General features: G+C 44.4%; 5 protein-coding genes across 9 annotated transcripts; 1 reads left to right on the plus strand and 4 right to left on the minus strand.

Annotated features, from left to right (window-relative positions):
* Positions 1 to 9,660: 9,660 nt before the first annotated feature.
* GIPC1 (GIPC PDZ domain containing family member 1) lies at positions 9,661 to 39,493 on the minus strand. Of its 3 annotated transcripts, none has more exons than XM_083431044.1 (8): positions 39,097 to 39,302; positions 38,261 to 38,351; positions 30,189 to 30,521; positions 29,721 to 29,906; positions 25,394 to 25,574; positions 12,649 to 12,761; positions 11,966 to 12,047; positions 9,661 to 11,718 (listed from the first exon to the last, which is right to left on the minus strand). In XM_083431044.1, the coding sequence occupies exons 3-8, from the start codon at positions 30,468 to 30,470 to the stop codon at positions 11,567 to 11,569; spliced, it is 996 nt and encodes a 331-aa protein (XP_083287170.1). In that variant the 5' UTR covers positions 30,471 to 30,521; positions 38,261 to 38,351; positions 39,097 to 39,302; the 3' UTR covers positions 9,661 to 11,566. The 3 variants fall into 3 exon arrangements, with proteins under 3 accessions (XP_083287170.1, XP_083287169.1, XP_083287168.1); XM_083431043.1 differs by lacking the exon at positions 38,261 to 38,351 and adding an exon at positions 37,329 to 37,440 and having other exon boundaries at positions 39,097 to 39,301; XM_083431042.1 differs by lacking the exon at positions 38,261 to 38,351 and having other exon boundaries at positions 39,097 to 39,493.
* A 5,545-nt stretch (positions 39,494 to 45,038) lies between these two features.
* DNAJB1 (DnaJ heat shock protein family (Hsp40) member B1) lies at positions 45,039 to 51,979 on the minus strand. Its single transcript, XM_083431041.1, has 3 exons — positions 48,847 to 51,979; positions 46,311 to 46,879; positions 45,039 to 45,667 (listed from the first exon to the last, which is right to left on the minus strand). Exons 1-3 carry the CDS (start codon positions 49,055 to 49,057, stop codon positions 45,437 to 45,439), a joined length of 1,011 nt encoding a protein of 336 aa, XP_083287167.1. The 5' UTR covers positions 49,058 to 51,979; the 3' UTR covers positions 45,039 to 45,436.
* A 3,132-nt stretch (positions 51,980 to 55,111) lies between these two features.
* LOC310673126 (uncharacterized protein) lies at positions 55,112 to 87,452 on the minus strand. 2 transcript variants are annotated; one of them, XM_083431049.1, is made up of 4 exons: positions 87,081 to 87,452; positions 72,581 to 72,664; positions 60,309 to 60,377; positions 55,112 to 55,240 (listed from the first exon to the last, which is right to left on the minus strand). In XM_083431049.1, the coding sequence occupies exons 1-4, from the start codon at positions 87,134 to 87,136 to the stop codon at positions 55,147 to 55,149; spliced, it is 303 nt and encodes a 100-aa protein (XP_083287175.1). In that variant the 5' UTR covers positions 87,137 to 87,452; the 3' UTR covers positions 55,112 to 55,146. The 2 variants fall into 2 exon arrangements, 1 of the variants encoding a protein (XP_083287175.1); XR_014508873.1 differs by lacking the exon at positions 72,581 to 72,664 and having other exon boundaries at positions 87,081 to 87,440.
* On the plus strand, positions 69,519 to 105,578 carry TECR (trans-2,3-enoyl-CoA reductase). 2 transcript variants are annotated; one of them, XM_083431048.1, is made up of 13 exons: positions 69,519 to 69,703; positions 91,651 to 91,701; positions 97,150 to 97,201; positions 97,798 to 97,842; positions 98,290 to 98,393; positions 98,488 to 98,603; positions 99,236 to 99,341; positions 99,614 to 99,686; positions 100,096 to 100,139; positions 101,300 to 101,357; positions 102,914 to 103,002; positions 103,418 to 103,463; positions 103,926 to 105,578. In XM_083431048.1, the coding sequence occupies exons 1-13, from the start codon at positions 69,689 to 69,691 to the stop codon at positions 104,051 to 104,053; spliced, it is 927 nt and encodes a 308-aa protein (XP_083287174.1). In that variant the 5' UTR covers positions 69,519 to 69,688; the 3' UTR covers positions 104,054 to 105,578. The 2 variants fall into 2 exon arrangements, with proteins under 2 accessions (XP_083287174.1, XP_083287173.1); XM_083431047.1 differs by lacking the exon at positions 69,519 to 69,703 and having other exon boundaries at positions 91,525 to 91,701.
* A 1,806-nt stretch (positions 105,579 to 107,384) lies between these two features.
* Positions 107,385 to 119,664, minus strand: LOC310673124 (uncharacterized protein). Its single transcript, XM_083431046.1, has 10 exons — positions 119,544 to 119,664; positions 119,045 to 119,137; positions 118,270 to 118,404; positions 116,877 to 117,101; positions 116,349 to 116,500; positions 114,743 to 114,849; positions 113,659 to 113,726; positions 110,139 to 110,481; positions 108,210 to 108,378; positions 107,385 to 107,583 (listed from the first exon to the last, which is right to left on the minus strand). The coding sequence occupies exons 1-9, from the start codon at positions 119,647 to 119,649 to the stop codon at positions 108,348 to 108,350; spliced, it is 1,260 nt and encodes a 419-aa protein (XP_083287172.1). The 5' UTR covers positions 119,650 to 119,664; the 3' UTR covers positions 107,385 to 107,583; positions 108,210 to 108,347.
* Positions 119,665 to 126,358: the final 6,694 nt, after the last annotated feature.

Raw genomic sequence — 126,358 nt, forward strand, 5'->3', positions numbered from 1 at the left:
ATTGATTTAGAACAAACTGGAAAATCCAGATGATTTGCAGCTAATTCAGGGTTCCCTGTAATCATGGGGAGGAGAGCAAAAAAAAATAGCAAGCAAACAGTCTGGCTTCTTCCTGCACCTACGAGAGAAGCTTCATTTGCAAAATCGAGTAGGTAGAGATACTCACAACACCCCAGCTCCTAATTTCTGCAGATGAAGCCACTGTTGAGGCACAGGATTTGAGGATGGTAAAAAGCTCTATTAGCAAGATTATCCCTGGCCACTTTGGAGGAAAGCTCTGTGCTCTAACACTGGAATTCACCAGGGAGAATCTTATTTCTAAGTTTATATTAAGTTCAACCAAGACCATTTTAGGCCATGCTTCAGTATTTATTTATTTATTATTTTAATGTAAATTATATCCCACTCTTCCTCCCAAAGGAATACTGGAGGAGGATGTTGAAGCATCAGCGTTGAGCTAAGATTCAGCTGCCAGGCCAGTCAGTTTCTGTGGAAGGTGAGCGGAATTGCCCTCTTCTTGCTTGCCTGAGGCCATCAAATGTCTTGGGCTAGTCCTAACACCATGGCCCTCTCTGAACAAGAACAGCTGACAAATCGCCAAAGGTCGAGGTCTGTCAAAAGAGCCAAGTCCATTCCAGCACCCAAAGTGCAGATTTTCTTCCTACTTGGGATGGAAAAGTAGTTCTTTTTCTCTCTGGGACAGTCACTGAAGCAGAGCTGGGAATGCACTAGGAATTCACCCTGGAGACAGACATCTCCCTGTGCAATGATGGGGTGAGCAGGGGTCAGCTGCTGTAATGGGAAGCTGTTATTTCTGGTGCTACCCCTTTGTGCCAGAAACTTAAGGATGTGCTCACATTACCATTTACTGCAGCTCCAGTGTACTCCGCTGCTGGTTTTTAAAGGTGGGTTCATATGCCATTGGCCACAATCTGTATGTATTCTGAAGCTTTTACAGAAATACTCTTCCTTGATGCGGTCTCTCTTAACCCAATTTCCATAGGCTTTGAAAATGGAAACCACAGTTCCATTGTGGTGCGAACAGTTCGGGCAGCTTTTGCACATGTGCAGACGATGGTGCACGTGCAAACAGAAGCCTCACTGGATTGGAGTTTGGCATGGTGGGGGCATTGAATCATCTGGTGAAGACATCTACCCCCCTGCTCTGGTGTGAGAAGCAAGAAAGTGATATGGAAATGCAGCCGGGGTGGTAGTGGTGGTGGAATAACCTCACAAGCTGCTGATGTGAGCATAGCCTTACTCTCTTTGGTCTGTAGTCATTCCCCACCCCAGGCCCTGAACCAAACTACAGGTGTTCCCATATATTGTTATCTGACTCTAGTACAAGGCAGTGTGGGAGGATGTTGCAATGTTCCTCATTGAGGCTATAGGAGAGGCTTTATAAATCAGACGAATGGTTCAACGAGCCCAGAGCTGTCAGTCTTGATGAGGAACAGGTCTCGGAATCATTGAACCAAGCCATTGGGTTGTCTCTGGAGCAGATCTTTTAAGAAAGGTATGAAGGGGTGGGCAGAGCACATCCTTATCTTTCAACTTTTCCTCTCCCGGTAGAAAGAACAGGCTGCTCCAAATGCCCGATTTCTAAAATTTATTTATGCATTTTAAAGACTCCCATGCTGTTTTGCAGGACAACCACCTCACAAAGCAGTATACAAACCATCAGATTAGTCAAAACAGTCAATGCAACCATAATAAAGTTTTTAAAACCTGGCAGGTGACCTATACGCTGCATCATTCTCCTGCCGCTTCTGCTCTGCCTGGCCTCAGCTGATGGAAGGCAGCACCTCACTGCTCTGGCTGTTTCCCTCTCGTGGCTTCTCTGTAATGATGCTAAACAGATCTAGGCAGGGCCAGCATCAGCCCACAACAGAGGATCACGAGCTGGGCTGTTGCTTGGAGCAGAGAGGCACCGCTAGATCTTTAAAAGACAAAGGGCACAGACCAATGACTCCAAAAAATTGCATGCCATTTGCAGTTGCTAATTTATACGTGCGGACACAATTTCCGGCTGCTTTTCATAGGGAAAGTCACTTTACGATACAGAAGGGGAAACTCACGTTCAACCATTCCCAAAAGCCTGGATGGAAAGGCGTGCTTTGGCGTGTCACCAAAAACATGTACAATGTAGGTGCCAGATGCACATGTTGACCTTAGGATTAGTACTTATTGTGTAATTATTATTGGTATTATGCTTGTTGATTCATTCTTGTCTTAATGCTTTCTCTCTCTTGTGTTTGACTGTTTATTTACGCTGTAAAGATTTCAAAATTCCTCTAATGTTTCAATGGGCAGGGGAACTTATATGTTTGGGGGAAGGGGCAAAGATGGGTAGGTGGGCTTTATTGAAGGTGTAAGGCTGAGAGTGGTATATTTTTATGTAATGGGAAATTTCTAACACTGTTAATAATACAAAAACATGGAGGAGGGGGGAAAGGGACAGGCAATCTAGGGCTCAGGCCCCCTAGATCCCCTCCAAGAAACCCCCTGATTCAGAAGATGCAAACACAAAGAATGTCTGCTTGCTTGCCGGCTATAGAACAGCCTCTGAGTCCATGAATTGCAAAGAAATAGAATGGGATGAAAAGGATGAGCTCGAATGGAATGGGATCCTTATTCCCTCCCAACACACCCTTTTCACCCACCCTATCTCATTGCAACACAAAATATTGAGCTCGTAGGTCAGTTCTTTCTCTTTTATAGCATCCAAAGAGACTGGGGAAATTGATTCTCACCATTCACCTCCCAACGTATTCCAATATAAACTTTATAAAATATTTTTCTTTGAGAGGCGGGCAGGCTGCCACATTCTGTACTGGCTGCAGCTTACAGATGGCAGCCCCAGGCAGAGTTTGGCACAGTAGAAAAGTTCTGTAGCTTTTGCTCTTTGCTAGCCTTTGCTACAATTTTTCTTTTACATTTGATAAACCAAGTAGCTGCTACTAAATCTGCCCCATGCTCTATCGTGCTCTCAAGAGCAATAGATGCAGAGCACTTGTGTTTGTGCAATGGTGCTCCATCGCTCTGCTGAGGTGTGTGTGTGTGTGTGTGTGTGTGTGTGTGTGTGTGTGTGTCCTTTAAGGAGATCTAAGAAACTGGTGGGCAAGCCAAGCCACACCAAGTGGGAAGAGAAGAAAATTCCAATAGAGTCTTGGCTTTGGGAAGGTCAAGAGGTACGTAAACAAAGTTTGTTATAATCATTCCAGATTTGCATTCCTGACTTGCTGTAATTTATCACAATGCACAAAGCTGGTGCAACACCACCATGCATCATTTTACTTCACTGCTTCAGCAAGGGAGAATGAGAAGCTGTATATCCTAAGAAATTTAGAGTTTTGAAAGCCAGCAATGTTACTTTGCCAGCAGGCCAGAGGGAAAGATTTGGAGGAGGGTAGGATTTATTGGGTTGAATTTTTTTTTTTTGTTCCTAGTAGAAGTCATGCTATGGTTTTCCCAGTAGTGATGTATGGAAGTGAGAGTGGACCATAAAGAAGGCTGATCGCTGAAGAATTGATGCTTTTGAATTATGGTGCTGGAGGAGACTCTTGAGAGTCCCATGGACTGCAAGAAGATCCATTCTGAAGGAAATCAGCCCTGAGTGCTCACTGGAAGGACAGATCCTGAAACTGAGGCTCCAATACTTTGGTCACCTCATGAGAAGAGAAGACTCCCTGGAAAAGACCCTGATGCTGGGAAAGATGGAGGGCACAAGGAGAAGGGGACGACAGAGGATGAGATGGTTGGACAGTGTTCTCGAAGCTACGAACATGAGAGAGGCAGTGGAAGACAGGAGTGCCTGGCGTGCTCTGGTCCATGGGGTCACAAAGAGGCGGATACGACTAAATGACTAAACAACAACAAAGAAGTCATGCTGTGGGGCTCCAGTAAACCATGTAGCCATCATATTGTATTTGGCCAGAGGCCATATCTCAGAGTACATAAAGCATGGCAAGAGAGGCAGGCGATGTTCTGTGTGTGAGATCCTGACATGCAGCTATTTCTGGCTGCACATGAAAGTGGCACAATTGCATCATTCTGCTACTTCTCAAGTAGAGAATCAGATAACATATATGTGGTAGATCCTGAAAAGGGGGGGGGGGGTTAAAAGCCAGTCTATGCCAGAGACACAGATAGTGGTCCAAGTAGGTCTTGATATATAATTGTTTCTTGCGTCATTGACACATAGTCTAGTTTTACTAGCCATGAACTGCACAACAAGCTTGACTACAGAGAGGAAATTCTAACAAAATAGGGCCTCTTTAAGAGCCATCTGTTTTATCTTGCTATGGCTGGAACTGATTGCATTCAGAAAAAAAATATTGCTAAAAGTAATTGAACTGCATTCCTACTGCCTTTTACTTGGAGGCCACAACTGTGAAGGCCCTTCTCCAAGCCATCAATGTTTTACCCCAGGGAAAACTGTTGTGCTGACCTTCAGTTGGCAGACGCCAATCACCATCAGCCTTAGCCAACTTAGCCAACTTCACATCCTAGAGCAGGGGTCACTAACCTTTTTGGACCAGTGGGCACATTTTAAATTTTGAGAGCGTGCTGTGGGCTCCAGTCACAAAATGGCTACCATGGGGGCAAGGCATAACACAATGTGTTGTAACACAATTAGAGCGAGTACAATCATTGCTCCTCCTTCCCCTGGACAAGCTATACTTACCATGGGAAGCCAGGTATAGGATGCCAATGGGGAGAGCTTAACTCTCACACGATTGACACAAATCTCTGACCCCAGACTTCGGTACCGCTTGCTTTGGGGCATGTATATTTTCCATTCATTTCTTCTCTTAATGTGTGGACTGTGGCAATTTGTCATTGCTTTTGGGTAGCTGGGGATCTGTTTATCTTTAAGATCGAGGTGTGTACGTACTGTGTGATTTTCTGATCACATATATGTAACTTGGCTGCCTGAAGCACCATCTATATATTCTGCCTCCTTTATTTCATATAATAAAACAACATTTCTTTATTCCTCTGGGGTGAACTTATCAGGCATAAGGTTAAGAGCTGAAACATATATTCATAAATAGTCACATGTATTGATTCTGGCAAAATATCCCAAACCTATTGGGAATGTGTGTAGGGGTACGGGGGGGGGGGCAGGGGTGGATATGCATGTGGATTCAGGCTTACACCACATAACAAAATATGCACATTGCTTGGTAGGAAAAAATGAATGGCGAACTATGGCATTTCCAAGAAAATAAAACAGAACCAGGGAAAGTGTGATAAAAGGGAACGGAAAACAGTAGTTCTTTAGGACCCTAGGGATTCCTATAGCTGGTGTCCAAGCAACTCACTTCACTGATCAGCTAAGAACACTGATAAGCAGGAGCAACCAGGCTGGCTCATTTTGTGTAAATTGCTTAGAAGCGTACCTGCACATTTTGCTTCATAACTTTCTTTTAAGTGTCTTGCTGCTTTACTCTTGAGTAAGGAGCTTTGAGGCATGCATGGTGGCCCCACCTATTGGCCAGTGTTTATGGTGGTTATGAAAGTGCTAGTGCTGCTTTTTAGCAAATGGCACAACCCACACTTCAGGCCAGAACACCCCCCTTAAGCCTTGCATAGAACCCTGCTCATGACAAACTGGTCACCTGAACCATTAATCCTATCCACAGATTACCATCTGGCACATCACTGCCCACATTTCTGAGGCGGATTGAGGCATGGTGTTGGTCTCTGTCCGCAGAAAGGATTCACAAAGCCACTTTGCTCTTTGTAAAGCTGGCTGTGAGTTCACAGCAGATGTATAGGCTGGTTCTCCCACCAGCACTGCTGAGGATCTTGGAGCTCTCGACGTGCTGATGGTTGAAGATCTACCAAGGTATTACGTTGATGTTGACCAGCTCCTCAGAACACTGGGTGCTTTGACATGGAGACAAGTTTTTCTAGTTCATTGCAGGTTATGCTTATAAGGCAAGAACACAAGTGGAGCAGGTGAGTTATACCAGCCCTTTGAGTGCATGACAGGCTGGCGTGCTGCCACAAGCACTGTGTTTTGGGATACCTCTTTGTGTATCACCTACTGCAACGGATGTCCTGCCTGTGTTGCAAGTTTTCCCACTTTGGCAATACCCAGCTTCCTGCTATCTTTACAATACCCTGACACAGAGAGATCAAGAAGGAGCCAGCTACTCTGAAGGATGAAGGCGCGGGGCCACTTTCCCCCATTTGGCAAGTAGTTTGAACTATAATTTGGTTGCTGCCTATTTGAGTGACCTTCAGGCCCACAGACAACATCTCTCCTCTTGAATGCATACCTAGGACTTGTGTGTACAGTTGTACCTCTTGTTACATCAGTCTTCCGGGTTTCACCCTGTGCGCATGTGCAGAAGAGCTCTATTGTGCCGCGTGCATGTGCAGAAGCAGCGCTCTAGTTGCGGACTTTTCAGGGTGCGAACGGCACCCCGGAACGGATCAAGTCCATAACTAGAGGTACCACGGTACTGGGCCCTACAGACAGCAGGAGCCAAGGGAGATGTTGAGAATGGGAACCTGTTTAGCAGAACAGGGGGTGAGCATAGTTAGACAGGCCATTAACCAGTTCTGGGTAAAGAGGGAGGCTGCTAGCCAAGAGCATCTGTGGGCCAGCTTCCTAGCACTACTGGACTGGAAAAAGCTGACTCTTATGGCTGGGTGAAGTGTCAAATTAGTTCTCATAAATGTTTGAATACTATGTGCTCTATCTGGCTGGCTCATCAAATTTATCCAAATAAAAGGGTTTTTGTTTGCTTGCTTGCTTACAGCAGGAATGCAGAGTGTGACTCAATTGCCAGACAACACCTTCCAAGCTAGCGTGTCGACTGCAAGGAAATATTTTCACTCGAGTGCTCCAAGAGCAAATTCAAGCTGTGGGCAAAAGGCGAGTCCTCGTCTCCCCAATCATACGCTTCCCCCATCCCATCTGCCCGGCCACCTTCTCTCCTGTACCAGCAGGTCTACCAATGCTTATAAGTCCTATTTTGATTGAGGGCTGCATGACTATGACAAATCATTACATGCAACACACTTCCTCACATACTCTTTTTACCCTTGCTTGTACCATTGGTAAAAGCAGTCCTCGGAGGTTAAATGAAAGGAACTTCTTCACACAATGCAGAATTACGGTAATCTGTGGAATTCATTCCCCCACAAAGCACTGCTGGCTGCTATCTCTTGATTGCTTTACAAAGGCCATGGTGGCTCCCCCACCTGAGTGCAAAGAAAGCCAAGGCTCTAGGGATGGGGAATCTGTGACCCCCCAGAAGCTGTAGGACTCCAAGTTCCATCAGCCCAGCATAGCCAATGGCCAAGGATGATGAGAGATGTACTGTAGTCTAACAACATCTGGAGGGCCACAGGTCGCCTATCCCTGTCGCATCCTTTGGAGTACCTCATGCTGAAAATGCACAAAGAAAGGCTATTGCCTCCACGTCCTGCTGGAATTTCCAAAGAAATCATGCTGGGACCAGACCAGATGGAGCTATGTTCTCATCTACAAATCTTTTTCTTATATTCTTGAAAGGAAGCATGTGTCTTTTCTCCCTTCCCTATTCAAGTCAAAGGCTAAGTAGTCCCTGTTGCACCATTCCAACAGGATTGCCAAGCTAGTCTTAAAAAATTCCTCTAACAGCTGCAATGTTATAGTGGTCCCTGAAGACTCTCACACCATTTAGCAAGGCATTTGCACCCAATTCTCTCCCCTCCTGCAGCATGCAAAAATTACCTCCCCCAAAGATATACAGGGAATAGGATTTTGCACTACTTTTGAGTGTTCGGTCCAGAGATGTGTGTTTTTAATACCAAGAAATAAAGTTCCTAGGTTGGACATCTAAATAAGCCCCCCAAAAGCCAGAGCGACACACAGAGCAGGATTCAGATAATGAGTTCCACTAATGGAAGCCCACACAAGGGTTCCCATTAGCACAGCAAGGCTTCCCCCCACCAAAATAAATTGACTCAGTGTGTGTGTGCACACATGCGCCAGGGGAACCCACAGAACAGTGTGTGGGTGTAGGAGAGAGCAGACTACAAGTGCTTCTGGGGTGAGGTGGAGTGGAATGGGGAGAGTAGCTTCTCCAGGGCATCATCATCCTACATGGAGAAGCAGCTGTTTACAAGGGTGGAGTCTTGGTTTTCTCTGGGAGACATCCTATTATTTCTTACTGTGCTCTTTAAAACAACTTTAAGGGATGGAACAGGTCCAAGTCCAACTACCAAAAGGTAAATAAAACACAGACGGCAATATACGTCATGCAGGCTTCAAAACAAGCATCCTTCCAATTGCTTTTGTGTGGCAGATTAAGCTCAATGCAGGCACTCCCAGGGGTCAATTGCACTAAAATGTCGGCAGCAGGGCTGCAGCTAAGGAATGGATGGGTAAGTAACTTTGCTCTCAGTATTTTAGGAGCAAACTTGGACCCTTAACACCATCACAGCTAGAGTGCTCCCAGACACCCTGTATGGAACCAGTTTCATGATGTATGAAAATGCAGATCAGTTACTACAATGGCTTGCTGAATCCCTGTTTAGACCTGTATGGCCCAGCTAATTGTCTTGTGCATCCTGACAGGGGATGAACAAGTTGGCCTTTTTCCCCTCATTGTTTGCGCCTTGCCTCCCATGGGGGGAAGCCATCCCATTTCCCAGCCCCCAATCAGCCGGCAGGATGGCGTGTTTGTTCCTGCTTGTTGCTTCTCAGAAACATAGCCACAATAGTCCTACCCGATGCTCCTTCCAGCAGTGGAGACAGAAAGCGCAAGGTCCACCTTGTTGACTAAGCGTGGCCTGGTACAGTGGTTGCAGCAAGAAGACTGGAAGACAAGACTGCCATAAGCATCACTGCGGCCCCTCAAAGGGGTCTGAGACATCCCTGCTAACCTGATTCTAAGGTGGGGGGAGAATTGGTATGTACCTGGGAAGGGGGGGAGCAACTCCTTCCAATACCACATGACCAGAGCATTCAAGGGCCTACACAGCCTACTAGGAGCTGTAGAATCTCAGAGTGCCCATTAAAATGAAATTGCTGGCTGCACACAGTGCAGCATCTGGTTCCACTTCACATGCAGGGCCATTTCCAACCCAACCCTCACCAACCCATTTAATATTTGGACTGCTCCAAGCAGGGAAATTTAGAAATATTTGAGCCAAGAAAACACACATATCACAGGGCAGAAATCGAACGACTTCTTTGAGGTTATTTGCTCTCACTCCAGAGGCAGAAGCCTAGAACACGAGACACATTATTTTTATGTTGCTGCTCTGACAGGGCTCAAGCAGAGACCCCCTAGGAAAAAGTTGCACCTGGCCATGAAGTTAGGGTGCTGCAGTTGTTTTACTGGCTATTTCTCTGGGTAGTTTCCTTTTTCCCAATGTGTCATCTGCAACCTCTCTTTTGAGGTAGTTGCTACACGCACCTGCTCATTTCTCCCTTAGCAGCAACCAGAGAACCGTCTTGCTTACCCAGATCTGCAACACCACCCTAACCGGCTGGGTCCCAACTCCCGCATCCTACCATTTCCTCCACAGAGGAAGTTTTAATTTTTTCCGTGTCGGCCAAGAGATGGGATAAGCTGGAACTCCACTTGTGGGCACTCTGCACCTCCCCTCCCCACAACACACCCCTTAAGCACACATGCAGGCAAAAAGCAATTTAGTAATGTCAATATATTTTTATCTTAAAGATGCTTTACACATAGAATACAAAAATATGCCCAAGGAGAATGTGGTGCCTGGTCTACCCACAAGGCTTCCGGTGCCAGGGCACAGGAAGGCAGCAAAGCTTGGCAGAAACCTCACCCACTCTGAGCATGAGGTGTGGGTCCCGAGGGCAACTAGGCTCCACATCCTACCTGGGGTTAGTGTCTTAAAGAGATACAGTAGGTGGGTTGGGGCTGTGAGGTGTAATTGAAGAGGGAGGGGGCCTTCACAGCTCCTAGGGTGACCAGACAGTGCCTGAACTACAGTACTGGGGATACAGTACAGGGAAGAGGCCCAACATTTGGGGGGGTGTGTGTGTGCGCGTGTAGTGTCAGTGAGAGAATATCAATAATTTAACAGAGGCAGCTTTTCAGGCATTATTAACTGGGCCACCCTGGGAGGTAGGTCAGTATGACAAAGTTGGACAGATTAGTCAAAGACAGATCTCGACAAGGACATGCCCAAACCCAGACCGCAAGGAGAACCTGCTGCTGTTGCTGCTTGTGGTTTTGCTGCCCCTCTGGGAACATCCCCAGTGCCAAGCAGCATCACCCTGAGCAGAGGAGTTCCCCAGAACCAGTCCAGCAAGGGAATATTCCCAGCAGTAATTGGGACGGGGGAATGCCACTGGTGTGACAGGCTCAGCAATGGCTCATTGCCAGTGAGTCACATGGGACGACAATCTTTGTACTATCCACAAAGTGAGTAACTGGGGGCAAGAAGCTCAGTTGCAGATGGGGGTGGCGGTTAAAGAGGAGGTGGGCCTTTAAACCACGCTTCCCTCTGGGGAAGTGGGTGGGGGCAGGACAAGCCAGATCCATTCAGGGGAAGGGGGAGTGGCTGGCTGTACAGCCTTGTGTCTCTGCTGCCAGCTGTTCCTAGCCATGCCCAACCAAAGGAAGCTTGAGACTGCTGCTCAAAATGGATTCAAGTTCAACAGCTGACAATGGGGCTGGGAAGCAGAGGCAGGCTTTGTTAGGCAGGGTAGGACCAGCAGCTGAAACTCAGCTGGAAGGACTGCCTAGCCACATGGAAGGAAAGGATCTCTCTAGAAAACAAAATTGGGGTCGGGGACTTTATTTCCTCCACCAGTTGTTTTTTTACCTTGTAATCTGATGCTCTCTGATTTCTGAGTGCCTCTCTTGCATTTACTACCCAAAGCCAAGCTACGAGGATCAAGCAAGAGAGAGCAGCTATGAAACGAGGTCCACCTGTGGCAAGAGAAGCAGCTTCCCAGTGCATATTGTACCAAAATGGATTGGAGCTGGACCAGCAGAGGGTGTTCCTGCTGGAATAAGAGGGATGCATGTGTGTACCCTCTTGGCCTACCCAGTGCAGATATGCACAGTGAGGAGCTTTTGCTGCACCTGCCCACCCACCCAAATGGTTGTGTCAGGGCTGTCCAAACCCATCCGAACTCACCCCAGCCTCATCCGTCACCCGAGAGTGCCTGTGAGATTCCCCCCAGACTAACTGCCTATCAGGATGCCTGCATATCCTCGTTCAAGGATAGGCCTGGAAACCAGCAAGGAGCAGCTGCATCTCCCTGAGAACAGCAAACTGTATGAGCAGAGTGGCAGAAGCCAAGAACTGGCAGCAAGGGACTCCTAGCGGACTGTGTTCAGGTCTGAGGGAGCCTCATGCACAAAGAGGTGGTCAGCAGCAGTGATTCTGGCCCCCATTCACATTACACTCCAGTCATTAATGCAGGTGACTTATTGCTTGAGGGCCTCTCCAGCCCCTAGGGAAAGGAGGCAGGTGTGGCCCAGCATCGAAGTGAGGGCACAGTGGTGTGCCAGGCCCACCAGTGGCCTGCCTAGTAGTCCTGCCTGCAGGGTCCAGCAGAGGGCGCAGAGTCCTAGTAGCGCCCAACCTTGGCGTCGCCAATCGCTCCCCAGACGTCGAAGACAAACTCGTCGGGGAAGGCAAAGTCCCCCAGCTGCTCGTCCAGGGACTCAGCAAATTCATCAGGATTCCGTTTGTCCTTTCCCAGCTCCACCATGGTAGCAGCTATGCGGGGGAAAGGAAAGAAAGCCAGAGGTGAGCATCTGCTCCACACCCCAAACAGCTCACAAGCCAACACAACAACTGAGACAGAGGCACAGGGAGAGCTTCACATTGGCTCCCATTCCAGCATTGGAAAGGTGTGCAAATCAAAGGGAGATGCCAGCATCTACAGGGAGGCTCCAGTCTCTTAACTAGTTTGCTTTGGGTGGTTTATTTCCAGATTAAAAGAGGAAAGGTAGCGGCAACTCACCTAGCTCTGTGTCACGGATGCCCATGTAACTCTCCAAAAGATCATCAACCTTCTCAATGGCCTTTTCCTCAAATGCAGATGGCTGTGAAGAGGAAGAACACAACGACTGAAGCAGCGACAATGTCTGTCTTCCTCTCTATTAACTTGAGGGGTGGCAGCTGCGACTTGGCTACGGCTACTAGCTGACAGGGCCAATGGGTCTAATGCAGAAGAAAATGGCTGCAATGTGGCTGAAGAATTTTGGTAGAGATTGGAGAGTGGGAAACTCTAGAGCTGGTTATCCGGGGACCACGTGTGGCTCCGTGTCTTCAGAAGACGCATGAAGGCTGTGAGGAAGAGTACCAACCCAGGGCTGCGGGTATCAGCTGGACTATCCCTCTTGCCACCAATACCATCATAACATCCCTTTACTTCTCTGGTCTGCACAATAACTTGAAGGAGAAGCAGGGAGGAGGAGATGAGAGAAACAGCAGGAGAGATGCCTGCTCCTTTCCCACCCTCCTCTAAAACCACACCACAAGGAAGAGCTCAGGGGCAGGGGGGAAATATGCTGCTGAGCATCCCTCTCACCAGAGGGGGATGGCTTTGTGGACACCTGCTCTAAACCACTCTTGGAAAAAAGTGGAGCAGAGCAGAGCTGCTGATCCTACTGCTCTACATTTCTGGGCTTGCAGAACACACACCTGTTCCTCCACAGTGGCTGGTCCTTTGGCCCGAAGTCGTAGGGTGCCTCTTCCTGTGCCAAGCTGTGCACTCCCGCTGTGTTTGCCTCCTGCAGACCGCTGACTGATCATATCTGGAACAGAGCAAGAGAAAAGCCCGGTGAGCTTTTTTGCAGAGTCTGCATGCTGGTGGTCCAGCTTAGGAACAAGCCCAACAGAATGTTTTCCACATGATGTTTTCAATATGATGTGCGGGGCAACATGCACTAACCAAAGAAAGAAAGAAAGGGCAGAGATTGAGAGAGGCATTCAAGAAATGGTGTAGGCAATAGCAATGGTAAGGACAATCTTTCCACAGTGGAAGCTAACAGGGGAGTGATGGCAAGGAGACCACTGTGAAGCAAGCTTAGGAAATGCCATTCTATGTAGCTGAAGACTTTTAAATATATGTATATATATCCCCAAAGCACATCAGGCCCATTTCCTTCTCACATCCCAACGCTCAAATAAAACAAAAAAGACATCTTCTCAGCAGCAGCTCCCATGCCTGCAGATGTCATATTTCCATAGCCCTTGCCAGAACTGCACCTTCTGAGTCTACGTGCTTCTCGAGGCACTGTTAATTTCAGCCGAAGAATCAATTAAAGCCCCTAGGGAGAGGGAATTAGTCCTGTTAGATCCACGGCCTGCCAAGGGGTCAACGCCTCTGCAGCACCGAGTTCCCAGATAGAGGAAAGGGGAAAGGGGAAGTGGGGGGGGGTAAAGTCTAGCACTGCAGGACAGTCTGAATTAGACATTCTTTCTAAAGGCAAGAATAGAAAGAGTGATGTTGGAAGAAGCCAGCTGTGTCAACACCAAGGGGGAGATGGGGGCAAGAACAGGAGCAGAGGGAGCAAACTTACAAGAACTCTACCCCAACAAGGTAAGCATAATCAAAAACAAGATAGTGATAACAGAGCTATGTTGGGCAGAGGAGATGCAGAGGGCCATTTCACATGTAACAGAAGAGCAGTTAATTCAGGGTTTGTACCAGTGTGTCAAGTGGACCTTTCCATGCTTTCAGGTTATTGTTGAACATACTGCCTATGGCAGGGGCAGGGGACCTATAGATTTCCAGAAGTTGATGGATTACAACTCTCACTGATCCCTATCCCTGACCACTGCTCACACTGGCCATGGCTGATGGAGATTGCAGGGCAGCAGCAGGCAGAGGGGAACAAGGTCTACAAGTTCCTACGAGGAGATCTGTGAGCTCCTAATCCAAAATACAGACTGTTCTCTTCACATTATACCTGGAAACATGGAAAGAAAAACCGCAAGGCGGTCACCTGTCTTTCTCTCACACACCCTCAGCTCCAGTCCCTCAGCAGCCTGCAGTGGACACTGTGGAAGAATTCAGCACTGCCTGAAGTGATCATTCCATTGGCACAAGCATCACAGCTGGCAAGTGAAATGAGTCCCTCCTCTCCTCCCCCAAACACAGTTCTGGGGGGTTCTCCTGACCTCCTTCTCAAGCCAACTGAAGAGGCTATGCGGGGAGAAGAGAGGGGAAAGCCCCTCTGCAGAAGCCGAAGTCCTAGCACAGGACTTCTGCCGATGGGACCTGCTAGGTGCATCCCTGTGCATCCAACCGCAGTACAAACAGGATGGGCATTTCTTTCCCCGCCTCTGCCAAGGTTTTGTACAAATTCTGCAAGCTTGAGAAAGCAGTCTTTGCTCACTTCCTCTGAACAGTGCATGACGGTGGTGAAACCATCAGCCACAATGTCCTAATCTCCTTGCCATTTCCCGACTTCTGCAATTGCTTTGGGCCCCTGTTGCCATCACTGGTTTGTGGTGGTTCATCGAGTACCTGATAAGGTTTGGCTGACTGAGCAGTTCTTTACACAGCTGCAACTATCTGGCCTGTTGCTGATCTGGATGCTTTCTTCCCTGATCTGGATGCTTTCTTCCTTCATACCGCTTGTAAACTTATTCTCTGACCTCCAAGCAGGCTGTAGCCGTAGGAGCCTTTTCCTTAAATCAGCAACATTATCCAAAGCACTCTCGCCACTTACAAGCAGTAACAGGAAGGCCACTGCATATAGGCCCTTTCTGTATAGTTTACAGTAGAAATGCATAAGATAATATTTTATCTCAGACACTTTGCATTTTTGCCTACAGAACATTATGTTGAACTACATGAACAGAGGATCTATGGTAGATGTGTTAATCTGATGACATTAACACAGGGCACTTTATGGAGGGACATGGAAAGTACCGGTTCTTTAATGAAGCACTTAATAGGATTAGCCAACTAAACTGGCTGGGGAAAATAGGGAATTTTGTCCAAGACATCTGGAGGGCACTAGGTTGGGGAAGACTTTCATGAAATGGAAGTACCTCTCTTTTTCACAACCAATTAATGGAAGGGTGATGAATGGTGCAAAAGAATACAGAACCGCAGCGATACCCTCCCAAACCCAGCATATGATCTGAGTCTATCAGCAGGAATGCAGTGCTTAGAAATGGAAAACTTCTGCCAAGCTATTTCCCCCCTGTATATTCTGTGGTATACACTGGCCTAGTTGAATAAGCTCAAAAGTCCACACAGATTTCCTGCCTAAAGGAACTAAAAATCAATTCATATAAAAATCATTGCTTAAAATCTCTGTCATAACAGAAGTGTGCAATGACACGGGGGCAGCTTTGAGAAAGGAATTAAAACAAGTGCTGAGGCTTTCAAATTTGCTTTGTTCTCTGAAGTCAGATGCCCAACACAACTAATTGGTGGGAGGCAGCCTCCAATCCAGTGTGTGGTCCTGGAAAAGTAACTGGCAGGTTAAAGCCCTGGCTGGGAATGGAAGAACACAATATTCTAGGAATGTCGCTGGGATGAGGCATTGACTTCCTTTGTCATGACGATTAGTCTGCCAGTTTATAAGGCAGATGCGCGCACGAGAGTGGTCACGTGCTTCTGCATAAGCATAATCAAGAAGAAATGGCCAAGCTTTGGGCAGCAGGGTGTGAGTGTCTCCCATTAATTTAATGAGGACTACATTCATGTTCCAGGCTAGAGCGGGTCTTTCCAACTGGAGGACAGGCTTCGAAAGTCACTTCTATAGAAAACTTTGGTTAATTGCCAGGGGAGAAAGAAAGGCTTTTCTTATCGACGTGAGAAGCCATTGCAACATACACTTTCAATGCAGTAACTCAGACACTTAATAGGTAAGAAACAGAGATTCCAAAAGAGGCAGTGAGAGGCAGCTCTGGAGCAATAGCTTAGCCCCTCTTCTACATGCTCCTAGCTCTTCATTTATAAAGGAACAACTTAGGTTTTCTATAGTTCACTATAATTGCCTGCATTCATAATGAGAGATTGTGCAGTCATTCTTCTATCAGCCAGACAGGTAGAGGAATTCCTGATTTGGATGAGAGGCCAGGCCAGCATTCTATGGCAGCCTTCCCTAAACAGGTGCTCTCCATGTTTTGGACTACAATTCCCATAATCCCTGACCACTGGCCAGGGCTCATGCCATGGGAGCTGCAGCTCAAAACATACAGATGGCAGCAGGTTGGTCCATCTAGCTCAGAAGTGTCCACACCATGAGCAAGGAGCCTTTTTAAGGTCAAAGGCTGTATAGCCAGCCTTTGGGTGATCTTGTGGGGCTGCATTCCAAAGCCAAATGTTGGCAGAGCTAAAGCCAAACCTACTTTTGATCAGCCATACTCAGTCACGTAGATCTCCCTCCTGAGCCATCTCCACTCCATGCTTCTCTCTCTTCCCTTGTATAGGAATTTGGCTTATAAAAAGATCCAATTTGTGTTCATGGGACTTTTTCTTCCTAATGGTCACACAAGGGGGCAAATGCCATAAATGGGCAAGGCAGAATGAGCCATTCTTACCAACTCCTCAAATATCACACACCCCTATGTGGTCACAAAGACTTTGCTGGAAACATCTGCATTGCAGGCTGCTGGTTCTTCACCATGATCTAGGCTGACTGAGAGGAGGTTCTCCAAGGCTGCAAACAAGGGTCCTTCCCAGCCCTCATTGGAGATGCCCAAGCATGCAAATCTTGTGGTCTACCACCAAACTGAGATCCTTCTCTAAAACTAGAGGAAGATTGCACAGGCCAGTATTCTTCTCTTCAAGAAAGTAACTCCTCCCTTTTTGCCACATACATCAGCACACTTCGTGCTCGTGTCACACTGGCGTGATTCATCCGCTGCTTCAATACACTGCTCCCAAGGACCTGCCAGGTTGTTCCACAACACACACATGTGCTCCTTCCTTGTTTATGTGCACACAGCTGTGGTGTTGTCTGTAATTATAACCAGAGTTTTCTCCAGGGGGAGTTAAAGACATGTAACGCCAGATGGCTGATACGTATTTTCCTGAGATGCCTCATCTCCAGCGGCCTTGGCTCCTCATGGTGCATCAGCCCGGCCACCCTAAGGTGGCGGCAGCACTGGCAAGACAGATTAATAGTGCTTTTCTGAAACTGCACTTCTTGATTGTATTGACAGACATGTTCACTGGGAATAGGCTCTACAAATCAATTGGCAAACTGCAAGAAGAGGAACCCAATACTCTGCCCCTGCCATCAGTGAAGTCAGCCTTCTCCTATGCCTTATCACATAATCCCAATGTCAGAGCTGCAAGGAGGCATGGTACAAATTGTACAATCTAGGCAACCACTCTCTAGTTAACAAGGACAGAGGAGCCCCATGTCCAGCAAGCTGGGGTTTGCAGAGTTCAGTAATCCAGAGAAAAACAACTGCCTGCTCACGACATCCTGGCACCATCCCCAGCAGCAGCTGCCTGGCTCCTCCAAGCCTCCAGCACACCCACCCTCAGATCCCTCCAGCATTCCACTATCCTCCAAGTGCAAATTAGCACATTATGGGCTGCGGCTGTGCCAGGTTTAAGATCAGAAAAGGCTGTAATCTTGGCGGCAGACTGCCCTTAGACATTGGGCTGAGCTTGAACATATGGCACAATTAAAGAGCCACGCGACAGACAATAGCTGGCAAGGCTAACCTTGAACACCAACTTTGAGAACCGACATGCTGCCTGTAGGAAAGACCAGGATGCAGACCTACCAATGGGACCTCTCTATATCCTGCCTCCTTGCGTTTTATGATGCTAGGGCGGGCTTGCACAGGAGCTGTGGTCTCCAAACTTCCCCACTGGCTTTCACATGGGGACAGACATGAGAATGAGTTTTTCTCTGCTGCAGCAGCTCTTGCTTTGCATTCCCTTCCTGAGGAGTACACTTGGCCGCAGAGAAGAGGTGCTCTCAGTTAAGAAGCAAAGGGCAAAGGATTTACACAGACTGTTCTCCTATCCATAATTTACAAGCAACAGTTTCTAACACATACACACACAAAATAGGGAAAAACAACATTCACTCAGGTCCAATTCCACTGCTTCATGCAGCCAGCATGAGGTTATACACAGACCCTACATGGGCCTCCTCAACTGCTGAGAGTCTGCTTACAGCTCCCTACGGCGGAGCTGGGAATGCAAAGACAGAAGCAGTACACATAAAATGCTCGGTTGTTCTATCTGGTCTGGCAGGGACATGTGTTTGGCCAGAAGCTGGGTACTATCCCCAGATGTTCCTGGCCCTGTTCTTTGTAGGTTTCCTGCCTCAGCCCTTTCAGCTCCATTGTGGGGACATTCCAAGGAATGAAACAACCCTAACTGGGCGACAAAGCCTCATAGTATTCTTGGCTGGCCCCTGCCTTTAGACTTGGCTAGGTGTCCAGACGCCAACAACTTTTTCATCACCTTCATTCTGAAGAGCAATGAGAGCCACTGAAATAGCTAATCTGAAAGGGGTGGGGACACACACACAGCAATTCAGAGGAGCCCATCAATGTAGACCGTGCATCAAACAACCAGCTAAAATACAGATGAAAAGGAACAGAAAAGCAGTAGGACCAAAGTACACACACAGAACGAGGGCATGGAGAGAAAGTATTGCTTTCCCAAGACTAAGACTGTTCACCCTGAACCCCAATTTTATTCGCCTAGGGACAATTCTAGCAGTGCCCCCCCATCATATTTCTGTTATAGTGGGAGGACTGCAGTCATTGGCCTTTACCAAAAAGACCAACTAGAAAGATAAAGAGCAAGGGAAGTGCTGCTCCAGGAGATTCTTTCATTGCTCCAACATAAAGGGTCAATGTCTAAACAAATATGTGATGTGAGATTGATGAAAGTGTTTAAGGATGGAACCTGGCAGTTAGCAGGCAATAGCTCAAATCGGTTTACGGCATGAGTGGAAAGAACACTTGTGGAATTCTGGGAAAGAGACCTCTGCTTCAGGGTGGGCCCATGAGGACCGTATAGTCCCACATATTGGTAAAGAAATGAAAAATTCCACAATGTAGACCAAGCCATAACCAAGGGTCCAGCTAACACATTGACTACATCAAGAATTGGCACCTGGATAATTTTTTTAATGGCCATTTTATTTTTACATCAAAATGCTAGTCAGTGGCCTGTTTATTTCTCTTACAACATTAAATTCAAAACAAGTAGATCCCAGAAGTATTAGGGGGAACGTTATAAAGATGTCAGGATATGAAATTTTGCTGGAGCTTATTCATACTATTAGGCCATCTTGACAGTAACTTTGCTGCCGATTTATTATCTGCAGCAAAAATACTTTGGTGTTATTATTGTAAAATATATATTTTCCGGACACGTGGCTGGTTGTCAAAGAGTTTATGCCCTAACTCATACAGTTATGTGAAGGCAGACAACAAAATGAGTTCAAATGGTAACTGATATCTCTCTCCGAAGAAGTATAGGTAGCAATGCTGTACTGAAGAAAAATTCCAAAATCCTTATTAAGGCAATACCTTTATTAGGCCAAGCAAAGTATCACAAGATAGCAGTCAAATTTTCTAGTTCTCCATAAACTCTTCATCTAAACAGTCAACAAAGCAAGAAAGAAGAGGAAAATAAAATGTCACTGTCCTAAGGCAGACTGAGACGAGGGGCTAACAGGCATTCAAATGAAGCTCTTTTAGGGACTATGCAAGTATCGGCTTGCACCAAGACTTACTGGGAAGAACCGGTTTGTTCGCTATGGTTCCAAGTTGTTGGAACCAAGTTGCTGTCTCACTGGCAAATCCCAAAAGCAAAAGCCCTGCTTCTGGAACCAATGAATCATTCCACAGCTCAGCTCTCCTAACCTGTGAAATACCTGTGCAGGTTAAAAAGCAACATTGGTTGCTTGCAAAATGATCCAGTGTCTAGGCAATAAATGGAGCCCCATTTTGGGATGACTTGGTGGTTCCAAAAATTAACAGGAAAAAATGTTCTACTGGAAAAGTGCTAATTCTGTTTCTCTCAATCTCTGTGTTTCTTCTCCTCACCCCCCCGCTGGCCAGCCAGCTTAGCAAAGAACATCATTCACATCCAAGTATTGCATGATGGGGAGGAGGGAATCAGTGCGACCATTCCTGAAGCACTAACAAATATTAATCCAGCAGAGGAGATGAAAGTGAAGAACAAACACACACACAACAGCCACAGCCAAGGAAGGAATAACTTGGAAAGTGGAAAATCATCCTTCCCAGAACTGTCTGGTGAGTCACTCAAGGAGGAAGAAACTTGCAGTGGCAGAGGCAGACTGAAATGATGGATAAGCTGTGCTGCAAACACAGCAGGGGTTGCAATGCATTTAGAAACTGGAACTGCTCGTGACTTATTCTGGGTAACACGAAGAAGCATTAAGCATAGCGGATGCACCGCAGACACAGAACTCCAAGGTGCGGTTATTACCCAGCAACGTGATCTTAGGCTCTCTCTGCTAAGTAGAACACTACAGGCGCAGGGAGGTTACTTAGTATCAGGATTCAAAGACATCCTGTATGGCATCCAGCCTAATGCACCAGCCACAGAGGAATATAATGACAGCATAAGGCTCTGACCAAAAGGGAGCTGGATCCTACCCAGAACACAGTTGTCAAGAGCAGGAGTCTTCACCATGCAGGAGATAAAATGAAAAACTGAGCTTTGTGTATTCGACATGGAGCTTCCTGCCCACCTTCTCTCAAGGGTCAGGGAAGTCCAGCCCCAAGTTTTGCTCCACAAACCTCTCACTTCCTCAGTTCTCCTCTGGGTCACTTAAGACTATCCTGCTTCTCCCTCCCCATCATGGATAACCTTCCCATTTTATACTGACTAAGTGCAGGATCCCTCCTCTAGAGACCTAGCAAAGCTTCTGGATAGAGAAGGGAAACCCACCCCACTCTGCGCTCACTTGAGCCAACAATGAGAAAAATTGCTGCTCCATTCAGATACCAGTTCTGCTCTCCCAAAGCTAGATATTCCACCTTACTAAATGGCAAGGGCCACTCTCTCTGCCTGCCTAGGAAGAGGATGTGTAAAAAGAGTTTCTTCCACCCAGCAGAGATTTGGCTCAGGGTAGAGAATGCTATTGAGCTGGTGCCACCCTGACCTCTGCTGGCGAGAGAAGACTGCAGCACCACAATTTCAAACGAGGGCTGCCTCTGCAGGGGTTTTCTCCCAATACCGAAGTTACTTGTGTGCAGTATATATTTTGTTAATGCATGTGAGAGAGATTTGAAACTAAATGTATATCCAGGTTTTGCCAGCACATTCCAAATCCCAGAACTGCACATGTGAAAACTCCGTCAGCCACAATGTAAATTATATGGTGCAGGTGCTTAACGAAGCTCCTGTGCCACATTTGTGCAAGTTTGTAAGATTCCTGAAAACTGCAGATATCCATTATTAGGAAGCTGCTATGCTCTGGTGACCAACTGCTTGACTACTGCAATAAGTTCTTTGTAGGGCAGCCCCTGAAGATGATCTGGAGGCTGCAGCTCATGCAGTATGTGGCTCTTGGGTTGGTAAGTGGGGTAGCCTGATGGGACGATGGGGCTGTGTGTGAACTACCAGGTCTAACATACTAGCATTCAAAACCCTAAACAGCTTGGGACCAAAGTACCTAAAAAAGCACCTTCAATTACCAACCATATTGAGACTACGACTGACAGTGTCACCAGTGGGGACTGGCAGAGACTCGTAATGGGGCCTTCTCAGTGGTGGTTCCTCATTTGTGGAATGCCCTCCCTAGGAAGGTGCAGCTGCCTCCTTCATTATTAATTTTCAGAAGGAATTTTAGAAACGTTCCTTTTTACGCAGGCATTTTATGACTAAAAGATAGTGTTAACCCTGAAATGATGAGCTGCGAGAGTAGGTGATTGTTTTAAACTATTTTTTTAGAAACTATTAACTGTATTGTTTAACTACTGACACATTTGCCACCCTGGGTTCCTTTGGGAGGGAGGTGAAGATATAAGCCTAATAAATAATAATACAGTCGGAAGAGATATTTGAAAACAGTAGTTGCTCAAGATAAATAAAGATGAAAGGAGGCAAGTAACATGAAGCCCAAACTTACTCATTTTCTGAAGAACTTTACTGAAAAGTATCCCATGTTTTGTTTTGTTAATACAAAATCAGTGCACAGAACTAGTGCAATTTATGTCTCAGCTGTGGCTTGAACCTTCGCCGTGCTCGTGAAACCAATGTGCAAATTAGGTCAATTACAAACAACTGCCTGGGCATGAGGCCACAGCTAATTTGAATAAGAGTCCTTTCTACAAAAATAGTATGCCCAGTCTGCTGAAGACCGTGCAAGTCTGGTGCTGTAGCACCAGCGACATCTGTTGGCTGTGTTACAGCACAACTGTCAACCAGTGCCATAAACTTATTTATCATATTTCACGATATGAAATTTGGCTGTCATGCATGTCTCTGGTATGGGAAAACCAAAATATATAAAAGTTTCATGAACCATGTCATTGGGAGAAATTTGTATAGAGTCTGGGAGAAATGTAAAAAAATGTTTGGAAAGCAAAAACACCCTTATGGTTATTGCTAACCGAAGCAATTACAATTAAGACAATAAATATAGATAGACGGTGGAAATCCTTTTGAGACTTGTTGGACTTTTCAGGGTGAAAACTCAGATTGAAACCAATGGAAGAAGTAAGGGGCCAAGTTGCTGATTGGGTTACAGTATCATCAAATAAACAATATGTTTAAATTAGATAAGAAAAATAGCTTTTTGGACCAAAGCTCACAATTTGAAAGAGAGTTATTGACGAATAAGGAAAAACTACTGTCTAAAATATAAATTATTATTGGAGTGGGAAACAAAAAACAAGGTGGTTAAAGTGTCAATGACCCATTGGGCAATGGATATAGGGTACAATATAAAACGAAACCTCTGGGAGAAACTTTGGAAGAATGATATGAAATTTACTGCATGCTACACACTGAAAGAGAACTATATGAAAATGATCCATAGATGGTATTTAACTCTGAGTAGATTGGCTAAGATGTATAATGCAGAATCTGATTTGTGTTGGAAATGTAAAGAAAGAGAAGGAACTTTTTCCCCCTATGTGGTGGGCATGCAAAAAAGTTAAAAGTATATTGGGAAATGATATATAATGAGATGAAAAAAATGTTCAAAACAACTCCCCCCACCCCCCAAAACAGAAGCATTTCTCTTAGGAATTGTTCAGACAGAGGTTTCCAAGAGTCAGAAAAGAATTATTTACCGTATATATGTAACAACAGTGGCTTGGATTTTGCTCGCCCAAAAATGGAAAGTGAGGGAAGTCCTTAGCAAGGAGGACTAGCAACTTATGATAGAATATGCAATTAGCAGGTCTAATAAGTAGAATAAGGGAGCAAGAAGAACAGGTATTTAAAGAGGAGTGGGAATTTTTTTGTTGAGTATATTGAAAACAATTGTGCACAGTTGAAAACACTGGAAGTATTACAGTAAATTCAACAGTATAATATATATTGAAATAATGTAAGATAGGAAAATAGAATTAGATGGATAGATCAAAATATGCAGGAATGGTGGCTAAGTTAAATGACCCTTGGAAGGGGGGAGAGAGAGAGAGAGAAGTCAATGAATGTATGGTATAATAAAAGATGTTTAATTTGAAATGTAAAATTTGAAAATTTAATAAAAAATATATTAAATAAATAAACTTATTTTCTGGGCTGTATGAACTCACAGCACTTGAAAAATAATTCTGCATGCACACAATTTAAATTCTTTGGTCAGAAAAATGGGCTGTATAAATAATGCAATCTTGCACAATGTATTCTGGATTTGATAGTCATTTGGAGTGGCAGGGGATGGGGAGGGGAGGAAGAGAGAAGAGGAGGAGGAGGAGGAGGAGGAGGAGGAGGAGGAGGAGGAGGAAGGGCATCAAAGTCCTCTCTAGCTACTCAAAATCTTATTCTGCCACCTATCTTGATTTAGATTTCAGCAGCTGTTATCCACACATTATTGAGAATAGCCACCCATCCATAAGAAATAGAAAATTGCTTATATCCCTTTTTTCTTTTAAAAAGGTCCTCAGGAAGTTGAAGACAGACATAGAGGACACCTTCAAAAATAGCACACACTGCAAGAGGGCAAACTTCCCTTAACTCTAAGCTCAGGTGAGTCTGCTGCCAACTGAAACAGAGCCCAGCCTCTTCTCCGCTAATTCTTTGACACAAACAAACTGCATTTTGAATTAGAAGAAAGGTTCTGTGTTTCCCTGAGCTAGGTTCATACACATCATGGAAACTTCTCTGTGTGTCTGTATTGTCTTGCATGTCATGAGCAAAATGTGAACCATGTTTTGCTCAAAGTTCGGTTTAGAAGCTAACAGGAAACCAGCCTGCTGCAAGTAGAGAATTCAAACACACCCTTTGTCAACCTTCTCCTATTACACCAGGTGGTTGCCAAGTATTAAAACACTTCTTCCTTAGAGGAAGAGTCTATAAACCTGCCTATAAAAGGTGCACAGCAACCAGAGGTTCTTTTAGACGTGTGCATCGTAGAAACTTAGATCCTGTTTCCTACTCCAATGTGTGAGTTCCTGAAGAAAGTGTTTGGAATGTATGCCACTGAAAGAATCATTGATTGCCACAGGGAAAGCCAAAAGACAAGTCTGTGTCATTAGCCAAAGTGTACAAATGTTATTCATGCTGTGCTCTTGAAAACGAAGTCAGATATACCCTTACTTTTGGCTGGGAATTTGATAGGGAAATTGGCTTAAAAGCTCCAGTACAAAGGTAATCAAATTCTTTTTAACTTGATGCAATACCGAGGGCAAAACCAGATATTAGCTTGCACCTTCATTTTCTATGCCTTGCACCTTCATTTTCTATCTGCACCTGCCACCTTATTGTAAAGTAAGACATCAACAGGTTAGCTGAAGTACCCTTGACATTTTGCTTGAGCACTGCACGCATGGAAGATTACATGCAACAGTCTGTGGGATGGTGATGCCCATGGCTGGCATACAGAGGGTTGGTGAAGAGGGAATGTTGCAGCCCTTGAGCGAAAAAAAGATGTCGCGCCCCAGGTTATTATAACTGAGAGGCAGTCTAAGAAATTGCAGTCCTCAAGCAAGGGAAGGAACAGATTTTCCTCCAGCAATTATGGAGTCCCTAGTTTTACCTCCCCTTTAACCAGTGGATTGGCTTGTAATGGAAACATGCCCCTGGGACTAACTGAATCTCCTTTCAGTGACCAGAAGAGCAGAGTCTAAAAGAGGGCAAAAGCCACCTCAATTACCTCTAGTCTTGTGAAAATAAAGTTCAGCTACAGTTGCTTTGAGAAACGGCACGCTGCCAACTCCCCATTTCTTGAATGATGTATTTTTATCTCCCCCCCCCCACTTCCCAGCAATTCAGAGTGTACAGAATACTTACCAAAAGCCTTCCGGGGCTCAGTAAGCTTCAGTGTGAAAGTGCGGCCTTTGGGCAGGTCCTTGAGCATTTTGGCGACCTCATAATGCCGGCAGCCGATAAGACTCTGTCCATTGATAGACTCGATCATGTCCCCCACATTGATGACTTGGATCCGGTCAATAACACTCCCTTCCTTGATTCTCTGCCAACAACAGATGGGAACAGTCAAGATGCAAATATAGACCCAGTGTGAGAGAAAGTGTGGTGTAGTGGTTAAGACTCATAATCTGGTGAACCGGGTTCACGTCTCTGTTCCTCCACATGCAGCTGCTGGGTGACCTTGGGCTAGTCACACTTCTTTGAAGTCTCTCAGCCCCACTCACCTCACAGAGTGTTTGTTGTGGGGGAGGAAGGGAAAGGAGAATGTTAGCCGCTTTGAGACTCCTTCAGGTAGTGGTAAAGCGGGATATCAAATCCAAACTCTTCTTCTCTTCCTCAACCATTTCCTGACACTTCCCACCTCAAGAAGACATTGTGTCCAGAAATCAAGTGACAAACTATTCGGCAACAGAGGCAGGCTCTAATTCTAAGCTGACCTAGGCTCACTCATCCATTCTAGCTTCACAACCATACCTTTATGATGGACAACTGTCAGTATTTCTACAGGGAAGGAAGCAAGTTGGTGAGAGAGAGGAAGAGTGAAGCTCATAATAAAGCAAGCCAATAGAAGAATCATTTTCATTGATGTTGTTTTTTTTAACACCTGGTTATGACCAGACAACTAGTGTGCCAAGACCAATTCCTTGGTGAGTATTTTCCCACATGTATCACGTGCATTTTAAGAATGTAGGAAAATCTCCACTGTCAGGCCTCCGAGTAGAGACGACCATGTACCTCTGAGGAGTAAGAAGCCCAACGTTGTGTTTAGCATGTTTTAACTCCCCTGTCTCACGACCTTTCAGCCTTGGGATCCACCACAGCCTTAAACTACGTACATACAATGCTCACCCTGCTCCATTCTGCTCCAGTGCTGAGCCTGCAGCTTTTTTTCCTGAGGATTGTGACTCATAATTACACTTATATATTTAATTGACTCATGGTGGATGCAAACAGTAGCCTAACCAGTCTGGCATCCTGTTTCCAGCAGAAGCAATTGTCAAATACCTTGGAAAGAGCTATAACCCCACCTCACCAAGCAAAGTTATACTTCTGGAAGCAGTTTAGAAAAAGGAATGGTGCTTCTGGATCACCAAATAACCCACACATCAAGTCCAAGGAATAAGAGCCTTCTTCACACAAACCTGCAGGTAATAAGCACCCTGAGTCTATCTCTTCCCTGATCCATGGTTCCTAGACAGACTGCCTGTATTACACTGCAACAGGGTGGCAGCATTCCTTCCCTTGCAGGTTTTGCCCTGCAAGAGTGGAGAATGCCCAGAACTACAAACCGAGTGTGAGACGTTGCCTGTGCATGTTTGTACTGCATGTGGAAAGGTGCAGCAGAATCACTCTGGATTAAGCATGGAGAGGGGTTGCACGTGATTTATGATACAAGGAACCTATCAGGAAGTGTAGCCTCCCGAAGAGAAGTAGAAAAGGGGGAGGAGACCAGAATAAGGGAGAGTATTGCTAAGGAGAACAGACTTCGACTGCTTCTGAAACCGAAGCAGGCCAGTACTGGCACGGAGAGGTTCTGAATACTGTTTCACAGGGTATTTAGGTAATGGTGAACCAATTTCTGTTTTAAAGCTGCTTAAAGAACTACAACAGCAAACCTTCACATTAAAAACAAACACTGCAGTGTTGTGCTGTTTTTAAAAGGGCAGGGACTCCCTCAGATCATCCTGTGATAATACACAGTCACTTCCTCCAGGACTGAGAAGCTGATGAACCCTGGGTGGAGACAGCAACTGTTTATTAACTACATAGCAGGTATTGTGGCAGCTCTGCCCAATGCCACGTGAATATTTCCTTCTCTATCCAAAGATACCAAACTGCCACTAATCTTACAGCTCCTTTACACCTCCTTGAGAAAGCACAGGTTGTGATGCTCCCAGGAAGTTCCAACCGCTCCAAGAGAAAACACCCATCTCAAGCAGAACCACAACTTATTTTCCGCAAGAAAGCAGGAACAGGGCCATGTGGCAGGTGGTCTAAACTTATCTACTCCAGGAGCGAATGAGAGTTGCAATCTCATGCTCTTGCACATGCTCAGAACTGTGAAAGTAGAGCAGGCTCCAGTATTTTCCAGAATGTAACTAGCTAATCCCTAGTTTATGAACCAACCGTACGAAGGGAACATAAGCAAGGGTACAAAGAGGATTGAGGCTCTTGCATCAGAGGTATAGCTCTGTTCCAAGTGTCTAGGAACATATAACTTGAAAAGTGGAATCCAATATTCCTGCAGAATCTGAAGAATCACACACACACAAAAACAACACCAACACCACATGCACTTTTAAAGAAGGAAGAACAGAATAACTATTCTACTGGTAGTTAGAAAATGGAGTGGGGTTGGGTTAGTGTAGTCATATGGACAAGCTTCTGTACGCAGTAGTACAGGGGAAAATTTGTGGACTATTTGAAAAATCTAAGTATGCAAGTAAGTTCATTTGTAGGATTAACTTAAAACAAGCAGTTAAAATATTATTGAGAGAAACAGAAGATTATCTTTAAAATGGAGTACAGTAAAGTAGAAAATGCAATGTAAAAAACTAAAATTAAGAAACCACAAAAGGGGAGGGTCAAATATGTAATTGTATTGGATGCATGTGTTTGTAGTGTGTCTGTTTGTAAATTTTTGAAAACTGAAAAAGTTTGTTTAAAAAAGTAACACCAAACTAAGGTTTACAAACCAAACCAACTGTAGCTTCACCTAGCTCACGGTACGTTGGCAGTAAATGAACTACTGTTTAGCCACTGAGCAGGATTCACACATAATGCTAATACATGCTTTATAAACCATAAGCATTATGTGCTAACTTGTCCACTATGTAAATAAGTACATTAATTCAGTTAGATTGAACATATTTCCACATAGCAGAATTTATGGTTTCTTATCATATTACTCAAATAATTTTAGCACAGACTTTAAAGAGAGTAAGAACACGAATGCTGGACAAGAGCAAAGATTTAGCTAGTGCAACTTCTTTTCCCACTATAAAAGCAATAAACCTCTGTTAGCTCCATCAACTGATATTCAGGGATACACTGCCTCAGTAACTGGAGGTTCCATTTTGCTATTGTGGCTAATAGACTTGGGTTGTCCTATCTCATCTTAAAGCCATCCAAGTCAGTGGCCATCAGCCTATCTTGTGACAGCAAACTGAATGAATGATCTGTATCATTTTCTTCTGTCTCACTTGAATCTACTTCCAATTAATTTAACTGGGTGCCCCAAAGCATCTATAAAAGAAATTCTTATCTGCTTCCTCAAACTTTTATATAACTAAAAATCTCAGTATCATATCCTCCTTAGCTAAAGGTAAAGGTACCCCTGACCGTTAGGTCCAGTCGTGAACGACTCTGGGGTTGCGCGCTCATCTCACTCTATAGGCTGAGGGAGCCGCCGTTTGTCCGCAGACAGCTTCCGGGTCATGTAAACAGCACGACTAAGACGCTTCTGATGAACCAGAGCAGCGCACAGAAACGCCGTTTACCTTCCCGCTGTAGTGGTACCTATTTATCTACTTGCACTTTGACGTGCTTTCGAACTGCTAGGTGGGCAGGAGCTGGGACCATACAATGGGAGCTCACTCCGTCGTGGGGATTCAAAACACCGACCTTCTGATCGGCAAGCCCTACGCTCTGTGGTCATCTTTTTTCCCTTAAACCCCCCCCCCCAAAGCTTAGCATTTCTAGACTACTTGGTTTGTCAGAATTTTTCTGTTCAGACCCTAGAAGATAACCTGGTTATCACGTTTCATGTAGAAAAGGCCAGCAGGTGTGTTAGGGAGCCTTGTGCATTATACAATCACTTGGTAAAAAAATACATTCTCAGCCAGAGTGGGAAGGAAAAAAGGGTAATTGTTAGGAATGGGTGGGTTGGACTCCCTAGCTCCTATAAGACACATTGGCTCCCAGAAAGGTTCAGATCAGGAAAGATTCGTAGCTCACAGTAGGAGGATTAGGGTAAGGACTGGGCTTAGTGGCCTCTTGGGAAGAAACCTCTGAAAGATAAAATAGCCTCCCTGAAGCTGATAGATTAGAAAGAACAATGGAAGCAACACAGTGGACCAAACAAAAAACAAAAAAACACACCCACAAAATGGAAGCCCCATACACCCTCCTTCAACAGCAGCAAGAATTCAGTAGGAGAGCAGCACAAGCTAAGCCTACCCAAAGATACCTTGATAAAAGCATAGCCAGCTCCGTTGTCCGTGATGGTCAGGCCCAAGGCTTCCTCAGATTTGAACACCTCAACCTCCTTTCTCTGGCCCTTTGTGTGGGCGAAGATGAAATCCTCTAGGCCAATCTGGCCACCCAACAGTTTTTCCATGTCCACTTTGTGGGTATTTAAGGTGCAGAACATCACCTAGATAATGGGAAAGGAGGCATGAGCACTTGACGTTACAGGCATCCTAACCGCTTTTAGAGATAGTACTCCAAGTGCACCAGTGGGGTCTGCTCCTTCAGTTCGAGAAGTAAGAGACCTGGAAGCTTTTGGCCACAGACCTCCAGCATAAGCTCCCAGATATTTACTTAAACACAGCCTCATGCCAATCCAAACTGTGGTTGACCCTGGCACCTGCCCCACCCAAGCTGAGTTAGCCATGCCATCCCCAACACTAAAGGAAAACATGATGATTGTGCCTACCTCCGCTGGTGAGATTTTAAAGGCCTCGGCAATTTTACTGTACAGTTCTTTGACATTGGTAAAGCCCTCGATCCGGCCAGTGGGGCTTCCGTGGGCCAGCTGGGTGTGGAACACAAGTCGAGGGCGGAGGCTGGCAGGGGGTGGGGGGAGGCCAGGCTGAAGTGCCCCAACCACGCCAACGCTGCCTACCCCCAGCCCGCCCAGGCCACTGCGAATGGGCTCGGCTTCCTCATTCTCCACCAGCGGTGGGGCCTTCTTCCGTCGGCCTAGTCCAAGCGGCATGAGGGAGATGTGGCCAGTCAGCAGCGAGGGTCAGTCGCCCAAGGTATGGACCTAGGGGCACAAAGGAGAGCACAAGGTGAAAAGGAGGAAATGAAAAAAGACAGGCAAGCCTCTGGAAAGACGCATTATCTTGAATTCTAGGGAGCACTTTTCCAACAAGGAAGAAAGGAAGCTGGACCAGAAACAGGTATAGAACTTAATATCACTAGACAACAGCAGTTCTCTATTTGTACCATCAGGTCGGGTAGACACAGTTTATAAGTAAAGTAGTCTTGCAAATAAGATCACAACAAAATCTTACTGGCTTGCCTGCTCACACCTATCTACGGTAGCCCCTTGTGGTAGCCTGAAAAGAGTGAAGAGCAAGGAAGGAAACAAAGCTTTCCCCCATTTATAAGCATTTCAATATTCCTGCGCAGCAGAGAGTTCGACTAGAAGACCCTTTGGCTCCATTCCAACTCTACGGTTCTATGATTTCTCAGTTTGGCAAATGGCTTTGGGATATGTGTTTCTTGGGGACATTTTGCCTTGTTGTGGAAACTAGGGTTTTATGCAGGCAATCTATGTATGTACGCAGATCCCAACTACATCATGGCTTTTGCACAGAAGCGCCACAAGTTCCAACTCATAGGCACGAGACGGCAAACAACTACCGTGGGAGTTCTGTATCCCACTGGGCTTTGCTTGGGAAAAAGGGATGGCTGTAGCTCAGTGGCAGAGCATCTGCTCTATATGTGGAAGGACCCTAGTTCTATCACTGCTGTCTAAAGGCAGGGATGGGAAAGACTCGCAGCTTGAAACCCCATAGTGCTGCTGTCAGTCAGCGTAGAAATTACTGAGCTAGACCAATGGCATGACTTTGTAGGAGGTAGCTTCCTATGTTCCTGTGGAAATGTAATAGCCAGACCAGCTGTCACAGTTAACTCTATTATGGAAGTACAGTATGTAAAACAACAATATCCATTGAACCAGACAACAACAAACAGGCCAGCTATGATACCAGTAATTTGTACAGTTCCTTTTTATAATTGGCATACAACACACACATATAAGGGTTGTGTTATTGCCCCAACTCTATTATTTTCATCGCCATGATCCTACACATTGTTGAAGGGAAACTCCCCACCAGAGTAGAAATCATATATCAAATGAATGAAAAGCTCTTTAATCTGAGTAGGCTGAAAGCAAAAAGTAAGGTTACAATAACTTCTGTCATAGAGCTTCAGTATGCTGATGACAAAGTAGTGTGCGCACACTCAGAGGATGACCTCCAAACCATCCTAAATATATTCACAGAATCTTATGGAAAGCTTGGCCTATCGCTCTATATCAAAAAAACCAAAGTGCTGCACCAACAAGCACAAAACAACCCCTTTGCAGCACCACAAATTCAACTTAATGGTGTAATGTTGGAAAATGTCAATCACTTTTCCTACCTGGGCAGTTATCTTTCCACAAGGGCCAACACTGATGCCGAAATCCAGCATCGCCTGAGCTATGTGAGCGCAGCTTTCTCCCAATTGAAGCACATAGTGTTTGAGGACCGGGACATTCTCAGGGAAACCAAATTGCTTGTTTACAAAGCTATCATACTACCAACTTTACTGTACGTTTGTTAAACGTGGACTACTTATAAACACCATCTCCAACTGCTCGAAAGATCACATCAACACTGTTTCTGAAAAATTTTACACATCACTTGGGAAGACAGGCTACTGGAAGAAGCAAAGATCACCAGTGTCAAAGCAATGATTCTTCAACATCAACTTTGTTAGACTGGTCATGTTGTTTGGATGCCTGATTATCGTCTTCCAAAGCAACTACTCTATTCCCAACATAATAATGGAAAGCGAAATACCAGTAGACAACAAAAGAAGTTTAAAGACACTCTCAAGGCAAATCTTTAAAAATGTAGTATAAGCACTGATAACTGGGAAACACTGGCCTGCAAGCACTCCAATTCGAGAACAGCCTTTACCTAAGGTGTAATGGACTTTGAAGAAGCACAATCTCTGGACAAAAGGGAGAAACAAGCTAAGAGGAAGGCATGTTTGGGAAATCCTCACCATGATAAACTCCTGCCTGGAAACCTATATCCCCACTGTGGAAGGATGTGTGGATCCAGAATTGACCTCCACAGTCACTAACAGACTCACTGTTAAGACCGTGTTCATGGAAACAATCTTACTTGGCTATGAGTTATCGCCAAAGAAGAAGAATTACTAGCATACTCCTAACATGTACAATTAACTCAGTCACAATGCAAGCTTTTAAAAAAAAATTGTATTGGAAAATTTCCAGTGGTTTTTCCTATGCAAATTTGCATAGGGAAATTTCAGTTTGCATCAGGAAATTTTCCCTAGAGAATGATCTAATTAGCATGTTTGCTTAACTTGTATTTAATAAATGAAGCTACAAACTCTGATATTGCCAATCTTACCTAATATTTACTTGCAACTGACATCCATTAGTTGTCACAAATGAACTTATGAAATGGAAAATTTTCCACAGAGAAGCATATCACAGGAAAGTTCTCCATTTTGCAAGATTTTCTGCCCTGCATCTCAGTAAGTCACAGTTAGCTCAAGCTTTCTAGATACGTATGCCTATTCCGTTTGTGGTTGTCTGACTACAGGAACTCTATTTGGTGAGTGGACACACACAGAGGAAACAAAATGGGGAAGATAGGAGCATGGATCTAGACTTTAATCCCTTTGCCATGTTATATCTGACTTTTATCTCCTGACTTCTGAGCTTCACCTGAAGCGAGAGGTTTCTAGTTTTGCTTGCTGAAAGGCTTATAAGATCCTGAAATCTTGTGAAACACAGAAAGCCTATTGTTGAATTCAAGTTGGGAGGCTGCATCACAGAGACAAGATTTTGCTGTCTGCTGAAGAGAGAACATTCCAGTTGTTCGAAGTTACCAGTGACAGGCTGCACTGAGGCTATATATGAATTGGGTTTTTTGTTTTAACATTGAAACTGTAATTTAAAGATGCCTTGGTCAACCGCTGCATATGTCGCTTACTCCAGAAAATGCTCACAGAGATGATGCACATTTTCTATTAACCAGGGAAAGGGGTTAATGAGTAGAAAATAAATCCCGTTTTAGATAGATGACGTCGATGTTTCATCACCTGGATTTTATCACTCCATGATTGTCCAGAGGTGAATACTGTCCAAACACCTTTTAGCTGTTTGTATATGCGCACTTGTTTAACTGCCTCCATAAGCAAAAAAAGGTTTTTATCTATGAAATGGAATTGGGACATATTAATTATCTGCCATGAACTACTAAGGTTGTAGAGATCGGGCTCTGGGCAGCAGTCTAATTGCACAGCCATTTGCTGCTGTTAAACCTCGACTCCCAGCAAAACACACTTGCAGCACTCAAGAGAAAAAGAGCACATCCTCAGAATGAAGGAAAAGCAAACAGTGGGAGATTAAGCATCCTAACATTCACCACTTTTAAAAGGTAAGACAATGTTCCCATGTTGAAGCAGTACACTAGGGAGCAGTTCACCACTAAAATGTGTTTTTTAAAATCGAATGACAAGGCCACACAACAGTACAGGCCAGGTTTGTTTAGAGGTGGGGCAAAAAGAGGGGTGTTGTCTCTCATCTTTCTCACCACAGGCTATATCCAACAGGCACCTGAAATGCTCACATGATATTCCAACACAGGAGTTACAATGGCTGTGACCACAAGAAGAGCCCTGATGGATCAGACCAAAGAGTGATCAAGTCCAACGTATCATTTTCAACAGTGGCCAGCTAGATGCCTCTGGGAAACCCACAAACAGGATATGAGAGTATGAGGGCACTAGCCCTCTTCTATGCTTGCTCCTCAGCAACTTGAACTCAGAGGTATATTTCCTCTGATCCTGGAGGGTAATATACAGCAACCATGATTAATAGTCAATGATAACTCTGATAGGTGAGCATGCTTTGCTCTCTTTCAGCTATGAAATGGACATCTTTCAAAGCTGGATTCAGTACAAGAAGCCACTGTCAAATCTCAGGTCTGAGTTCATGTTCAGTACTGCTCATCGCTCCATAACACACAGGTACACATTTGTGTGGGTTACAAAGGTTTATAATGAATAATACAAGTACCCAAGTCCTTTCTGTAGGAAGTTAACAACTAATTGTAACAAGAACCACCAAAAGGTAAACACTATCAGATTAAGATTTAAATACAGTAAACCAAAGATTAGAAATAACTGGAAGAAAAAGTCAAACTGTCAAGACTTTGGTTTAGAAGTGTCTGTGTGTATTAACAGGAGACAAATTATTGCTCCAAGTTAAAAACTGTGCATAATGCAGACAAATCACATAACAAAGATACCCTAAAATAGTCTTTGGGTCCAACAACATGACTCTCTCCTAAAGGAAAAGGCCCTTGAGTAATACAGCAGGACACAAGATCCTAACCTTTCTGCTAATTTACCGGTATGTGCATCTCCAAACCAGTCCTTGGGAACGTGCAAGTGTTGGGACTGGCGCAGCAGGAGCAAGCCTCTGACGCCTCTGTTCTGGGATCAGGGTGGAGCAGGCCTTTGCAAGTTGATTCAGAGCAGAGAAACAGGCTACAGGGTGTTCCCTAGAGGGTGGGACAGCAAGGGAACGCAGCCAAACCTGTGAGTGCTCCACACTGAAGAACAGCTAAAGCAAACTACAGGGCAAGGCATTCCACATTCTAAGCACAGCCTTCAGCATTGTCAGAACACTACTGCCAACAACACTTCCCCTTCAAACACTGCCAAAAGTAACTATTTTCAAAGCAATATTTTGTCTCCTTTTATGCTGCAAGTTCCACTGAGGTCTGGCTTGCCCCATCATTTTCAGCTCCCAGAGATCATTACACTATTCTGCACTTGCATCTGTCTCCCTTGACTTCTCTCCCAAAGTCTGCCAGAGAACAAGATCTTATCCCTGTTTCAGTAATACATTCATATCCCGCCTTTCCTCCAAGGGGCTCACTGAGATAAACATGGTCCCCTGTGCTAGAAAAAGGGGTGCTGGAACTCACCATGAAAACCTCCCTCGTTCTCTTAGAATGGCAATGGCATCTACCTGAGAGGTGCCGGAACTGAGTTTCTCTGAGTTCCCCCTAAAAAAGCCCTGGTATTCCTCCCCTCCCTCTTTTATTCTCAGCACCCATTTGAGGTATGTCAGGCTACAAGATGATGATTTGCCCAAGTTGACCCAGTAAGCTTCACAGTTCAACGTTGATTTGAACGTGGGCCTCCCCCGTCTTCCTGATTCACAATATTCTCATTTCAAGCAATTATGAAAAATATAATCACACACTCCAGAGCGTAAACCCATCAAGACTATAGGCATTTACAGGTCATGGAATTAGCTCTAAACAAGACTCCTCACGGGTGCTGAATTTTAATTTGTCTAGACAGCAGACATACAGGAGACAAAGTGCTGACAAGGCCCCATCTTGGCAGAAATGCAGAAGGCAAAAGGCTGAAAGCCCTAAAGCTATAATCTTTACCTATAAAACAAATCATTTTGAAATACTGACACATCTAAACTTAAACTAGCATGAAGCATCCTAAGGATTTCAAAATTTAAAGCACAATGTATAGTTTTGGGGAGGGCCAAATAACTTCAGAGATCTGCTCCATAAATCCTACTCAAGTTTTGTTGACATTCCATACTGAACTAGAGATTTCTCTGCAGCTGACTAGGATAGGTGTTAAAATGCTAAGCCTTGAATAACTGGAGGCCTCAAATGGATTTTTGTGGTAATGCCTCTGTATTAAGATAGGAATTATTTCACCTAGGCCTAAACAATCAAGAGGAGGCTTGCCAAACCTCCTCTTAAACTCTCCAGTGAAGATGGCCGTGAATTCACTAGCTAACTAGCCTCCTATCTCTGCTGCTTTTACAGCTAAGGATTTGCTTTCTAAATTTTTAACAAAGCCTTTGTTTCCTGCTGTTAGAAACACTACTGGTTGACTTCCACCTGTTAACTGTTCGTTTTAACATCAAAATCCATGTGCTTGCACACCCTATAACTTAAACATATTTATTTCTGTCATCACCTATCCCCCAGGTTCTCCAGTACTGTGTGTACGTTTACTTAGCTGGGGCAACCCAGGCAGATAGGTGGGGTACAAATTTCATCATCATCATCATCATCATCATCATCGGTATCCCCTTGAGTCCAAGAGGATTTTCTCCCATGTTAGGATTGCAGTTGAAGTATTTCCCTTTGAAGTGCATCTCATTACCAGCAGCCTCACTAGCTGTTATTACCATCACTACTATTTAACCTTTTTTATTGTCTATGTGAGACACTGCACTGACCTCACGTATAAAAGCCGCTCCTGCCCAGATGGCTTACTATGTAAGACTGGGAGGACAAAGATGAAGGGAAATAACAGGAAGAAAGTAGCAAAGGGCAGGTGGGAGAGGGTTGTATTTACTATTACTCCTGCATGTTAACAGGATCAAAATGAAGGCACAAATGACTTGGACGGAATACTTTGTGCATCACAGAAAATCCTTTGCTATTCTTGCAACAGACCACATTCAATTTGTGATCCACAATTACCATTGAATCCTTATCAGCAGAGCTAGAGCCTAGCTAGCCTACTTTTTCTAATACTATAAGTACATTATACCAGACAGTTGCTACATCCCACAGCAGGAAAGCATGTGAGCGACAGTGTTACTTCACCAACATCAACACAGAGGTGGGTGGGGAGACCTTTCAGCAATTTTGTTTTACTCTTCTGATGAATACTGTATTTGGAAAGGAAAGATGGTCAGAATCATCAGGGTTCCTCCCTGCCTCTGCTCCCTGGGTTCAGCAAGAGAAGACAACAAATGGCACCTCACCCTACAGTGGGCGCAGTTTCCTGCTTCAGGAACCAGTGACCAGTGACCTCTTGGCAGTAAGTGAAGGAAGGTCCCTAACATTAGGTGGGGAAGAGAGTGTAAACTGGCAGGCCTGAGGAAAAGGGTGGGCTACATTATACACATCTGCATGAAAAGGCCAATTCATATCTCACCAGTAACAGAAATATACTGTATACTGAATGCATTATACAAAGTCACCAATATCCTGTTATTGGAACATATTATGCACATTCATCCACATTTACTCCTTTTTCATCATTATTTTACCTGCAAGATTTAAGATTTCAAAGAATTTGGAGCATTTTGCAAAATGTAGAAAGCCAGAGGAGAATCAGTGATTAGGCTTAAATGGTCAGCAGGAGGGGAACAGAACATGGTGGCCACAGGAGAGAATAAATGTGTATGGCGCTGTATTGTAAGATTTCACACAACTTTGGTGACAGGTTATGCCTGCCAAGCATCTACCCACCCCTTCCTTGTTAAAATGGTAAGGGGTGGTAATAGAACAGACTGTGTGCATCCCTTCTGACCTAGATAAGGAGTAGTAAGCTTTTGAATGCCTCTGAAGAGTGAAATGGAAGCACTTGCCAGTTTTGCCAGTTGTTGAATAGCACCTAGGTTACAGAGCACAAATCTTTTTTCTCCAACTTCCTCAAACGTTAACACCCTCAACAGATTACCTGTAGCAACAAAAGGACAAAAGTCCAACACCTTATACCACTGAGCCAATCATTAAAAGCATAGAGGAACACCTTCTGAATTCAGCAAAAGAGCCTTCAGTTAGGGAAGATGGAAGCCCATAATGCAGAAGAATGGCATATAGTACACAATTTAGGAGAAAGATCTGACAAAACTGCATTTCTCCCCCCCCCCCCCCTTCTCAAGTCTCCTGAGAAAGCAGGGGTGCTGACCTCACTGGAGAGATGTTAAATAGACAGGAAAGCCAGTTTCCTCTGCTACTAGGCATTGGGTGTTGCTACCGAGTTTCCCTCAATTCCTACACTACAATAAAAGGAAAACAGAAAAGTCAGTTTCGGTAGTGAAACTCAATCCTCCCATCAATGATAACACAGAGACACCGACCCACACACTCTCCTGAGCCCACTTGGCATCAGGAACAGCAGGAAACATGGAACTCAGCACACTTTGAAACAGGTGGGTCTTTATCAGGCACTTGTTAAACCACCTTATTTTATATTCTCTGAACGTAGCAGGATAGTTCAAAAACTCCTCACCTAACTTAATAGTACAGAGCGGACCTACATGGGCGTTTATTTAATCGCCTACCCCCTTTTACTAATGGAAGGGGGAGCAGACGGTGAGGGAAGAGAAACTCTCAGCATGTGCAGAAAATAACACCCTGAAATTCCAAGTCACAACACACCCAGGGGCTCCATTCAGAGAACCCAGGAGTCCGGGCTGCCGCTCCAGCTGGCAACTCCCCTCAAGAGCAGGGCAACGGCACTACTTTCCCTACGTGTTTTGTAGCCAGGCAACCCCGGCGGGGCTTTTTGCATCTGCAAACGGGCAGGAAGCTCCCTCCCGCCGGGTGGGGGTTGGGGGGAAGAGCGCTGGATGCCAGGACTCCTGGGTTCCCCCTCACCCCTAAATCTCGCTTCCTCTTAGGAGCTGCCCCCACTTCTCCCCCTCCCCCCAGCTCCCTTCCCTCGCAGCGTAGCCGACACTCCTCCCCCCGGAGCCCCTCTCCTTAGGCAAGGCACGTCCATTCCCTTCTCCTTCTCCTTACCAGCGTCCCTTTCCTCGCCGGGCCCGTCCCTCAGCCAAACTACAACCCCGCGCAGCCAGGCCTGTCCCTCAGCAGGAGGCGGGACTTAGAAACCGCGCCTACTAGCCAATTGGAGCGCGCTTCGCCTCCTTCCTTGGCTAATCACAGGTTGCCCTCCCAAAGCAAGGAGAACATTCCGGGTCCTTCGTATCAAGTTCCACACAACCGCCGCCACCCCCAGCTTCGAGATGCAATGGAAGGGGTGGGATGGGGTTGCGGAGCAGAAACGCAGAGCGGGTGGAACATACCATCCTCGAGGGGGGGGAGAGGTGGATAGTAACCATCCAGGAAGGGCTTTGGGGATAACTGCCCGCGGCCCTGAACCCGCCCAAGCGCCCTCTCCTCCTCCCCCCGCCCGCACCCGGCTCGCGTCCGTGTTCTCATTGCCTTCTAGTGGCCAATTCTGTCACTACAGCGCGCTTGGAACCAATGGGAAGGCGGGAAGCCGGGCGCGGCCTGAGCCGGAGGCGAATTAGCTGCCCCGGGTTGAGGGAGGGGGAGACTTGTCTGTGCCTGGCGCTTAGCAGCCGAGCGCCGGGGTGGGAAGGTGCGCTTATTCTGATCACGCCTTTTCTTTAGGTTAGGGGCGGACCGGAGTTCACCACTTCGGCCTCGCCCCGGAACCTGTTGTGAATTCGAGGGGATCGAAACATACAAACCTGGAGAACTACGCGCTTTTCCTTCACGCGAAACCAGCCCCACTACTTCTCGTCCCGCAAAAGCCTCTCCCTCCACTTTAGGCCGTAGGAGAGGCGGTTCTTGGGGGGCAGCGGTGGCGTCCAAAGCTCGGGGGGGGGGGGACCCACATGTCACAGCCCACTGGTGACCGAGAGAGGGCGTCTTGCCCACTTTCAGAAACGGGGTGTCAATATCCGCTCACCACGACGGACATCACACCCACACCCACTTTTTCCTTCACTGCGTCGAAGAGAATCTCCCAATTCTTGTTGATTTCTAAATCTGAATTAAAATGCCATTGAAATCAATTGGGCGTGACAGAATTATCATAGATTAGGGCGGCCCATTGTGAACACAATGGTGCTTGCCTTTGAGTAAGTATCTCGAGCGCCAGTCCTACCATTAGGCAAAGCGAGGCAGCAAGGAAGCTCAGCAAAGCACTCGCAAACGCATAGGTCATATAATAATACCCTGTGTCAGTGGTTTTCCCCCCCTGGGGGGACACAGGGGTACGCATACCCCTAAACATTTTGTGAATCTAAGTTTGGCTTCATTGAGGGGCAGTATTCCAATATGAGTAGGAAAATGAGAGTACCCCTCTCATTATTTATTTTTAGAAAAAAGCACTGCATATAATATACAGCTGTGGCTCTTCCAGGGCTAGCTCACCCACAAGTCAAGGTGAGGCAACTGCCTCGGGTGGCAGGATCCACAGGGGCAGCAGATCCCGCCTCTCTGTGAATAGGAAGCAATACTGGTCTCCTCCCTCCTTTGTCCCTGATATATATCTTCACTCTCCCCATCTGCTCTAGCAGGGACACACCATTTTGTGGTTCATCTCAGGTGTCAAAATGCCTTGGGCTAGCCCTGGGCTCTGCCATAGTACTTTGAATTTGCAGGGTGGGGCTATCTTTGGTTGTATGAGAAGACAATCGGCATAGTAGTGTTGATTACTGTATGTTTCGCCTACATACTGCTGGGGGTGTGTGTTGATTTAATCTCAGTTCTGTGCATGTTCAGTGATGCTGTGCACCTTGAAATTAAGGGAGGGATTTGCTGGTTTATTTCAGGTAGCAAAATGTATTGGACTAGCCCTGATTATCCTGCTCTTCCTCCAAAGATGGCATCCATAGTTATCTTCTCCACTCCTGTAGACTAACATTTGTATCAGATAGGTTTGTCTGTGAACCTCCCAGCCATTATTCTGTGACATATCCTGGTGTGGCCTGTCCCATTTTGCCACCTTGCACATGCTTCATGCACTGCCCACCTCCACTGAAGCCTTGCTTTCTGGGGTTGTGCAGCTGCAACTTCCAGGTTCAAATAACATCTTTCTAAAACCCAGAAACCGCCACAGCTCCTTCTCTGATAGCAGGGGCATGCATCTGCAGAGGCACCCCTTGGGTTCTATCACCTGAGGCGGCAGCCTGTCTGCATGGACAGGCCCAGCCCTCGCCATACCACAGGTTATTAGCAGCCTAGGCCAGGAATGGAGAACTTGTGGCCCTGCAGACAGTATTGGACTGCAGCTCCCATCGCCCCTCCTATTTGGCTGTGCTGTCTGGGACCAATGTAGTGGGACACCAACATCTGGAGCATGAGCTAGGCACTAAGAATTAACGTACCAGGGAAAACAGCTCAACTCAAGCCTGTGCTCTACTTGTTCTGTACTGCTTTTCTTCAGATAGAGAGAAATGTGATTCCTGGCCTACCGTCTGAACTGCTAAGAGTTCACTTTACCTCCGTATTCTGCATGTGTATCATCAAGCCCCCGTCACTCTTCTTGGCTGCTATCTGGTTGAGCTTCCTAAAATTAATCTCTTGGAACTTGTTTGGCTGAAGCTCATATGGCTCACACATGCAGCAGACTGAATCGCTTCAGCTGTCAGATCACATTTTGGAATGTGCTTCCTGCCCCCATATAAAATATTCAGCCAGTTAAAAACTAGCACAGCTTGTTGCTCTCTGTTATGCTGCTTTTCAACTTGTAGAGAACTGAGAATTCTTCACATAGCAAAGAATTTAGAAATGTGATCCAGCACATACTTATCTACCCGCCTCTTCCTGCAGCACACATAGACTAGGCTCCTTTGGGACTTTTGGGAACAGGGAGCTAAATACTGAGTTTAAGCAAATGAAGAGATTTCTTAGAATGCAGAACAAAACCTTAAAATTTAAGCAAAGTTTACGGTAATAATTCTTATTTGGATGAGGCTGGTGCAATAGCACATACCAGTTGGCAGTCAATACTTTGGAGGGTTTGCTTTCAGGGCTTTCATTCTTAGCCTTTACTCCCTGTAGCTTAAATTGTCACTAGAAAAAGATCTGTGTGTATTGACAGACTATAGGAAGCACAGCCATAAACAGTAGTGTATTAGGGTAGAGTTGTTGCCAATATATCCATGGTATGGAGAGGAAGAAGGAAAAAAACATCAAAATGAAGGCGGCAGCAGATACCTTAAAATTGTGTTGAACAGCCTCTTCATCTTCTTGCTGAACTTCTTGTAGGAATCCTATTGGACTACATGCATATAGTACCAATGCTGTGTCTTGACCAGAATGCAGATACACCTCCTTAGACCACACATGTATTATTTTACAATTTTAAAAAATCACTCACTTTACTGCTTGTATTTACAATAAAGGAAGATCCAAGCTTAGGTCATCCATTTTCATCCATCATATTTTGCTTCTTGGGTCCTCATACCTCACTACTTTTGTCTGCCTAATAAAAAAGTTAACCTAGATTCAAAAACCCAGCTATCTCATAATCATGGAAACCAACACTTTAAAAATCTGAAGTCCCCCCCCCCCCCTTGTACTTAATGACATTACAACTGTGTAAGATGCCTGTCTTTGGACAGCGACATCATGACAAAAATCCTAAAAACTACTTAAGTGTTGGAAATATCATGAACTATATAACATACGTTACACTCACTGCTCCTGCATTAGGATATATGCATAGGAAGCTATAGTGAACCATTGGATATATGCATAGGAAGCTATAGCTTAACCATTGAAATAGTACTCAATCATCCTGTCTAATAAACACACAGGTTGCAAGCCATTTGGCACACATGGGTTCTTTTCAAATGGACAGTTGAAGCAGCTCCAACGCAGAAGAGGTTGAGACAGGCCCTGCCTGATCAATCTCCTTAGCTTACCTACCGGTATGCCAAACTGAAGAATATATGTTTCATAAAGAGCTAAGTAACTGCAGAATCTGTAGTGTACCCTGAATTCGTCTGTAGTGAAGTTAGGGGTGCATCCCATATAGCTACAAACAATGAAAATTGTGATTCTGTGCAATCAGTTGTCACATTCACATGAGTTACATGGAAGCTGTTGCTTGAACCGTATTAGAGTGAGCAAGTAACAAAGAAAGCATATAAAAATATTCGTTCCCACCTTTTCTGATGTGAATCAAAAGATGCTGTAGCCAATGTGGCAGTTCTAGAGCACTGCACTGATGATAGAATATTCAGAAGTGTTGCATTTGATGCAGCTAAATGATGTCAGGTTTTATCTTCCCTGGAGAAGCTAGACTGGTTCTCTTCCTGTTCTTTTGCCAGCAGGTGAAGATCTTGTTCCAACAGGCTTTTGGGAATTGACTGCTTTTTTAAAAAGGGCTGGTGCAGTACTGTTTTTAATTATTTGTATGTTTTAAACCAACTTTATATATGTGTATAGTTTTATGTCTATTAATGTTTGTTTTTATCTTTTTAAGTGATTGTTTTTATCTCTAAGCTGCCTTGAGCCCCAACAGGGGGAAATGCAGGGTATAAATATAATAGCAGCTCAGGCACCGAAGGAAAAAATCCCATCAATTGGAGAACACTCCCACACATAGCTCTGTAACTGGCTTGTTTCCTCCTAAAGGTGACCAATTTCAGTTCCCTGGAGACCCAAACTAAAATAACATGCCCAGTAATCTTAAATCTCTTAATCTTATACTTGTATGATGGAAATGCTACTGTTGCATGCCCATAAGATCCCAACCTGCCACCTGAAGATGAATTCTCTAGCTTTTTCCTGTAGAAACTTACATTTGCCTATTAAGAAACAAGGTGCTCACAAGCTATTTTTGGCACATACGCATCATTATGTACAAGAGACAGATAATTTTAGTTTGAAATAATGTATATGACCCATTATTTGGAATTCACGTCTATCAGACACACAGTGGGTACTGTACAGAACTTCTGACGTAACAGTGAGATTTTGTAGTGAACATGTAAAGGCCATATGGCAACACAGAGGCCCTTCGGTTTACAATTGCTATTCATTAGACTAGTAGTGATCACGCAGAGGAATGAAGAAGCAATCTTGCTGAGGAAATTAAACAGGTTGCATTTCTAGAAGAATTGGGTAGCTTTGCCTGCAATAATCAGTTACTTTCCTTCCATTTAATCCCTCTTTAGGATCAGATAGCACAGTGGAATGCCTGTTCAGAGATTTTAGTGACAAGGATCCACCAGAAGCTGTGGATTTATGTTGTAGCTAAAGAGCATTTCTTCATTGCTTGGAATGCATTCCATTTTAATTTTAAGCCCATAAACTAAGCTACTTAATATTAATTTGGTATTTTTCAAACCTAGAACATTGAAGAAATAAGCTCAGTATGACAAGTTTCTTATTTCATGACCATGAACCAATAAACACTCACATCTAGGTTTGTTTACACTAGTTATATTTTTTAAAAAATGTTTTCAGGAGGCTATACATGTTCCTTTACTAGAAACAATACCTTTAAGAAATATGACTAATGCTTTACTCTTTTCAGTTTCAATAGTTATCACCTATTGAAATACTTATTTATTAAAGAATGTCTTCAACTGAACATTTTACATCTTTTCTGCCAGTCCAATCAATCAACCAACCAGGATCAAGTCTGACATATTAACAGTGTATGGCAAGAAGTCAAAGATTTCATTGAAAAAACCTGTAAACTTCTTACATGCTTTCCAGAAGTTATAAGGCAGCATCCTGCTTGCTTAACAGGGGAGGCCATACTCCACCAATTTACCTACTGGAAAAGGGCAATTTATGGCCAAGTTTCAGGATACCTTCCCTTCCAGGAGCTTCAACACATGGCACCATTTTAGAATGGCTTAGTAAGGGCACCATTAAGAGCAACAAGCAAGTTAGAAAACTGAACATTAAAGGTACCACCCCCCTGGGAATGAGATAGTGCAGAATGCAATAAGACACAGTACAGCAAAAACAAGAGATTGGAGGTGTTTACTTCTGAAGTCCAGTTTAGATTGTAATCTCCTCCTTCCTATGGGAGGACCTATGTGACATGCCCAAGTAGGGTTAGCCAACTAAGTGAAGGCATGAATTATGATTGCTTGTCATCTTCCACGTTCAATTAAAAGATGTTCTGCCAATTCCTTCTCTTGGGTAACTGAGCATTGCTGTAAATGTTTTGAGCAATGACAACTTGAGCCAAAAGTCACTGAGAAGTGCAATGTTCATCTTGCAAGAATGGATTTCCCAGAAATCTTTTAGCAACATGAAGTTAACTTCCCTACCCACTGCCAAAAGCGACTCTGAAATCCTGATTCCAGTTCCAATTCCTCTGCTTTGGAGGCACAGCAGTCCCGTTCTGCCTGTCTTACTATATTGGCAAGATTTGTTCTAGGACACTTTTTGAAGACTGTGGAATTCTGTCTGGGAATCTTATATCAAACTCAATAATAAGATCCCCTCGTTGGCTTGGATTCTTGGGGAATGGAAGACCTTCTCCAGGAATTCTTCGCTTCATTCCAGGTTTAATGATGTCCTTGAATACCATTGGTATGTTCCTACCATCTAGTGTTGGTGTGTTCACAGTGCAGCCACATAGAGCCTAAACACAAACACAAGCCAGAGAAGTTAATACCTTTTTCAGTAAATAGTTCCCTCTTGTAATTCCCAGTGAATCCAAGTATTTTTAGTGGGCCTATGACAACTGATGAGTTCATGAAGACAGGAGGAAATGCTGACAACTCTTGAGCTGAACATTGAAGCTACATATACAGTCAGCATCCCATAATATTTCACTGTGCCTGAAATCATGCTGCTGCTACTGTATCATGATCTGCTTCCTCAGTGCACTCCCCATGAGGCTCTGATGAAGTATACTCTTAATAGTTTGCCCACAATATAGAAACACTTACTATAATCACGTGTTGGAAATAGATTGGAACATGCTCAATTTTTACCCATTTCAAAATCTAGTAATTTAGAAACTTCAGATGGAGTTGAATGTGCTATCATGAACAATCCATCTGTGCAAGAATTACAGCTCGCCTGATGGAAGGACCCCCCCTTCCTCCCCACAAAGCTCTGGGGTTCTCTGAATGCCCCCCCACAAGCCAATTTCAGAGGCAAGCCCCACTGGACAAATAGAAATCCCTGCCTAGGACTTCTGCTGACAGGGCATGTTCGGTGAATCCAACCCTTTGTTCCCCACTTCATTAATCAGCAACAAGTCAGGAATTTCCACTTACCTCACGGAGGCTGATTTTGGCTGGATATACAATATCAGACCCATCTCTTCTAAAAATGTTATGTGGCTTGTCTTTTAAAACAAATACAATATCAGCTGGAATGTTGTTTGGTGTCTGGTCGCCTTCTTTGGGGAATGTAATCTTTGTTCCTTCTTTCCAGCCACGTTTGACTTCAATCGTTAGAATCTTATCTTCATTGCGTGTGCTTTTCCCATCTGGACTGAGACGTTTATGAGAAATTTTCATTTTCTTGGTGCATCCAGAGTAAATCTCCTCCAAGGATACTCTCAACTCATGAGTGATGGGTGGGTCTTGTTTCTTGCGTATATGTTCAGCGCCCCCACGAGAACGGGAAAAGCCAATGTTACCAAAGTTCTGAAAGCTTGTGAAGGGGTCATCAACATCCATGTCTTCATCACCATTCCTCTGGACAAAAAAGGTATCAAAAGGATTCCTCCCACCAAAGAATTCTGCAAACATGGCATGAGGATCTCCATGAAAGGTGTAAGTGAATGAAGTGCCATTGGGACCTCCTCCTCCACTGCTGCTGGGACCACCTCCCTTTAGTCCTGAAATACATACAAGGACACACAAATTAATCTCTTTCAGCAATTACTGAACTATGCTCTGTCATGATTTATATTAGGACTCCCAATCTTCAAAACTTCTTTCTCAGTGCCTCTTACTGTGATTCGAAAATTTACTAAACTCTGAGAACACCACTGGAATTTAATCAAATACTTCTAAGGAAGTCCTGTATCAAAAGGCCAAGCACGTGCTAGCAAAGAAATGCCAAGTAAAGATTTTATCAGAACTGTTGCAGCCTTCTTTCTCTCCATTTTCTCAATTGCAGTGTGCTGAGAACCCTACCATTCAGGAGTAGCTAATGCTGTGTCCTCCACCTTGTTATAACTCCCATCCCCTCTCAACGTTGGTCATGTTGGGGCTGATGTGTACTGCTATCCAACAATATCTGGAAGGCCCTACATTGGCTAACCTTCACACTTTGTAGAGATTATCAATAACTGAATCCATGCTGCTACACAAACACAGCACCACTTAGAGTGCATTTCACCTTAGCCTGTATAAACAAATAGGTCTTTAACATGACAATAAATATTATTGGGAACAGACCTACAAATCAAAACTAACATTGTAAAGAACAGGTTAGCATGAAGAGTATGCTAGAATCTTCTAGCAAGTACTAGAAGACTTTTTGTAGCAAAGGCTCCACCTATCTTAGAAAGCCTGTCATGCAGCCCAATTTATCCTGTCAATACATGTTACCAACAATGTTACAGGAAACTGCTAAGCATTTTTCTATGAATGCAGGCAACAGAATACCAGAAAAATCACACTAACCTAATATATTTGTAACTAAATTAAATACTTCAATCCTATGTGCTACATGCCTTAATATATCACAAAAGTAACAGTATTGTGTTTAGTTCCTTCTAAAAAAAATAAACAATTGAAAAAAAAGCATACTAAGTTGCTGGAAAGCATGTACTGGGAACAAGTTTATTATTGAAAAACCGACAGATCCTCAGAAAAGCAATAGAGATAAATCCTACATAAAGTTGTTTTTTCACTTTCTTCCCTGCCTAATTGATTTCCACTTTGTTTCAAAGTAGGTTTCTCAAACAGGAAGAACCTGAAAGGTAATGGTGGATTTTTAAGGAGTGACCTTAATACTATATGAACAATTCAAAGATGGCAACTCATCTGGCTAGTTTCCAGGACGACAGAGTAAAATAACTTGTTCTTTCTCCTCACCTACTTTTCCCTCCCTTCACCTATCTTGGAAAACCAGTCCTGGTAGATTAGTTGCTGAACAGTCATTCCAAAAGCCACTCTACAGGGAAATGCTTCCTAACAGAGCTAAATGGCAGAGTTGATCAGTTATAAAAGCAGAGATTTTTAGAAGATGTTATCTCTCAAGGGTGGGGCAGGAGGGAGAGAGGAGGAAAGTTACGACGGGGGGGGGGGGGGTGACACTATTTGACTGTACTCTCCGGTATCAAAGCAACTTCTGCGGGAGGAAAAATTGCTTAGCTTACGTAAGTGTAAAATAATAATATTCTAATGATCTCCTCCCATTCAAGGACGCTGGCTCGACCTCCCTGTGCTTTTTGCATACCGTATAAACTACATACCACAGTGTTTCAACTTCAACTTTCCATTTGTCCCAACGCATGAAAAACTGTCAGCGTTGGCGTTAATCCTGACTCCATGATGCCTCAAAAAGCGGGGCTTATTTTGCATCCCGTCCTTTACACTACAAGCAGATCCCCTCCACCTCCTCGCCCATTCTCTTCCCGCATATAAAATAACAATAGACAACAGCTAAGAGGCGGTATATACAATACGCAAGACACTCGGTAACCCGGTCTAGAGCAAACGGCTGCGAGCCCACTGCGGGACTTCGGAGCCGTGTGAACGTGCAGGGGGACCGATTTCGCTCCGGTCCCGAGAGCCCCGCTTCTACCCTTTCCTCCCAAGCATCCTCTCCCTCCACAGCGCCCCAAGCACGCACCTTCCTCGCCGAACTTGTCGAAGATCTCGCGCTTCTTGGGGTCGCTCAACACGTCGTACGCCTCGGCGATCTCCTTGAAGCGCTCCTCGGCGCCCGGGTCCTTGTTCTTGTCCGGGTGGTAGCGCAGCGCCTGCTTGCGATACGCCTTCTTGATGTCGTCCTCAGTCGCCCCGCGGGTCAGGCCCAAGATCCGGTAATAGTCCTTCCCCATCGCGAGCCGCCGAATGCCCTCGCTCTCACAGTCACTGACTCAATTACCTTTCTCCTCGCTCGGCCGCCCAGGCTATAGCTCGGCGGCAGCCGCTTCCCCCTCCCTATTTATACGGCGGGCGGAGGAATCTTCCAGAGCTTGCCACAACGTTCTCCGCCCCAAACCCGCCCACCCCTTATGCCCTCGCCAATCGCGGCCCACAGCGCCTTACGCTCCGCCAATGGCAACGGGGTTTGCGTCACACATGGTGGGGGAAAGTAACGGTTGTCGAGATCTCGCCCCGCCTCCCCGGCCTTAATTGCGGAGGTGAAGAGCATTCTCAACAACACCAACGGCTCTCATTCTCCAGAGTTCTGGATGCTGCGGTGGCCGCTCGCCCGGCGCGGACGAATCCGGCGAAGCTGCGGGATGCGCGTTGCCCGCGTCGGGATGAGAAGCTACGGGCCGGCCGAGGCCCCGCCCTCGCTGGTGCGCCATCACCTGCGAGCAGAAACTCCGCCCACAGGCCACGCCCCCGCTTTGTTGTTATCTAAACCAGCCAATCCGCAGAGGGCTCTCATATAACTTATTCAGCGAGAGGGAACCTGTGGCCCTTTATAGGTTGTCGGACGCCAGGATTCTGCGTCCGTCGCTCACCGTAGGGCCATTGGTCAGGAATGAGGGCGGCTGGAATCCAAACACACCTAGATGCTGAAGTGAAGGTCCCTTAGGACCTGTAGCCCTGCAGATCCCTTTCTTAAAGTGTCTGGGGGCAGCGATGTTCGTCTTCCCATTTCACAGATTTTTCTAGCATTTTTTAAAAGACTCCAAGGCAAGCAGCGTGTGTGGCTCCTTTTCAGTAGCATCACGCCATCCACTGAGAAGAGTGGTTATCATCCATCACTTCCCCGTCCGTTAATGTGTGGAAGTTTGTAATCTGCTCACATAGTCCAGATTGGACACCACTGGTCATCTGTTGTATTCTATGAGAAGTGAATATTGCTTCCTTCTGCCCTGATGGGTATGTGCCCTACTCCCTCGTCTCTTCTGTTCCATACAAACATTTTTTTAATTATTAGTTTTATTTAGTCTGCATTAATACCAGATTATTACACTCCTCTTAAACCTTGATTCAATAGAGGGTATGTCCGTCTCTTCTGCCAGCGGGGTTGGTGAGGTACCTGAGGATAATGCTAAGAGCTTCTCTAAAAACCTGTTCCAGCATAATTCCAGCAGAGCTGTATTACTCTTGCTCCAGAGTTCAGGGCAACTGCTTTCCTTTCAAATAGTAAGGACAGGCTACACCAATTCATCCCATTTTGTAAAAATAGCTTGTTGTAATAGTTTCAAAACGGGGTTTTGAATGAACGGATCCCCTGCTATTTGTGGAGCAGTCATCCATTGTCCACTTAGAATCCCCCCACCTCCCGCAACCCCACATTTTAAAATAGTGTTGTGGTGTTACTTATTGCAAAAAGGAGTTGAAATTGACTAGCATTGACCTCAAACCAGTTCAGTGAACAGACAACAGATCCAAATCATTAGTATGTATCAGAATCCGAACAGGAGGAAAAAGGCAGGAGATTGCACCTCTTGTATTATGTTGTTAATAAGCAATTAAATAAAAAGGGACAAAAATGTAACTTTGACTTGTTGGCATATGTAATGCTTTCTTTGCTGGAACTTTTGAAGTAGCCACAACAATCAATAGGCATACTAAGTTGAAGCTTATTTATGGAATCAAAAGCACTAGTTAGGTCTACAAAGACTGTGAACACATTACTGGATGGCCCATGAACAGTTTTATTTATTGTTAGATTATAAAGAACAAATCTTCAGTCTATGGTGCATTAGTCTTTAAAAAATTCCAGTTATAAGTTTTAGAATTGTGAGTGTTAACTTTTAAAAAGATTTCCTGTTCTGTTCTAAAAGATGTATAAGATCATTTTTCTCCTACCAGTGTGCATTCCATGGCAGACTGATACCACTGGACTTGAAGACAGGGAAAGGCATGATCAATTTAAGAGGCAGATTATCAGTTTCTGCTCTGTGTTCTATGGTTCAGTGAATAACTTTTGTTCATAAAATAGAGGAAGATGGTATGTAATCCACAATACTGCTCCCCTGTGTGTTTACTCAGAAGTCAATCTCACTATATTCAGTGGGGCTTACTACCCAGTAAGTGCATAGGATTGCACCCTAGTCTTGAACTTGCCTGCTCCTGAAACCCTTTGAACTCTTATTCAGGCCCACGCCCTGACTTCATTCTGAATTAAGGTAGTTACAACAAAGACCAGACAGTAGATCATTATGTTAGGCATGCAGTAATTTTAAAGTGTTGTGTTAGCAATTCCCTACAATGTGAAATTCAGGAGATAATTGCAGGTTAGTGGTTGTTAGATAAATGCAAATTGAAGTAACTTCTAACTGGAGAGTAACAGCCCTCATAAGCCTGATAAGAAAGCATTAGCATATGTTACCTCTGGGATGTTATGCTTTCAGATAAGCATTCTCTCTAGAAGAAGTGGATGATTAAAATTTTGGTACTGAAAAACTCGGAATTTTGGAAAAAACATTCTTTTATGTGTGAGTGTGACTCACAAAAGCGGTTCCTCCGTTTTCTAAGGAACTGCTTTTCAACTTTTTAAAAATTAGTGTTCATAACCATCTTCATAATCAGGCACAGAACAAAACCAGATGCATTTGCAAGCAGCACTTCATAACCCGCCTGAAGCATGGTAGGTTATGCAAGATAGACAACTCATTTAGCACTCAATTTAATGATAAGAACATCTGTCAAAAGCAGGGTGGGGAACCTCCATGGGTTTTTTAAAAAGCAGAGTCTTCCCTTGAACCTCCTCTAAATACATCCTTGGTGGCATGACCACAAGACGTAGGAAGTGTTAAGTTCTACTTTTTCCCATCAAGGAGGTCCCAGAGTATGGTTGACATCATGCTTGTTTATCGTCACTTTAGATTGTTCCCAGGCTTCCCTGTTGTCCTGCCTCCTGTACAATGTATATATGTAGCTAATGAATAAGATCATACAAATATTAATAATTTCATTATTTTTAAATATCGAAGTGCAGATTTTATCTGCTGTTCTGCCCTTCAGTATTTCAAAGTGGGCTGTAGGTTAAAACCAACATAAAGGCTAACACCCTTACTACACTGATAACATTTATTATCTGCTAAGAATATGCTAATGCTTACAAATGCTGATAATGTTTTAATAGTTTTTTTTAACTTGCACACCCCCTATTGTTAATAAAGGAATTATAAGGGGAGACAGGTTGTCACAAATCCAGTAGCCTTGGTAAAGTGCTGATAATCTTATTAAAGCTAGAATGATTAAACACAGAAGCCACTTCAGGTGTGTTTCAACAGTGTTAACACACAAGGAGACTTGTGAAAATGAACCAAAAAACCCCACCATTGCCATTCTGGATCTCCTCCTTGAGTGGGAGCACTAACCTCTAAAGTAAGGAGCCTCTTGTATTTGTAGAGATTCCCTAAAGATCTGAAGTTTGGGGGGGGGGGGCAGGAAGAAAATTGGAAGAAAAACACCATACACACAATTTCCCATTCCCTGGGCCTTCACATCTCTAACCCCATGCATTGTAGAGCACAGGGCTTAGACATGATAGTTAAATCTGACCTCCGTGTTCAGAGGCAGTATATTACTAAATACTAATTGTTAGGAAGAAAGAACAAGGAAGTCTTGTGAGTTTCCATAAGGCACCTTGAGCGGACATTGTGGGTAATAGGATGCTGAACTCGATGGGCTCTTGGTCTGACCCAGCAGGGCTTATGGCTTTATTTGTTCCTGTGGTTACAGCACTCAGATAAAATTTTGTTGCTTTTATTGTCTGGAAAGGCACTAAATAAGTGTGTGTGTGTGTGTGTGTGTGTGTGTGTGTACACTAACCCAAGGCCGAAGAGAGAGACTACCCACTGGAGCAGATGACCGAGATTGATTTCACAACAAAATAGCATAAAACTGTAAGGGACTAATATGAACGCATTGTAACTGGGGCTGAGGGTTAGTCATGGTTAAATACTCTCACACATCCAACCTCAAAGCTCCTGCCTCCAGTCAATTGGAAAGAGGAGGAGAGACCTCATGATGTACAGTACTTCAGTTTCACTTCTCCCAAATTACATACAGGCACCTGATCTTCACCAATCCAGACCAGTCTCTGTTGCTCTCCCTTGCACAGCAAGACCCGTAAATCCTAAATACACTGTTGGCTCTTGGACGAAACGGGAAAGGAAATGTATACCTTCTACAGTTATTCACCCCATCATTATTGACGATTAACCTCTTAAACATTTTGGTGGCACATGTGACATAACGGGAAAGTCCAAAAGAAGCACCAGGCATCTTTTCAACTGATTGCGTGCTACAGCAAACATGAGAAGGAATTTTCAAGGAGAAAAATAAATGATTTTGTTAAAAAAACAGCCAGAAACCACAACAAAAATACCCACCCAGACGCTGAACAGAATAGGATGAGCTAAAAGATAAATAAGCATGAATTGAATGACATTCAAGATGCGTACTGGGCACTTTGCCTGACAGATATAAAGGAAAAGAAAAACAAATTGGAAATTCTGTAGAGCGTCAGAGCATCCCAGGTTCTAATACCATTATTATTAGAACTGAGATCCTTTCCAAAAGGGCGAGGTTTAAAATATAGAAAGTGTATCGGATGTCTGGAGATCATCTATTAGTGTGAATCACAGCATGCCGCCGAGGAGGGACAAGAGATGGAGAACTGGTGTTCATGGAGACACCTCAAGAAATATGTGCTAACTCTAAATCCAGGTACCTGAACCTGGAAAAGATAAGATAATCAAGCGTATAAACAGTTTGACTATCATCATCACTTAAGATTTCTATGGCATTTCATTAGATAAAATTTAGATATAAAATAGCTTTGCAAATGATTTTTATGTCCATTCAGGAGGAATATGACTGCTCTGTAGGATCCAGAAGGCACACATTTGTGTGCTAAATGGAAACTGCCAGTGTTTAGGATTGCTTGGAGATAATAGTTGTGGTAGGTTGGCTTGGTTTACTGGCCATTATTTGGCATGGCAACCATAAAAGTACCCTGTTTATGTCACCAACTCTGGCTGCTGCCAGTATAAGGGAAAACAATTTCTAAGTAAAAGGTCTTCAGCATGATAGAAGGCTGATAAAAGGAACACAGAGCAACTCCTTTCTCTTATTAAGCACATGACAGGTGTTTTTAGAGTAGTGCTAGGGACCACAACATAGCATCATTTTTGTTGTTGTTGTTGTTGTTTAGTCGTTTAGTCGTGTCCGACTCTTCGTGAACTCATGGACCAGAGCACGCCAGGCACTTCTGTCTTCCACTGCCTCCTGCAGTTTGGTCAAACTCATGCTGGTAGCTTCGAGAACACTGTCCAACCATCTCGTCCTCTGTCGTCCCCTTCTCCTTGTGCCCTGCATCTTTCCCAGCATCAGGGTCTTTTCCAGGGAGTCTTCTCTTCTCATGAGGTGGCCAAAGTATTGGAGCCTCAGCTTCACGATATGTCCTTCCAGTGAGCACTCAGGGCTCATTTCCTTAAGAATGGATAGGTTTGATCTTCTTGCAGTCCATGGGACTCTCAAGAGTCTCCTCAGCATCATTTTACTTTTAAGCTATTAAAGGTAAGGATTCACATGTTAAGTTGGATTATGGGAACTCTGGAGTCTATCCAGTCTTCCATTGGTTTGCTTCCCATGTTCTCTTGGATATCACTCATAATTGCTTAAAAAGCTTCTCCAACTAAGTGCAGTTGGAGCAAGGATTGATGTGCAAAGGAATGTTCTCCCACTCTCCTCCCGATTTGGGGTTTTCCAAACCTTTCAGAGAAGATTTGGGAAGGGCATGCAGCATGCATGGGGGAAGAGAGGCGAGCAGAGTGGGAAACATTTTGTTGCCCAAGCATAAATCATTGCGTTGATGCAATAAGTTAGTTAGAAACCACATGGTGTCCAAAACATAAAATGTGTAAGCTCACAGCTGAATATTGGAATTAGTTTGTTGCATAAAAATGAAGGAGTTATTTCTGTTTTACTTTGTTTTTATTGCATCCCTTTATATACCGCATACAAATGTTGAGTGTGGTGATCTCCTAAGCGGCAGGCACTTCCAGATGGTCACTACTTTGGGGTGGGATTTAATCACATGCCTGCAAATTCAAGTTGCAAAATTGTAATTCGCTATAAGTTCTTGCAACAATGAAAGTGATGAGGAAATGCAGTGGAAATTGTGGAGCAACACTTGCTTTGACTTAACATTGCCCGGCCAACCCGCAAACAAATCAGAATGAATGCTCAATAATCAGGTTGTCTGGGAATGCCTGTGTTATCAAAACAGTGTATTATTTTTCTGAGCGCTGCAATGGCCAGCTTCTTTGTTTCCTTACATCCTAGTGAACCTCAGTGTTGAATTACACTCCATGGTTTCTTTCCCTGCATCATCTTTTTTAATAACATGGAACACTTCGGGGCGTGGGTGTGTGTTTGCGTTTGCAGAGTGGGGGTAGAAAAGCAGCAGGAGAGGGGTTTGAAATGAACAATTAAATACTGTAGTTTATCTCTCCATTTCATCTCTTCTGTTCATTCACTTGTGACATTTCTGACCCTGTGATCAGTGTAGCATTAGCCAATTCAAATTGTGCAACCTCTGTTCTGAGTGAAGGACTGAATCAGTTGTTGAGACTTTCATTAAAGTATTTGCATGATTCCCATTAACAATGAAAAATGAAAACTTCTGTTTATTACCTAGCCTTGGGTATAGATTTTACTTGAAAAAGGGTTCTGAGTAGGCATAGGCACAAAGAATTGAACTGATCTTTCTGCTCACGGAATACAAACTTTTAAAATATCACTAGGCTAGATTAAGGAGGCTACTTTTAAAAACCAGTGAAATCCGGCAACAAACTAGGCATTTTGTGATTACAGTGATTTCACTACAACAAATAGAGTAATTTTGCTAGGACTCTGAGATTCTGCAACCTCTGAGTCCTCTGAGAAGTTAAGAGAGAAGCCAGGAGTTAAAGGAAATGGTCACAACAATAGTCACAACTCATAACAAGGATGATGATAAATAATGACAGGGATCTAACCCATGTCCATCCTGTGACCTGTTCACGTTGTCCTAAGAAGCTAGTATTAAGAAGAGATAAGGGCTAAACAACATGTGATGTTTGTCGTGTTGTTGACTTTAAAAAGATAAACGGGCTGGGGGTGGCAACTGAGCTGAATCAGGACCCTTCATCCCTGCTGTGCTCCCGATTGAAATGGCCCATCATACCTACTGAAAGCTACCATTGGCGTCAGTAGGTGCTTTATTCCCATTCAGAGTAGTGTACATGGAATGGAAATCCAGTTGGGACCATGGTGGAGAGGAGACTACAGTGGTATCTTGGGATGTGAAAGGAATAATAATAATAATAATAATAATAATAATAATAATAATAATTTATTATTTATACCCCGCCCATCTGGCTGGGTTTCCCCAGCCACTCTGGGCGGCTTCCAAAAGAATATTAAAATACTGTGATACATCAAACATTAAAAGCTTCCCCTAAACAGGGCTGCCTTCAGATGTCTTCTAAAAGTCTGGTAGTTGTTATTCTCTTTGACATCTGGTGGGAGGGCGTTCCACAGGGAGGGCGCCACTACCGAGAAGGCCCTCTGCCTGGTTCCCTGTAACTTGGCTTCTCGCAGTGAGGGAACCGCCAGAAGGCTCTCGGTGCTGGACCTCAGTGTCCAGGTAGAGCAATGGGGGTGGAGACGCTCCTTCAGGTATACTGGACCGAGGCCGTTTAGGGCTTTAAAGGTCAGCACCAACACTTTGAATTGTGCTTGGAAACGTACTGGGAGCCAATGTAGGTCTTTCAAGACCGGTGTTATATGGTCTCGGCGGCTGCTCCCAGTCACCAGTCTGGCTGCTGCATTCTGGATTAGTTGTAGTTTCCGGGTCACCTTCAAAGGTAGCCCCACGTAGAGCGCATTGCAGTAGTCCAAGTGGGAGATAACCAGAGCATGCACCACTCTGGCGAGGCAGTCCGCGGGCAGATAGGGTCTCAGCCTACGTACCAGATGGAGCTGGTACACAGCTGCCCTGGACACGGATTTAACCTGTGCCTCCATGGACAGCTGTGAGTCCAAAATGACTCCCAGACTGCACACCTGGTCCTTCAGGGGCACAGTTACCCCATTCAGGACCAGGGAATCCTCCACACCTGCCCGCCTCCTGTCCCCCAGAAACAGTACTTCTGTCTTGTCAGGATTCAATCTCAATCTGTTTGCCGCCATCCATCCTCCAACTGCCTCCAGACACTCACACAGGACCGTCACCACCTTCACTGGTTCTGATTTGAAAGAGAGGTAGAGCTGGGTATCATCCGCATACTGATGAACACCCAGCCCAAACCTCCTGATGATCTCTCCCAGCGGCTGCATATAGATGTTGAAAAGCATGGGGGAGAGGACAGAACCCTGAGGCACCCCACAAGTGAGAGCTCAGGGGTCTGAACACTCATCCCCCACCACTCATCCGTTCTGGAGCCCTGTTCCCATCCTGAACAGAATGTAAGACGCGTCTGCGTGTCTGCGTGTGCACGGGTCGTGTTTCGTCGCTTCCGTGCATTCGTGTGATGTCATTTTGACCGTCTGCGCATGCGCGAGCGGCGAAACCCAGAAGTAATGCGTTCCGTTACTTTGGGTCGCCGCCGAGCGCAACCCGAAAATACTTATCCTGAAGTGTATTTATCCCGAGGTATGACTGTATAGCAGTATGGCTCGCTTCCCCCCAGCCATGGGCCTTATCTGACTTGGGCCCACCCACCCTGGCTATTTCTTTTTAAAAACATCAACTTTGCAAGGGCAAAATATAATAAAAGTGCCCCAATGGACTCTGGACTCCATTGGAATCAAGTTCATCCCTCCCTCTACTTCTTTTAGACAGTTGTTTTGGATGCTACTGGGTATAAATGGATAAGAGGCCTGCTAAAGCAGCCTTTGATGTGCACATAGATTACCTAGCAGAAGTATAACTAGCTGGCCTCTTTCTGAAGATGGCCTCTTTATGAGATGTGTCACAGGATGGGAGCTGCTGCCAGCTCATTCAGCAAGGTGCGAGAGGGTGAAACTGAGTTTAGTAACCCACAGGTAGTTATCTCCACCCTTGAGTCTCCCTCAGCCAATACTGTTGGTTTGTGTGGTTCCATGGTTAGGATGGCACACATACTAGCATATGGTAGGAGGAAGAAGAAAAAGACTTGTCTAATTTTAAAATTTTTAAGTAGGGTTTGAGAATAAGCCAGGATCTGAAACCATCTTGATTCTGGCTTGTTCTCCAGTAGTTTAAATATACTACGGTTCCCTGAGTTCAAACGTACCAAGGAACTGTGATTAGTTTAAAATTTTCCACTTTCCACTTTCTTTAAGGGAAAAAGGAGGGACAGGAAAAAAGGAGGGGCAGTGTATGGGTTCAAGGCTTGTGGAAACTCCTTAACTAGCAGAATACCATGATTTCCAGGTACAGTGGTACCTCGAGTTACAAACATCTCAGGTTACAAACGCTTCAGGTTACAAACTCCGCTAACCTGGAAGAGTTACCTTGAGTTGAGAACTTTGCCCCAGGATGAGAATGGAAATCATGTGCCAGCGGCGCAGTGGCAGCAAGAGGCCCCATTAGCAAAAGCATGCCTCTAGTTAAGAACAGTTTCAAGTTAAGAATGGACCTCCAGAATGAATTAAGTTCATAACTAGAGGTACCACTGTATGTGTGAAGCAGCTCCTATTCTAAGTGTGACTGATTTTATTTATATCACAGAAGATCTGACACAGCAGTAGCTCAAACAGCAGGCAAAGGACATTGTCCTGGTACTAAGTATGGCTCAAATCCTAATTTCAAGGGAGTTACTTTTACTACTCAATTCCTTGTCGGAATCTTGCATTAGGAAACCTTGTGCCAGGGATGATGGGGAACATTTGGCCATCAAGTTGTTGCTGGACTACAACTCCCAACATCCCTGACTATGCTTGCTGGGACTGATGCCAGCTGGAGTCCAACAACATTTTGAGGACCGCAGGTTCCCCAGACCAGCCCTTCAACAAAATTTACACCAGAAAGCTATTGTTAGGACTTTAAGAATACAGTCAAACCACGGTTGTCAAACATTATCTGTTCCAGCAGTCCTTTTGGCTTCCAAAACATTTGACAACCAAGGCACGGCTTCTGATTGGTTGCAGGAGCTTCCTGCACTCAAGCCATGTCAGATGTTCAGCTTCCAAAAAACATTAGAAAACCGGAGCGTTTACTTCCAAGGTATGACTGTACTTCCACTTTATTTATATTTTGGGGGGGAATCTCCTACATTTTCTCATTGCAAAGTCTTTGATCAGATCCTCAAAACTAATTTACGTAACACATCAGCTTCCATACTTAGTAGAGACAAGGCATCAGATCTGCTTTGTTGCATAGTTGTTCTGTTGGGATTTTTTAATATACTTCAACTAAGAGAATGAACGCTCAGCTGACCAATGTGTGACCATTAATGTTAAAAATCCAGCAATGGGAAATATCTGTCGTGCCCCCCTTCCCTTGACCCACTAAGCACATGTTTATTTTGTTTAATGGTTAATCCAGCCCTGGTTGCTGGTGCTGGGATTGGTCCAACCGAAGGGCTATGGTACAACTAGGGGGCAAAAAAGGAAGTGAAGAGGAGCGCTGGGCAAAGCTGTAGCTCCCAGCCCACAGCACAGTGGTACCTCGGGTTACAGATGCTTCAGGTTACAGACTCCGCTAACCCAGAAATAGTACCTCAGGTTAAGAACTTTGCTTCAGGATGAGAACAGAAATCGTGCGGTGGCAGCAGCAGCGGGAGGCCCCATTAGCTAAAGTGGTACCTCAGGTTAAGAACAGTTTCAGGTTAAGAACGGACCTCTAGAACGAATTAAGTTCTTAACCCGAGGTACCACTGCATTGACATGCACTGCTAGCATGTGTTGATGTCTGGATTGTTCTAAATATGATTTTGCTTATGGCTTTGGATTTCAAATTCCATTTTTAGGAATGTGTTCAGTTAATGGGACAGGGTTTGGGGTTCTCTTTAGTTTTAGGAGGGAAGGAGGTTGAGCGTGTCAATGCGAAATCTTTGTTGTGTCTGTGCTGGGGTCTTAATTCGAGTTTTTGCACTGCTAAACTTGTGCTGAGCTCTTTCAATTGATTTCTCCCCATCTGACCTTCGGTGAGTCCCTTGGCCTCTTTGTGAATCAGGTTTCCTCATACGTGAGCTGATGACTGCGGGAGAGCTGAGAGGAAGGATTAAAAGTGGAGTGTTTAAATACTGAAAACCTATTAGAGTGAGTCAGTTGGGTGTGGTGCTGGGAGTGACGCAGAGGAAAGCACACAAGGATTGTCCAGCTCACTAGGTTAGTAATTTAATTTAAAAACCAAGGCTGCATTGCATGTACAAACTTGCAATGTGCAGACTTGTTAGCAATACCTATACGTTAGGGCGTGTCATTTTAGGGGGTGAACCTTTTTTTTTTTTTTGCAAATTTCTTCCCTGAGGGGTCTTTAAAGAGTGTTTTTTGGGTGTCAGGAATCCAAATCTATCATTATTTACATCTGGCTTAGTAAGTCTAAGTTTGATGGAAATGCACATAAACTGCTTTTGGAAAACCAAATAATTTTAATTTTACCTACTGAAAATGGCAGGTAATGCTAAATAATAATAATACTGTTATTAGAAAAAACTGATTCTTTGTCTCTTCTGGGGTATCCAAGAGCCTGTATAGGGTCCTTATGTAGGTCTTCTATCAGTAGGAGAAAATAAAAGAGGCCACTGAGAATATTGAGAAGCAAAGCAGCTAGTAAGCATGATCTTTATTAAACTGTTGCAACAGAGTCCCCCGCTTACCCCACGCAAGGAGGGAGGAGAGGAAACCAGAACATTTGAAATTGCCTCCCCTGTAGCTCAAGACCACCCCTCAAAACATCATACATACATCACAGAAAGATTTAGTGTGTTGCTTCTCTCCTGTCTGCCAGGATACGTATTTTTTGCTCTATAGGACGCACCATAGGACACACCTTGTTTTAGAGGGGAAGAACTGGGGGGGGGGGAAATATCCCCCTCTCTGCGCAGTGCCCCTTCAGCGAAGCGGCAGGAGAAACAGAGCCCCTTCCATTTCTCCTCCCGCTTAGCTGAAGGGGTGCTGTGCAGCTCTCCCTCTCCCACATTGCCTTTGCCTTCAGTGAAGGCAACCCGAAGCCTCCGGAGCGTGGTGGGAGTGCTCCCACTGCGCTTTGGAGGCTTTGCATTGCTATCGCTGACGCCAAGGAGCCTGCATTCGCTCCATAAGACGCACACACATTTCCCCTTAATTTTTGGAGGGGGCAATGTGCGTCTTAGAGAGCGAAAAATACAGTACCTGATAATGCCTTATCTCAGGCATGTCCGGCTCCTAAGAGACTGTGATCTACTCCCAGTATAAAAAACTGGCAGTGATTTACCCGTTGTCATTGGAAGGAAGAGGAGCATGCGTGGGGTGGGTGGATTGCCCAGAGTTGTTGAGCTTTTTGAGGGGACGATTGCACAGTTTTTTTAGCTTCCCCCCTGCAACTTTTTGTACATGATAAGGATCCCGTGATCCACAAGGATCAGCCACAGGGATCTACTGGTAGATAACGATCTACTGGTTGGACATTCCTGCCTTATCTGATTGCCTTTTCTGGGTAGCCTGGCCCATTCCTTTGAAATGGTAAGTACTTAGTTCATGAATCTCTTAGTCATATTGGTAGTGTGCTCAGCTTAACAGATTCTTGCCAGACTGTATTTACAGGGAGGCGTAAGCCCCTACAGTCCAAAGACAATTGGAAAGCTTTTCCCATTTCCTTCTTCCTTGCAGAGAAATATTTGAAGTCAAATTGGGAGAGTCAAAATGGCTTCAGGATTATTCTCCTGTACTATTTCAGCCATGTGGTTTATATACTTATGTATGTGTTTGCCTTGTTCCTTTATGAACATTTATTTTTTATATATAAGACCTTAGAATTCCTATAATAATATTATTATTAGCATATAACTGGATACTTGGCAATCATTTTTCATTATTTCTATGAATTTTTCACACATTTTACTTACCAAGCAAAACTAAATTATATTAATTTAACCAAAATATAATTTGAATTCCTAAGTCATCTTACAACTTTTTAGCACCCCTCATTTTGGGAATTTGAAAGTTGAAAAATTCAACAAGACCTAGTGGCTTGTGTCAGCTAATATTTTGGCATTCATGTGCTGCAGCTAGTCACAGGTCTCCAACCTAAAGTTCTGTACATATTTAATTTTATATCAGTAGAGCCCTGAATAGGCAGGGCTGTCGGTGAACAGCAGGTGGAGCACTTCACCTAGTAGCAGTAACAGTGATTATTCAATTTGGAGGTCTTGTAGAATCTCTTATCACCACCAGCAACTTGGACTTCCTTATGCTAGAAGTACGGTAGAAGTGTCAATAGTGGAGTTATAGGCATGTGCAGAATTAGGGCCCCCTGTGGCTGAGAGCCCCTCCCTCCCAAGTTATTAGTATACATTGTTAACTGAGAGCATACATTTGCAACCTGACTACAAATAATGAATGGCCAGCAACTTAGTACAGTGTGTTTAATATGTGTAGTTTCAACTTTGTGCGGTTGAAGGCTGGCCAGTTCAAATTACACAAATTAAATGGAGAGCTCTTTTTGGGCAGGGTTTTCCTGGTGTGGAAAGAGTATTTAAGCTATCAGACTTGTTTACTAGACTCTACGAGGCTCTTGCAAGATCTCGGACAGCCCCACAGACTAACTGGTACTGCATTTACAGAAAAATCATCATTTTAGGGGGACGATAAGTTTATAGGAATGCTTCCAGTGTGTAATGAATAGAATGGCGGTTGTCTTCCGTAGCATGCTCTGCAAGATAAGGGAGCTTTAATGACATTACTGCCAGTGTGAAGACAGATTTAGGTACCTCAGCAGCACTGGAGCTGATGTACAATAATGCAGTGGCTAGAGCTGGGATGAGGAACCTTTGGTCCTCCAGATGTTGCTGGACTAGAATGCCCATCATTCCTGATGAATGGCCATTCTGGTTAGGACTTAGTCCAACAACTTCTGGAGTGCCAAAAGCAGAGCTGACTCAGCTATTAAGTAGACTGAGGCGGCTGCCTCAGGCAGCTGAAGACCCCAAGGCAGCAGCCTCCACCGCCAATGCAGAAGCGGCACCAGTATTAGCTGAAATGATATCCAAAATGGCTCAATATATTGTGTCGCATAGAAGATCTCCTGCAATTTTGGTGATATCTCACCTTACGTTGGCGCCAATGCCAGCACTGCTTCTCTGCCAATGGTAGAAGTGGTTGCGGAGGCAGTAGGTATGATGGCAACAGTGACAGAGCAGGGAAGGTGGCCCAAAGTTATCCTTGCTTGGGACTGGGAGAGCTGAGTTCAAATTCGAGCACAAAAAAACAACAACACACCTCATTGGATGATGATCCTGGGCCACTCAGCATTTCCCAGCATAAGTTGCTCACAGGGTTTTTGTAAGGAAAAAGTGGAATAACGTCCCATGCATGCCTCCCTGACTTCATCAGAGAAGGGTGGGATGCAAATGAGATTAATACAAAATGGAAGTTCATAGGCTAGCTGGTGTCTATAATGGAATTCCTGCTGCTCTGACCTCAAACAGAAGCTATGATAGTCTTCACTGCCTTTTGTTAGCTGCCTTTTATTGCAAGAATGCTGCAATTTAGTAACAGACAAGAAACGGCTGAGTAGTGAATTGTGTAAAATCACAGTGGATTCCATTGATGAGCAAATGTGCTGGCATGTTTAGAGCCAACTTTCTGTGTGGGTGTGCCAGGAGGAGATCCTAGGCAATGACTCATTCATATATTTTTACCCTCATTTTGTGGGAGAATGTGGTAAGAAGGTACCATCCTTGGCAAATAATTAAATGCGTGATTCATTAAAAAGATTAAAGGGGTCACAAAAAAAACTATAAGTCTGCACCAAGCCTCTCAAGCTATTAAATGTCTGAACAGTACCATAAGTTGTGTGAAAGAAGCCTCTGGCTTTGGATGTCAATGAACCTATTTTCCCTCTCAAATTATTGTGTGTGTGTGTGTGTGTTTAGTTCAGGCAGGAGTGAATCCAGCTCTTAGCTACATGACGAACAAAGAGAAAGTATAAGTAATGCAGTGTATACAGTTAATCACATCCACCTGTATTTTGCCAGATGCAGACATTAGGCAACAGTGCTAAATTCCATGGGTGAACACCCTTCTACAGGCAAACTGCTGATTAGGCACAAACCAGTTTAAGGTTAGTATAGTATTACAAAAGGTTGTGCAACAGAAGTGTCTTCTAGTCACTCAACATGTTCAGACAAAAGTGACACCAGAACATATTTTGCACATAGCTCAAGGCCTTGAAACTGGCAAAGGGGGAAATATTTCACAGCAGGAAAAAGGAATGAAAATTCTCCCAGGTGTGTCCATGCCTCTAAACCTTAAGGTGAGGTGGAAGACTTATTTGTTGAGCCATGAATTTGCATAATTTGCTCCACAATTAAGGTGAAGTGGACTGATAATATATCTGTATAAACATATGGGTTGAAAACTCAGCGGCCATGATAAATGACCACTAACAGATTTACAGCACAATCCTGTGCATGTTTACTTGGAAGTACATGTCAGAATATGAAGCTATTTTATATGGAATCAGACCGTGGAGAACATCTAGCCCAATATTACTTACGGTAATAAGCAGAAATTCTTCAAGGTCTGCAGCAGAGATTGTTTCCGACATGTCACACCCACACCTTACATTTAAAGCACGTGGCTTCCTGCAAAGAATCCTGTGAACTGTAGTTTGTTAAAGATGCTAGGAACTGTAGTTCTGTGAGGTGAAAACCCATGGTTATTTGAGGGAAGTCATGTGCTTTAAGGGACACGGGTGGCACTGTGGGTAAAACCTCAGTGCCTAGGACTTGACGATCGCATGGTCGGCGGTTCGAATCCCCGCGGCAGGGTGCGCTCCCGTCGTTCGGTCCCAGCGCCTGCCAACCTAGCAGTTCGAAAGCACCCCTGGGTGCAAGTAGATAAATAGGGACCGCTTCCCAGCGGGAAGGTAAACGGCATTCCGTGTGCTGCGCTGGCTTGCCAGATGCAGCTTGTCACGCTGGCCACGTGACCCGGAAGTGTCTGCGGACAGCGCTGGCTCCCGGCCTATAGAGTGAGATGAGCGCACAACCCTAGAGTCTGGCAAGACTGGCCCGTAAGGGCAGGGGTACCTTTACCTTTACCATGTGCTTTAAATATATGGTGTGAAGATGACGCTGTTCCATCGCACATTTTAACTGGGAATGGCTGGGAAAGAACCTGGGGCAGGAGTCAACTACAGTGGTACCTCTGGTTACGTACTTAATTCGTTCCGCAGGTCCGTTCTTAACCTGAAACTGTTCTTAACCTGAAGCACCACTTTAGCTAATGGGGCCTCCCGCTGTTGCTGTGCCACCGCCGCGCGACTTCTGTTCTCATCCTGAAGCAAAGTTCTTAACCCGAGGTATTATTTCTGGGTTAGCGGAGTCTGTAACCTGAAGTGTATGTAACCTGAAGCATATGTAACCCGAGGTACCACTGTAAGTTGTTGTGTGCATGGAATGATGTCCACCTGTGCAACAGGACTTTTCTCTCCTCTCCTCCACCCACATCCCACAAATTTGTTCCCAAATAAAGGTTTTTGGGGTGCAGGGGGGAAAATATCATCATATAAGCAGATGTTGTTCCATACATGCTTACCCCACTCAGTGCTGCATTGAATTCCACCCTGGGACCTTCTGTACGCCTACATCTTCTGAGGTATAATTCTCACTAATTTATAGAGCAAGACCATCACTTTTGCCCACTTCAGTTGACTTTTGCCCCCAAAGCTCAAAAAGCCTTAGGAGTCTTCTTGAACACAAACAAGGCCCCAATCTTAGACAGCCATAATGCAGGTGGTCAAGGGAGAAGAACAAGCGCAGGAGTCTTTGCGACAGCTAGTCACTTAGTGAAAGGGGCAAAGGGGACTCTCCTATTTTAAATCTGCCTTGCCTGTTCAACCAGTTGCAAGAGACCTTAAACACACCTGCAGCTATGTGCATGCTTCTTCACTGCTATCCTCTGGCTATCTAGGACTGCAACCAATTCTTCCAGAATTTGTCTGCCTGGGTGAGGTAAAGTTTCCACGGTCTGAGGAATATAGTAATTTAAAAGCGTCAGGGGGATATATGGGGGATGAATCCAGCCTTTTAAAGCTCTTCATATCCCCTCCCAATGCTGGAAATCTAGGCATAAGCATCTCTGTTTGCTACATGTTAGCTGAATTATTAATCTGAAGGAGATTCTTTTAATCAGTGCTTTCCCCCCTAAAAAATGTTTAGGGGTACTCGCATTTTGACTCAAGAAAATCATCATGTTATAGTTCAAATTGGGAAAAATGAATACAATATATGGACAAAAGTACAAAGGTTAGAAATGTTTAGGGTATGTGTACCCCTGCATCCCCCCAGAAAAAAGCACTGCTTTTTATTTGAAATGCTGTCCTAGAAATAATGACTTTTTCAGGGCAGGGGAGATTACAAATAGAAAAGTGAAGCCTTCAGACAGTGTTGGCCTTTTAAGTTATTTCCTCCAATTATTCATTTGCCTGTACTGTTTTCCAGAGGCTATATTAATAGAACCTGTGCTTAAAATAGCCTTGCAGTATGCACAGTACATGTGAAGGGCATTTGCTAAGGAAAGAGGATTAAGCAAAGGAGCTAAAATAAATGGGAGGCTCTTCCTCAACCACACAGAGACTTTAGATCTGTAATAATTTCCTTCTTCTCTTTTCTTGTGTTATACTTCTGTTGGCTTGTCTCAGCAACTTTATGAGACTATTAGGCTTCCTTCCCATATTTGTCTTCCTTGCCACTATCGACCATGTTGTATTTATGATGAAACTGTACCAGATAACTGCATCTTGCATTGTGCAAAGAGAGGGCTCTTCCAGATGACCTGTTTATTGAGCATTCATTCTGGTTTCTTTGCAGGGGAATTAGATGAAGTTGGCTATTTAATGAGCATTCATTTTGGTTTGTTTGTACAGAGGTTAAATGCGCTGTGCTGTCCATGATTTTTAACTACAATGAAAAGGTCTCTGGGTCTGGTTTTTATTGGGTTTCAGTCCACATGGGAATGATATATGAGACTGAGGTTCAGCCTGACAAATATGCTTTGGGACACATATAAATGGATAATGTATTACCTTTGCCTTTCCTAGAAGCGTTGGGTTAAGCAGGAGCATAACGCTTGAAGACATTGAAAAAGATGCAGCTGGTAGGAGGGTTTACGTTTTTTGTCTGGATCTTTAGCCAGCAAACAGATGAGACAGATTAGTCTGTTTATGGTTTGACAGGGCACTGCATTCTTCAGAGTAATTTGTTTAACATTGAGAAGACCAACCTTGATTCCTGTGAAGTACGTGCAGTGGAGGAGATGGCTGATCATGTGTTATTATGTCGCGGCCTGTGGCACAGGGATGAGAAGGAATTTCTTCTCTGCAAGTTGAATGGGGTGTTGTGTTTTGAGCTGTACTTTGCAACAGAACTCTTTGAGGTTCAGTGCTGGCAATATTGTGGAAGCTTTTATGGTTTACCAGGATTTGTGGTGGACTGTAATTAAGAAGTAGTAATGTTATAGCCACTAGGTGGCAGTAGCAGGGCCCTTCTTTTCTGGCCTTGCTATGCCATTAAACTAGAGGAAACTACATTCCATCTGACTGTTGTGGGATTAAGTTCCGAACCTATTATTATTAGAGATTAGAGAAAGACTGCACCAGTAGACTTTTATTGTCAGTTTCAGCCCAGTGGTCTTCTTGCAATATACTGCCTATAATGTTAGCCTGCCAATAACTTTGTAGGCCATAAAGCAGGCATAGGCAAACTCCGGGCCTCCAGATGCTTTGGAACTACAATTCCCATCATCCCTAGCTAACAGGACCGGTGGCCAGGGATGATGGGAATTGTAGTCTCAAAACATCTGGAGGGCCGGAGTTTGCCTATGTCTGCCATAAAGGAATGCCATCCAACATTTTGCCAATAAAAATAGGGACGTCCTAAGGAAAAGTGAGGGACACGGGTGGCGCTGTGGGTTAAACCACAGAGCCTAGGACTTGCCGATCAGAAGGTCGGCGGTTTGAATCCCCGCGATGGAGTGAGCTCCCGTTGCTCAGTCCCTGCTCCTGCCAACCTAGTAGTTCGAAAGCACGTCAAAGTGCAAGTAGATAAATAGGAACCACTCCGGCGGGAAGGTAAACGGCGTTTCTGTGCGCTGCTCTGGTTCGCCAGAAGCGGCTTAGTCATGCTGGCCACACGACCCGGAAGCTGTACGCCGGCTCCCTCGGCCAATAAAGCGAGATGAGCACCGCAACCCCAGAGTCAGTCACGACTGGACCTAATGGTCAGAGGTCCTTTTACCTTTACCTTTAAGGAAAAGTGGGACATTCTGGGATCGAATCAGAAACTGGGATGGCTTGGAGCTGCTGCGTAAAGGTATTTCTAATGAACACTTGCTTTCCTCCAGAGGGAGCAACAGCCAGAATGCTGGTTTGCTTCTCCCTCTTCCTCTCCTGCTCCAGAGGTAGGATCTGAACCAATGTACAGTGGTACCTCGGGTTAAGAACGTAATTCATTCCGGAGGTCCATTCTTAACCTGAAACTGTTCTTTACCTGAGGTACCACTTTAGCTAATAGGGCTTCCCACTGCCGCCGCATGATTTCTGTTCTCATCCTGAAGCAAAGTTCTTAACCCGAGGTAATATTTCTGGGTTAGAGGAGTCTGTAACCTGAAGCGTCTGCAAGCTGAAGCGTCTGTAACCTGAGGTACCACTGTATTCAGGTAACCAGAAAGGAAATTAAGACAAAACATCAGGAAGAACTTTCTGACGGTAAGAGCTGTTTGACAGTGGAACAGGCTCTCTTGGAAGCTGGTGGACTCTCCTTCCTTGGGGTTTTTTAAGCAGAGGTTGGATGGCCATCTCGCATGTATTATGCAGTTGAGAGTCTTGCATTGCAGGGATTGGACTTGATAACCCTCAGGATCCCTTCCAACTGTACAATTCTATGATTCTACGATCTCCGAGTTCCAGTGAGTTCAGCAGGGCTTACTCTTGTGTGCAAGGCTTTTTGCACCTCAGCCTATCACCTACAGCAGTAGTCGCAAAAGGGTTATTGCATTTCTATAGCCTATTGTGATTGGCTCATGTCTCACCCACCGCCCCCACGTCGAATTTTGTAACAGCTTCAGTAGCCTGCCACTCTTATCACCCTGCCCGTTGATTGGCTGGATTGCTGTCACGCGCCACGTGTTTCCATAGGGACGCTTGGGGCGGGCATGTAGGCGGGTGGGGCCGTCCTAATCCCCTGATTGGTTGGGCACCTGAGCCCGAATCCCTGTGATTCGCCGTCCTGATCCTCGTGCCGCGCCCCTTTCAATGATGTTAGGGTGTCACGTGAAGAGAAAGGGTGCCAGGCTGTGGCAGCGCCGAGTGCGGAGCCATGAAGTACTATGAGGTGAGGGGGACGAGCGGAGGCCGGGAAGAGCGGCCGGGAGGGGGAAGCGGTTGCACTCCGGTGGCCGCCCTCTTGCCCCGTGGGGAATTCTGCCCCTTGCGCTCTGACCTGAGGGGAGGTTGGTGGGTACGACGCACGCGTGGGACCGTGGCTCGCGGGGGGCGCATGCGCGGGGGTTCGTGCCCAGGGGCGCGCGAGTGAAGGCACGCATGTGCGTACTGCGAATGGATGCACAGTAGGATGGGCGCGCGTTGGCTATAGGAGAGCAGGAAGGGGATAAGCTTTCTCATTTAATCGGCTCCAGGGTAGGGCAGTCCTTTGGTGGCACGTACTTTGCACCATTTCTATGTTGGACGTGCAGCCTTAAGCCTTTCAAACTGCTGGCGTGCCTAAGGGGGAGTTCTGTGACACCTGCAAGTTGGCATAGGACGCCAGCCTCAGTTGCTCCAGTTAAAATATATAAAGTATTGTACTGCCATTATTATTTATTATTTAGGTGGTCTTTTTAGTGGGTGTTTCCTTGCATAGTGTGCTCTTGATGCTGATTGCAGTACTGTACTTAATTCTTTCACACTTGACTTAATGACTTCCTGTCTCATTTTTCTTGTTCTCTTAAAATATGAAGTGGCTAACAGCTGCTGTTAAAATATATTCAAAGCCATTGTTTCTCTTAGGTGAGATGTGTTTCGATAACCATACTGCCATTAGAATTTTAGATAAGTGGTGGTTTTCTGCACATATATTCTTACCATAATAATAAAAAATCCTCGGCTCCAAGATGTTCCAGGAAGAAGCTCAATGAGTGGTCGTAGAGGAAGGATGTTTAAAATGCAATAACCATCATTAGAAATGTTCCCTCATTCTTGAAATTGCAACATACGCCTCTTAGTATAATGATGAATAAATTTTCTTTAGATCATTTCAGATAAAGATGCTTGTTTCACATGATACTCCTACTTTATTATGTTGTTCTTTGGCACACAACGTATTTTTGATTGCTAAAGAGAACCTGGTTCAACCCCATCTTATACTCATTCTGCAAGTCTGCCTTAATGTGATAATGTTCTGGCTTGTCTAGCAGTATTATGGGTTGCAAAACTTCTTCACCTTCACAAGATTTTATTTAAATGGGTCTGGTGTACTGATGCAAGCATGGAATACTGTATAATAACTGAAACTTAATAAAGTCTCTTGAAAATGTGAACAGTGTAACTTGGTTTGCTAAGTGAGTGAATGTGCAAAGCACTTTTCTATCCATCAGAATGAATGTGGATCCTCCTGGCTGGCTTTTTTTTTCTTTTTAGACAGGTGTCTATGTGGGATTTACCAATAAGTCTGGCTTCTTTGTACTGCCACTGTGTGATTTCTAATAATCCTATAGAGAGTGGAATGTGTATTGTGCAGTTTATGAGTTACTGTAGTCCATTGAACATCTCAGTTCAGGATTGCTCAAGGGCTTTTATGTTTCATCCTGAAAGTGGGAAGTATGTGCACCTGCAAGGTGCCTGAATAACTTGCTGCTTTTATATGTTAGGACTTACCCACACTTCCTCTTGTCCCACTGCTTTCCCCCAGGGAAAACCACTCTTTAGTGCTCAGTTGGAGCAAACAGTAATTCAGTTTTTTTCAGGATTGATTTTAGAACTAAAGAGCAGATTTTCTCTGGGAAAGGAGCATGGCAAAGGCAGAGATGCTCAGACCTGTGCCTAGAAAGCACTGGTCAAGGGGAAAACTGCTCGGACCTATGCTTTCTAAGCACAGGACAAGTGGAAGTGTGAACGAGCCCTTTAATCAATAAGTCTCTAATTTTGTAAGATAAATTGGAATATTCAGAAAGCTGTTCAAACAGAACTGGCACCTGGTAGTTAGAAATAGGACTTTCTGAGGCAAATTTTAAACTATGCTTGATGCATGAATTTGAGGTTTATTCCATGGTGCTGATCGTTGTCTCTTCTTGGAGATTGGCTGTTGAGCAAGTGAGACCATAGGTCTGTTTCCAGCCAGAAAATTACTGTAGTTGTCTGTTTCCCAACATCCTTATCAGAAACACCTGCAGTTCATGCTTCAGGCACAGTGTGTGGGATGCATTGAAGTTCTGCCCTTTGATCCTACATGCATCTGCACAGTGGTGTAATGTATTGAGACACCAGAAAAAAAGAGTAAACTAACTTAGTTGTACTAAGAGCAGGGTTATGTTTTTTCTTTACTGCACTTAGTACTAATGGCTGAAAAGTTCTGCCGGTTCTGTTAGGAGGCCAACTAACTGTCCAGCATATAAACATATAATAATCACTTTGTGTATCTTCACTGTTCAACAGTGTAAGCCCTCCTTGGGCATGAAATGTCCAGCCTGGAGCTGGGTAGAAAAAAACTGGCTTTGATTACAGTTTTCTGTTATTCAGAGATACATCAGACCATTTGTCTATGTACAGTACTTTAATTTTGTACAGCATTAGCTAATGGAGTTATGAGTGGAGTTGAGCCAGTTCATGGAGGTAGAGGTGGGGAATTGCCAGCAGGGCTTTCGACTTGGTATGAGGGTCCCTTGTTAATCTGACCTGACCTGGAAGACATTTAGGCCCATGTACTTCATTGTTTTGACTGCTAGCAATCCGGTAACTGTGTCCTAGTGGTTTTTAAATTGCGTTCTGGGAAATTCGGAGTTTCCTTGGACTCTTATGAGTTTATCAGTGAAAAGATCCATAGACGAGATTTCCTGAAATACAGTTAACCGACCACTACTATTCTTCCCATACATCATGTAAACATGAAATAATACTGTGTTCGTAGGTTGTGCTTGTTTTGTGGTAATGGCAACACCCAACCAGCTTAGTTAGTGTATACCAAGTGTATACCAAGTAGAACTCTAGAACACACCTCAGAGTCCTTTGTAGCATATTGGAGTTCCATGGCCAATACGTAGGGGTCCCTTGGCAGACGTATCTGTATAGAAAGGCTTCCCTGAAGGTAGAAGATTTGAAGAGAATTAAAGTCTTGTCTGCAGAATAAGTTTGACGTGGAGCATTTGTCGTTTTGTGTTTATATTGTTCTGAGACCATGATAACATGTCTGAGTTCCTACCTAGGAGACAGTGCATTTTTTTAAAAAAAATATTTAGGTGCTTTCAGATTTTTTTAAAAAAACCAAACAAGATGTAGAGACTTACATTATTTCTTTTTTAACCGTTCTGAGCATTTGTAACTTGTAAGTAACTGAAGCTTGTAAGGCAAGAGAGCAAATGTTCTGCTGCAATCTGGAGAATGACCTGAGCAGCTAAGTCTGTCTCTTCACCATGAGGTCAGAGAAGCCTTTGCACCTGTTCTGTAAATGGATATATGCCTAGCAGTGCAGCACTTACTAAGATTGGCTATATGTACTGCCTGCCCAACCAGCTCAGCAGTTTATCAGATATACTGTATGGTGAATGGTCTGTCTGGGAAGTGAGCAGGAGAATGTTTAATCTCTTTCTAATATATTGATGTGGAATAGAGGAACACCCCTCCCCAGGACAAACTTGGGATATGTTTTTTTTTTCTAAATAGACAAATGGGCTCAGCCCTCCTGTTTCTAGTTAACAACATGAACAGATCTAGTTACATCAGGCAGGGAGATAAGTTCAGCATTTGTCTCTACATTATGATTCTATTCCTGCTATCAAGTTGAGCCTTTCATAATTAAAATATAAATCTGGTTCAACCTGCTTTATCGAAAGGGAAGGCTTGCCTAGGGTGTTACACACCACATTGAATAAGATATTATGTATGTTGTACATGACACCCGTTTGTTATCTTTTAAGAAAGTGGGATGGGGAAAGGATTCAAGGTCTGTTTCAGGCTGGAATATGTAGGAAGCTGTATGCTTGTCTCCTTAGACTTTGGGTCTAGGCAGTGTACTTGTGTGTGCCTGGTATTAAATACATTGTCCAATTAACAACCACTTGCATCTAAGCCACCTTAACTACCACTGCTTAGTCTTCAGTTACAGCTCCTTAATATTTATACAAAATTTTTTAAAAGCTGACAATTAGAGGCTGGAATCTTGATAAAGGATCTTTGTTGCACATGCAAAATAAATTCTGCCTACAATATTAGGATAAAGAAGACCAAGAGCTGTTTGCATTGGAGGCAGCTTGGGACCCCCATACACAAGGTCCAGCCAAGGGCCTATCTCTTCCTTTTTGATTAGCACAGGTTGGGTGGGACATTATGAGATTTGCAGGCAAACAGAGCTGGATTATTAGGCTGATGAGTGGGGATTAAGTGTCTCAGTTAACTGGAGCTACACATATCATGTACGCTGCATAGGTCAGGATGGGGAAGCTGCCACCCTCCAGATGTTGGATCTAACTTCCTTCAGTTACAGGCAACTTGGACAGTGGCCAGGAATGATCAGTTATAGTACTACAGTATCTAGAGAGTCACAGGTCCCAAATCCCTGATACAGTGGTACCCCACAAGACGAATGCCTCAGAAGACGAAAAACCCGCTAGACGAAAGGGTTTTTCGTTTTCTGAGGTGCTTCGCAAGACGGATTTTTCTAAGGGCTTGCTTCGCTAGACGAAACAGCCCTGCCTCTCCTGTCATGGCGACGGTCACTGCACGCACGCACGCTCGCTTCCCCGCTCCTCCGGCTCCCTCCCACCTTCCTGCTGACGGCTCCTCCGGCTCCCTCCCACCTTCCGGCTGACCTTCCTTTTTTTTTTTTATAATAAAACTTGGACTTCCCCACCCCTTCCGATTCTGCGTTCTTTGCATTAACAATGTCAGCATTTTGTTACCTTATTTCATACCTTGTTGTAACTTTCGAATGTTATGTATCCAAATACAATATATTATATCTCAATTTCAATACCTTTAAAATAAACATAACATATTCAATTTAAATTGTCTCCTTTTCTCTTTTGTCACTAATTTTACCATTTACTTAATCATATTCGCAGAAGCTTAACGTTTCCTAATCATGCACTTTCTTAGGATTCATACAGCTTATAATATTTTTTCAGATAATCTTTAAATTTTCCCCAGTCCTCCTCAATTGTTTCTTTATCCAAATCTCGGATTCTGCCGGTCAGTTCAGCTATCTCCATGTAGTCCATCAACTGCGTCTGCCAGTCCTCCAGCGTGGGCAAATCTTGTGTCTTCCAACTCTTTGCAATGAGTATTCTTGCTGCTGTGCTAGCGTACATAAACAAAGTTCTATCTTTCTTTGACATTTTCTGGTCCACCATGCCCAACAGGAAGGCCTCTGGTTTCTTAGGAAAGGTATACCTAAATACCTTTTTCAATTCATTATAAATCATTTCCCAGAAGGCCTTCACTTTTGGGCAGGTCCACCAGAGATGGAAGAAAGTCCCCTCTGCTTCCTTACACTTCCAACATTTGTTGTCAGACAGGTGATGCATCTTGGCTAGCCTGACTGGGGTCATGTACCACCGGTATATCATTTTCATAATGTTTTCCTTCAAGGCACTAGATGCCGTGAATTTCATTCCGGTGTTCCATAACCTTTCCCAGTCTTCAAACATAATATTATGTCCAACATCCTGTGCCCATTTTATCATAGCGGATTTAACTGTCTCATCCTGTGTGTTCCACATAAGCAGCAAGTTATACATTCTAGATAAAATCTTGGTCTTTGGTTCTAACAATTCTGTCTCTAGTTTCGATTTCCCCTCCTGGAAACCAACCTTTTTATCCATTTTAAAAACCTCTTGAATTTGAGCATAATGTAACCAATCTCGCACCTTGTTTTTTAATTTGTCCTGGCTCTGCAACTTCCAACCGTCTCCAATTTTTTCAATTAATTCCCAATATTTCGGCCAATAGGCCTCCATATTGGGTCTTTTTCGAGCTTTGGCCTCCACCGGTGATAGCCACCTCGGTGTTTTACTCTCTAATAAGTCTTTATATTTCATCCAGACTGCAAAAATCGCTTTTCTGACAATATGGCTTTTAAACAATTTGTGAACTTTAACCTTGTCATACCATAGATATGCATGCCAACCAAATGCATTATCAAAACCTTCCAGATCTAGGACGTCGGTGTTTTCTAGCAAAAACCAATCTTTCAGCCAGCAGAAGGCTGCAGCTTCATAGTACAACCTCAAATCCGGCAGGGCAAACCCCCCTCTTTCTTTTGAATCAGTTAATATTTTATACTTTATTCGGGGCTTTTTGCCCTGCCAGACAAACTTAGATATATCCTTCTGCCATTTTCCAAAACATTCCTCTCTGTCCACGATCTGTAGGGTTTGAAACAAGAATAACATTTTCGGCAATACATTCATTTTAATTGCTGCAATCCTTCCCAACAAGGAAAGTTTCAATCTTGACCAAATTTCTAAATCCTTCTTTACTTCCAACCAGCATTTTTCATAATTGTCCTTAAATAAATTCAAATTTTTGGAAGACAAATAGATCCCTAGGTATTTCACTTTCTTTACCACATTTAATTCTGTTTCTCTCTGAAACCCCTCTGTTTCTGTAAGTGTCAAATTCTTGGTCAAAACCTTGGTTTTTTGTTTGTTCAACTTAAACCCCGCCACCTGACCAAACTCAGATATAAGTTCAAGAACTCTTTTTGTACTGGATTCTGGCTCCTGCAATGTCAAAACTAGGTCATCTGCAAAAGCTTTAAGTTTATATTGTTTCACTCCGACCTCTATCCCTTGTACCAGCCGGTCCTCCCTTATCATGTTCAATAGCACCTCCAGGACTGAAATGAATAAAAGAGGGGATAGAGGGCACCCTTGTCGTGTCCCTTTTTCAATTTTGAACTCCTCCGTCACCACATTGTTCACTATTAATTTGGCCTTTTGCTCTGAATAAATTGCTCGTAACCCATTTTCAAACCCCCGCCCCACTCCCATCCCTTCCAAGTTTTTCTTCATGAACATCCAAGATATATTGTCAAATGCTTTCTCCGCATCAACAAAAATTAACACCGCCCTTGTGTTCCTGTTAGTTTGTAAAAGTTCCAAAATATCGATGATGTTTCTGGTATTCTCATATAAATGTCTACCAGGGAGAAAGCCTGCTTGGTCTTTGTGAATTACTTCAATTAAAACTTTTTTAAGTCTACTTGCCAAAATGTCTGCAAATATTTTGTAATCCACATTCAGGAGTGAGATGGGGCGGTAGTTCTTGAGTTGAGTCTTTTCAGATTCTATCTTAGGTATCAATGTGATGAACGCTTCTTTCCACGTTTCTGGTGCCCTCTTCCCATCCATGATCTGGTTGCATACCTCCAACAAGGGTTGTGTTAAATAGTCTTTCAAAGTCTTGTAGTATTTGGAGGTAAGCCCATCCGGGCCTGGAGATTTGCCTAGTTGCATGTTCTGAATGGCACTTTCAATTTCCTGGGTGGTTATTGTAGAGTTCAAGATTGATCTTTTATCTTGAGTTATTTTTGATAGTCCATTTGTCTTTAAAAAATGATCTATCTCTGATTCTTTCTGAGGCCCCTGTACATAAAGTTCTTTAAAATATCTGTGGAAGCACTTCCTAATTTCCTCTGGTTTCTGCACCGTTCTTCCTTCAATCTCTAGATTTGTAACTGTATTCAACTTTTGTCTTTTTTTCAGCTGCCAAGCTAGCAGCTTTCCACATTTATTTGCTGATTCAAAGGATCTTTGCTTCATCTGTTTTATTTTCCATTCAATCTCCTGATTAATCAATTTTGAATATTCTGCTTGATGGAATTTAATTTCTCTCAACAGATCCTTTGACTTTGGTTTAGTTCTCAATTTTTTCTCTCCTTGATGTATTTTCTCCAGTATTTTATCTTTCTTTCCATTCCAGAGCTTCTTCTTAATTGTATTCTGTTGTATCAGAAACCCCCTCATGACAGCTTTGCTTGCGTCCCAGATCGTTCTTTTTTCTACTGTAGTATTCAAATTTATCTCAAAATAGTCCTTTAATGTTTTTTGGGCCTTTTTCACAATCTCTTGATCTCTTAAAAGAGTGTCATTCATTCTCCATCTGAAGGAACCGGTTTGAGTAAGTCTGAGATCTAATTTCAGAGCGTTGTGGTCGGAGCATGTTTTTGGGCAGATTTCCACCTTTTTAGTCTTGGGTGCCAGCCCCCTGGAGGTCCAGATTTGGTCGATCCTTGACCAGGACAGGTGGGCCTCAGAGAAGAAAGTTCCTTCTTTACCTAGGGGGTTCTTTGTCCTCCATATATCAATCAAATCCAGATTGTCAGTCATTTCAAAAAAAGTTTTAGGCAGTCTGCCGTCTGATGTTAGATTTTGGTTATAAGACTTATCCATATGTGTAGACACCACTCCATTCATGTCTCCCATCATTATGATGTTAGCATAGTCCAGATAGTCCAGCAGCGTCTCATGCAGCTTCTTGAAAAATTCTGATTTCCCGTCGTTTGGAGCATAAATTCCTAGTATCAATATTTTTTCTCCTTGGGTCTGGATTTCAATTGCCAGAATTCTTCCATATTCATCTTTGAATAAAAATTTAGGTATCAGGCTCTCCTTAGCATAAATCACCACTCCTCTTTTCTTTACCTTGTCTGAGGAAATAAACTCTTGGCCTAGTCTTTTGTTGACCAAAACTTTCCTGTGGAGCCTGGTCACATGGGTTTCTTGTAAACAAATAATATCCAATTGTTCTTTCTTCAATATATGAAACAGTTTCCTTCTTTTCTCCGGGGAATTTCCGCCATTTATATTCCAACTAAGTAGCTGCAGAGACATCCTGAACTATTCTGTTACACCTAGAGCGGTGTATCTTCTTTTTCCTCTAATTCCGAGGGTTTAGGCGTCCCTCCGCCTGCTGGCAGAGTGGGTCCTGGTTTAAGTATAGGCCAAAGGGCTGCTGCTTCTTTTTGGAGATCTTCTCCGTGGTCGTGCTGGAACTTTTGTAGATCCTCTGGTAATCTTATTTTAACCTTCTTCTGTTTGTAAGTAAATGATAGTCCTTGTGGGAACTCCCACCTATAAGGGATTGAGTTAAGTCTCAACAACTTAGCCAATTCTGAATAGGTGGCTCTCAGATCCAATAGCTGTTTAGGAATATCTCGGTAGATTTCCACCCTTTTCTCTTGTATCTCAATTGAGTTTTTGAAGTGTAGGCCTAATATTTTGTCTCTCTCCTCTCTTGATCTCAAAGCTATTAGACAGTCTCTAGATCTATCTTTTCTTACCAATCTTCCCAGTCGAAAAGCCGATACTATTTTAAAATCACTTTCTTCTTTTAAGCCCCAGAACTTTGAAAATTCTGTTGTCAAAAATCCAATCAAATCTTCTTGTTCGATTTCTGGGACCGCCCTAAGCCTAAGATTAGTCTCCCGGTTTTTCAGTTCCACCAAAGAGAGATAGGTTTGTTGGTCCCCTATCTGTTTATGCAGAGGCTTGACTTCTGCTTTAACTTCCTCAACCTCTTTTTTAGCTGATGTTGCAATTTCAACGGCTTCCCCTGCCAATTTACGGTTCTCTTCCGTTGCTCCTTGCAATTTTTCAATTGCTTGGGTGTGTTGGGAAACCTGATCTGTCAATTTCTGGATCGAGGATGTAGCTTGGTCAATTTTTGTTAATTGGTTATCAATTTTTTGATTTAATGTTGACAATTGTTCCAAAACTTGTTTCAGTGCTGCCTCTGCTCCTCCTGATGCCATATCTTCCTCTTCAGATTTTTCAGGCTTTTCACTTTCTACTTTTTGTGTTGCAAGCACAGCAGGCACTGATAGTCTACGTCCCTGAGTTAAAGTTGTTTGCAAAAGCTGTGCCTGCTTTTTTGCTTTTTCTTTTTCCTTAGCTTCCTTAGCTTTGGCTGCTCTTGTCTTTCCTGTACCACTCATCAGTCAATGTTCAAGGTCAGATGTTGTAATCCCATGGGAAAGACAAGTCCAAATTTATAAACAGTCTGGAGAAAGAAAGTAAGCAAAAAAAACTTTTCCCAGGCCTTTGTTATCCAATGTCCTCTAGGGGGAGTGCCACCAAAAGTTAGTAAGAAGAAGGTAACTTTTCCGCCATTAAAGTTTCCGTTTTCAAAAACAATTTTAAAAGCAAGTTAGTTCCAAAACACTAAGAAAAAAGTCCTGCAGAGCACTTTAAAACGTTTAACAATGTTCCAACAAGGTGCCTGCAATTGTATCCACTCAAACTAAGTAAGCCCAAAAGTTGCACTTCAGTTACAAAAGTATCTGGAAGTTTGTAACAGTTCCGCAGTCAAGCAACTTCACCCGGCCACCCGAAGATTTGGGGTTAGAGTCTTCCCTCGCCCCATGGGGGACCGCTCCAAGTCCAATTTAAACTGTATTTTTTCTTCCTTTAAGAATAGAATTTCAAGTGTGCACGAAAGTCCCACTTTAAAGCCTTAAAGCTTCCCTGTTCACAGCGCTTTCCGCTCTTTAAACAGTCTGCTTTGATCTTATAAGCAGTGCCGGAAGACGGACTTCCTCTTTCTCGTCTCCCGGTTTCAGCCAAATTTCTTCAAGTTATTGTAACAAATCTTAAGTCCTTACTCACGGGTTTGCTGTTTCAGAGTAGTATTTTTTGGAAGAAAGGTCAGCGCTCATCCGTGACAGCCGCGCGGCTTCGCCTCCGCAGAAAGAGCGATGAACTCACAGCACCGCTCCCCCTCCTTCACTCCGGAGCCCCTTACGGGGTCCCTTCCGCGAATTTGGGGTCGCTCCAGGTGCCCGCCGAGTCCCACGGCCACGGACTCTCTCTGTCCGTGGTTTTTCTTGATGGGTTGCCGCTGCGCCGTAGCGAAACAACCCTTTTCTGCGGTGCCCCTCTTCAGAGCTCGAAGAGGTCCGCCATCACGGTTTCGCGCCGCCTCCGGAAGTCCCCTTCCGGCTGACCTTCCGACCTTCTGGCTGCCTCGCGCCGCTGCCCACCGCCCTCGCGCGCTCCTCTGACAGAGCCGTTGCCGCCAGCAGCCAGCGTTGCAGCCGGAGTTGCGCTCCTGAGCCCCGCCGCCCTCCAGCAGCCGTGTCGTGTGGTGGCCACAAGGCGCGGGTGAGTCCAAGGACCGGCTGCGGCAGCTGCCCTGCTTCTCTCCACCCCTCCCCGCCATGGTGCTTCGCAAGACGAAAAAACTCGCTCTACGAAAAAACTCGCAGAACGAATTAATTTCGTCTTGCGAGGCACCACTGTACAGGATGCTTTAAGTTAGGCTGTGACTAGAATACAAATAGACCTGCTTCTCAATGATCTAGAATTCCTATGTTAACAATTACAGCATGTAACTAATCTGTGCTAAGCGATGCTGGGTATGCACTCTGGCTTAAGTCCCTTGCTGGACTTAGTACAACATTCTTTACAAGATTTCCAGCAATCAGAAAGCTTTCAGTAGTTCACCAGAAATGCGTAAGCAGATCATGGTGTAACTCCTGCCCATCCCACTGGATTGCTGTTTCTGATCCATTAGCTACCTATCTTCCTTCCTTTCAAGATGGTCCCTTCCAACTCTATGACTCTATGTTCTTTACCAAGGACAACCCATCTTTTGGATATGTCTGACCAGCTTTGAAAACTTGGAGAAGATTTTCTACAAGTAACCTGTGCAACTTTTCCTTCCTTGGAGGTGGAAGGATAAGTTCTCTGAGTGGGTTGGTGAAGTTAGGAGCATACTTCGTTTGCATTTGAAAGATAACAATCCTACATCTTGCAGCAACCTGCAGATTCTTAGGATAGTGTTGGCAGCAATAATGGCATATTAATTCTGCATTTCAATGGGTAGGTTAGCTTTTCCTCAGATTTCTGAGAGTCAGGGCATACCCTTTTTCTGAACTGAAATGGGTGGAAAACCTAACTCCTGCATCTGAAAAGATTGGATAGAATGGGGTCAGCCCAGAATAGTGACTTGGACAGAGTTGCTGCAACTGACCTCCTTTGAAGGCAGGTAATTCTAACACACATCCCTGTATTGGGTATGATGACATAATTTAATGACTTCTGGTCCAATCTGCAGAGAACTGCCACTGAAAAAGTGGTCAGGGCCTCATGAGAGCTTTGAATGACTTAAATTAATTGATTTCATTAGTTGTTCTTTCATCTGTGATGCAACATATGGTTTGATAATGACTAGTGTAAAGATCAAACTTTTAATGTACCACACTGGTTGGAGGTAGTATTTGATCCTGCACAGATCAGGGCAGAGATGTGTTGTGCTTTTTCAGTGTTTAGCTGACAGCAGGAGTGGGGAACTATCGTCCCTCCAGATGTTGGTGAACAACAACTCCCATCGGCACCAGCAAGCATAGCCAATTGCCATGGATGATGGGAATTGTGGTTTATCAACATCTGGAGGGCCATAGGTTCCTCACCCCTGTCATGTAGGAAGGCTGGGAGACTTACACGCCACTTCAAGCTAACAGTTTGAACTCCGTTTATTGGGGCAGAACTCCCTCCCCACCATACCTGCTGCTGCTGCCACCAGCCCTGCCCACTCTGCCACTGTCATGAGCCCTGCTGGGCAAGATTGTGCCAATTTTGGGTGAGAACTCACCAAAATGGATGCGATCTTGCTCCAATTCAGGGCTGCTGGCAGAGGTGGCAGGGCAAGTGTATTCTGCTTCTTTAAAATGTAGGCATAGGGAACTCTTAAGACTGAAGTGTAAAGTGAACTTTAATCAAAACTTTTGGATGCTTTTGGAAGTGCCACCTGGGGGGCTTCCGTGGCTCTGCTGTTGAGCCTCAACCAATTTAGTATGGCTTTGTTTTCTGAGCCTAAAAACAGCAACTGTTAGACCTTTGAGCAGGAGTGCCCTCCTCTTAGGTGTTTGTGCAAGAGGTTTTAAAATTAATGAGCCTGGCTTTCCCTGAGTGAGATCAAGAGCTTATTGCAGCATTGTCATTTGGGAATCTGAATCTGATGTAATAATAATAATAATAATAATAATAATAATAATAATAATTTATTTATACCCCGCCCATTTAGCTGAGCTTCCCCAGCCACTCTGGGTGGCTCCCAATCAAGTACCAAAAACAATACAGCATTAAACATTAAAAACATCCCCAAACAGGGCTGCCTTCAGATGTCTTTTGATTAATGATGATAGTTTTGATTAAAGTTCACTTTACACTTCAGTCTTAAGAGTTACCTATGCCTACATTTTAAAGAAGCAGAATACAATTCAGTATGCTTTGTTCCAGGTACATTGAATGGGTGTGAATCTCTGGGTCCTTGAAGGTTACCCTATTTGTGTGGAAGCTGGTACAGTGGAACCTCAGGTTACAAACACTTCGGGTTACAGACTCTGCTAACCCGGAAGTAGTATCTCGGGTTAATAACTTTGCCCCAGAATGAGAACAGAAATCGCGCAGCGGCAGCGGGAGGCCCCATTAGCTAAAGTGGTACCTCGGGTTAAGAACTGACCTCCGGAATGAATTAAGTTCATAACCAGGGAGCACTGTACTTTGGAAGTGGTTGGCTTGCACAAGCTGCCATTTGTGTGTATTTTGCAACCTGTTGAGTTTGTTTAGGCATGTCGCAATACACTCAGTTTAAAAGAAAATCCAGGCTTACAATGCCTGAAGCAGTAGGATTAAATCTGGGAGGTCAGAATTGCCTCTTAGCACACATGTGTGGTTAGCACACATTTATTTTCTTCAGCTTCTTCTCCACTCTTCATCTTTTGAGTATTTAATGCTGTTTTATTCAGTACCTCTGTTTGATGTGTTTTGAGTTTTTGGCTGAAATATTTTGTATATGACATGCTCTGCAATGGGTGTTCTTAGTGTGTGATGGTAACTTAACACTGTAAGCCCAAGCAAGGGTGGCTTTTTACATCCACTTGAGGTCATTCCTTAGTCTATTTTAGCTGTTCAGGTTTTATGTGTACACCAGAGGGTGCTCTCAGCTTAGTGTTTTGAGTAGATGTGTGTTAGTTTTGATTTCCTTCCAGGGTTCTCCCTTTTTTTCCTTCAGTTGCTTAGCCTGGTATTCAGCAGCAGCAGCTCCGCTGCAGATGGATGCATTTACATAAACTAAAGAGACAATAGTCCTTAGGCTGTGGTCACTGTGCATTTAAAATGTCTGTCCTACTCTAGTTAATGTAGTTGGGACCTTTGCCAAGTCGGTCAGTGCAGCTTTGGTTTGCTTTTTGTTTCATCAGAAATGAAATCGTGCCAATTTTCTGCATCTGATGACAAAGCTACAAAATGTCTGGTCTAAATGACAGCATTCAGGCCTATGTGGATGTAGAGGTCACACCCATATCATACATGAATAGCCCAGTTGGTAGAACATGAGACTCTTAATTTTGGGGTTGTGGGTTTGAGCCCCATATTGGGTGAAAGATTCTTGAATTGTAGAAGGTTGGACCAGTTAACTCATGGCCCCTTCCAACTCTACCAAGTCTCTGATTCTGCGATTTAAAGCATATTTAAAGCACGTGCCTTCTCCCCAAAAAATCCTGGGGACTGAAGTTTAAGTGGGCTGGGAATTGTAGCTCTGTGAGGAGTAAACTACAGTTCCCAGGATTATTTGGGGGAAGCCATGTGCTTTACATTTATGGAGCAGATGTCAGCCTAGATGCTGTGTGAATGTCTGCTGCTTCAGTATAGGAGCTGCTGCTGCTTATATTATCGTCCAAGTCTTTGTCCTTTTGAAATGCAGGCAGAAATCTAAAACTTCACCATGAAGGCACTAGTTGGGCTGTGGCAATGCAAGAGCAGGATGTTCCTTTTGTCTGATCCAAGAGGGCTCTTTGTGTTCTTAGGCTCATTTCAACTTGCAGCTACTTCTGTATATTCAACTCCTACATCTGCTTCTGTAATAATTCTAAAGCCAGAATTGTGTTGCAAATACCACCACCAGTTAAAACTTTGATCCTCATATGAACCATACTTCTTACTTAGTCTTTTTAAAACTTTAATTATAACTCATTCTAACCAGTGTGTCAAGAGTGGCTAACAAGAGTGGCTATATTACTAGAAGCACAGAGGGTACTGATTTCAATTTTGCTTAACATATAAAGCAAGTACATACAGTGCTGTGTTTTACATTAAGTCTAAAGCATTTGTTTCTCCCCTCCCTCCAATTTTCTCTCCTATTTGACTTCTGTCCCAGGCCATCCTGCTGTGACTGTGATAACCTAAATGAATGGCAGGCACCACCTCACTGCATCTCAGTGATGCACCCATCTGAAAGCTGTTAAATATTTCCTAGGCCTTCTTGGCTGTTTGCCCTGCAGCTTACAAGTCTTGAAACTGGGAGGCCACCACTAACTTATTTCCACATCTTCCATTAGTACTTGTCTGTATTGTCACATGTTGACTGCATTGTTAAGGGAGTTCCGTACTTCTCCAGACCCTCTTTTCCTTACGGCTCCATTAATAGCAGAATTGTAGCAGTTAGGAATGCTTTCATTGTAAACCTGCCAAGCTGTCAAGATACTTAAATAGATAACTTCATAGGGGTTATTTTTGTAACTGGGCCCATTATAGGAGTAACACAATACTGACATGCCACTCAGGTGTGAAATGTGCATGTGTTGTCTTTTCATGGTGATCAGTAATTTTATGGCTGTATTTCCAGGATAAACTACCTGGGAGATCTGTAATGAGCCTGAAATAGTATCTGCTATATTTTTGGAAAGAGGTTTGCTGGTTTGTTTGTTCTCTGTATACTCAGACACCTCTTGAGAGATTATTCTTGAACATGGCACAAGGGTTTCCGAGTTGGGGTGGCGGTCTTCATCAGTGTTTGGATGCCAGGTGCCATTTTGAATCAAGCTGGCAGACCAAAACATGACTTTGCATTGATGTCACCCAGTTTTTGGCGTGACAGATCCAAACTCACAAATTGCACTATCAATTTAAAAATCACAATCTTTTTTGGTTCCTAAAAATACCTGGGCAGCTCCAGGTACCCCCTGCTTGCAACAAATAAAACAATGAAATATAACAACTATGGGCAGTAATTTTGTATTCTTTAAAACTGAAGTAGACCATGTGGCAAAACTGTATCAATCATTTACCTTGTCTGGCATAAATATAGTGGTACCTCGGTTTCTGAACAGCCCTGTTTACGAACTATTTGGTTTACGAACTCCGCAAAACCAGAAGTAGTGTCCTGGTTTGCAAACTTTACCTCAGTCTAAGAACAGAAGCCGAACGGTGAAAGGGCACCGGCAGCGGGAGGCCTCATTAGGGAAAGTGTGCCTCGGTTTAAGAACGGTTTTGGTTTAAGAACGGACTTCTGGAACAGATTAAGTTTGTAAACCAAGGTACCACTGTACACCCATTTCTTGTGCCTTAGGAATCTTTAGAAGGGACAGAAACAGCAAGCAAACAGTATGACACACATTGGAGTTGTTAATATTTTCAATCAGTGGGGATTAAGGGATGCAATTACCACATTTTTGCACTGTCTTCAGTTACACTTGAGGGTGGGAAGGGGGAAACCCCTTAATTTCCCTGCTCTGATTCTCTTCTTGCTCAACTTGGGCAGCTGTGAATGCACATGTACACGTATGAGAGAGATTTCATAGTAGGTGAGCTATGAGTTGACTGCCAGTTGCTCTACTTCATATTGCACCACAGCAAAGTCATTGTTGCTATGTGTCCAATGAAATGCAGAGCTGGAGGTAGCTGCTGACCTTTCTGGGGTGATTTCATTTGCCATGGTCTCTCTATGCCCCTTGCCAGTGAATGTGGCAAGTAGGCTATTTTGCCATACATGGGTTCAGTCCATTCCAGAGAGGGGGGTAGTAGACAATTACAGTAATGCATTAAATAGCTTTCAAGTTTTCTGTTACCTTGGGCAAACAGCGCTGCTATATAGCTTCCAAAAGTCATCTTTTAAACCTCTCTACCTCGTAAAACTTAAAAGTCTATTACATGGTTGTGACTATTTGGGCTCAGAGATTAAGTTTGGTGATCTGTTAATATCTTAACCAGTTAATTCCTGGTGATTTTTCAGGCAAATATAATATGCCTTTTTCTTGTGAGAAGATCTCCCCCCCCCCCCGAAATACACTTTTCCCCATGCCGAGCTAGAGAACTCTTCAGCCCCAAACAGCCTCCATGGACAGATTTCACATAAGCTTGACAACTTTGCACATTCAGCCCATCCGTGGAAGGGATGCTTTAAAGATTGTCTTACGTTTTCTGAGATACACACTGATATGGATTAAGTACCAGCCTCTGAGCCACACACTGGGGAAATGCCCTCCCCTACATATGTTACACGCCTGTTCATACATTCATTTTGCTTTTCCACTGCATTCTTAATCTCAAGCAATTTATAAAGAATGATCTGAGAGGAGATTTCAGCAAACTCCATCCATGTTTGCAAAGGCTCTTGCATAAAGGAGTAGTCTGTGGCATAAGCCAACCTGGTTTATACTAGCTGTTCAGATACTGCTTTCCGTCCCTCCACCCCATCCCACCCAGTCCTTAGTTACTTACCAGGGCTTATTCAAGTTGGTGGGGTTCTTCTTCCTTCTTTCCTGGTTTGATGGCATTGCATACTATACTGGCAATCTGTTTGCTTCCCCATCAGTGGTATCTGGGAGGTCTGCAGTCCTGCTGCATTTGAAGGCTGCAGTGTGTTGCTTTGAAACTTTTCACCATTTCTTTGACATCCTGATTCTTCTCTGGAACGCTGCTTCTACTGTGAATAGTCCATCACGACACCGTGCATTCTCCCTGTGCAACCGATTGTTGTTCACAACAGCTTAATATGGTCAGCGTGATCTGTGTGCTGCTTCCCCTGGAAGAAATTCTTTGTTCTAGAAGCTCTGAGGCATGAGAGTGACCATTCCAGGCTCTGAGGCACAGTTCTATTAATACCTCTGTTTGGAACTGGCCCTTACTATCTGCTGAAAGTGCTGAACAGACTCCAAATTCTTGTTGTCCCACTCGAGACAGCTTCTAACTTCACAGAGGCCGTGAACTTCTAAACTGAGTAGGAGGCTGGAGGGGACGGCACTTTTGAATCTATCTGTGGAGAATGTAACACATGGAAAAGTCTACTGTGTTAGGTTTGTAGCTTATCTAGTCCAGAATCTGGCCACCATCAATGACCTGTTCTGGAAGTATAGAATACCACAAGGCACTACTTGTGTATTCTGGTCCCTGGTTATCACCACTTCTAGCTAGTATTAGAAATTCCCCGGGCGCCAGGCACATTTTGCATCTGGTATGGTTCCAAGTTGCAACCATGTGGAGATTTCTGGATGCCAGGTTGGCAACTGACATCTCCACCCAGCTGGCCCCTCCAGCTCTCTTAAGCAGGAAAGCAGAATAGCTTATTTATTTTACATATATCCCACCTTTTTCTCCAAGGAGTACATGGCTCATCCCCTCCTCACTTAATCCCTACAACGACCCTGTGAGGTAAGAAGAAGTTGTGACTGGCCCAAGGTCACCCAGTGAGCTTCATGACTGAGTGGAAATTTGAACCCTGATCTCCCAGGTCCTAGTCTGACACTCTAACTACTACACAACACTGTCTTCCAGTAGTACTTCTGCTGTGGGGTAGCTATATAAATTAAGATGGTAAATAAATATGGGGGAAACAAAATTTCACTTAGGGAAAGATCTGAAATATTTTCCTTGAAGCATGAATTTGTTTTATTCTGGTTTGTTTTATTTGATGTTTTAATGTTTTGTAAACCACTTTGAGATTTTTTCTTTCTTTAAAATATAAAGCAGTATTGAAATGAATTGGAAAATAGTAATAATAGCAACAGGGACGCAGATGGCGCTGTGGGTAAAACCACAGAGCCTAGGACTTGCCAATCAGAAAGTCGGCGGTTCGAATCCCTGTGAGCTCCCGTTACTCGGTCCCAGCTCCTGCCAACCTAGCAGTTCGAAAGCACATCAAAGTGCAAGCAGATAAATAGGAACCGCTCCGGCGGGAAGGTAAACGGCGTTTCCGTGCGCTGCTCTGGTTCGCCAGATGCGGCTTAGTCATGCTGGCCACATGCTGGCCAGTAAAGCGAGATGAGTGCCACAACCCCAGAGTCTGCCACGACTGGACCTAATGGTCAGGGGTCCCTTTACCTTTAATAATAGCAACAAATCGCACCAGGGAAAAAATGGCACCTAGACAACCATTGTGGCAACTGCAACGTAGGTTTAAGGTGCCATTTGGCAATTAGCTTATATCTGAGTTTCTAACACTGCTTCTAGTCTGATGAGAAGCAAGCTTTTCATAACTAATTTACAACGGGGCCTATCATGCCATTGGGCCACAAATGTGCTTGAACCCACATAATGATGCATTGGACACCAGCACACATGGGCTCTTGTGTGCTCTGTGTCTCTTGATGCTATTTCTTTGATAGCACAAAGGCTAGTTTACCTTGACCCAGACATTTGAATCATGGGGAGGGGGGGATGTGAAACTGCATCCTAAGGCTCAGGAGCATCTTCATCAGCTTTCAAATGACACCTTTTTGATGCAGATCAGTTGAGCAGTCCAGTTGTACACTTTTAATATTTTTGTGTAAAATATAATCTCTGCAGCCTGGTAACCTTCCTAAATTTTGCCTGCAAGAGCAAAGTGGTGAAAACAATATGGAAATGAACTCTTGCTGTAAGATGGGGTAGCCAATATGGGGATCCAGCAACAACCCCCATCAACTCAGCCAGCATAGCCAGCGGTCAGGGATGTTGGGAGTTGTAGCTCTCCTCAAGATCTGGAGAGCATATGTTGGCTATCCCTGCTATAAGAAAACAGTCTGTTTAATGCAAGCATACAGATTACAAGCCAGTTGTGTTCCAGGCTCAATTTAAGGATAGACTGAAATATGTTTTCACGCAACCTGATATGGCAATTGAAGGAAATCAAAGCCTCTTAATTCACTTCTGGTTTTGAAATGTATTATGACAATTCTTCCCAGAATTTAAACTGGGAGAGGATTTGCACTTCTTCATATTCAATAGATACTCTCTGTGTTCTCCGATTATTGTTATGAGATAACTCTGCATCCTCTTGGGCATTGTGTGCCTGACAAAGGAATCACAGAGGGCCTGCCTTGTTATCTGCCATTTGTCCAAGAAGATCTGAGCATCATGGATAATAGACCTATCCTTCATGAACCTATCACTTTTTAAAAGCCACCTAGATTAGTGTCACTCACATCCCATGGCATGAAATTTTATAACTTAACGATGCATGTTGCAAAATGCTACTCTTTTGTCTGTGCCTATCAGATTTGTTAAGTGAGACTGAATGTTTGTAATTTGACAGGAAGAAAACCCTTTCTAGCCACAGCATTCATTCCATCACAGCCATACTTTGCTGCCCATTCTCTAAACTTAAAAAATGCTCAAAACAATTTAACCTTACTGGAAAAGCTCAGAATAATGTTGTTGAAGAGGGAGCTGAAAAAGTTGAATAGTGTTGTAAACATACATGCTTTCAGACCCAGGAACCACTTTTAACCCAAACATGCATTTGGGGACCAGTTTCTTGATATATTTGCATGATGGTAGTGCTCTTGTTGCGCCCACCTTGGATCAGACCACAATCCACTAGCAGGCCTTGACCCACCAGTTGAAGACAAATGCTTCAGAGTCTTTTGAACAATTCTATCTCATTTGTCATGTAAGATCTAGTTGAGATTCCTACATTGCAGGGAGTTGGAGTTGATGACCTTTGAAGTCCCTTCCAGCTCTACAATTCTATGATTCTAACAGGTGCATATGTAATAATAATTTGGGTAAACTTATTTAAAACAGACTCACATTGAATGAGGGGTTTTTTTGGGGGGGGGGGCGACTCAGGAAATCATGCCTATTTGTGTTGTATTTAGTTAGTTAGTTCAATTCATGAGTCTCCTAGTAAAAAAATATTCTCTAGGTAGCAGGTTTATATGCAGTCTCTTTGAAAAAAGATCTCACAAGGTGGCTTACAGGTAGTTATGGCAGTTAACACAATGGACAGTAAAAATCAGCTATAATGTCAAAACTGTGAAAACTAATGAGAACAACACGGTTTACAACCGAAGCAACAAGTCAGCAAATACATAAATCAGTTGTAAAAAAATCTTTTGGATTAAAAATAAGTTTTTAAAGTCATGCTTCAAAGAATACACCCAAGTTGTCCTGTTAGCACAAGGACTTCCTTTCCTCTCCCTGTGTGCCTTCCCAGTCTCTGTTGGGGATTCCTCCAATGCCCTGGAGCAGATTTGGAGTTGGGAAAGGAAGACTCATTGTACAGGTAGATGTCCTTGCAGGAACAGGACGACTTTGTTGGCTACAACCCTTAGAATCCCAGTAGTCACACCCTTTACAATACAGGGGGCCAGAATGCTTGTTATGCATTTATAAACACGAAACATCGCAAATTCCCAAAGATGACAACTCCTGCTAATTATTCTGAGGGGCAGGGCTTATATATACGTCTCTAAAGTCAACTTGGACATGGATCATCTCTTAATAATTATTAGTGCTATAGTGGACTCCCTGTATAAATGAGATGAACTGAGTGGTGCAGTCTTTTTGGGGAGAGAGAGAGAGATGTTTTCAAAAACTTCCTGGTATGAGTTGACTGGTCAAAAGGCTGCTTGTGAGGAGTTATATGCTGGACTCAGTTTTATATTTAGCTGGGAATGGTAGCAGTTCAACTCCCAACACTTATCGGCTTACGTCTTGGAACGCATCCTGCAGAACAGGCTAGAAGGGAACCCCTTCTAGTGTGTGCTGAGCTGGATCTTACTTGAAGGGCTGAGTCTGGAACTTTAGTCTTGACTTTTTTTTTTTTTTTTTAAAAAAAAGAATACTGGGCAATTAGCTCCTCACAAGTTCGTTTGCTGACCAGGAGAAGGTCTGCATGTAGCCAGGAGAGAAACCTGCTGTGGTGATTCCAGCTCTTGGTTGTCCACGCCCCTGAGGATTTCCTGCTGTGTGAAGAGGCATGGACGGGACTTTGATTCATGTCGAGGGGTGTCCACCCCTTCAAAGAAGTTTCAATGAAATTGGAGCCAAGCCACATAAGAAATCTAAAAGGGGTGTTCTTTTTTTTGAGGTGGAGATTCTGGATGCCAAGACCCGGGAGAAGCTGTGCTTCCTGGACAAGGTAAGGACTCTCCAATCTGCTGTCACGGAACTTTATAACTTGATAAATAACTTTTAAATGGGGAAGGCACTGGGATCTCAGAGGGTAAAGCAGGAGCTGCCTACTTGTTTAATACTAAAATCTACCAAAGACCTGTATTGCCAGCTAGAGTGTAAATATATATTAACACAGGAAAACTAACTGGCTGTCCTGTCTTTTGGATGACTTCTGATAACTGCAAAAGAAGCAGTAGTTAGCATTGATTGGAGAGGATGATCAATTGGAAGAGGCTTCATCTTTAGATATTTCTCAGAATTGATCCATTAAAATGTTTCATCTCAACTACATATGCATCCAAAAAAGAGATAAAAGACTGCTGGCATTTATTTCATTTGTCCACATTTCCCAGTGCATTGAAAAGTAAATGTCCTCTCTTTTCTGCTAGAAAGGATGACCTGAAGTCCCCATTTCTACCTCCCAATTTTAATATTTAACTAGCAGCAGCTAGACTGGTGACTGGGAGTGGCCACTGATACCATATAACACCCGTCCTGAGATATCTGCATTGGCTCCCAGTATGTTTCCGAGCACAATTTGAAGTGTTGGTGCTGACCTTTAAAACCCTAAACGGCCTCGGTCCTGTATACCTGAAAGAGCGTCTCCACCCCCATCATTCAGCCTAGACACTGAGGTCCAGCACTGAGGGCCTTCTCAGTAGTGGCACCTGCCCTGTGGAACACCCTCCCAGCAATAAGCAACTATCTTACTTTTAAAAGACATCTGAAGGTGGCCCTGTTTAGGGAAGTTTTTAATATTTGATGCTGTATTGTGTTTTTAATATTCGGTTGAAAGCCTCCCAGAGTGGCTGGGGAAACCCAGCCAGATGAGCAGGGTATAAATAAATTATTATTATTATTATTATTATTATTATTATTATTATTTATGTGACATTTATCATTATTAAAAATATGTGGTACTTCTGCATGACTTGTGGTCCTGTGGGGCATCCTTCCTCACCTTGAGTCTCCAGATGTTGTTGGGCTACAGCCTCCACCAAGCATGGCCAATAGTCAGGGATGATGGCAGCTGGAGCCCAGCCACTTCGGAGGACCCAAGGTTGGGGAACACAGTTGGGGATGCTTCTCATGGAGGCCTTCCGTGTGACACCCATGGGTGCCCACCCCATCCCCAAATGAATTTTGCTCTCCCTGCTCTGGGAGGCATGTGAGTTATGCTCTTCCCAGCTCACCCAAAAAATGTTTGGTGGGGCTGGGAAGAATGCAGTGTATGTGGGGGCGGGGGATGCTGGAAGAATTGTTCCTGCAAGCCATCCTTCCATGTAAATTGCTTTCCCCCTTGCCTGCCAAACAGCTACCTGGCAGTCAGGCTAGAGGGGAGCATCATTGTTATAGGACATGAGTGAGAGGCCCAGCCACCACCAGATCACACCTCTCCTGGCTCTGGTCACACACCCACTGGCAAGTGGCCAAATTGCCCGTTCATCCTCACATTTGGCCTGCTAGGACAAATGGGAAGTTTTTAATGTTTGATGCTGCATTGTGTTTTTAATATTCGGTTGGAAGCCTCCCAGAGTGGCTGGGGAAACCCAGCCAGATGAGCAGGGTATAAATAAATTATTATTATGCAAGGGGGATACTTTGCCCACATTTGCTGCAAAGCACAAGATTCTTACTTTTATTCATAAGAATACCACCCTGCCCATCTGGCTGAGCTGCCCCGGCCGATCTGAGCGACTTCCAATACATATAAAAACAATATATAACAAGCTGGCTCCCAGTTTTCTCTGCAGTCATGAGGTATAGCTAGAAAGGCTTGAGCTGGATGTGTTAAGGATCCTTTAAGCCTGATCTGTTGTCAGATGTTTCTGTAGGGGGGTCTTAAAGAGTATTGCTAGCTGGTTGTTGCTAAATGAGCTGGAGTTTTTCAGGAGGCCAGCAAGTGTGACACACACCACTGTGCAAACCTTCACGCCTTTAAATCCTCACTGACAGCAGCTGCAGGGAGGTGGATATCCGCTGTAGCTGGGAGAGGAGGGCCTTAAGCCTTCTCTTCATACCAGGCTGTTTATTTAAATAAGTTTCCATTCTTACTGTTGACACTTGATATGTCACTGACTTGAGTTGCTAATGTTGCAGGAAGAAAGAACTTTGCTAGCTTGAACAGCTTTTGTCACTGCAGCTAAATGCTCCCACTCTCACATGGTGTCAAAACCACTGAATGGGTTGGGGAAGCTAAATTTTGAGATAACAGGATCAAATATGTAAGTGGGTGTGCACACCTGTGCCATGTGCTAAATAAGGTGGCTGGCTAGGATGAACAAAAGCCTATGAGCTTTCTTCTATTAAAATATAACATCATAATGAAAATAAGTTTTCAACCAGATTAGTTTTACAAACATGGTTTGGAAAGCTGGCAGAATCAACTGTTGTTTAGCATGCATGTGCATACATTTGTCAATAAGGCAAGATCTCTCTCATATGTGGTTGCTACTCATAGATGCCTTCACTTTGCTGATGAAATCAGTTTATAGATTTGCCCCGCATAAACCACAGTAGAGAGACTACGATGAGACCCCACCCATGTTTCTCTCTGACTCTGCTCTCTGCTTCTTTTGACCCCACGCATGGTCAGCATGAGGCCCCTGGCAGCTCACCCATGAGGGAATGTAACCCCAGGCAGGAAACATGTTGCCCACCCCTGGTTAATGTGGCATCTAGCAGCAGCCATGACTACCCCCCTAAGTATTGCCTCATTTACCAGTGGGTTTGAGCTGCTGTTCAAGATGCAGCAGTTTGGGCTGCTTCTTGCTTTGATTGCTGAACGACAGGACTCCAGTGTTAGGTCTCCAGAAATCTCTCTGCTGCAGGATGCCTGCACCCATCTATTTGGGCCACATAATGTTCTGTAAGAATCGACAGCAGAGCAGCCTGTTATGGCCATAGAGGCCTATAAAATGACCACTGATGTGCTAAGTGTCTGTCATGCGAGAAGGATCCTATTCGTGATGTGGTTGCATTGCTGACTTGTAAATTTCATTAGACTGGCTCCAATTAATCCCATCCAAGCTCTTGGGTTGGCTGGCTTGTAGTCAGCCACACTGGCTGTAGCCTCCTGTCCTGCCATGCTCCAAACCAGTCTAAACAGCTACTGCTGTTAACCTTACTAGTGCTTTGACAGGTGCTTTGACAGTGCTTTCATAGCCCCTAGGGCATTTGTTAAGTTCTTGTATAGTTGTGCTGGCTATGAGAATCGGCCTTGTAAGGCAGAAGAGAACCATACCTCCCCACTGGGAGTTGGACTTCAGCTGCCTTAGACACCCTACACCAGCACCTGCTTGGATTGGCTATGATGGTGGGGGACACGCCCTTCTGAAATGTCATCATCTCCTCCTTCACCTCTCTCAATTCCTTGCATGCCAGGAGGCTTTCTGCACAAGGAAGGGAAGAGGAACACTGTGTTTGTTTTGAGCCGAGTGTGAGATTCCTCCTGGGACAGAGGGAAAGAACACGATGAAATTGCAGGGGTCTCTGCACTGCCAGCTGTAAGCTTACATGCACTTTGTTGCACACGTGGGCTGGAATTTTGGGCTTATTATAAACAAAAGATTGTAAAAGCCATTCCTCGTTCATGTGTTCGGTGAATTTCTGCAACATAATTCTTACTGTGACATCTGGAGCTTTTGAATTTGGAAATACTCTCAGGACTAGGGCACTCCTGAATCCTTGTGTCCCCTTTTGTAAAGACACAAAGGGGTAGGTTTAGGGAACTGTAAGGCGGGAAGAAGTTTCATTCCCTGGTTTGATGCAAGCTCCACTTCTAGGTTCTGAGCCTTTGCAGAAATTCTCAGTGTGATTACATCCCTCTAGCTGAATCTGTCTCATATCAGAAATGATTTCACAGGTGCTAGCCAATAAGCTGCTGTCAAAGCTGTGTAACAAAGCTGAAGAAAAGGAAGCCTGAAAGTGGCTGGAAAAGGCTTATCCTCTCTGCTTCACAGAAGGATGCAAAACAAGTGACAACACAAAGAGAAAAACACGTACACTCTGTATACATTTTACTAGACAGGATTGGCTTAGTCTGCCGGTTGGGGAGCCCCCTCCTATGTCTCTTTCTGTGGCCACTTCTGTTACAGTGCTATCTTCTACAGCTCTCCTCTCTGTGGACCTTCTTCACAAGGCAAGTGGCAGACCACCTTACAAGTCTCCATAGATAATTAATAATGTTGGGGCAAAAGCAAGAGGAGGCGGCTCCCTAAGAAGTGACAGCCAGCAGTGAGAACAACCTGCTACAAAGAGAGTTCAGACTGTCTGAGTCCCAGCTCATGCTGCTTACTTAGACGTAACCCAAGACCTGAGCTTCCCTTCCCAGGTTGTGTTGCTTTTTGAAGCTTCAGGAGGTGCTGATCCATGCTTGGCAACTGCTCTGGAATCCTCATACATTTCTCTTGCTTTAATTTGAAAGCTGAGTTGGGTGCTCTCAAGCTCACACATCAGCTGTCTGAGGGACTATCCAATGGCTTCTTCTTGCAACATCTCCATTGCTGGAAGAGAAGTGTGTGTGCGCGCACACACGTGCACAGATGTAGGACAGAGACAGCTCACTTTTACTTCCATTGTCAAGGTGATGTAAGGCTTCCAGTGGCTAGAAACATCATGTGGGAAAGCAGATTTGCTGGCAAAGAGAATGCAGACCTAGTCTTTTATGGCCAGAAATGGCTGTATAATGACCAGGTTGCTGCTGTTGCCGCTTCTGTGAAAGTGAGGGCCTAAGATTCTGTTGAAACAATTTTTTTAATTAAGTGTCTGGTGCTGCATGCAACACTTCTCATGATTGACTCATGTGTCCCTGGGTGGAAAGCTTCTCTCTTTCCTAGTGTGAGGTTCAGGGTTTGAAATTGCCAGGAGGCTCCATTTGCAAACACCTCAAAAAGTCTGGGTGTAATTTTTCATGCCTGGTTGACACTCGAGGATTACTGAAATGTATGTGCTTTGAAGCCTTGAAGTATATGTTAAGGATAAGCAATATGTTAAGGAGTTTAACAATAATGCGTAGCGTGTTTTGAAAACTGAAGTTTGGTACCAATATTTTTATTGAAAACAGCAAATTAAACAAGTATTTACATTTCTGTTAAAAATGTGATATTAACAATGTGTCACTTATGTGAATTGCGTAGTAGTTCATGCTTATCAAAATAATAACTAAAAAGTGTTGCTGACACACCCCTCCTGGCGACTAGACATATTTTTGGCATCCACAACTCAGGTCCCAGGAGCCACTTGGCTTTTCTACCCCATTTCTTTCTATCTATCTAACACTGGTGAGGTTGTACCCTGGAATCAATTTTCCCCTGGGTAGAAGGTGCTTAGCTAGATGGGATTTATTCACTCTTTAATCATATACAATGTTGTGCTCGGGTTCCCTGATTTCCTTCCTCTGCTTTCTTTTCAGGTTGAGCCCAATGCCACCGTAATAGAGATAAAGAACCTCTTTACTAAGTCCCGTATGTATGGCGCATGTATCCTTGTGTGACTCCTGCCTGAACACACGTATCAAAGCAGACCTTTTATTGGTTTTGCCCCTTGTCATTTCCTCACTCCTACAGTGGGACTGGCCCTTGGAGGGAGGGAGCATTGAAAGTGCTGAGCTGCTTGCTTCATGAGTAAAGCTTGCCTCCTGACACCCTCGTCATGCCATTTTAATAATATATCCCCAAAACTACTATTGTCATGCATTTTCCCTGTAATTGAAAACAACTTCTGAAGGTTCTGATTCTGAACTTCCATTTTTATCTCTGTGGACTTTGGAGAAAGGAAGCTCTTTGCTTTTACCCATGTTGGCTTGTTTCTTGATTTGTTGTATTTCCGATGGTGCTGTAAGGCAGCTAAGCAACAGCAGCATACAAAATACAACAAAGTAGCAGTAAAAAATAGACTATTTTATTTTACCTGCTGCTGAAAATGGAGGAACTTTCTCCAGTCAGGAATGGGAAGGTCTCCTTTCTGAAACCCTGGGGAGGCAGGGCCAGTCAATGTACATACACAGTTCTGAGCCAGATGAAGCAATGTGCAGCTTTCTTTCCCCTTTTTCTCTTTGCAGATCCTCAGTGGTATCCAGCCCGGCAGTCTCTGCGACTGGATCCCAGTAAGTTGGTATATTACAAAGCCTTCTGATATTTTTCATGCCTCACTTTTGCAGGCAGATTGTCTTAGCTAGGAAGTTAAGGGGGAAGGAAGTGGGGCTGGTAGACTATACTGATAGAGTTACTGAGTATTTAACCAGAGGATGCAACAGACACGGGAATTTCCAGCCTTGGGGATTCTTATGAGGGGCATACATGAAAGGCTATATAATCCTGCAAGAAGCTGTCATTTCTTGGACATCCAGATTCATGGGTTTGGTGAGGACATAATTAAAGCACCCATCATCTCCCTTGGAGCCTCGCTGCCCCTCCTTGGTCATGGCTTCCTCTCTCTGAATATTAGGCAGCCAGAGCTTCTCAGACATGTGACCAATGAAGTAGCCACTTCAGTTTGGTATCCCAGCCAAGGTGCCCATGGCAGCTGCATTGTGATTTCTCCTTTCTTTCAGAGGGGAAGTCCCTAAAGGATGAAGACATCCTTCAGAACTTGCCGGTGGGCACCACAGCAACGCTGTATTTTCGAGACCTGGGAGCACAAATCAGCTGGGTGACCGTAAGTGCGCCTCTTCCTTGCCCACAACAGCCACACAGCCTTCCAATGCCCTTAGTTTTTCTCCCCTTCCCTCATCCTGCCTTCTTCATTTTAGGTCTTCCTCACGGAGTATGCTGGGCCCCTGCTCATTTACTTGCTCTTCTATTTCCGGGTGCCCTTCATCTACGGCCATAAGTATGACTTCACCTCCAGCAAGTATTCTGTTGTACAGTAAGTACCTACAGGCCAAGGTAGCCATTTTTCTGTGTGTTTAGCATGTACTTGGAATACTACGCACTAGTTTTGCTGGGATCTGAACCAGGTCAATGGGTAGAATATGTGTCCCATCCCTCCCCCACCCACCCACCCACCTGCCTCCCTCTCACCCTGTCTCAAGAACAGGATACACAAAAGAACTCCAGATCCTTAAAATCTGTCCTAGATTCCCTGCACTATTGTCAGCATTTCTGGAAACAGGGTTTGAGCTGGCAGGAAATAAAAGGATTATCTGTGGTTGTTGGGTGTAGATGGAGCATTACAGTGTTCCATAGCTTCCTTATGTATTGGTTCTTCTGGCAGGATTTTAGTTCAATATTTTTAGGTCAGTTGATCAAACTCTGCTAGTTTAAACCATTTGCTGCAGCAAATTTAAGGAAGACTTCCACAAAGGTCTCCAAGTAATCCTTCTGATCAAGGAAGCCCAGAATGTGGAAGCTCAAAGCAGAATACCAGGAGGACTTGCGGAGAACTGGTTATAACCGGCCTTGCTGTTGAAATGGGGCAGAAGGGTCTTTTGCATTTCTCTACTAGATTTCACTGCGACAATAGCCTCTTATTCTGCCTGCTCTGTTTCTCCTTTCCAGCCTGGCCTGCATCTGCCACTCTTTCCACTACGTCAAGCGCCTCTTGGAGACCCTCTTTGTCCATAGGTTCTCCCATGGGACAATGCCCTTACGTAACATCTTTAAGGTGAGTGGTGCTGGGAATGAGGCTAAAGGAGGAGGATCAGGAAGGGGCAAGCAATATGACAGCTGTGGAGGGCAACCCCCAGAATTCCTTACTGTGGTTTTCAAAAAGTAAATGGTATTAGGCATTTTCCTAGGAATAAGGGGACGGGGTCTGGCTTCCTCCTCTGCTTGAGCCTTTCCCAGGCCATGAAGTTGGCATATTCAGCACATCTCCATTTTGCTACAACTTCACTGGATAACTGTTTCTTAATGTGTTTGTGTCTTTCTCTCCAGAACTGTACTTACTATTGGGGTTTTGCTGCCTGGATGGCATACTACATCAATCACCCGTTGTATACTCCACCAGGTGAGCCAAAAAACGAAAAGGAAGCTGGGGAGGAGATTTTGGTGGTGAGTGCTGGACAAGGATCCCTAATGGTTTTTAAAGCAGATGGATATTAATGGGGTTGATCTTTCTTGCCTTGTAATTTAGCAGAAGAATGTCTGGGACGAAGTCTCAGGCTGTGTTCACACAACTCACTGTCAGCTCTTGGCATGGGAGAGAATGTCCTGCAGACTCAGTTAGGTGCTAATTGGCCAACTTGACATATTAATAGGTGTATGATCATGACTGTATGTGACTCTTGTGTCCAGGAAATGCAAAAAGACTGGGGTAGTCGAGGTTCAGATTCCCCCCTCAGCTGTTAAATTCACCAGGTGACCTTGAGCCAGTCACACTCTCTGCCCTAACATTTTCTGTTTTGTCATCCCTTCAGCATATGGACATGAACAAGTGAAACTGGCACTTATCATTTTTCTGGTAAGAACTTAAGGATGGAGTGTAATAGCCCCATGTGGAATTGAAGTAGATAAATATGTATGTGTTAGAAAATGGGGCAGGAGCCATGGGGCATGAGGCTAGAGGTGAACTTGGGGTGAAAGCTCAGTCACGCAGAGGCAAGCATGTAAAGCAGAGGAGATAATTTCTACAGAAACACAGCCGTGAAACAGTCAGGGCTTCCTATTTACGTTGTGAGACCAGGCCCTATACAGAGAGGGGATTTTCAGTGCTGAATAAGTGCTGGATTTTTCACGAACTGAAATGGTTCCCCCCACGTAACAGAAAGCTGGTGTTGCACTGTGGAGTCATGGGGGTAAAAAGAGCTTTGAGGGGTGTGGGGTGAGATTGGATCAGTAACTAGGTCAGAACTCTGCTGTATGGGTGAGGACTAAGATTGCCAGTGGTGACTGGAAAAAATGAGATCTTGATAACTAGTGCCTGGGCTGATGAAGATAAAGACTAGTTCCTCATTTTCCTATGGGTGCTATTGTGTTTAAAACCAAGCTGCCACCTTCTGGTTGTTGATGTTAACACCGTCTGCTCACACGGCACTTGCCAGAGAATGAGAGGGCAGGTTGCTTCCCCATGGGGCTTACAATCTAAAAATATCCACGAGGGGGAACAAAAAGAGGAAGGGAATAGAAATGGCGCTAGGATAAATGGGGAAGAGTGACTTCAGTTGCCCATGCTTTGACTTAGTTACAGTAGGACAGCCTTTGCCAACATGGTGCCCTCCAGTTGTTTTGAACTACATCCCTGGGGCTGATGGGAGGTGTAGACCAAAACACCTGGAAGGCATCAGGCTAGCAGAGTCTGCAGTAGGAAATGGGTCTAGGGGGTTGTGCATCTTAATCCCGACTTCCTTGATTTGAGCACTTGCTTACTGGTGTACATTTCTAGGGCTCAGCTTTGGAAAATATGAAACAGTGGTACTAAAAAAAGGGGCTGTGCATTTATGGAGGAAGAGGATATCCTGCACTGAGGGAGCAGGATCCCTTCAAGCCGATTCCTAAGATTTTTGCAAAAATGTGTCCTCACAGAAATGTCACTTGTGATGGGGGGGGGGGCAGGGACCTGTGAGAGGTCAGTGCTTGGTCTCTTCACATGCCTATGTTGAAACCGACTGTTTCCTCTTGTAGTTCTGCCAGCTGGGAAACTTCTCAATTCATATTGCTCTACGGAACCTGCGCCCTGCTGGTGAGTACAGGGGAGCCTTTTGGAGTGCCTCCCTAGCTAGTATAGGTGCATGGCAAGGACCTACTATGGGTCTGTCTTAAGGCTGTTTGGCTGAAGGGACACGTACCGTAAGGTACTGGCAGCCCAGAGCTGGTGAAACCCTGTGCAATTGCTCTTCAACAAAGGGAAAGTATTGCTGAGATTTGAACAGTCCTGAAAACACTATGAACAGCGAACTTAGGGCCTGTGTAAATGTGCATGATTCATTTGTCCAACATTGGTGGGTTTTGCAGAGACTACGCTGTGTTCTGAATAACCTTTGAGAAAAAGAGTTGAGCAGGAAAGCAGAAGGACATTGAGTTAAAGAGGTTAGGATAGATGCAGATAGGGGTGGAAGAGAGACGAAAGAAAATACTAATTTGCACAGTGCATAAGCTATGGAATTGGCTCCCTTAAGAGGCAGTGGTGGCTGCTGACTTAGATGCCCTTAGAAGAGGATTAGACAAATTCATGGAGGATAAGGTTATCGGCGGCTATGAACCCTGTAGGAACAGGATGCTGGACTAGATAGGCCACTGACTTGATCCTGCAGGGCTTTCCTTATGTTCCTATGAGGAACAACCAAGAGGAACAAGGAGTTATGTTGATTAGAACCTTGCTTCTGTGCCTTTTATTAAAGTACAGTGGTACCTCTGGTTAAGAACTTAATTCATTCTGGAGGTCCGTTCGTAACCTGAAACCGTTCTTAACCTGAGGTACCACTTTAGCTAATGGGGCCTCCTGCTGCCGCCAGCACGTGATTTCTGTTCTCATCCTGAGGTAAAGTTCTTAACCCGAGGTACTACTTCTTTGTTAGCGGAGTCTGTAACCCGAGGTGTTTGTAACCCAAAGTACCACTGTACTCTCCTCTCTTCCTCCTTTCAATCTCATGCATGCATACACTTGCACATGTGCGCTCTCTCCCTTTTGCTGAGGTTGTGGAGGCCACATATGTCTTTATGTAGCATCAATACTTTTTGGTATTCTGGATTCTATGTGTCTAGGCATACACATATATACACATAGTCCAACTGGGGTTTTGCTGCAGAAGATCTTAGACCAGAAACACCTTGACAGATCTTGTTAGTGACTGTATTTTTGTAAGTTTATTCTGTGGGCTTCAGACAGAACATAATGTCTGAGAGAGGTGCCAAATGAGGTTTATTTACATGCCGCTTGCCATAGGCGGGCTGTGCCAAAGCAGCTCTCAATTGAGTTGTAGTAGCTTGGTGTCCCTGGCTCAACTCTCTGTCTGCTGAAATGCATAGTTGGATAAGCAGGACCCCATGCAGTGGTGTCTGCAGATGCCTCAAGCTATGATGGAGCTGAGAATGGTGGCGGCGGTGGCAGGTTTTTCCTGGAGCCGCCTGTGAGAAGGAAGCAGAATGTTCTTGCTGTGCAAGTTGGTTCCACCAAAAAGCTCCCTGCTATACGAGAGACAAAGTGCCTTTAAGTACAGAAAATAGTACCATTTAAAAGGGTGTATGTGTATATTGCTCTCTTTATGAAATTAATCAAACTCTTAATTCTCCCCCTAGGTTCTAAAGCCAGGAAGATCCCATTTCCTACCAAGAACCCCTTCACATGGCTTTTCTTGCTTGTCTCCTGCCCTAATTACACCTACGAGGTGAGAACAGGATAGAACCCCACAGCAGATTAGAGCGTCTTGAATCTGGAAGGTGCCTCATGTGTCTTGTTCTGAACATGTTTTCACACGTATGGGCCTTTTCTGAAGTGTCTCCCCATTTGTGGAATGCTCTCCCCAGTGAGGTTCGGCTAGTGCCTTCATTATACACCTTTAGGCACCAGGCGGAAACATTCTTCATCCAGGCCTTTGGCTGATTAACATTCTATACCATTGCTTTTTTTCTGGGGGGAAAGGTGGGGGAACTCAACACAAAATTTGTTTATTGTGGGCCCAGTCACTGTGCCCCCCCCCAAGCCAAAAGGCTACTGGGTTGTTGTTTTTTAATTCTGGTTGTTGTGAAGGGTCTTACCCACCTTGCGTGCCACAATCCTGAGCTGGTGTTCTTCTCTTCCAGGTGGGATCCTGGATTGGCTTTGCCATCATGACTCAGTGCCTTCCAGGTAAGTCCTAGTCTGCTCTGAACAAAGACGTCAGGTCTTAAATAATGGTTTGCAGGGGATAACAGTAGGGTTATGAATCAGGGTTGGTTGGTTGGTTGCCTGCAAGCCTCCCTCCAGTTCTTGGTCAGGGATGTGGAAATGTTTTTGGACTCCCATCAGCCCCAGCAGTCTTGGATGATGCATGCTCTGACCCTCCAGATGTTGCAGGCCTGCATGATCCCATAACTGTTCTAGATAATGTAGTCCAAGACGGGTATTGCTGTCTCAAAAATCCTATTGTTGTAGAGTGGCTTGAAAGTTCAGCTTGAACGTATCCATGGGGCATGTTTGTTGCCTGTAATTTCCCATCAGCTTGAGTAGTTACTTACGCCAATGTGTGTTTACAGGCGTTTGGGGCATGGAAATTATAGAGATCTGTGTAGATGCCTAATGACATGCAACTTTCTCTTCCCTTGTCAATAGTGGCTCTGTTTTCCTTGGTTGGATTCATCCAAATGACCATCTGGGCAAAGGGGAAACACCGAAGTTACCTGAAGGAGTTCCGGGATTACCCACCACTGCGTTCCCCCATTGTCCCTTTCCTGCTTTGAGCCGGAAGCCTCTGCCTTCTTTTGTCTGGGCCGATAGTTCTGTTTTTGTTTTTTACCTTGTGAGCGAGTGTTATTGGAGTCTAAAATGAGATTTTCTCTTGCTGTCTACACTGTAATCTGAGGGAAGCTGTAGGGATTTCCTTCCTTTTGTAAGTTACTGTCCCTCCCTACAGAATCTTTGACCATATCCCATTCCAAAGCCTTTCTGAGGCTGGGAGCAGCCTTCCCTACCAAGCGCTCATTAAGTCAAAAGCTACAGCGAAGGGAACGATCCAATTTTAAAGAGAACGAAGCAGTGACTGAGCCCTAAGTCTGCAGGAGCAGGTGCCGAAAGCTAAATCTAGGCAGCTGGAGCGTGGCCTAAACGGAATACTTTTTGCTCCACATAGTACTTTAGGAGAGATCTCCTCAGCTCTATGGTTCATCAATACAATTTAGGAGTTAAGTCTCCTAGCTCAGCTTTGTGCATTCTCCTTGACTAAGTGAGCCCTCAAGTGCCAAATACTGGCATAGCATAAATCTTCTGTGCTCTTTCTGGGATGCTTCCCCATTCTAAAAGCTAGTAGTACCTTTCTGAAGGGCATGAGACCGATACAGGTGAGGCTGTCTTCATCTCCAGGCTCTTGGTCAAAAAATAAATGCCAGTTCCTGGAGGCTGATAAGTATGCTCTGAGCAGCCAAATTGTGTTCTTCTCTTCCAATGCAGAGGATGTTAATTCTAGACACACAGGGCAAGTAGCAAGGTGCTATGGGGAAGTGTTTGCAGAAACTGCTGCTATGAAGCAAAGGGGACAGATCAGGTGTGACTGGGGAGCAGCTGTAGCACTTTAGTACCATCTACAGTGCAAGCCAGCACCTCCTTCCTCACCCAATATGCTAAGCATGAACTGTTTAGGATGGTAGGTTTCATCTTGAATAGCTGGCAGAGCCCTGAAATGAGGGTATGAAAAACAAGGCTGCTATATATTTTGTTCTCAGTCATGCTACAATTTTTTCCTGGACTTTAGGCCGACTCCTGTTTGTTTTGTGTAAGTGGTATCAGAGCTGCTTTTGGAACCTTCTGCAAGGGAAAACTATACCTACAGCTGTACTGAAGTTATTTGGGGAGGGGGAATACTTCAATAGCTTGTAGCTATTTGTAGTCCCTAAAGAAGGAAGGAAAGGCTTTTAATTTTACTTTGGGGGAAATTCAACGTTACAGAAATTTTGACAGCCTCCCTGAGAGGAACTTACTTCTCCTTTCCTGTTTAGTCTTAATGTCACTAAGGTTGCAATTCTACGTACGCTTATTTGGAAGCGAGCCCCATTCAACTCAGTGGAACTTACTTCCAAATAAACATGCCTAGGATCAGGTTGAAAGTTTGCAATAGTCTTAGTTTATGCTGCATGTGAGCAGTGAGATACTGGAAACCTGCTAGGCTCCATGGCAGCTGTTAAAATGAGCCACTGACTTGTTATGGTCTGTTTCATATGGAACTATCTTCCTTCTTGGATTTACACAAATAAAACTAATCCATCCCCTGGACTGTAGTTTTTTTCTTTGTAGGGTTAGTTTTTTTCTTTGTAGGGTGTCATGGAATTAAACACAGAAGGAATGGAACCTTGCGTCACCCGCTGGAGGGTTGGGTGCAAGGCAGCCTAGCAAAAAGGAAGAACAGAGCTTCAAATCATATTGGATTATCCTGCCACCAAAGGAGACAAGTTGTTTAAAATCAGAAGCTAACCTTGAAATGGCAACTGCACTCCTACAGCTTGCTAAAATTCAATATAGGTCAAAGGGTTGGAATTATAAATTAACCAATGGAATTTCTAGAAAGTGTATTCACCACTTGGGCATCACATTTAGTAGTTCAGTAGTCACAGTTGGCTTGCCGAGTCAGAAAAAAAATTAGCAATGTGATTTTGGAAGCTCACAAGCATATGGAGCATCCCTGCTTTCTTGCCTCTAGCATCTGTTAACAGGTACCGTTTCAGCAACTGTGGCCAACCAGTGTTCCTGGATCTTCCATGAACATATCTAATCCTTTTTTTAAAAAAAGGTTTCTCAAGCCACACACAAACAGTATATATTTTGATTTAGTATTACTTTACTAAACATTAAACACTATTTGAGATTAAGGTGAAAATATGCAAGTATTTTCTCAAATTAGGGCAAAGTGCATTTTGTCTAGTGACACAAGGACACTAGAAACAGGATTTTATGAGAGAAACAAGTTTGTACTCTTTAAATTCTGAGCTACTTGGAAAAGAGTTGTATTTTGAAAGCTTATTACAATTTAGAACTCCCGAAGTGTTGTTTCAGCAGCAACAACAAAAAAGTTGAGAACTTGTTCACAATTCTGTTTGCTAAATCTACACAAAGATACCAGAGGGCAAATGCTTCCTGCTGTAGATTCCTGCACTAAGCAGGTGGCATTGGAAGTGTGGCTTTTGGGGCAGTCATCTTTCTCATTTCCCCGATGAGGGTCATAAGCTGCAGTTATAAGATGCCTGTGGTCCTACAGAAGTTTGTTGGACAACAGGTAGGAATTACTGGAGTCTGGCAACATTTGGAGGATTACAGATTTCCCACCTGCACTTCAGCTGAGCCAGAGGAAACTCTATCCACATTTCAACCAGAACCTATTATAGCCTGAACCGTAACTTGGTGACTCCCAGTTGCCCTGGACTTCAACTCCCAGCAGACAGCATGGCAAATGGCTGGGGATAGTTGTAGTTCAAAACATTTGGAGTGCAGCAGCTGGCTGGGGAAAGTTTGATACAGTATCGGTGCCACAAAGTCTGACTTCTCTAGGTTGGCGTGGGACCTACCAGCTCCTCCCAGGTGTAGGTAAATTCACACCCTGCCCCACAGATACTGGCTCCCTTTGATCCCTGCCCACCTCCTGTCACACTGGAGGAGCAGTAGCTCTTTATGACTGTATGTAGAACAAGACACCTAAAAGAAGTTGTCATTACTAGGCAAAAATAAACAAGGTTTATGCAGTGGAGACCTACCCCCCACAACTGCATTCAGGAGTGACAAGTGAAAACGGCTGTGTGCACAGTCAAGACTGGCAGCTAAAACATGTAATGGTTGGCATTTTGTCTTTGTCTGTCTGTCTCTCTGTGCTTTAATACAATACTAGTTAATACTTCCAGCAACCCACAAAAGAGACATTACCACCCCTTCCTTTAAAATAGCAACTACAGAAGAGACTTAAGGGGCAGGGGTGGGGATTTTTTATATAAGAGAGGCTTCTTGAAGGCTAAGAAGTCTTCATTGGCTCTAAATGTTCAACTGCTATCCATGGCATCTCAGGAACTGCACAGTGATTGTTTTAGACAGAACCACAGGATAACGTCTTTATTGTTTTCAACATAACAGACCTAGTGGATTCTGCAAGCCTCTTGTTGAAGGAGCCAGGAGGCACACCAAAGCCAGCTAGGATGCTGATGCCGCCGCTGCCGCTTTTGCCTTTTGTTCAATGCGCTTCTTCCGAGCCAACAAACGCCTCTCCCGTTCAAATTCTTTCATGCGCATGACATAGCTACAGGAAAGCACACAAGTGCAGGTCAGGTCAGAGCAACCGATACTTCTCCCCCCCCCCCCCCAAAAAAAACCCCATCCTCGCATTCTGTGGTTTCCAGGCCAAAAGATACTAGCTGGCTTGAATTCCTCATAAAAGTTCTCTCCCTCCCCCCATTTGAACATTCTTATATTCTGCAGAGACATCTGTAGCATGTATATGGATATCTACCTAATGCACCTTTCCCCAAGTCGTCATCTGCTGATATGGGATCAGTGAGATACCCTACATTCTGCTTACCTTTCCTATCAGGAGAGAATACTGTCAAAAATATTTGCCAGTTTAGAAGTCTCTTGAACCTGGAAAGACTTGTATAAAGACTGGTGAGATGCTTTGAGTGAAGGACTCAAAAAGCCAAATCAAAGCTCACTCAGCATTAAGGAAGAATAACAGATCGGTATATAAGATTTCACCCTACCCACACCACTGAAGGGGTTGTTACACAATAACTTCCCCTGCCCATATGCTACCTGTTAGTCTTGCTAAATTCTTATGGTGGACAGAGAAAAAGTGATACAGGAGTGTTAGCAACAAGTTAACTTGGAAGGCTGATTTACAGGAAGAAGGGAGGCATAGCTCTGACTTACTCCAGGTGCTCACAGTAATCCCAGTCATGACGCTCGTGTTTGCACGCAAAGATATTTGGAAATTTGTCACGTTTGCACTTCGCCCACTTAAGGAAGTAGTGTGCACAATAGTCTCGCATGTCAAGAGGAAGCTGAGCTTCATTCATCTGCTGCTCTGTTGCTATCATCACTGCATGGGAAAATGGAAAGGGATAAAATGAGGTCAGGATCCAGGCAGGGTCAACCTGATCAACTGTCATCAACTCGTTTGAAACCTCTGTAGTGGCTTATGGCCTTTGGAAACCTGATCTGCAAATTAGATTAGCTATTAAAGTTGATAGACCATTCCAGTGTAAATCCAAGTGCTACATCCTCACAGTAATCGCTAGTCAACACCAGTGAAAGAATTCAGAGCTGTGCCTTAAATTTTAATTAAGCATATTTTAAACAAATGCATGACCTTTCTGTAGAGACAACACAGTCACCCTCAAATCAGACATCTCAAGGACCAGGCGCAGCTCGCACACTAGCTCTAACTGTACGAATGCACTCTGGCCACTGCAGAAACCTGAACATCCGTGCTCGGGGCTGAGCCCAAATTGCAAAGCTGTGACTTCAGGAGAAGTGTCACCACATTCAACAAAGGCTGAATCCCTATTGTCTGGTCTGCCTTCTAACCGACCAAGAGCACCTCTGCCTTGTTGGGATTAACTTTCAATTTGTTCACTTTCATCCAATCCATTACTAATGACAGATGGTAGTTTTGAACCAAAGAAGCTTCCCTGGATTTAGCTGAAAAGGAGAAATAGAGCTGAGTGTCATCAGCATGCTGCAGACACCAAACCCCGAAACTCTATAGACAAACTCTCCCAGCAGTTTCATATAATTGTTAAATAGCATGGGAGACAGAACAGAACCCAAGGGGCACCACAGGCCTGCAGCTAATGCGTGGAACTGAGGTCCCCCAACACCAACTTCTGGGTTCACCCCTCCAGGAATGAACAGTCCTATCCCAGCAAAGCGGCCCAGAAGGGTATCAGGGATCTAGCACACACGTGGTACCCCTCACATTTCTCACGTCCACATCCTCAGGAGGCTGTACAAAATGAAAAGTATCCATTAACACTGAACAAGCAGGGGCCAAAGTTATACCCACCGGGCCTGCTATCAACTATAGCATCCTAAGTCAGAAGGATCTAAGCAATTTCGTAAGCAAAGCTTTTTTTATTTCTTATTCCGGGAGGCAAACATGCCCCCTTCATTTTCATCCTCGCAACCACCCTGGAGGTAGGCACTAGCCCGGGATCATCCGGCGAGCTTCACAGCCACCTCTGGATTATTACTATATTTTACAGTTGTGCAACACCTTTCAACCCAAAGCATTTTTACACAATGCCCTGTAATGGATATCTCTGCGAAAGTGTTCTCATGCAAGAGTGAGAAAAGGAAGGATTTAAACCTGGCATAGGCAAACTCCGGCCCTCCAGATGTTTGCGACTACAATTCCCATCATCCCTAGCTAACAGCACCAGTGGCCAGGGATGACGGGAATTGTAGTCCCAAACATCTGGAGGGCCGGAGTTTAAACCATGGCAACGCGACAAACAGCTGTCCTTAAATAACACTGCCTCAAACGTGGCTCTCCGGCAATGCTGGCAGATAAGCAGAGAGAGCCCAGCTCGGGAAAGGGTGTCTGTGTCCAGCGTCACTCCGGATCTTCTGCCGCCCGAGGCGGTCGCCTCCCCTTGGCTCCTGGGCCGGCCCTCGCACCCCCACCCACCCCCGGGAGAGAGAACCTACCTCGCAGTGCGGTGGCGAGGCCTGCCTGGGGGGCCAGGCTGGGCTTGAGGGCTGCCCCAGGCGAAGGCTCCGGGAAGAGGCGGAGCCAAGCGCTGGGTGACCTTCGCCTTCCCCGTCTCCTTCCCTCCCTCCCCGCTCAGCTCGGCTCACCGCGTTCCTTGCGCTCCTCGGGGAAGCCGAAGTGGGGGTCGAAGGTGGGCATCTTGTCCGGGTCCGGCTCCACCTCCGCGTCCCATAAATACCGCCGAGCCAGATGAGCCCCCATCTTGGCCGCCTCCAACCCGCCTCCTGAGGTTGCTCTTGCTATTTCCTGCCCCGCCTTTCCACCATTCCGGAAGCGGAAGTAAACCCCCCTTTAAAAAAAGGCTTCCGGTAACAAATGCATGCCGCTGTCGCAGAGCTACGAAACGTTTAGAGAGAAGCATCGTCTCTGATGATGCCCTTTCCTGGTTCCGCGTGAGACGCCATTTTAAAATATTCCTGGGCAGCTGACCTGAAAAATAAATGGAGAAAAACCACACTTTTAAAACGTGGCTGTTGCTGGACACCAGTATGCTGTCCAGTGAATGAATGATGTACCACGAAAGAGGGTGGTTTTATTTCTCTTCTAAACTTATTTCTTGCTAGCGTGTGGAACTTTTAAAAAAAATGGTTTTCCAACATCCGCCTCGCTATTGCACATCCCAATGCAGAAAACGCCGCACATTACCGCCATATTGCAGGAATTGCAAGCTGTGGCTTGGAGATGGGAGCCCTCCCAAGTGACTATTGCAAACTGAGGGTTTTGCGAAAGTCTAGTTTGCAACAACCGTATAATGGAGTCCAGTGGTTACACTTCTACTGTAGATTGGGAATTGGGCTGAAGCTAGAATTCCAAGGCATGTGGTGCTGAGGTTTTTTCTTTTTTAATCTTTGTGGCAGACATAGTATGCCCCTCCCCCGTGTAAAATGGCGATCCCAAATAAAAAAATAACTGGAGACTTATATATACATGTCTAATTTTTTTCTAGCTCTACAGCCATTACAGTGGGAAGAGTAGCCAAAACGCATGGCTCTGCTTTTAACATTTTCAGCTGGGAGTATATTGTGCTGCAAAATGTGGAACTTAACACCTTAGATTTAAAAAAGTAGTTTTGGAACTGTAGTCATTTTAACATGTATTATAATTAACTCAGTGCAACACAGCAAACACCTCAGCAATGCCATCCATTACTTTTGTCCTCACACTGCAGTAGGGCTGGGAAAGCAGTAAACAATCCTGGAAGTGTAGTTCACTGTTATATTCCCAATGCAGTTTGAAGGATTTTGCTGATAAGAGTACAGTAGCATATAGCAGCTCTGCAATGTAGTCCAATGTTAACATTGTAGGACAGAGGTGAGGTTGGAATCCAGTTTGGATTTGAAGGGGGAATCCCTTGTGCCTCTCAGTTTGCAGCAAAAGTCATTTTACTTTTAATGGGGGGGGGGGGGGGCAGACCTCCTCCCAGCAGGTCAATCACACCATTGCACACTGATGCAATGTGTGCAGGCTGGCTGCATTTTTAAATGTTCAAAACATTTTTTTTAAAATGCATGAAGTTAGAGTAGGGGCTTATGTCTTTGATGCTAACTTTTCTTTAATCTACCTCAGCCACAAGCTCTGTATACAGGAGCCCTGCTTGTATACTCTTAGATAGTGCTACACTAGGAGTTACCAACACAGTACTGGCACGCTCAGTGTCTACTGAGACATTTCCTGATACTCACAGGGTCCCCTCCCCCAGCTGAAATTTGACTTGAATGAATAGATTGAATCAGTAGGCTGAAGGGCTGAAAATTGATTTGAAGGAATCTGTTAGAATAGATTGTTGAGTGTGCTTGGGTGTCTTGTGTACCCATCAGTTCAAAGAGGCTGGTGATCCCTGTAAGCAGTTCTAAAAAAGACTCCAAAAACTCAGATTTTCCCCATTGTGATTTTTAATTTTGACATCAAACTCTGAACATAATGCTCAAAATAAGTGAGACACACTCCTAGATATAGGTTATATAGGACATCAAAGACTTTAAGAAAGAGTTGATACCTCGGATTAGCATCACAGCTGCTTCAGACATTGTTATAATGCTGCCAGTTATGCACTAGATTAAAAGGACCACTTACATGTCTTTTGGATTACCTATTCTAATGTGGGCTAGAACAAACTCCTGGGACTATCTCCAGGTAGGTGCTTACTTGAGTGATCAATTGGGAGGAGTGCTTCAGCGAGGCTTTGTGGGTGGTTTTGCTATTTTTAGGAATAAGAATTTTGAGTGGAAAGTATTCCACAAATTTGCAGATTAACACAAATTGGATGGGATTTGTGGGGTACAAATTGGAAGATAAGGTTAGAGCCCAATGGCCCCGAAATAAAGTGGGAAAGCACTCACTTAGAAACTGTACTGTTGAAAAGGTCCTGAGGATTATAAACAACAATAAGGAATTCTACATACAGTACCACTTTAACACCATGGCTTCCCCCAAAGAATACTGGGAACCGTAGTTTGTTAAGGGTGAAGAGATTAATTAGGAGTTTCCAGCAAGTTTAACAAACTACAGCTCCCATACTTCTCTGGGGAGTGGTAAATGAGTGCTATGGTGTGGATGTGACCACAAGAACTGCAATTGCTATTATACATTTAGTAAGTCCATCCCTGGTGCTTTTACCCATATGCTAGCAAGGTAGCAGGTAGGACCCTGAAAAGAACAATAGGTAGAACAGGGAAAGCTATCTTCTCAGGAAGGGATGATATAAAGCAGACTGAACAGTTTGTTTGTGAAAGACATAACTGCAGACTAAGCCTGTGTTCACGCTCCCGTTTATGGTGCACTCACTGCATTTCCAGTGCTAAGTTACCGGTATTTATCTGTGTTCATCTAACATTATCCACGTGCTTATGTTTCCTGTACTTTCTTACCAGAGGAGGGATTCACCTAAGGGTCTTGTCAGTGGAAGCCCTGTGCAAGGACTTCCATGTGTGCAATGGGGTTTCCCCATCTCCCCTCTTGTGCCCTTCTGATATTGGCTCTGGGAGTTGGGCGAACCCTCAGAACAGCACTCCAATCAGTGTGAAGCTGGTTTAGGAAACAATGCTTCAAACTGTAACAAAGTACAAGATACATATGCATGTTGGATAAAATCGTGTTAAAATGGATTTAAAACCCAGCACTGGAAATGAAGTGAGTGCCGCAGTAAATGGGATGGCGAACACATCCTAATGTGTTGTTTCTTAAATCAGCTTCATCCCAGTTGGATGCTTTTAGTCACTCCTAATTCATCTGCAGCCAAGGTGGGAACACCTTTGCATAGTGTTAAGGTAACCCTGCTGTGGAACACCCTAACTGGGCTTGCAACCATTTTCATTTGATGGGTTAGCCAAGAGTTCCATGTATTTGGACAATGGTTGGAGGTGGCTGTTACCCAAAGACATCTAGACAACACATGCCACACTAATGATGGTCCCAAACATCCACAAAGCTTTGGTCATTTAGGGAATATCCAGCTATATTTAAGAGATGAGAACTCCTTGAAGCTTGTGTCAAGGATCCCATATAGAAAGATTTCCTTCATTTTTTTCTTTTTTTAGCAATTGCAACCTGTTGGCTTCTCACAGACAAAGTGGACTTTTAAATTACAATCAATGTCATTCCAATTACCCTCCTTATAAAGGACAGCACAATTTTCCACACCATTATTATTGTTGGGCTCTCCTTTCCTCCAGAACCTGTAACAGAGAAGCACAGTTAGTACAGAATTGTGAAATCACTGCAGAAAAGACTTGCTGAATTATGTGGATGCCTTCTACATTTGTAGGGAACCAAAGTTGGGGACCGCCTGATCACAAATCACACCTCGTTGTGCTCTGGAGAGCAAATATACTATACAAAGCTGGTCAAAAAGGGAGGGATGACATGGGAGAGTGAAAAAACAGGAGGAGGGGTAATGCCTCAAAGTGGCAGTGAACGATAACCATGTACAGTGGTACCTTGGGTTAAGAACTTAATTCGTTCTGGAGGTCCGTTCTTAATCTGAAACTGCAGCTCTTTCAGACTTCCTTTCGTGCCATATTTCAGCTTCACACTTGAAAGCTCTGTGTCTGAGCAGGGGGGAGGGGTGTCAGTCTCAGGGACAACCCACGTTTTACCTCTGAATTGGGGCAAACGGCAAACTGATAAAAACCCGCTTGCTGTTTGCTCCAATTCAGCGGTAAAATGTGGGTTTCCTCAGGGAAAGCGCCAGAACAAAGAACAAACAAGCAAGACATTTGGACCCAGAGCTTTATAGCCCAGACCTGTGCCTAGAAACACAGCACAAAAGCCTGGATGAGCCCTGTATCTAGGAAAGCAGCTAGAATAGTTGATTCAGCTGCTTGAGCAGCTCCACTAGATCAAGTCAAGGGATTGAATCCTATGGAAGGAGCGTAACAGAAAGAAAGTTTCTTTCCTCTCCATCCTTCTGCCTCCCAGAAAAGCTTCTCCAGAGTAATAAACAATGTGGGATGTTGCTCTGGCCAGGGTTATGCAATCCTCTCTTCCCACAACAGTCCCCTGAGCTGCATTCCACATTGTTATTCCCCCGCCCCACACTCCATGACCCCCTTGAGAAGCTTTCAGGGGAGCAGGAGGCTGCAGGGTAAAAGAGGAATGGCTATGTGGCTCCTGGGAATTCCCGACACTGTTCTGCCCCCTGCCTTTTCCCTGTTAGGGGTCCAGAAAGAAGAGCTAGGTATCATCCACATACCTTTCTGTTGGTGCTGTTCCATCAACCCACTGCCACGCTCCCTCGTTCACTGCATCACTTATGCCAATCCAGACCGAGGTGAGCTTTATTTTTGTAACCACAAAATTCTAGGAAGAAAAACATGTAGCACCTTCACAAATGCTGTAGCACATTAAATCCATAGTCTGCCTAGCTGCAATATGTTGCTGTGATAAAAATGCATTCAGGAGATTGGCCTGAATGATTGCTCAAGAATTCCGCCACCCCAATCTTGTCACTCGGTCATGGGTTCGAGCCCCTCGTTGGGCGAAAAGATTCCTGTATTGCAGGGGGTTGGACTTGATGATTCTAGTGGTCCATTTCAAGTCTAAATTTCTATGATTCTATGCCTATACTTGCATATTCCTGTTTGTTCTAAGGATTGTCACTGATGGCCCGAGGGTCTCCTCAACATGACCAGTTTACTGAGCATTCATGATTTACTTGCACACAGCTTACATGGAGATTAGGCTATGTCTAGTCTTTATTCAGCATTTATTCTGGTTTGTAGGGCCTACACATTCTCTCTGAGAACTACAAAAGCCTGTTTTTTCTTGCACTAGGGTGGATTTGTTGCACTAGGGTGACAAAGGACTTTAATCAACCGTAGTGGTGCACACCTAAATTTCTGGTGTACACTTGAATCTCTCCCACAAAATAGGGACCATCTGGAGGCACCCTGAATGGCTGGCCTTTTGCCTCCATTTCTGCGCCCTGCGGAGGATGATGCTATCAATTTGTGGGTGGGTAGGGGAGAGAAACATCTATGTGGCCTTAGGCTACTTGGAGGGAAGGAGGGATATAAACAGATAGCAGTAAACAGATAGTGTCAGGAGTGCATGCAGGAGCCAGGCCCTCTGACCAGTAGGGCTTCACAAGACTGGGGCCTTCCTAAGTTTGTTCTGGAGAGGCAAGGTGCGGCCGCACAGGTGAGGCCGCTTGGTAACTCACTGCACCTGGTCGCAAGAGCCAGGAAGGGATATAAGGTCAGCATTTCCCTTTGGCTCTTTGCCACAGCAACTTGGTTCCTGCCTTGCTGTGTTTGGTTTCTTGCTTCCTGATCCTTGGACCTCAGCTTCTTGACTCCCTGTTTCCTGATCTTCGGACCTCGGCTTCTTGACTCCTTGCTTCTCGACCCTCGAACCCTTGACTTTGTGACTCCCTGCTTCCTGACCCTCGGACCCCTGGTTTCTGGACTCTCATTCCTGCTCCCACCCCGCCATCTTGCCTCCGGTCCTGACGTCCTCCGCCAGGACTTTGACCCATAGACTGGACCGTGACAGACAGAATAAGTGCAAGACCTGTAAAACCTGCCCACTCAGAACTTATATATGTATGACAATACGTTAGCTGATTTTAAAAATTAAAAATGAATTACCAGAGTGGTGATGTATTTGCTTAGGTTTCCCTATCCTCTTCTCTACCCATATATTGCCTAGGTACAGGAAAGCAACAGCTAGGAACTGGAAGCTGCTTGAATTCTTAGGAAAATCTGGTTTGGATAGAGTATAATTACAGGGCCAAGCAAAAGACAGTTTTATGAATGAACAGAGCAAATGCGCCTTATGACCAAAGGTGCTGCTCAGACCTGCTCATGCTTGCTGTTAATAATGACCAGGTGGGAACTGATAGTAATGCAGAATTTTCTGGCATCTTCCCATTGTTTTTCGTCTTCTGAGTAGTAGTAGCAACTTCCTAGAAACTCATGCCAGGATAAAGGGTCAGTCCTCCTGCAGATTTCTGAAAGAGGGAAAAGTTTTATATGGAAACTATCAATAATAATAGTGGCAGTAAAGGGAAGAATGATTAACTGGAGTGCAAGCTGAACTGTAGCAGAACAGAAACAGTTCTGATTGCAACAAAGATAGGATGTCTCTTTATACATCGCTATTTGGGATTAGAACCACTAAGATGGCAAGAGACAGCTCAGGGTTAGGAATTGTCATAATGTGGTCTAAAACATGGAGGTTGGGACGTTCCCCCCCTCTACTATCCCTGCATGGAGCCCCAGTTTGTCAAATAGATTTGACCAGAGGTTTCCATGGATAAATTCTGTTCAATGATGCTTTTTGCTTTTCTATATCAGTTGCTTACATCTTGTTCCTCTCGCACATACCTCTATTTTCCAATGCATTTATTTTTCCATCCAATTTAGATATTTGTTCCTCCACTCTTCTATCCGTTTCTTCACTCCTCTTGTAATTACGTTCTTCTAAAGCTTTAAGTTCTTTCAGAAAAGTGGTCTTCAATTTGTCAGCTGTTAGAGGGATGATTGAAACATCACAGCTTTTCTGTTGGCAGCTGGTATTCAGCTTCCCAAGCTCAGAGAAGATGGCGGCATCTAGAAGGGCAAGAGATGGGCATCATTTCATGAGCCACCCTGGAGCCCCACCCCATTGTTGCTGTTCCCTCCAGAGGCAGGTCTTCAGTCAGACATTTTATGGGGAAGGAACCTAAGCATACAGGGAAGGGATCGTTACAGAAGAACAGGAATGCAAAGCCAATATGTGTAAAGTTATTTAACATTACAGTGGTACCTCGGGTTACGAGCTTAATTCATTCCTGAGGTCTGTTCTTAACCTGAAACCGTTCTTAACCTGAGGTCCCACTTTAGCTAAGGGGGCCTCCCTCTGCTGCCACACCGCCGCCACCACGTAATTTCTGTTCTCATCCTGGGGCAAAGTTCTTAAACCGAGGTACTACTTCCAGGTTAGCGGAGTTTGTAACCCAAAGTGTTACAAACACCTGAGGTGTTTGTAACCTGAGGTACCACTGTATTAAATACCAATAAAATGAAATGTAATTTCATATTTTAGAGAGAGAAAAATATGGGTCAGTTACCCCAGTGCCTTTGCATTCACAGGCCAGTTTACGTCTTCCCAGTTCACTTCTTCCTGAACATTTAAGTAGCATACTGCATGCATGGCCTTCCTTATAACTTATGTAGTAAAAATACTAGATGCTTCTTTTCAAATGAAAGCTAAATATTCAAGGTGGGGAGCTAGAATATATGTGAAGAGCCCAGCCCTGCCCACGCTGCTCGCCCTATAGCCACAGCCTGTGACAGAATACAGGGGATTCAGTCAGGAATTCCCCATTTCCCTCTGTTGGTCATACTCTCTGACTTGGGAGTGGGACTGCTGGGTTCTGTGAGGCACAGAGCCCCTCCAATGGTACTGTGACTGGCCTTGCACTTACCAAGGCTCAGCCAAAGGGACTGACCTACCCCCCCCCCAACTTTCCAGTGTAATTACTGAGATCTGAAACTTGCGAAGACGACAGTCTTGGGAGATGCCAGCCAAACCACAGAGAGACATGAAGCTCATTTGTTTGTACGCAGCCCTTCCTTTCCTTCCTTGCAGCAGCACCACGGTACACCATATACGTGTACATATAAATCTTCTTTCCCTTTTGAGTCCCAGTCCCTCACTGCTTTCATCTCTTGAAGCTGGGGTGCTCCACAGTGTGTCTTGACACACATGAACACCCCTCCTACTTCTTGCACTCACGCTGTACAAGGAGAATGATGCCGATCAGGAGACCCACAAGAGCCAGGAGCAGAACCAGGCAGTTTCTCCAATAGCCTTTCCATTGGGCTGGAGTTAAGGTCCATCGGGCTAGAGTTAAGGTGCATTGAGCTGTGGCTGGGTGGAGAGAGAGAAAGAGGGAGGGAGAGATTTGAAACAGCTCAGAATGGCAACTTCAGGAAAAAAGAGAAACCAATAGCAAGCAGGCTGCTGCTGCTGCTGCCATGGTGAGGCATTGCCAGTGTAAGGGTGCCGCAAAGGCATTCAGGATAGCATGCTGGAACTGTGGAGAAGCTGGGGTAATTGTAAGGGTGATATAAGCTATGCTGTGGATACAAAAAAGCCATGGCCTGAGTGATTGTCTGCAATATGTTAACCAGTAGGGTTGCCATACGTCCGGAATTTCACAGACATATCTGGAATACTGCAACCGGAAGCAGTGTCCCGGTGGAAATCAGCAAAACGTCTAGGAAAATCCAGAAGTATGGCAACCCATGTCAGCAGTGTTGTCATATTTATTTGCAATTTTGCAAAAAAAGAAGAAGTTAGTGTCCGAATTTTCACTTTTTGAAATATGGCAACCCTATTAACCATGGCTTATAAACTATGGTTAGCTATAATTAACAAGGCCACCGTTACAAGGCCACAGTGTGGCAACTGTAATGTACGCATAGCTGCCATCCCAGTCTTCCCTTATGCATAATAGCCAACAGAGGGCAGCAACCCTGAAGCAAGCAAGGGTCCGTTCTTCTCATACCTGGTGGTTCAGGCAGTGCCTTTGGCTCCTCCATTTCCTGAGGCACCGAGATGCTGTCATAGTCGCTCTCTTTGTCAAAGTCTTCATATTCGTCTAGACAGGGGGGTGGACAGAGTTAACTTTTGGAATGTACCAATACAGAGATCAACCGGAGCTGGTACACTCCTCTTCCCAGTTGTAGCAGGTGAGCTCTGCTTCCCACAATCTTGTGGGGTTTTTTTTGCTGCTCTTGAATCTGAGTCCACACCTATTTCTTCTTCGCCCCTACACTCATGCTTCAGAAGGTGGGCTGTCGCTTCCCCCCACCCCAAAACACATCCCAAGTGTATCTAATTAACTTTAGTCCAGCACCTTATGCTTTAAAGCAAACCTCAACTGTCCATTTGCTAAGCTTGAGACGCTTCTATCCCAGAAGGCATGGGTGGGTGGAAGGAGTAACTTCATAATATATAGCACCTCTCTTGCTCCCCTGCTGACCATATTTTAGCAAAAAAAATACCTTCTACAATTCCAGCTTTCCTTACGGGTTGTTGGGGTAGGGGACGGCAAGACCCATACAGCTGGAGATCTTCTCCTCTGCTTGATACTCCTGTGTCATCATACATGGTCTACACTGAAGAAAGTGAGATGCTCACTTGAAATACAAATCTTCCTCCTGCTCTCAGGTTTCATTTCATCTATTTTCTTTGGTTTCTCTTCCTTTTAAAATGGTTTGTGGCAGATTCAATATCTTGGTATATAAGGGAACATCAGCTGTGTTTGGGTTACACCTGAGCAAAATTAGTGAGAGTTAATTTTCTATTTTTATTAATAAACATACTTCTAGTCATATATAAATATTGAAACATAGAACATAGAACCTAAGATAAGCAATAGCAGTCCATTAACATTTATTTTATTTATTGTAATTTTATTTATGATAATAAAAAACAACAGTGACTAAACAATACATAGTTCTCCATGAAGTGTAGGAGTAGAAAGCAATCTAGGCCACATTCACACCACACATTTAAAGTACTTTTATGCCACTTTAAACAGTCATGGCTTCTTCCCCCAAAGAATTCTGGGAGTTGTTTGTTAAAGGTGCTAAGGGTTGTTAGTAAATCTCTATTTGCCTTCCAGAGCTACAGTTTCTGGAGTTCCCTGCAAAGAGGCAGTGATTGTTAAGTCACTGTGAGAACTGTAGCCCTAGGAGAGGAAGAGGGGTCTTAATAAACCAGAGCTCTCAAGAGTCTTTGGGGGAAGCCATGACTGGTTTGACTTCACCCCTGAAGGTACACTTTTCCATTGCGCCCCGAGACGGACGGGTGCCAATCAAGCAACTATGCTTTAAATGTATGATGTGAACGCCACTCAAGAGTCACATTTCATCCTGTGGCTTCCTGAACAGGAAGTTGCATAGGCAGCTTTTCAGTTCATCAAGTTCTTCCCAAATTATTTCTGAGTTCCTTGTGGTTTAAAAAAGTACAGGCCTTTATTAAACGTAAAAAAGGGAAACCACTCTTCTTCAAACATACCATGCCTAATTATCCCCCACGATATTCTTGCAGAAAAGCTGGTAAAATGTGGACTGGACAAGATAACTTAGGTGGATTTGTAGCTGGTTGACTGAATGAATCCAAAAAGTGCTCATTAATGGTTCCTCGTCATCATTTATAAATGACTTGGATGAAAGAATTGAAGGGATGCTCATCAAATTTGCAGATGACATCAAACTGGGAGGACAAAATTGAGATTCAAGATGACCTTAACAGATTGGCGAACTGGTCCCTTACAAGATGAATTTCAACAGGGACAAATGTAAGGTTCTGCACTTAGGCAGGAAGAACCAGCAGCACAAATATAAGATGTGGGACACCTGTGAAAAGGATCTAGGGGTCTTAGTAGGCCACAAGCTAACGTAAGTCAACAGTGTGATGCAGCAGTAAAAAAAAAAAGCTACGGTAATGCTGTTCCAGGCTGCATCAACAGAAGTATAGTGTCCAGATCAAGGGAAGTAAGAGTACTGCTTTATTTTGCTTTCTTCAGACCACACCTGGAATACTGTTTCCAGGTTTGCCTCTGCAGCTTTGACCTTCTCTCCTGCTCCCATCGTTGCCTAAAATTTTTGGCTCATCTTGATCAGAGTTTACAAAGCTGCTCATCTTCAGGGATGGGTGGGGTTGCGCACAGGCCTCGCGCTTCCTGCTCTAAGCAGTGTCTAGGCCCCCGTGTCACAGGGGAGTCCCGGCTTGTGTCATGTCTGCAGCAGGCCAATCTGGCTGGCTGGGTGCGTGGCTTGTCGCATTTAAGCGACTGCACAGCCGGGAGCTCCTTCTTGTGCTTTGGACCTTGGTTGGGTGCCGTTGAGGGGCCTGGTAGGACTTTTTCCACTTGGCAAACTGGCACCAGCCACTTGGTTTTCACCTACCTTGTAGCAAATCATCACAACTTTGTAAGATTTGGCGGTTAGGCACTGGAAAAGCTTGGTTTATGAGAGGGGAGATTGTGGCTATCACCTGCCCCTCCCCTTTAAGGGTGTTCCGTTAAAGGAATCCTGGGGTCATGGTTCCTGTCCAAAGCCTGGGTGGTGGCTAGGGCCGTGGCATGACCTTTCCGGTGACCCCGGAGGAGCTCTGAGGTGATGTACATCAACAGGGTTCCCCCTACAGGTAGTTAACCCTTGTGAGACTTCCTGCATGGCAGGCAGGAGTCAGATATAGTCGTTTTGGGTCCAGTGCCTAAAGCCAATACCACTCACATTCTGTAACCAATAAAAGTTGTGGCCTTTTTTGCCCATTAACCTAAAATACTGGTGTCCACATGTTTTTATTCATCAAAGGAGGGGGTGCGAGGCCTTGATGTGCAACTAACTTCATAGCTTCCTTCTTTCCACTCCAAGAAAGCTTTACCTCAGCTATCAGGATCTCAACTGCACCTTCCATAAGCACCTTCTAGGTTTGTTGTTTGGAAGAGATAATCTCTGAGACTAGTATATCTAGTGTGGTCCAGTACATGCTGTTCATTAAAAGCTCCTCACTTAGCTCAGAGTCAAGGGTTTTAACTTTCTCAAACCTCACTTTACAGAGTTTAATATTTTGTGAGGGCCCTGAGGAGGCCTCTCCAGTTGTCACTGAGGCTTCAGCACAAAGATGCTGGAGGTGACCTAGATTTCCACACTTGCCCCCATTCACCTAATATGGGGCACACCCACACATCTAACACCATACATCCTAGCATATGCTTACTACCATTTTTATACAATATCATTTACATATTCATCAGCACATCACAGGTGTGAGCGTGTTATCTTGCACATCAGATCTGATGTGCTTGCACTGATGGAACAATCAGAAGATTCCAGCATTGAATTACTTGCAATGTTTCCCATCCACATTAGTGGATGGGATTTGATGGGACTTCACAACCTCCATGCGGATGTCTCAGTACATCAGCAGTTCAACACATGTAATCAGGGATCCCTTTTCCCTGATCTTCACCTCAGAGTGGACTGGTAATATTCCATTGATAGGTGGATTCACTGTGAGTTCGTTCTCACAGATGAACCATTCCCTGATGAGGTTTGGGCTGGATATAGCTACTCCCCTCTGCAAGAGTAGGGAACCCTTGAGTTGGTCCGTCTTTGGAGACTGATGGAATCTGATGCTCTGGGAAATTTCTCTGCTGACACGTAGTCACTGACATGATCGCCCCTGAGTGTCCTTGCTGTCATTACAAAGCATACAGATTGCTTTGGTATTCCAGTGCCCTGTGTGTGTTAAAGGTCTCACCTCATCTTTAAAAACAGTATCTTTAAAAACAATGGCAAAAATAGGGTTGCCATAAGTCCAGAATTTCCCGGACATATAAAGAATCCAGCTGTCTCTAGCAGTGCCTGAGCAGAAATCGGGAAAAATGTCTGAGAAAATCCAGATGTATGGCAGCCCATGTCGGCAGTGCCGTATTAAATAAATAAATAAATAAATAAATAAATAAATAAATAAATAAAGCCCTATACCCAGAGGTCTCAGGCCGATTCACAGAACAAAATCAAAATATAAAACCACAATATATATATATATATATATATATATATATATATATATGCAGGTTTTGGTGTCCTCGGGTGTCTTCCCGTGTAAAAGTTGGGGTGTCTAGGCGACGTTTCGACGAGGTCTCACTCGTCATCTTCAGGCTGGTGCTTTCGGCTTCTTGTTACTGGAACAGAGCAGGATCTCAGTGTTTGAGTTCCTATAAATACTGTTGAGGAGGTGTGGTGTATAGCCTCCAATGTTCTGGGCAGAGAGGAGGTTCCCAGGCTAGTGTGCCTTTTCTTCTTTTGTTCCTTAATTACTTGAGGGATATCTTGAGTGATTTCTTGAGTGATTTCCTGAATCCCACTTAGGTGGGTCATTAGGTGTGGATTAGTTGCTAAAGCCTTCGTGTCTTGAACTCTTGAACTTTGTGAAGAGTTTTTCTGAGAAGATGGCTGTACTGCACTTGGTTGTGCTCTGGCTTGGCTTCGTGTATAGGGGCGAGCTGTGGTTTTGTGGCCTGTGCCAGCCAGATCTGTGTAGGGATTGCAGGGGGGTGCAGCATCCGGAGGTGCCACCCTGGTTTGGCTACTGGATGGTGTCTGTAATTTATCTGTGGAGAGGGTCTGGGTTTGGGTCTGGTGTGGTTGATTGGTGATGGCGTTCTGTGTGCCTCTGGATCTGGTGTCAGATTTTGTGGGGAGGGCTAATTTCCAGATGTCTGGCAAGCGGGATGTGTCGTCACGCTTGTTCATGTTGTGAGGGTGTTTCTCTATCTCGATGGCTTCCATGATTATTCTCTTGTGGTGATGTTCCATGTTAAAGAGCAATTTGGAATCTGCAAAATTAATTTCGTGTCCTGTTTCTTTCATGTGTTGGAAAAGAGAGGAAGTTTTTTCTTCTTTTTTGACGGCATTCTTGTGTTCTGCGATCCGTGCATTTATTCGTCTGTTTGTTTGTCCAATGTACGTGGCTGGGCAGACTTTGCAGGGTATTTCATAGACCCCTTGGTTTTCCAACTGAATTTTATCCTTGGGGTTTCTGAGGATATTGGCTATTTTTTGGTTGGTGCAAAAGGCTGTTTTGATATTGTGTTTATGGAGGATTTTGCTAATTTTATCTGTAGTGCCCTTGATATAAGGAAGGAGGGCTATGCCATTGTTTTCTTCTGTGTCTTGGTTTTTGGGGGGTGTTTCTTTTTGGATTAGCTTCGTAACTCTGTTTTGCTGGTATCCATTGGCAATTAACACATTTGAGAGATTCTGTAACTCAGTTGTCAAGTGGTCTTCGTCAGCCAGGCGTTTGGTTCTGGAGATGAGAGTCTTGGCTACGGAGTTTATTTGTGCAGGGTGGTGGTGTGATTGTGCATGTAAGTAGCGGTTGGTGTGTGTTTTTTTCCGGTAGATAGTGTGTCCTAGGGAGCCATCAGGTTTTTTGTAGATTAGGACGTCAAGGAAGGGAAGTTGGTTGTTGGCTTCTATTTCCATAGTGAATTGTATTTTGGGGTGTAGGCTGTTGAGATGTGTGAGGAAGCTATCCAGTTTTTCCTTCCCGTGTGGCCAAATTACAAAGGTGTCGTCAACATATCTGAGCCAAAGTTTGGGTTTGTGTTCTGACTTGTCTAAAGCATTGGTTTCAAAGTGTTCCATGTACAGGTTAGCGATGACCGGTGAGAGGGGTGATCCCATAGGTGCTCCTTCTATCTGTTTGTATCTTTGTCCATTGTGGATGAAGTACGTGTTGGTTAGGCAGTGGTTGGTCAGGTCCAAGATGTATTCGGGGGGATTGTATTTGTTTTGAATGGCTGTCAAGGCTTCATTAATGGGCACTTGTGTGAAGAGAGATACAACATCGAAGCTCACAAGTAGGTCATTGGGTTGTAGGTTTTGCTTCTTTATTGTTTCTATGAACTGGACGGAGTTTGGAACGTGTGAAGAGATGGATTCTGCATAGGGCTGAAGTTGCTTGGCGAGAAATTTAGCGAGATTTTGTAGAGGTGAGCCTATGGAGCTGACTATTGGTCTGAGTGGTGTTCCTTCTTTGTGTATCTTGGGGAGGCCGTAGAGTTTGGGGCATCTGGATGATTTTTCTCTGGGGATGATTCTTAGCTGGATTTCTTCACTGATAGGAGAGGCTTTTATTTTGGATTTGGTGGTTTTTTCCAGATAGGTGGTGGGATCTGTTTTTATAGGTTGGTAGGTAGGGTCTTGGAGTAGATTTGATAGTTTTGCTTGGTAGTCCGATGTGTTCATCACAACAGTGGCATTACCTTTGTCTGCTGGGAGAATGATTATGTTGTTGTCTTTCTTCAGGTTGGTGAGTGCTTTCTGTTCTTCTTTGTGTAAATTGCTTCTGGGTGGTTTGCTGGAGCAGAGGATGTTGGTGACTTCAAGTCTGATTTTATTGGCTTCATCTGGATTGATTTTGGTTAGGCTAGCTTCGACTCCGCATATGATGTTTTCCGTGGGGATGCGTCTTGGGGCGACTGCAAAGTTGAAACCTTTGGAGAGTACTTTGGTTTCAGTTGAGGTGAGGATCCTGTCTGATATGTTATGTACTGTTTGTTTCATGGGTTGTTGTGGAGGGTGGCTGGGCTTCTGGCGTTTCTCTAGTTTGTGGAGTTTGTTGGTGTGTGTGTCTGTCTTGTGTGAGGTCTCCGTTTCAGCTCTCCAGACGGCTAGTTGTTTGCATTTGTCCCAGAGTGCAGGGTGGATTTTGTTACAGAGTTTGAGGTGAAGAGTGAGTAGATCTTTGTTGGTTTGGTTTAGTAGGTATCTTTTCTTGTGTAGTTCGTTTCTGATTAGAGATAGTTCAGTTCGTTTCAGGATCCTTTCGGTAGCTGGGGTTTTAGAGTGGAATTTAAGTTGGAAGCATGTGGGAATTAAGTTGTTGTCTCGGCAGTTGCGTAGGAACAAGAGATCACATAAGATGGTGGCTCTTCGGATTTCTAGTTTCTCGTAGGTTCTTGTCAGCTGGAAGGTTTCCTCCCCGTAGAGGTGAGATATTTGCTTTCGTAGATTTTCACGGGTACAGGAATGCAGGTTTTGGTGTCCTCGGGTGTCTTCCCGTGTAAAAGTTGGGGTGTCTAGGCGACGTTTCGACGAGGTCTCACTCGTCATCTTCAGGCTGGTGCTTTCGGCTTCTTGTTACTGGAACAGAGCAGGATCTCAGTGTTTGAGTTCCTATAAATACTGTTGAGGAGGTGTGGTGTATAGCCTCCAATGTTCTGGGCAGAGAGGAGGTTCCCAGGCTAGTGTGCCTTTTCTTCTTTTGTTCCTTAATTACTTGAGGGATATCTTGA

This window comes from Podarcis tiliguerta (assembly GCF_965153285.1).
Source record: "Podarcis tiliguerta genome assembly, chromosome: 2".
In the NCBI taxonomy this organism is placed as follows: Eukaryota; Metazoa; Chordata; class Lepidosauria; order Squamata; family Lacertidae; genus Podarcis; species Podarcis tiliguerta.

Excerpts from the sequence above, each read along its gene's own strand:
- LOC310673126 (XM_083431049.1), bottom strand. The coding sequence starts at position 87,136 with ATGCCATCAAACCAGGAAAGAAGGAAGAAGAACCCCACCAACTTGAAT. Across the intron at positions 60,378-72,580 it reads ATGCTACAAAGGACTCTGAG|CTCTCCCGCAGTCATCAGCT; the intron begins GTGTGTTCTAGA and ends CCTTCCTCTCAG. Across the intron at positions 55,241-60,308 it reads GGCCAAGGGACTCACCGAAG|GCATGTGATTAAATCCCACC; the intron begins GTCAGATGGGGA and ends TTGAATTTGCAG.
- GIPC1 (XM_083431042.1), bottom strand. The coding sequence starts at position 30,470 with ATGCCGCTTGGACTAGGCCGACGGAAGAAGGCCCCACCGCTGGTGGAG. Across the intron at positions 29,907-30,188 it reads TTAAAATCTCACCAGCGGAG|GTGATGTTCTGCACCTTAAA; the intron begins GTAGGCACAATC and ends CCCATTATCTAG. Across the intron at positions 12,048-12,648 it reads CAGCCACTGTGGAGGAACAG|CCATCTGCATTTGAGGAAAA; the intron begins GTGTGTGTTCTG and ends TCCTCTTCACAG.
- DNAJB1 (XM_083431041.1), bottom strand. The coding sequence starts at position 49,057 with ATGGGGAAGGACTATTACCGGATCTTGGGCCTGACCCGCGGGGCGACT. Across the intron at positions 46,880-48,846 it reads CGACAAGTTCGGCGAGGAAG|GACTAAAGGGAGGTGGTCCC; the intron begins GTGCGTGCTTGG and ends TATGTATTTCAG. Across the intron at positions 45,668-46,310 it reads CCAAAATCAGCCTCCGTGAG|GCTCTATGTGGCTGCACTGT; the intron begins GTAAGTGGAAAT and ends GTTTGTGTTTAG.
- LOC310673124 (XM_083431046.1), bottom strand. The coding sequence starts at position 119,649 with ATGTATGATGACACAGGAGTATCAAGCAGAGGAGAAGATCTCCAGCTG. Across the intron at positions 118,405-119,044 it reads GGCACTGCCTGAACCACCAG|CCACAGCTCAATGCACCTTA; the intron begins GTATGAGAAGAA and ends CTCTCCACCCAG. Across the intron at positions 116,501-116,876 it reads AAATGCATTGGAAAATAGAG|AAATCTGCAGGAGGACTGAC; the intron begins GTATGTGCGAGA and ends TCCCTCTTTCAG.
- TECR (XM_083431047.1), top strand. The coding sequence starts at position 91,540 with ATGGACGGGACTTTGATTCATGTCGAGGGGTGTCCACCCCTTCAAAGA. Across the intron at positions 97,202-97,797 it reads GAACCTCTTTACTAAGTCCC|ATCCTCAGTGGTATCCAGCC; the intron begins GTATGTATGGCG and ends TTCTCTTTGCAG. Across the intron at positions 100,140-101,299 it reads TGGCACTTATCATTTTTCTG|TTCTGCCAGCTGGGAAACTT; the intron begins GTAAGAACTTAA and ends TTCCTCTTGTAG.